The following is a 144,179-nucleotide window of genomic DNA, read 5'->3' on the forward strand; positions in this document are numbered from 1 at the left end:
GCTTGAGCCACCTCGCCTCGGCCCTTACTTTCTTTTTTAATGTATTTGCCTAAATCTGCCTATTTTTGTGTAATTTATTGCATGTAACAAACTACTCCAACATTTAGTAGTTTGAAAATACAACTAGGTTTTATTAGGTTTCATGACTTTGAGGGTCAGGAATTTGGAGCAAAGCTCTGCTGAACAATTCTTCTGTTCCAGGTGAAGTTGATTGTGGTATTCAGCTGGTGGCTGGTCTAATTTGTAGGGCCCAAGATAACTTCATTCACATGCCTCTGCCTTGACAGTCTTGACTGTAAAGACATGCTCCTCTTCCTTTCCCTGTAGTCTCAAGGCCTCTCTACAGTAGGGTATTAGACTTCTAACATAGTGACTCAAGTTTCAAGGGGCCAAACTGGAAGCTACAAGTCTTATTAAAGGCTAGAGCCAAAAATAGCATAGTATCACTTACGTTTGCCGTGCTTTGTTGGTCAAAGGAATCACAGGCCAGCCTAGATTCAAAGATGGGAAGAGAACAGAACCTACTTCATGAGCGTTAAAGAATGTGTGACCGTTTCTAATTTCTATCATACCTACTCTTTAACTTCTTGGTTTTTGTTGTTGTTGTTGTTGTTTTTGAGACAGTCTCGCTTGCTGTGTCAACCAACTGGAGTTTTTTTTTTTTTTAAATTAGGTTTTATTAGGTTTCATGACTTTGAGGGTCAGGAATTTGGAGCGAAGCGCTGAACAATTCTTCTGCTCCAGGTGAAGTTGATTGTGGTATTCAGCTGGTGGCTGGTCTAATTTGTAGGGCCCAAGATAACTTTATTCACATGTTGTGATCTTGACTCACTGCAACCTCCACCTCCCAGGTTCAAATGATTCTCCTGCCTAAGCTTCCCCAGTAGCTGGGATTACAGGCATGCGCCACCACACCTGGCTAATTTTTGTATTTTTAGTAGAGGCGGGGTTTCACCATGTTTTCCAGGGTAGTCTCGAACTCCTGATCTCAGGTGATCTGCGCCTGCCTCAGCCTCCCAAATTGCTGGGATTACAGGTGTGAGCCACCATGCCCAGGCTCTTTAATTTCCTTTTAAAATTTAATTTGTTTTGTTTTGTTTGAGACAGGGTCTCACTCAGTCACCCAGGCTGGAGTGCAATGGCATACTCACAGCTCACTGCAGCCTCAACCTCCTGGGCTCAGGTGATCCTCTCACCTCAGCCTCCCTGGTAGCTGGGACTACAGGTGCATGCCACCACGTCTGGCTAGTTTCTTATATTTTTTGTAGAGATTGGGTTTCAACATGTTGCACAGGCTGGTTTCAAACTCCTGGGCTCAAGTGGTCTACCCGCCTCAGTCTCCTAAAAGGCTGGGATTATAGGTGTGAGCCACTGCCCCTGGCTGTTTTGTTTTTTAAACTTTGTAAGCTGTGTCGTACATATGAAACTGTGCATAAGACATACACAAAATGTAAGTTTAAGGAATTTATAAAGTGAGAAACTATGTAATTGGCATCTAGAAATAGAACTTTGCCTACATCCCAGAAACCCATACCCAAATACCTTCCCTCTTAGAAATAACCACTATTCTGACTTCGTGGCATTATCTCATTACTCTTAATGGTTTTAATGCCTGAATATATCCCTAAATAGTATTTGAACAGTCTTGACTACTAAAAAGTTCTTCCTTATATGAAGATGTAATCCATTACCCTAAAATGTTCTCATTAGTACTTTCTTTAACCCATGGGCTTATAAATAATAAATTTAGCATTATTTTTACCTGGAAGAACCACAACTATTTCTTGCATTACATGGTTTCAATTGAATTTCACTATTCTGTTTGGTCAATTTGTATATCTTTCTGGGAAAATATGATTCACCAGTACACAGCAAAGTATTCTATCTCTGATTTACTATATAAGCATAGGACTGAAAAATCCCATCTCTCATTCTAGATCCCAGATGTCTATTGATGAGGTCAAACAATCAATTAATGCTAAGCTTATGAGAGACTAAAATATCTTATATAAGACAGTGCCTGGGGCTCAGTTTAGGGCTACTGAAAAAATAAATGGGAATGGTTTCCTTATAAAAGGAACAGTGCCTGGGGCTCAATTTAGGGCTACTGAAAAAATAAATGGGAATGGTTTCCTTATAAAAGGATGAGTTTGGTCCTCTTGTCTCTCTCATTCTCTCATTGCCCTTCCACCATGGGATGTAACACCAAGAAAACCCTTTCAAAATGCCAGTCCTTTGATCTTGGACTTCCTAGTCTCCAGAACTGTGAGGCAATAAATTTATGTTCTTTATAAATTACTCAGTTTGTGGTGTTCTGTTATAGCAGTGTAAAATGAATTATGGCAACAAATAAAATTTCCATATATTTGAAGTGCATATTTGATTTTTTTTTTTTTTTTGAGACAGGATTTCCCTCTTGTTGCCCAGGCTAGAGTACAATGGCACAGTCTCAGCTCATTGCAGCCTCCACCTCCTGGGTTCAAGTGATTCTCCTGCCTCGGCTTCCCAAGTAGCTAGGATTACAGATGCCTGCCACCATACCCGGCTAATTTTTGTATTTTTAGTAGAGATGGGGTTTCACCATGTTGACCAGGTTGATCTCGAACTCCTGACCTCAGGTGATACACCCAACTCAGCCTCCCAAAGTGCTGGGATTACAGGTGTGAGCCACTGCACCTGGCCTTTTTTTTTTTTTTTTTTTAAGACAGGGTGTTACTCTGAGGCCCCTGCTGCAGTGTGGTGGCACAATTATGGCCACCGTACCTTGACCTCCTGGACTGAAGGGATCCTCCTACCTCAGCCTCCCATGTAGCTGGGACCATAGGTACACGTCATCACACCCGGCTAATTTTGTTATTTTTTTGTAGAGATCGGTGAGAGGGCCTCACTTTGTTGTCTGGGCTGGTCTTCTGGGCTCAAGCCATCTGCCAGCCTTGGTCTCCCAAGGTGTTGGAATTATAGGTGTGAGCCACCCAGTCCAGCCATGTGATGTTTTGATGTATGTATACACTGTGAGATGATTACTGCAATCAAGCCAATTAACACATCCATAACCTCACAATTTGCATGTGTGTATTTGAGATCCACTTTCTTAGCAAATTTCTGTTTTTTATTTTAATTTAACTTTTATTTTAAGTTCATGGGTTATATGTGCAGGTTTGTTATATAGGTAAATTTGTGTCATGGGGTTTGTTTTACAGGTTATTTCATCACCAGGTATTAAACCTAGTACCCATTAGTTATTTTTGCTGACCCTCTCCCTCCTCCCATTCTCCACCCTCTGATAAGCCCCAGTGTGTGCTGTTCCCCTTCCATGGGTCCATGTGTTCTCATCATTCAGCTCCCATTTATAAGTGAGAACATACGGTATTTGGTTTTCTGTTCCCGTGCAAATTTCAAGCATAAAATACATTACTATGAACTATAATCAGCAAGTTGTACATTAAGTCTCCAGAACTTATTCCACTTATAACCGAAAGTTTGTGCATTTTGACCAGTATCTTCCCATTTCCCCCACTTCCCAAGTGCTGGAAACCACATTTCTACTCTCTGTTTCTATGAGAAACTTCTAGATTCCACGTATAAGTGAGATCATGCAGTATTTGTCTTTTTGTGCCCGGCTTATTTCACTTAGCATAATGTCATCCAGATTCATCCATGTTGTTAAATCCATGCCAGTTGCAAACAGCAAGATTTATTTCTTTTTAAAAAACTGAATAATATTCCACAGTATGTATGTATGTGTGTGTGTGTACATATATATTTGCACTCATTATCCGTTCATCCATTGATGAAAAGTAGATTATCCCTATATCCTGACTATTGTGAATAAAGCTGCAATGAACATGAACATGTATCTTCAGGATAGTTATTTTGTTGCTAGATCACATGGTAATTCTTTTCCTAATTTTGTGAGGAGCCTTCATACTGTTTTGCACAATGGCTCTACTAATTTACATTCCCATCAGCAGCATACAAAAGTTCCCTTTTCTCCACATTCTCGCCAATGCTTTCATATTTTGGGCCATTTTGTATGGTTTACTGTACCGTATGACAGTAATGCTGTGCAGTATGTGCTATAGTCATTTTGCATCCACTGGTACCAGTTCTTCTGAAATAGCAGCGACGCCCTTTCTGTTTAGAGTCGCCTTCTGGTGGTAGGAATTCTGGTTGCTACCGTGTGTAACCTGCAAGCCTCTAGCAGCTCTTTGCAGCAACGCCGAGCGCCGGGCGCGGTGGCGCGTGCCTGTAGTCCCAGCTACTCGGGAGGCTGAGGCTTGAGGATCCCTTGAGTTCAGGAGTTCTGGGCTGTAGTGCGCTATGCCGATCGGGTGTCCGCACTAAGTTCGGCATCAATATGGTGACCTCCCGGGAGCGGGGGACCACCAGGTTGCCTAAGGAGGGGTGAACCGGCCCAGGTCGGAAACGGAGCAGGTCAAAACTCCCGTGCTGATCAGTAGTGGGATCGCGCCTGTGAATAGCCACTGCACTCCAGCCTGAGCAACATAGTGAGACCCTGCCTCTTTTGAGTTCTCACCTTATAAAGTATCCTTTCTTCCCATACATCTATCCTAAGACAAAATAAATGCAGAATTTACATTCTTACAAGATTATTTTCCTCACTACACTGTGAATCCCCCCTCCCACCCCACTCCCGTTGGGAATGTTCTTTTTATTTTTATCGTATTTCACCATTATCTAGCTAAACACTTGCATATTCATGTTGCCAAGTGTTTATGGAGCACCGGTTGTATACCAGGTACTGCGCTGCGTCTCAGGGGTACCAAGACCGAGGTTTGATGAGAATACTGTAAACAACTGCAGAATAAACAACTGCAGAATGCTCCTTCGGAGAGCAGGAGCCATCAAAATAGGAACTCCGTTTTGAGAGTTCGCCTTGATAGTTGAGGATAATCTTAGAAGGACCGAAGCGGTTCCGTTTCGTTACATTTCAAAATCTTATGTCAAAGTAAGCGCGCAGGAAGGGGTCCTTGCTCTTCTGCGCTGAGCCCTACAACCCCCCTGTGGGGAAATACTCCTGTTAATTGTCTCGAAAATTGTTTCGACCAGCAGGGGTCACTATGAAGGCTGGCTTGAGCCCCAAACACAAGGGGGCAAGGTAACCAGACTGGCCCGTGAGGCTTCCAAGAAGGAATGCAGTTTCAGGAGAACAGTTTGGATCTTTATTCGAATTGTTTTGGTATAATGAAGAGAGTCAACTACAACTTGACAATAGAAATCTTCAGAAAAGGGACACAAATACGTTCGCCTCAAGGAATATTGGGTCTTCTGCGCGGCCGTAGATCTCCGCCAAGTGCGCCTGCGCGGAAGAGAAGCGGTGTCGAGTCCGGCCGGGCAGTAGAAGAAATTGCGGTAGTGACCCTCGGACCTCGCCATGAAGACCCGCTTTAGCACCATTGACCTCCGCGCCGTACTCGCGGAGCTGAACGCTAGGTACAGTCCCCTAAGTGACCAGGCTCGTGAGGGGAGTGCAGGAGGCAGAGGCCGGGGTCCCATGGCGCAAACAGACCAGCTTGATGTGTTTCCTTATTTCTTAGTGCGTCTGTGGACCTGTCTAGGCCTGAGTGGGCAGGCGTGTGGTGTATTTCCTTTGGCCCTTAGGATACCCCTGGGGGTCCCAGGCACCTCGTGCCCCGTCCCCCGCGTCCTCCGAGCTCTCTGGCTTGCCCCACTAGCGCGACGCTCTTGCATTGTTGGCCTGGGTTGTCCGGGTCGAGCAGGAAACGTTTGGTAAAACGTGAGACGCCAGAGTGGTCGTTTGCTCCAGAGGTTTCCAGACTGGAGGCTTGGTTTCTTGAACACCTCCCGCCCCTCACCCAAAAGAGAGAGAGCATCGCCGTTTTAGCTGGGTTGAGCAGATTTGGACTGAGATCTGGATTCTATTATTCAGCCGTGTGAGCTTTGTCATGTTTTCGAGGCCCTCTTATCTTTTTTTTCTCCGTTGTAATAAATTAATTGGATTATATTTCACTGTATTTCTCTCCCAAAATTGGGTCATTTGGAAGACGCAAGCTATAGTGTGGTGTTCCTAGAGCTGATAGACCACTTTTGTTTTAAAATCGTTACTCTTAAGTTTTGAGCTGAATGCCCAGATGGCTTTCAGACTCTGCTCCCCGGCTGACTCCGTATCCTTAGAGACTGAGATCCGCTCTTTCGAAGCATTTATTAAATTATGTGTAGTTTTATGTTTCAAACAATAGTGTGCTATGTTACATGTTTCCTTTATCTTTGCAGCTTGCTAGGAATGAGAGTAAACAATGTTTATGATGTGGATAATAAGACATACCTTATTCGTCTTCAAAAGTAAGAACATTTTATAGGCTTATTTTCTCTTTGGTGATTAAGTATGAGATTACTGATTTTTTTTTTTTTACCTACATTTTAAGTCTTGTTTCAGTTAGCTTTGGCATATACCCTAAAGAAAAATTTGACTTTTTTCTTCTACAGGCCAGACTTTAAAGCTACACTTTTACTTGAATCTGGCATACGAATTCATACAACAGAATTTGAGTGGCCTAAGAATATGATGCCGTCTAGTTTTGCCATGAAGGTAAACTTGTTACACTTGAAGCTAAATTTTAAGAGATTGCTCACTAACAATTAAGTTTTTAATTGGGGTTTCCTTCACTGTTACGAATAAAGTGCAGATGAAATGAAGGTAAAGGGAGTGGTTGACAGATAATGGGTTGAATAAAGTGAATATTTATTAGTTGACTTCTCTCCATTACCTTTCACATCCTGTTCTGCTCCAGATCTTGTTTCCACAGTCACTATTAGAGTTCAAGCTTTTATCACATTCAGCCTCACAGTTCCTTAACTGTAGTCCACTTCTCCGCATCAAAACAATTCTAAATTAGACCAACGTTAATGTTTTGTTTGTTTTTGTTTGTTTGTTTTTTTGAGACGGAGTCTCGCTCTGTCACCCAGGCTGGAGTGCGGTGGCACAGTCTTGGCTCACTGCAACGTCTGCCTCCCAGGTTCAAGTGATTCTCCTGCCTCAGCCTCCTGAGTAGCTGGGATTACAGGCGCATGCCAGCAGCCCCGGCTAATTTCTGTATTTTTAGTAGAGATGGGGTTTCACCATGTTGGCCAGTCTGATCTCGAACTCCTGACCTCAGGTGATCTGCCCACCTCAGCCTCCTGAAGTGCTGGAATTACAGGCATGAGCCATCACGCCTGGCCCAACATTAATTTTTTTAAAGTATAATTTTCATTAGTTATCTCATCTTTTATGGTTTCCTAATTTCTAAATCCATATTCTATAGCCTAACATTTTTGGCTTTCTGTGTTCTTCCTCCTCCCTGCCCCACCTTTTTTTCCTAGTCTTATCTTCCAGAGCTTACTTTTGTGAATCGTATTCCTCTACCCAGTGTTTTTTTTTTTTTTTTGGAACACTCACTGACATTAATATGTTACTAAGTCTTTTTACTTTCCTCTTTTGTTTTTTCTATTAAAACAGATTTTTACATGTGTGGGCATGCTACCCATTCTTTTATTGATGTAACATATAGATTGAAAATTCATGTGGTACACAAGACTTTTGAGTCAGATATACTTAACTTTGAATTAATGGCTTTGTCAGAAAGTAATTTTATAACCTGGAAAAGTTAATTAACCTCTTGGAACTTGGTTTCTTTAAATGTAAAATGTGGATTGTAGCTCCCTCATGAAATTATTGGATTAATTGAAATGACATATAAAACACCTAAAACAGGCCGAGCACGGTGGCTCATGCCTGTAATCCCAACACTTTGGGAGGCTGAGGCGGGTGGATCACTTGAGGTCAGAAGTTCAAGGCCAGCCCAGCCAACATGTTGAAACCCTGTCTCTACTAAAAATACAACATTAGCCAGGCGTGGTGGCACACACCTGTAATTCCAGCTACTTGGGAGGCTGGGGCAGGAGAACCACTTGAACCTGGGAGGTAGAGGTTGCAGTGAGCCAAGGTCACACTGTTTCACTCCAGCCTGGGCGACAGAGTGAGACTCTGTCTCAAAAAAAAAAAAAGACCTGAAACAATACCTGACGCATATTAGAATTCTATACTTGTTCATTTCCTTCTTGCTCTGCTCCTTACTTTGGAAATGTATCTGTTATGGCATTGAGTTATTTCATTAGAGGCTTTACAGAGAAGAGCTTTACCCCCCCAGCAATTTATAGAGTCTGTTTTGGATTACAAATTAGGTAAGTGTTCCCATATCACAAGGGCTTTCACAAAATTCTCAGATTATTAAAGTTTAATTTATTTAATAGTAACCCAAAATAGTTCTTTTGGGATCTGTCCTTAATAATAATGACAATAATAATGCTATGTGTTGTGTAGCACTTTTAAAGGCAGATGAATACTATGTATTTCATTTAAGTTGTTTAACAACTCAGTGGAATGTGAAGAACAAATACAATTTCAGTTTTGTGGTTGAGGTAACAGGCCAGTGAGATAGGACACTGGGATTGTGTAAACATCTCCAAATGAGGCTACACTAATAGGAGGTCAGTCATTTAAAAAAATACTTAGAATTCTATGGGTTAGGTGTACATGTCAATCTAAATGTATAAAAAGATTTCCTCAATGGAGCAGACAATGTTAAGCACTTTATAAATAAAACAAAGAGCTGTTACTGTTGCATGGCACAGGTAGAGTTATGTCCATTATATGGTAAATCCCAGTGGTTGTTCCAGTATTCACATTTGGGGATGACAGCTATAGCTTTGTGGCACACAGCAGAAGGTTGATTTCACCAAGCTGTTGATAGGGAAATGAAACAAGCTTTAAATATGTACTGTGTGTCCATCCGTACTCTCCATGATAAATAATCCCCTTTTTACTGTTCCTTTATGTGAACTTCTGTCCTTTCAGTGATGTCTTTTATCTTTATTTTTCTTGAATAAAATTATTACTGAGGGACTCTGGAAGAACTGATTGTGATTTTCCTTTAGGGATTTAAAGATATCCCTACATGTAGGTTACTGTTTAATCAAATCAGTATAGGTCATTCTTAAAACTACTGAGTTAAGGAGGAGCAGATTGTTTATTCTAGGAAGTTATTCTGCCTAAGTATATAAGTACATAAAATGAGAATTTCAGTTAATTCTCATTTTATTGAACTATAAGGTCTGGAGAAGAACTCTTCTTAGTTATGAAAATGTTAGCATTAATTTTAATAATGAATTTATGTGTTTCTTTTTTTTTTTTCAACCTTTGTCAAAGAGTGGATTTTTCTTTTTTTTAAAGGTGGTTTTAGATTAACTTACGTAAAATTTGTTTTGTAGTTAAGTCCTTTTTTCTTTTTTTCTTTCTTTTTTTTTTTTTTTGAGATGGAGTCTTACTCAGTCGCCAGGCTGGAGTGCAGTGGCATGGTCTTGGCTCACTACAACCTCAGTCTCCTGGGTTCAAGTGATTCTCCTGCCTCAACTTCCCAAGTAGCTGAGATTACAGGCATGTGCCATCATGCCTGGCTAATTTTTGTATTTTTAGTAAAGATGGGGTTTCACCATGTTGGCCAGGCTGGTCTTGAACTCCTGGCCTCGTGATCCACCCGCCTTGGACTCCCAAAGTGCTGGAATTACAGGTGTGAGCCACCGTGCCCAGACTGTATTTGAGTCTTGAAGAAAGCATTCTTTCTTACTGGTCTTGACTAAGGGGTCTTTTATATTAAAAAATTAGAAACAATTGTAAGATATTTTAGAGGCTACAGAGTAGTCTTGTTACCAGTCCATGTCATACTTAAATATTTGTACAAAAAGACGGTACATGTAATCTAAAAGAATCGGTATTGCCAAGTAAATTGTATTTGGGTTTGACATGCTGATATTATTTTAATTGTTAATAAGAAAAAGAACCTTATGTCCAGGGATAGGAGGAAGGGGATTTAATAAAGAATGAGAGTTATTACATTGAATTGAAATAGGTTAATCAAAAGCTTAGAGACGATACCAGGAAAATTCTCTTTGGGTTATATTAGTAAAGTTTGTAGGAATAAGCTGGGCACATTGGCAGGGCACTTGTAATCCTAGCTGCTTGGGAGGCTAAGGTGGGAGGATTGCTTGAGTCCAGGAGTTTGAGCCCTGCCTGGGCAATAGAGCGAGACTCTGTCCTTTGTTTTGTTTTTTTTTTTTTTTTTTTTTTGAGACAGAGTCTCGCTCTGTTGCACAGGCTGGAGTGCAATGGCGTCATCTCGGCTCACTGCAATCTCCGCCTCCTGAGTTCAAGCGATTCTTCTGCCTCAGCCTCTTGAGTAGCTGAGATTACAGGCATATGCCAGCATGCCCAGCTAATTTTTGTATTTGTAGTAGAAATGGGGTTTCACCATATTGGCCAGGCTAGTCTTGAACTCCTGACCTCAAGTGATCCACCCACCTCGGCCTCCCAGAGTGTTGGGATTACAGGCCTGAGCCACCGCTCCCGGCAAAGACTGTCTCTCTTAAAAAGAAAAAAGAAAAGAAAAAAAAAGGAAGAATTAGTAGGGGTAACTGGATATAAGGTAGTGGACTAATTTACAGGATACTATAAGCCATAAGCTTATGGTCCATAGTTGATATATATTGGAAGTAGAAGATTAGTGGAAACCATTATTTAATTTTGAACATAAATGAAGCACACAAAAGGGAAATTTGGCATACTTAGAAGTGTCATCAAAGAGACTTAAAAAAAAAAAAAGGGACCGTGCGTGGTGGCACACGCCTGTAATTCTAACAATTTGGGAGGCTGAGGCAAACAGCTTGCCTGAGCTCAGGAGTTCGAGACCAGCCTGGGCAACATGGTGAAACCCCATCTCTATTAAAATACAGAAAATTAGCCGGGTGTGGTAGTGGGTGCCTGTAGTCCCAACTACTCAGGAGGCTGAGGCAGGAGGATTGCTTGAACCCGGGAGGCAGAAGTTGCAGTGAGCCGAGATTGTGCCACTGCACTCCAGCCTGGGTGACAAAGTGAGACTCCGTCTCCAAAAATAAATAAATAAATAAAAATACATAAATAAAGGTTGGTGGGCGCAGTGGCTCACGCCTGTAATCCCAGCACTTTAGGAGGCTGAGGTGGGCAGATCACAAGGTCAGAAGTTGGAGCTTCAGCCTGAGCAACATGGTAAAACCCCGTCTCTACTGAAAATATAAAAATTAGCCAGGCATGGTGGCACACACATGTCATTTCAGCTACTCGGGAGGCTGAGGCAGGAGAATTGCGTGAACTTGGGAGGCGGAGGTTGCAGTGAGCTGAGATTGTGCCACTGCATTCCAGCCTAGGTGACAGAGCGAGACACTGTCTCAAAATAAAATAAAATAAATAAATAAAGGTGGTGGCTTTGAGTGAGGTCATTAGGACAACAACAAGGGATTTAGCAGTGGTATAAAGCAACAAAACAAATTTTGCTATAGGCCTGTCATTCTCTACTTAAAAGTTGAAAATAAAGACCTGGCTCAGTGGCTTATCCTTGTAATCCCAGCACTTTGAGAGGCCGAGGCAGGAGGATTGCTTGTGCCCAGGAGTTTGAGATTAGCCTGGGCAACATAGTGAGACCCTGTCTCTGCAAATAATGAAAAAATTAGCTGGGGATAGTGGCATGTGCCTGTGGTCCCAATCCTTAGGAGGCTGATGCAGGAGGATCACCTGAGCCAGGGAAGTCAAGGCTGCAGTGAGCCATGATCACACCACTGGGTTCCAGTTTGGGTGACAGAGCAAGACCCTGTCTTAAAAAAATGCAAATAAAACATCGTTTTGGAGTTAGCAGTGTTTATAATGTTTTCCCTCTTTTGTTTCTTTTACTTTATGACTATACTATTATTTACAATGTTTTAAATATTCCTGATGATAATGAAAAGATGCTTATTTATAAACCAATACCAAATGGTTAGGAATTCACTTTTACTAAATGAATGCCTTTTTCTTTCTCTTGCTAGTGCCGAAAACATTTGAAGAGTCGGAGATTAGTCAGTGCAAAACAGCTTGGTGTGGATAGAATTGTAGATTTTCAGTTTGGAAGTGATGAAGCTGCTTATCATTTAATCATTGAGCTCTATGATAGGGTAAGTTAAATTTGTGGGATTTGGTGAAGGAAAATTCATTATTAATCATTTTGCAATAGTGCTATATAACATGAGTGGGGAACTTTTTTTTCTGTGTCAAAGGCTATTACTACCCTGGGAAATGGGTGCCACACAAATAAAATAAAATTTTCCGGTAATAACCTTCATTTTATCTGTAGGTCTGAGTTTAGGCAGACTTTAGCCATTTAGAAATAGCCTTGTGAAAATGTAGGAGATGAAGATCTGAGAAGTAAAGTATTTGGTACTTGACATTTCAGGACTAATACCATGCAACCAGAAAATAGTCAAATACAGTCATGCACTGATGCGCTGTATGTATAATGATATTTCAGTCAACAACAGACTGCGTGTAAACGTTGGTCCTGTAAGATGCTAATGGATCTAATTTACTGCTTAGTGACATCTTGATCCTGACCCTGTGTAGGCCTAGGCTGGTATGTGTGTCTGTGTGTTAGTTTTTAACAAAAATATTAAAAGTAAAAACAAAACAAAATTTGAATGGAAAAAAGCTTATAGAATAAAGATATAAAGAAAGAAAATATTGTACAGCTGTACGATACGTGTTTTAAGCTAAGTGTTACTACAAGAGTCACAAAGTTAGAAAGTTTACAGTTTATAAAGTAAAAAAGTTCCAGTAAGCTAAGGTTAATTTATTATTGAAGAAAGAAAAACATCTTAAAAATAAATTTGGCTGAGCACAGTGGCTCAGGCCGGTTGCACTGGCTCACACTTGTAATCTAGCATTTTGGGAGGCTGAGGAGGGAGGATCACCTGAGGTCAGGAGTTCAAGACCAGCCTGGCCAACATGGCAAAACCCCATCTCTACTGAAAAATACAAAAATTAGCCGGGCGTGGTGGCGGGTGCCTATAATCCCAGCTACTTGGGAGGCTGAGGCAGGAGAATCACTTGAACCTGGGAGGCAGAGGTTCCAGTGAGCTAAGATTGTGCCACTGTGCTCCAGCCTGGGCTACAGAGCAAGACTTCGTCTCATAAATAAATTAACTAACTAACTAACTAACTTAATCTGGGCCGGGTGCGGTGGCTCACACCTGTAATCCCAGCACTTTGGGAGGCCGAGGCGAGTGGATCACCTGAGGTCAGGAGTTTGAGCCTAGCCTGCCCAACGTGGCAAAACCCCATCTCTACTGAAAATACAAAAATTAGCCTGGTGTGGTGGTGCGTGCCTGTAGTCCCAGCTACTCAGGAGGCTGAGGCAGGAGAATCACTTGAACCTGGGAGGCGGTGGTTGCAGTGAGCCGAGATCACGCCTTTGCACTCCAACCCAGGTGACAGAGTGAGATTCAGTCTCAAAAAACAAAAACAAAAACAATTTATATATAGAAATAAATACATAAATTTAATCTGGTCTGAAGTAAGCATAATTTTTTAAAAAATTAAAAAATTTTAAAAACAAATTTAGTGTAGCCCAAGTGTGCAGTATTTATTAAGTCTATAGTAGTATACAGTAATGTCCCAGGCCTTCATATTCACTCACCATCACTCACCCAGAGCAGTTTTCAGTCCTGCAAGCTGCATTCATGGTAAGTGCCCTGTACAGGTGTTCCATTTTTTTTTTTTTTTTTGAGACGGAGTCTCGCTCTGTTGCCCAGGCTGGAGTGCAGTGGCCGGATCTCAGCTCACTGCAAGCTCTACCGCCTGGGTTCACGCCATTCTCCTGCCTCAGCCTCCCAAGTAGCTGGGACTACAGGCGCCCACCACCTCGCCCGGCTAATTTTTTTGTATTTTTTAGTAGAGACGGGGTTTCACCGTGTTAGCCAGCATGGTCTCGATCTCCTGACCTCGTGATCCGCCCATCTCGGCCTCCCAAAGTGCTGGGATTACAGGCTTGAGCCACCGCGCCCGGCCAGGTGTTCCATTTTTAATCTTTTATACCAGGGGTCTTCAACCCCTGTGCCGCAGCCTGGAAACGGTCTGTGGAACTGGACCATGGAACCGGGCCACATGGCAGGAGGTGAGCAATAGGCAAATGAGCATTACTCGCCTGAGCTCTGCCTCCTGTCAGATCAGTGGTGGCATTAGATTCTTATAGGAGTGTGAACCCTATTGTGAACTGTGCATGCAAGGAATCTAGGTTGCGTGCTTCTTGTGAGAATCTGATTCCTGATGATCTGAGGTGAAACGATTTCATCCGGAAACCATACCCCTGCACCCTCCATCCATGGAAAAATCATCTTCCATGAAACTGGTCCCGGGTGCCAAAGGTTGGGGACTGCTGTTTTTGTTTGTTTGTTTGTTTGTTTTGGTTTTTTTTTTTTTTGAACCAGAGTCTCACTCTGTCGCCCAGGCTGCAGTGCAAGGGCGTGATCTCAGCTCACTGCAACCTCCGCCTCCTGGGTTCAAGCAATTCTTGTGCTTCTGCCTCCCGAGTAGCTGGGATTACTGGCATGTACTACCATGCCCAGCTAATTTTTGTATTTTTAGTAGAGACGGGGTTTCACCATGTTGGCCAGACTGTTCTCAAACTCCTGACCTCAGGTGATCTGCTCGCCTCGGCCTCCCAAAGTGCTGGGATCACAGGTGTGAGCCACTGCGCCTGGCCTGGAACTGCTGTTGTAATACCATATTTTTACTGTACTTTTTGTGTATTTAGATATGCTTTGATACACAAATACTTGCCATTGTGTTACAATTGACTACAGTATTCAGTAACATGCTATACAGATTCCTAGCCTAGGAGCAATAGGTTATATTATATCCTTGGTGGATGTAGTAGGCTATACCGTCTAGGTTTGTGTAAGTATATTCTGTTATGTTCACACAACATGGAAGTTGCCTAAATGCATTTCTCGGAATGTATCCCCATTGTTAAGCAATGCATGACTGTACTGTTCATTTTTGGGTCTACCTTCTTTTATGCAATATTTTTTATTTTTTATTTTTTTGAGACAGAGTCTCGCTCTGTTGGCCAGGCCGGAATTCAGTGACATGATCAAGGCTTACTGCAAACTCGGCCTCCTGGGCTCAAGTGACCCTCTTGCCTTAGCCTTCCATGTAGCTGGTACTACAGATGTGCACCACCACGCCTGGCCAATTTTTTGATTTTTTGTAGAGACGGACTCTCACTTTGTTGCCCAGGCTGATCTTGGACCTCTGGCTCAAGCGATCTTCCCACCTCAACCTCCTAAAGTGTTGGGATTACGGGGGTGAGCCACCGCACCTGACTCTTTTATTCAATATATAATGTCTGTGAGATTCATTGATGTTGAGAATTCCCTTAGCTCCACATCCTTAGCAACCTTTGATAGGATCTCTTAGAGCTCTTTTATCTAATCTGATTATGAGCCCTTTGCTGATTATTTGTGTTGTAAATGTCCTTTTCTACTCTGAGTTTTTACTCTTCTTTTCTTTTCTTTTTTTTTTTTTTTTTTAAACTCTTTTTGAAAATAAGTCTCGCCCTGTCACTAGGCTAGAATGCAGTGGTGCGATCTCAGCTCACTGCAACCTCCGCCTCCTGGGTTCAAGTGATTCTCCTGCCTCAGCCTCCCGAGTAGCTGGGATTACAGGCGCCTGCCACCACGCCCAGCTAGTTTTTGTACTCTTAATAAGACGGTTTCACCATGTTGGCCAGGCTGGTCTTGAACTCCTGACCTCAGGTAATCTGCCCGCCTTGGCCTCCCAAAGTGCTGGGATTACAGGCGTGAGCCACTGCACCTGGCCTGGTACTATTTTTTCAACACTTAGTAATTTCTAGTTATCTATCTCTCTAATCAAGGTAAATGGTGGCTACATTTACTGAAGCCACTTATGTTGCAATCTGTCATTTCAGATGAATTCGGGATTACTCCCACCGTATTCTATGACTATGTTGTAAGCAGTTGTAAGGCATTTTTGACTATTTTCGTGGATGCTTCTTTGTATTTTAATTACACCTGTAGAGTAACTCTTATCTTCACTGTCTGTAATAAATTTGGAAGGTGATATTCTTTCATTAGCTTTATTTTCATTATGTTCCCCCTTCTTTTTTATTGAAAAGGTTATCTAGCAATATTAAATTTTAAAGTCTTTAATTCTAAATTTTTAAGAAGTAATTTCATTTTAACCTACATATGCCTTCCATTTTCTAGAATACAACTTTTTTGTGTGTCTTGCTATGTTTTACCTAACATTATTTATATTTTCCTTTTTTTTTTTTTAACATAGTTTCCATTAGGTAACCTCTTTTTACTGTTTTGTTGTGTTGATCTATCATAATTAAATTTCCCTAATTTTTACATCTAGGCTGTTTGGGTTTTTTTTTTTTTTAAACTGTTGTAAATAAATTTCAGTGAACATCCTTAAGCATATTGCCTTTGGTTTTACTGGAGTGTTGGAGTTACTTCATTGGGCTACATTACCAAATGTGGAAATACGTGGGCAAAGGGTATAACTAACTGTATTGCTCTTGCCACGTAACTATTACTATTAAAAGACAAATTGCAAGTGAAAGCATAATATGTTCCTTGCCTGACTGGCTTCTGAAATTGACCACATTTTCTTTCTCAATTTTTTTTTTTTTTTTTTTAAGACAGAGTTTCGCTCGTTTCCCAGGCTGGAGTGCAATGGCGGAATCTCAGCTTACTGCAATCCCCACCTCCCAGGTTTAAGCGATTCTCCTGCCTCAGCCTCCTGAGTAGCTGGGATTACAGTCATGTGCCACCACACCTGGCTAATATTGTATTTTCAGTAGAGACAGGGTTTCTCCATGTTGGTCAAGCTGGTTTTGAACTCCCAACCTCAGGTGATCCTCCCGCCTCAGCCTCCCAAAGTGCTGGGTTACAGGTGTGAGCCACCATGCCTGGCTTCTTTCTCAATTTTTAAGTAGTTTCAAAAATGATTTGATTTGTTTTTTTCTGTTTTGTTTGTTTTGTTATTTCCTTTTTTTTTTTTTTTTTTTTTTTGAGACAGAGTTTGCTCTTGCTGCCCGAGCTGGAATGCAATGGTGCGATCTTGGCTCACTACAACCTCCATCTCCCAGGTTCAAGTGATTCTCCTGCCTCAGCCTCCCAAGTAGCTGGGATTACAGGCACCTGCCACCACACCCAGCTAACTTTTGTATTTTTAGTAGAGATGGAATTTCACCATGTTGGCCAGGCTGGTCTCAAAGTCCTGACCTCAAGTGATCTGCCCGCCTCGGCCTTCCACAGTGCTGGGGTTACAGGTGTGAGCCACCGTGCCCAGCCTCAAAAATGATTTGAAAGAGCACTAAATTATATTTTATTCTATTGCAGGGGAACATTGTTCTTACAGATTATGAGTACGTAATTTTAAATATTCTAAGGTTTCGAACTGATGAGGCAGATGATGTTAAATTTGCTGTTCGTGAACGCTATCCTCTTGATCATGCTAGAGCTGCTGAACCTTTGCTTACTTTGGAAAGGTAAAGTGTTTTGTTTTTAAACCCTTTTCATATTGTATTAAAATGTGCTGGGCAACATAATGAGACCCTGTCTCTTAAAAAAAAGGTAAAATGGGTCATATGTCAGAACATGAAATAAAATATTTTGTTTTACTTAGATAATGTAACTCAATGTAGACTATTTGAACTACGTAAATATGCATGTAAGCAATTAAGCCTTATTTGGGAGAGGCAAATGTATGTCTTTAGGTGCTGTGTTTTTTTTTGAGACGGAGTCTTGCCTTGTTGCTCAGGCTGGAGTGCAGTGGCATGATCTCAGCTCACTGCAACCTCTGCATCCCAGGTTCAAGCGATTCTGCTGCCTCAGCCTCCCAAGTAGCTGGGACTACAGGTACGCGCCACCATGTGCAATTAATTTTTGTATTTTTAGTAGAGATAGGGTTTTACCATGTTAGCCAGGCTGGTCTTGATCTCCTGACCTCAGGCAATCTGCCTGCCTCGGCCTCCCAAAGTGCTGGGATTATAGGCATGAGCCACCACACTCAGTTGTCTTTAGTTTTTTTAGAGGTAGTGTCTCACTCCTCCTTGGGGCAGTTGGCGTGATCATAGCTCACTGCAGTCTTGAACTCCTGGGCTCAAGCAATCCTCCTGCCTCAGCCTCCCAAGTAGGTGGGACTACAGGAGCACACCACAATGCCTGACTAATTTTAAAATTTTTTTTGTAGAGATGGGGTCTTGCTTTGTTGCCCAGACTGATCTCGAACTTGTGGCTTTAGCAATCCTTCCACTTCAGCCTTCTAAAGTGTTGGAGTTACAGGCATGAGTGATCGGGCCCAGCCAACGTCCTTCTTTTTCATTTTAATTTTTTTTAATTTTAAATTTTAAATTAAAAAATATGGAACACTTAAATTTCCTGTCATCCTTGTGCAGGGGTCATGCTAATCTCTGTATCGTTCTAATTTTAGTATATATGCTGCTGAAGCAAGCCCAATGTGTTTTTTAGCTAAGTTTTGGGTTACTTCAAATGGTTATGATTTCTTGGTAAATTGGGGAGACTTACTAGCTACTCTGTGAGAAGACAGGTGGATGTGCAGAGGACAAAGGGAGATAAATTCTGGTTTACATAAGAAAAAGGGAAGTAAGGTGAGGTAAAGTGATGATTGTACTTGTATTCATCACTTATTTTATATTTCAGCTGTATTTCTGCTAGCTGGAAGGCCCTGCTGACTGATATTCTACAGCAGTCGTTCTTAAAGTTTAACATACATCATTTCTTTGTTCCTTCTTTACTCCCGCTGCTTCACTTAACTAGCCTACATTACATAAATAAATAAAGTTGGTCAGGCGCGGTGGCTCACGCCTGTAATCCCAGCACTTTGGGAGGCCGACGTGGGTGGATCATGAGGTCAGGAGATCGAGACCATCCTGGCTAACATGATGAAACCCCGTCTCTACTAAAAATACAGAAAATTAGCCAGGTATGGTGGCGTGCGCCTGTAGTCCTAGCTACCCAGGAGGCCGGTGCAGGAGAATGGCGTGAACCCGGGAGGCGGAGCTTGCAGTGAGCCGAAATCGCACCACTGCACTCCAGCCTGGGCGACAGAGGGAGACACCGTCACAAAAACAAAAACAGAAGCAAACAAAAAAGGTTATTAGATGCTTAATTAGGTAAAGCCATTTTGAATATTAAGATATGGCATGAAAATTTACAAACTTTTAACTTTTATAGAAAAATGTCAGTTTTATGTCATTTATATGTGGGCACATTGCTGATGAACAATATGTCTTTGTCAAAAAAATACTGGCTTCTTTTAGAAAACTGCTGTTCAAGAACCTGGTAATCTTGGATAAATTACTTTTATGATCCATTTTCTCACAACAGAAGAACAAATTCCTGTTACATTTCAGATTATTGTAAAGATCAGGTGAACTGGTAAGATGAAAGTAGTGTGAATATGAAGATTGCTATAAGGTTTATTTAATATATGATAGTAAGAGACATGTCAATTTTGTTTCACAGGTTGACTGAAATAGTAGCCAGCGCACCTAAGGGTGAACTGCTGAAGAGAGTGCTTAACCCATTGCTTCGTGAGTATTCCTGCGAATAGCAGTGAACTGTTTGCAAGACAGTGTGGTTTTCAGGAATGTATTGAAATCTTTTTTTTTTTTTTTGAGACGGAGTCTCGCTCTGTCGCCCAGGCTGGAGTGCAGTGGCGCGATCTCGGCTCACTGCAAGCTCCGCCTCCCGGGTTCACGCCATTCTCCTGCCTCAGCCTCCCGAGTAGCTGGGACTACAGGCGCCCACAACCGCGCCCGGCTAATTTTTTTGTATTTTTAGTAGAGACAGGGTTTCACCGTGGTCTCGATCTCCTGACCTTGTGATCCGCCCGCCTCGGCCTCCCAAAGTGCTGGGATTACAGGCGTGAGCCACCGCGCCCGGCTAAAATCTTTTATGCTTTTATTAGAAAATTTGAACAAGAAGCTTAAAGTGATTCTGGAGTAAGTAGGAGTTTATTGTCAAATAAAGAGAAGTTAAACCACATGAAGTCTGAGCTTTATCAGATTTTATTTCAAAGCAACACAGATTGTGTTATCTGGTACTTCAGTGCTAATGGTAGTATTCTAAGACATCAGATTTTTTCATTGTGAGTCTTTGATTTAATAACCACTTAGCTTAGCTTTTTTTTTTTTTTTTTTTTTTTTTTTTTTTTTTTTTTTATTTGGTGGGCCTCAGGGCATCCCAGCATCTGACAGGTCCTTTTGATCCCAATAAGCATTTTTGATCCCAATATACTTTATACTTAAGAAGATAATCACTTAGCCCTATATTAAGGAATCTAGAGAAGACATAGAGGGAGACAGGTACCATTGATTACTGAGCACTAGAGAGTTACTCTTCCTCTCTTATGAAATTGGAATGCATTCAAAAGTTATCTTTAGAACTTTCCAACTGTTAGTATAGCATGTATAAAATTTGTGTGTTTCATTTAAGCCAATGTCTCCCTGGCAAATGCAGATTTCTTTTTTAATTTAATTTTTTTTGTTTTAGAGGTAGGGTCTCATTATGTTGCCCAGGCTGGTCTCAAACTCCTGAGCTCAAGCAGTCCACCCACCTCGGCCACTCAGTTGCTGGGATTATAGGTGTGAGCCCCCACACTTGGCTTTCCCCTGGCAAATTTCTGTAATGTTTGAAATCAGATATTACAGGTTGAACATTCCTAATGTGAAAATCTTAAGCCTAAAATTATTATTTTTTTTGAGACAGAGTCTCTCTCTGTCACCAGGCTGGAGTGCAGTGGTGCAATCTCGGCTCACGGCAACCTCTGCCTCCCGGGTTCAAGCAATTCTCCTGCCTCAGCCTCCCGAGTAGCCGGGACTACAGGCGTGCGCCACTACGCTCAACTAATTTTTTTTGTATTTTTAGTAGAAACAGGGTTTCACCATGTTGGCCAGCATGGTCTCAATCTCTTGACCTCATGATCCACCCCCCTTGGCCTCCCAAAGTGCTGGGATTACAGGCGTGAGCCACCGTGCCTGGCCTGAAGTCTGAAACTTTTTGAGCACAGACATGATGCCACAGGTGGAAAATTCCACACTGACCCTATGTGACAGCTATACAGAATTATTTAAAATATTGTATAAAATCACCTCCAGGCTATATTGTGTAAAGTCATAAATGAACTTTGTGTTTAGACTTGGGTTGCATCCCCAAGATATCTCATTATGTATATGCAGATATTCCAAAATGTGAAAAAATCTGAAATCTGAAACACTTCTATCCCAACACATCACATAAGGGATACTCAATTTATATGTCCTCTAACTGTTCACTTTTTTTTCAAAGGAGTTTTGGCATTTGGCATTTCAAAAGATCTTTTGCATTTCCCAAGTGTCTCACTCTGTTGCCCAGGCTGAAGTGCAGTGCCACAAACACTGCTCACTGCAGCTTCAACCTCCCAGGCTCAGGCCATCCTCCTGCCTCAGCCCCCCAAGTAGATGGGATTACAGGGATGCACTCCTGGCTAATTTTTCTATGTTTTGGTAGAGACAGAGTTTTGCCATGTTGTCCAGGTTGGTCTCGAACTCCTGAACTCAAGCAATCTGCCCGCCTCAGCCTCCCAAAGTGCTGGGATTACAGGCGTGAGCAACTGCGCCCAGCCTGCATTTCCTTATAAAATTTAGAGTTGACTTGTTACTTTCTATGAAAAAAGCCTCGTAGAATTTTGATAAAGATTACGTTATTACTATTATTTGAGACAATCTCATTCTGTTGCCCAGGCTGGAGTGCAGTGTTATGATCTCAGCTCACTGCAACCTCCACCTCCTGGTTCAAGCGATTGTCTTGCCTCACCCTCCCATGTAGCTGGGATTACAAGTGTGCGCCACCACACCCACTAAGTTTTGTATTTTTAGTGGAGATGGGGTTTCACCTTCTTGGCCAGGCTGGTCTTAATTACAGCTGTGAGCCACTGCCTGGCCTGGTAAGGATTACACTAAGTCTGTGGATCAGTTTGGGGAGAATTGCCATTTTAACTACATTGAGTCTTCTATGAAGAGAGAATGTCTGACTGTTTATTTAGATCTTTAATTTCTCTCAGATTTATTCCTAAACATTCTATTCTTTTTGATGCTATTCTCAGTGGAATTGTTTTCTTAATTTCATTTTTGCATAGAAATACTATTGATTTCTATATATTGGTTTTTGTATCCTACAGACCTGATAAACTTGTTTATTCATTCTAGTAGGTTTTTTTTTTTTGTGGGTTCCTTAGGATTTTTTAACATACAGGATCATGTCATCTGTGAATAAGGATGCTTTACTTCTTCCTTTGGAATCTGAATGCTATTAATTACTTTGCCTTATTGTGCTAGCTATAGCCTCCAGTACAATGTTGAATAGCAGTGTGAGACTGAATATTCTTTCCTTGTTCCTGATCTTAGGGGGATAATATTCAGTCCTTCACCAATAATTATCATGTTAGCTATAGGTTTTTCATAGGTGTCCTTATAAGGTTGAGAATGCTCCTCTATTCCTAGTTTATTGAGAGTTTTTATTAGGAATTAGTGTTGAATTTTGTCAAATGCTTTTTCTGCATCTACTGAAATGATATATGGCCTTTTTCCTTTATTTATTAATATGGGATATTAACCAATTTTTGGTTGCTAAACCAACCTTGCATTCCGGGGATAAGTCCTCATTGTGGTTGAAGCCCATTAAATTCCTATAACTTGCACTGACTTTTGTAAGTTAATTGTAGTCTCAAATTTCTTTAAGGACTAGAACTGTCATTTCTTTTTTTGGAATGGGGGCGGGAGGGGCAGGGAATGGAATTTCACTCTTGTTGCCCAGGCTGCAGTGCAATGGCGTGATCTTGGCTCACCACAACCTCTGCCTCCCAGGTTCAAACGATTCTCCTGCCTCAGCCTCCCTAGTAGCTGGGATTATAGGCATGCGCCACCACACCCAGCTAATTTATTATATTCTTAGTAGAAACGGAGTTTCTCCATATTGGTCAGGCTGCTCTCGAGCTCCCAACCTCAGGTGATCCTCCTGCCTCAGCCTCCCAACGTGCTGGGATTATAGGCGTGAGCCACCACACCCAGTCTGAGAACTAGAATTGTCATTTCTAAATAACACTTCAAAATAAATCAACTCATTGTTGTTTTCGCCGGCTACTGTTATTGAGTGGATCATTGATATTGGGATATAAATTTGTGCTATATTTTGAATGTTAAATTTTAGGCTGGGTCATGGTGGCTCACACCTGTAATCTCAGCACTTTGGGAGGTCAGGGTGGGTGGATCACCTGAGGTTAGGAGTTTGAGACCAGCTTGGACAAGATGGTGAAACCCCGTCCCTACTAAAAATACAAAAATTAGCTGGGCATGGTGGTAGGTGCCTGTAATCCCAGCTACTCGGGAGGCTGAGGCAGAAGGTGGGAGGCGGAGGTTGCAGTGAGCCAAGATTGTACCATTGCACTCCAGCCTGGGTGATGGGTAAAACTCCATCTCAAAAAACAAAAACAAAAAGAAACAATTTATAGGAAAATACTAAAAGTAATATCCTCTGCATTTATAGCCTATGGACCAGCTCTCATTGAACACTGTCTTATAGAAAATGGATTCTCGGGTAATGTCAAAGTGGATGAAAAACTTGAAACTAAAGGTATGTCTGCATGGTACATTCTGCATGGTACATTTTCATTTATTTCGTTTTTTTTTAACGATTTTTTGTGGGAAAAATTTTTTATGGGAAAGTAATAAGGGAGCAGGTGGTTCTAGAATGAAAAACATTTGACCAAGCACAGTGGCTCATGCCTGCAATCCCAGCACTTTGGGAGGCTAAGACAGGAGGATCACTTAAGCCTGGGTGTTTCAGGCTGCAGTGGGTGGTCACTGCACCGCTGCACTCCAGCCTGAGCAACAGAGTGAGACCCCAATCTCAAAAAAAACCCACAAAAACAAATATCACCACCCTCAAAAAAAAAAAAATTGAATGAGATTTTAGTGAATGTTTTAGTTTTGGCAGTATATGAAATCAGTGCAGCCATAAAATGACAACAGGTGCTGGTGGTGATGTTTTGTTTTTGTTTTTATAAAATGACTCTGATGTTTGTGTGGAGCAAAAGCATGTGAAAATGTTCAGGATAACTCTGGAAAATACTAGTAATGATTTCCTATTATTACTGTCTGTGTAACCCTTCACAGATTAAAATACGAAGCTATAGTAATTAAAACTGTAAGTTTTTGAAGAAGGAATGGCATAAAGAATCCAAAAATAGTTGGAAATAATTTGGGAATTTAGTTTATGAACAAAGTTCCTTTCAGGTCATGGAGGGAAGGGTGGATGATTCAATAAAAGCTGCTTGGACAATAGGCTGGTCAAAACGTAACCATATACTCACATCTACTGATTACAAACATGAAATCACTATCTCTAATTTTCTTGAACACTACATTATTTCATAAGCACTTTCCTGTTTTTCTGCATAGTTGTTAAGCCATGATTGATTGACACTTAATTGGCACTCCTTTTTTCTTTTTTTCCCCCACCATTAGATATTGAAAAAGTACTTGTTTCTCTGCAGAAAGCAGAAGACTATATGAAAACAACATCCAACTTCAGTGGGAAGGTAGCACCATGTATACTTACTATATATCGTGATTTATTTGGGTTTTCAGAAATTAAATGTTCATTAAAGGATCATTATATATAAATTTTATTTTAATTTGGAAGATTGTTACCTGTAATATACTTATTCCAGGATTTGTTTTGTTTTGTTTTGTTTTCGAGACAGAGTCTGGCTCTGTAGCCCAGACTGGAGTGCAGTGGCCGGATCTCAGCTCACTGCAAGCTCCGCCTCCCGGGTTTACGCCATTCTCCTGCCTCAGCCTCCCGAGTAGCTGGGACTACAGGCGCCCGCCACCTCGCCCGGCTAGTTTTTTGTATTTTTTTTTTTTTTTTAGTAGAGACGGGGTTTCACCGTGTTAGCCAGGATGGTCTCAATCTCCTGACCTCGTGATCCGCCCGTCTCGGCCTCCCAAAGTGCTGGGATTACAGGCTTGAGCCACCGCACCCTTGTTTTGTTTTGTTTTGAGACGGAGTCTCGCTGTGTCGCCCAGGCTGGAGTGCAGTGGCGGGATCTCGGCTCACTGCAAGCTCCGCCTCCCGGGTTCACGCCATTCTACCGCCTCAGCCTCCCGAGTAGCTGGGACTACAGGCGCCCGCCACCACGCCCAGCTAATTTTTTTTTTTGTATTTTTAGTAGAGACGGGGTTTCATCATGTTAGCCAGGATGGTCTCCATCTCCTGACCTTGTGACCCACCCACCTCAGCCTCCCAAAGTGCTAGGATTACAGGCGTGAGCCACCGCGCCCAGCCAGGATGTTTTTGTTTTGTTTTGTTTTGTTTTTTGAGACAGTCTTGCTCTGTTACCCAGGCTGGAGTGCAGTGGCACGATCTTGGCTCATTGCAACCTCTACCTCCCTGGTTGAAGTGGTTCTCCTGTCTCAGCCTCCCGAGGAGCTGGGACTATAGGCACGTGCCACCATGCCTGGCCAGTTTTTATATTTTCAGTAGAGATGGGGTTTCACCATGTTGGCCAGGCTGGTCTCGAACTCCTGACCTCAAGTGATCTGCCCACCTCAGCCTCCCAAAGTGCTGGGATCATAGACATGGGCCACTGCACCCGACCCAGGATAGTGTTTTAAAAATTTCTGTTGGTTTGTAAGTTTTTTTCTGTTCCCTTTTATAGAAAGTACAATGACAGGTTAGTATTGGCTCTTCAGAAAAGTTGAGGAATTTACAATTATTTCTTTAGTTGTTTTAGATAGAGAAGCACATTTTCATTTGTCAGCCCTTTTCAAAAATGTTGTGATTTACAGTTCCCAGCCATTAAGCATTTTCTGAATTACCTTGGAGCTTATGATTGTTTTTCTTCCCTTTTCAAAGTATAACTCTATTTATAGAAAATTAAAATTAATTCCAGTCATAGAAAGTAAACCTTTGGGCTAGGTGCAAATTAATATCAGTCACAGAAACTAAATCTTTGGGCCAGGTGCAGTGGCTCACACCTGTGATCCCAGCACTTTTGGAGGCCAAGGTGGGCGGATCACTTGAGACCAAGAGTTCAAGACCACCCTGGCCATCATGGCAAAACCTGTGTCTCTACTAAAAATACAAAAATTAGCCAGGTATGGTGGTGCACACCTGTAATCCTAGCTCCTTGGGAGGCTGAGGCATGAGAATCGCTTGAACCAGGAGGCAGAGGTTGCTGTGAGCCAAGAATACACCACTGCACTCGAGCCTGGGTGATGGAGCGAGTGAGATTCTGTATTAAAAAAAAGAAAGAAAGAAAGAAAGTAAATCTTTGTTAATTATGAATAGGAATGATTTTAATACTGGATTTTTGTAGGGATATATCATTCAGAAAAGAGAAATAAAACCAAGCTTGGAAGCAGATAAACCAGTTGAAGACATACTCACGTAAGCATATAGGCATGGGTCAATTTGCTTTGGATGTTTGTTAATGTTCTTGACTGTGATATAATAAATATGTTTTACAGGTACGAGGAGTTTCATCCTTTCCTGTTTTCTCAACATTCACAATGTCCATATATAGAATTTGAATCATTTGACAAGGTGGGTGTTCCATTCTGTTTCTTTTTTTTTTTTTTTTTTTTTTGAGGCGGAGTCTCGCTCTGTCGCCCAGGCTGGAGTGCAGTGGCCGGATCTCAACTCACTGCAAGCTCCGCCTCCCAGGGTTACGCCATTTCTCCTGCCTCAGCCTCCCGAGTGGCTGGGACTACAGGCGCCCGCCACCTCGCCCGGCTAGATTTTTGTATTTTTTAGTAGAGACGGGGTTTCACCGTGTTAGCCAGGATGGTCTTGATCTCCTGACCTCGTGATCCGCCCGTCTCGGCCTCCCAAAGTGCTGGGATTACAGGCTTGAGCCACCGCGCCCGGCCCCATTCTGTTTCTTTACCAGTTAGTTAGCATGATATGAGCTGTTAATATCAACTTGCTTCTATTGAGGAATTGAAACTATACTTGCTTTACATTCACTATGAATCTGGGCATTAAAGATCAGTGTAGTCACAGATACAGCTGTTGGAAATAATTGTTGCCACTTTATTTTAGGATGAAGGACCAGAGATTTGAACTTCATTTGATTCTTGATACTGTTTAGCCAAATAATACATTTACTGGAAATCTGTTCAAGTTCTTTGAGTGGTGTTATGAAACACAATGGAATCTAAAATTCTGTGTATGCAGCTGGGCATGCTGGATCATGCCTATAATCTCAGCATTTTGGGAGGACAAGGCAGGCGGATCACTTGAGGTCAGGAGTTCAAGACCAGACTGGCCAACACAGTGAAACCCTGTCTCAACGAAAAACTACAAAAATTAGTAGTATGTGGTGGGGTGTGCCTGTAGTCCCAGCTATTTGAGAGGCTGAGGCAGGAGAATCACTTGAACCTGGAAGGTGGAAGTTGCAGTGAGCCAAGATCGCGCCACTGCAATCCAGGCTGGGCAACAGAGCAAGACTCTGTCTCAAAAAAAAAGTAAAATAAAATTCTGTGTTGCAAATTCAAGTAGAGATCGTGCTTTTTTTTTTCAACTAGTTGTTTGTCTGTTTTTTTAATAAGGCCGTGGATGAATTTTATTCCAAGATAGAAGGCCAGAAAATTGACTTAAAAGCTTTACAACAGGTATGTATTATTAAAAACACATATTAAACCAGGTAATCTTCAGTGGTTTGATGGGTAGATGATACAGGAAAGGGTAGCCTTTCAGAAAGAGTGTAAGAAGTAGTACAGGAACTCTCTGACCTGCCTCTTTATTTGTGATAGAGGTTTATGAAGAAGGTCCATGGGGGATTTTATTGTTGAAAAGTATGTCCTCATTTGTTTCATGAGTATTTCAGGTATTATGTAAAAAAAGGAAAATACAGTGGGAAGGTGAGGCCTGTGCTTTACACCTTAATGTGGTTTGTTCAGAACAACCCAAAGCTTCTCAAAACATTACTGTTAAGGAGATACTGTTCTAGGGAGATTTTAAATAGGCTAGAGGAGGAGATATTGTTTATCATTATATTGTTTCTTTTTTAAATGGACTTTAAAGCTAGGTCTTAATATGTTTTCTGTGTATCATGACTCCAAAAGAAGTGACGTACAGTATTTTCCCAGCGTATTTAACCATGTTTTTAGAGCATTTGCTGCAGAACAGTTTCATAAGTTGTTAATAGTCACTCTTGATTTGAAGGGGATTTGATTTTTTCAAAAGTAGTCTTAAAATATGTGTGCAAAAATTTCAAATTATTTGAGGCTGGGCGCGGTGGCGCACACCTGTAAATTCCAACACTTTGGCAGGCCGAGGCGGGCAGATCACTTGAGATCAGGAGTTCGAGAACAGCCTGGCCAACATGGTGAAACCCCGTCTCTACTGGAAATACGAAAATTAGCGGGGTGTGGTATGGGTGTCTGTAGTCCAGCTACTCAGGAGCCTGAGGCACGAGAATTGTTTGACCCTGGGAGGCGGAGGTTGCAGTGAGCTGAGACTGTGCTACTGCACTCCAGCCTGGGCGACAGAGTGATACTCTGTCTTAAAGAAAAAAAAAAAATCAAATTGTTTGAATCCCTGTACCACTTCTCCTTCAGTTTTAAAAAATTAGTTGATCATAAGCCGGGCGCGGTGGCTCACGCTTGTAATCCCAGCACTTTGGAAGGCCGAGGTGGGTGGATCACCTGAGGTTAGGAGTTAGAGACCAACCTGACCAACATGCAGAAACCCCATCTCCGCTAAAAATACAAAAAAATTAGCCAGGCATGGTGGTGCATTCCTGTAATCCCAGCTACTCGGAAGGCTGAGGCAGGAGAGTTGCTTGAACCTGGGTGGCGGAGGTTGCGGTGAGCCGAGATCATGCCATTGCACTCCAGCCTGGGCGACAAGAGCGAAACTCCGTCTCAAAAGAGAAAAAAAAAGTTAGTTAATCATAGCACAGTTTCAAAGCAGGTAGGCCAGTCAGATGAATTATATACATCATGTAATTACCACATGGTGTCAGCACTTTGGCTAGTAAACTGAACCCTATGTTTTTATGGGTGTCTTAATAGTCACCATTCTTACTATCTAAATTTTAAAAAATATTTCGTCTAGCATTTAAATACTTCATCTAGCATTTAAATACTCATTAATTGATGATTTTTTTTTTTTTTGAGACAGAGTCTTGCTCTGTCGCCCAGGCTGCAGTGCAGTGGCCGGATCTCGGCTCACTGCAAGCTCCGCCTCCCAGATTTACGCCATTCTCCTGCCTCAGCCTCCGGAGTAGCTGGTACTACAGGCGCCCGCCACCTTGCCTGGCTAGTTTTTTTGTATTTTTTTTAGTAGAGACGGGATTTCACTGTGTTAGCCAGTATGGTCTCAATCTCCTGACCTCGTGATCCGCCCATCTCGGCCTCCCAAAGTGCTGGGATTACAGGCTTTAGCCACCGCTCCCGGCCTAATTGATGATATTACTAGTGTTAGAAATTTTGCCCCCAAATTGATAACCTTGAAATGTAGATAATATATGATAAAATGCCATATAGAAGGTCAAATAACTACCATGAGCCTGTCTTACTAATTTACGGGAAAAAGCTTCTGTAAAATACTGGAAATAGTTCTGAGAAAATCAAAAGCAGCAAAAAATAAAAAGTTATTTAGTAGTTTATGCTCTTTAAGAATTCATTCCCTGCCAGGTGCAGTGGCTCAGGCCTGTAATCCCAGCACTCTGGGAGGCCGAGGTGGGAGGATTGAGCTCAGACGTTCAAGAGCAGCCTGGGCAACATAGCAGGACCTTGTCTCTGTTATTTAAAAAAAAATAAAGAATTTGTTCTCCAAAACTTTACTTTTGTGCCATAGGAAAAAATGTCTTGATTTCTGCCTGTTTGAATAATGCCAGGGGTATTAAGGGCGTATCTTATATACACAGTAACCTGTAATCAAAGTACCTTTCTATATAGGGAATGGGAGTTAGGGAGACAGGAGAAGTAATTTTGGGGCATGGAACTCGTTGTAGTGGGATCGGCCGAGGGTGGTAGACTATGGGAACTTCAGCCAGCTAGATAACAGCATAGATGGGGTCAGGATAGTGAATGTTGGGAAGTAAAAGAGGAGTGTCATGAGGTAGGAGAAATCTAATTTTTAAAAAATGTGTTTTGCCAATAAAAGGAAAAACAAGCATTGAAGAAATTAGATAATGTTCGAAAGGATCACGAAAACAGATTGGAAGCTCTTCAGCAGGCTCAGGTATTATGTTTGGCTTTCTCAGTGCTTTCTCAAAAATGTTAACTTTAACTGACAATGTAGTAAATGTGTGTGGTTTGTTTCTTAAGGAAATAGACAAACTGAAAGGAGAGCTCATAGAAATGAACCTACAAATAGTTGACAGAGCCATTCAGGTAGTTCGAAGTGCTTTAGCTAACCAGATAGATTGGACAGAAATTGGGTTAATTGTGAAAGAAGCCCAGGCTCAAGGAGACCCTGTTGCAAGTGCAATCAAAGAATTAAAACTACAAACAAATCATGTTACAATGCTGCTAAGGTAAGTTTGACTCCTAGTCAAGCAGTTAATGCTTGTCTTTATTTTGTTAATTGTTCACTGTATTAAACATTTTTTCTTCATATTTTCAAATTCTCAGAGAAAGGGAAAAAACTAATTTAGATTAAATAATGAAACTGTCAGTACTGTAAACCATTTATAATTTTATCAAAGAAGAAAATTGAAAATAAAAAAAGTGATGTCATTGACGTTAGTGAAATACTATTGAATATTTTTAATAGAAATCCATACTTGTTATCAGAGGAGGAAGATGATGATGTTGATGGTGACGTCAGTGTTGAAAAAAATGAAACTGAACCACCAAAAGGAAAAAAGAAAAAACAAAAGAATAAACAGCTGCAGAAGCCTCAGAAAAATAAGCCCTTACTTGTAGATGTTGATCTCAGCTTGTCAGCATATGCCAATGCCAAAAAGTAAGTCATTTAACTTTAAATTTTAGGCCAAGTATTATCTGCAGTAAATTAAGGATGTTAAAAAAACTTTTACATTTCACCTGTATATGCATACTTTTTTTTGGGTGAAAATACTTTTTTAAACTTAGTTTTGTTAATTATACAGTTTATTCTGATTTGTTCTGTATAATTTGAGAATTTGTAAAGTTAGAACTAAGTAGAAAACTAAAGAATAAATATTTTACTTAAAATTTAAGAGAAATGTGCTTTTCTAGGTATTATGATCACAAGAGATATGCTGCTAAGAAGACACAAAAAACAGTTGAAGCTGCTGAGAAGGTACTGAGTATTTCTTAGAGTGAATGTTAGTTGTTTTTGCCTGCTTAATTTAATGGACATAATTATTTCTTCTGTTTAAATGAGATTTTCTAATTCAGAAGTATATTTCAAACTTAACTTTGCTTTAAATGTATGTATTTCCAGTATTTTTTCCCCCCACGTCTGCTCCTCCCCCATTCTTCATCTCAGTAAATAGCACCTTCATTTTTCTGTTCACTCAGGTTAAAAACGTTTGTGATATCCTGGACTCTTTTCCCATAAATCATGCAATCCATCAGTAAATCATTTTGGTTCTTCCTTTAAAGTATAGCCAGAATCTAGCTACTGCTCATTATTTCCACTGGTCAGTCCCGTATCATCTCTTTGTTCACATGGACTATGATAGTAGTGTCTTATTGGGTCTCTCTCCTTCTCCTCTTTTCCCACTACAATCTGTTCTCCACATAACCACCATTGTGATCCCCCCTTTTTTTTTTGAGATGGAGTTTCACTCTTATTGCTCAGGCTGGAGTGCAATGGCTTGATCTCAGCTCACTGCAACTTCTGCCTCCCCGGTTCAAGCGATTCTCCCACCTCAGCCTCCTGAGTAGCTAGGATTACAGGTGCCCGCCACCACGCCCAGCTGCTTTTTGTAATTTTAGTAGAGACGGGGTTTCGCCATGTTGGTCAGGCTGGTCTCAAACTGCTGGCCTCAGGTGATCTGCCCGCTTCGGGCCTTGACCCTTGGTCTCCCGAAATGCTGGGATTACAGGTGTGAGCCACCACATGTAGGCCCGTTGTGATCCTTTCAACTGGATGTGATGGTTCACGCCTGTAATCCCAGCACTTTGGAAGGCCGAGGCCGGTGAATCACTTGAAGCCAGGAGTTTGAGACCATCCTGGCCAACATGGTGAGACCCCCATATGTATTGAAAATACAAAAATTAGCCCAACATGATGGCGGGTACCTGTAATCCCAGGTACTCAGGCGGCTGAGGTGGGAGAATCAAATGAACCCAGGAGATGGAGGTTACAGTGAGCTGAGATCATGCCATTGCACTCTAGTCTGGGTGACAGAGCGAGACTCTGTCCCAAAAAATATATTAAAATAAATAAATCAAAAGTGAAGTCCTTTCTCTCTGGACAAAATCTTCCAGTTGCTTCCTGTCTTAATACAATTCAGAGCCCTTCTCCTATCCTTCAAGGACAGGAGACCTGCTCCCCTCTGACTGCATCACCTGCATTCGTCCTCTCATACACTCTTTCTGGCTACACTGGGATCTTAGCTGTTCATAAAAAATGGCACATGCTCCACTCTCAGGGTCTTTGCCCTTGCTGTTCTCTCTACCTGGAATTTTCAGTTTGACGCCTCTCTTCATTTACATATCTACTTAAATGAGATTTAATCAGAGAATCTTTCCTTGACCACTCATTGCTGACGATAGTACCACCCTGAATCTCTGTATTTTGCCATATTTTTTTCTTGAAAAACACTCCCCCCAGCCCAACATATGTTTATTTTTTCTGGATTCCCTCTAGAATATAGATTGCATGAAAGTAGAATCTTTGTGTGGTTCGTTGCTGCATCCCAATCCCTGGAATATTGCCTGGTACAGAATAGGCACTTTAATAGCTGTTAAATGAGTGGCCTTCATGACTTGGCCCTCTTTCTACTGCTTCAGCCTCATTTCTTGACATTTTTCCCTTGATTACTGCTTGCTGGTCCTTTTTTTTTTTTGCTTATAATCCCCTTTTTCCTATTTTCTGCCTGATAACCCCATTAGTCATTGAGGATTCAGCTTAAATGTCATTTCCTCAGAGATACCTTCTTTGACCATAATCCAATATAAATCGGGTTTCCTTGTTATACTCGTATAGCATCTTTAGAAGCACTTACCATTATATGTTTATTTAAAGGATTATATGATTAATAGTTGTCTCTTCTAGACCTAGTGGGGTGGGAGTGGGGGCTTTGTCCATCTTGTTCACTCTTGTATCTCTAATGGCATCTAGCCTAGAACCTAGCACATGATAGGTACTCAGTATCTAGAAAATGACAATGTATTTATTAATTTGTAGGTCTTGGGCAAATATTTTCATATAGTAATTCTTTGGTTTGGATTATTTTAATACTTAAGGCAAAAATATTTTCATTTATTACTTTCAAGTATTCATATTTGTGTGTGTGTGTGTGTGTGTGTGTGTAGATTGTGCCATTTTGTGACATTTAAAAAATTTCTTGCCCCGTTATTTACTTTGGTGTTATTTAAATAAATTCTTAGCAAATTATTTTTAAAACTCTTTTCTATAAATAGGCATTCAAATCAGCAGAAAAGAAAACAAAGCAAACATTAAAAGAAGTTCAGACTGTTACTTCTATTCAAAAAGCAAGAAAAGTGTATTGGTAAGTGTTCTGTCTCTTTCAAATTTAGTTTTTGTTTTTATTAAAATTATCCGTGCACATTGTTTAGAAAAGTCAAACAGTTCTACAAAGCTTGTTACAAAACCAGTAGCTCTGCAATTTTTTGTTGGTTTGTTTGAGACAGGGTCTCTGTCACCCAGGGTGGAATACAGTGGTGTGAACATGGCTCACTGTAGCTTTGACCTCCTGGGCTCAAGCAGTTCTCCCACCTCAGCCTCCCAAGTAGCTGAGACTACAGGCACATGGCACCGTGCCCAGCTAATGTTTGAATTTTCTGTAGAGGCAGGGTCTCAGTTTGTTGCCCAGGCTGGTCTCACACTTCTAAGCTCAAGAGATTCTCCTGTCTCAGCTTCAGTGCTGGATTACAGGCATACGTTTCTGCACTCAGCTAGCTCTCTAGTTCCTCACCTTTACTCCTATTGCCTGCTCTCTGAAGAAAACTACTTTTAGCTCTTTCAGTTGATTGTTTTGATATTTGCCTTTATTTATCTTAGTAGTGTGCTTATATTGCTGCTTCTTAATTTTTCTGTTTTACACTCTTACTAACTTCCCGCTGGGAAAGATGAGGATTTCCCTCTTTCCACTTGTGTTCCATTACATACACACACAGTTACAGCATAGTTTTGTCAAGATTAATAGCATTGGCATCATTATAAATATTTAAATTAGTCATATAATTTATATGTTATAGCTGACCCACATAGAATTCTGTTTTCTTTTTCCTTCCTTGCTCAGTTTTAAAAATCTTCCCTGAAGTTACTAATTGTCATTTCATTAGCTTTTTATTTTTGTTCTTATCACTAATTTATCTAAATATTATCTTCCAAGTGTGTTCAGACACATTGGAATTCAATCAATATTATCTTGCAGAGGTCAGAAGTCTCTCCTGTAGCTTTTTGACTTACTTAATTTTAGATTGGTTCTCTCTAAGCATCATATAATTTCCTTTTATTGTTATCTTGGAAGTTATCTTTACCTTCTCTGTTTTGGAAACTCTTTTCTGGATCTGTTTCTTGGTTGAAAGAGTGTGTGTTCCAGAAGCTTCACAAGAAATGGTGTATAGAAGGCAAAGTTTTTGAGGTCTCCAATGTATAAAACATTTTACTCTTATAGTTTGACTGGGCTGGGCATGGTGGCCCATTCCTGTAATGTCAGCACTCTGGGAGGCTGAGGTGGGTGGATCTCTTGACCTCTGGAGTTCGAGACTAGCCTGTGCAACATGCCAAACCCCATCTCTTAAAAAAAAAAAAATTAAATATAGAATTCTACTATGAAAATACGTTTTCCTCAGACCTTTTTTTTTTTTTTTTTTTTTTTTTTTGTGATAGAGTTTCACTTTTATTGCCCAGGCTGGAGTACAGTGGCGCAGTCTTGGCTCCCTGCAACCTCTGCCTTCTGGTTTCAAGTGATTCTCATGCCTCAGCCTCCCGAGTAGCTGGGATTATAGGCACCCACCACCACACCCAGCTAATTTTTGTATTTTTAGTAGAGATGGGGTTTTACCTTACTGGCCAACCCTGGTCTCGAACTCCTGACCTCGTGATCCACCCGGCTCAGCCTCCCAAAGTGTTGGGATTATAGGCGTGAGCCACCACACCCTGCCTCCTCAGACTTTTAAAGGTATTGCTTCATTATAGTAACTTGAGAAATCTGGTATTATTTTGATAGTTGATATTTTATTTTATTTTTTATTTTGTTTTTTTGAGACAGAGTCTTACTTTGTTGCCCAGGCTGGAGTGCAGTGGCATGATCTTGGCTCACTGCAACCTCCGCCTCCCAGGTTCACGTGATTCTCCTGTCTCAGCCTCCTGAGTAGCTGGGATTACAGGTGCCCGCCACCATGCCCAACTAATATTTGTATGTTTAGTAGAGAAAGGTTTCTGCCATGTTGCCCAGGCTTGTCTCTAACTGCTGGCCTCAAGTGATCCGCCCGCCTCAGCCTCCCAAAGTGCTGGGATTACAGGTATGAGCCACCACACCTGGCTGATAGTTGAGATTTTACATGAAACTTGTTTTTGCCTTTCTACAAGCTTGTAGATTTTCTCCCCTCCCAATTTTTTCTCCAAATTTTTCAAAATTTTACAATTGGGGTTGGTGGTGATGTTTTAATCCATTATGTTGGATACTTTGTGGGCTATTTTAATTCAGAAACTTTCAGTTCTGAGACATTTTCTGGAAATAGTTCTTGAAAAGCTGCCTGACCTCTGCTTTCTTTTTTCTTTTCCTTCTGGAAATCTTGTTTTTAAGATATGGGACCCCCTAGACCAGTCCTGCAATTTTGTTGTATTTTCTCTTATCAAATCTATCATTTTGCTCTACATCCTGGGAGTTTCCTCAGCTTTATCTTTCACCAAATCCTTCCACTGAATTTTTTATTACTTCCTATCATGTTTTTAATTTTAAGAACTCTCTCCTCAACATAGTGTTCCTGGCAAAAAAAGAGAGGACTTTTTTTGGTTCTTGGAATATACCTTTTTAAAAAAATAAATACGTTTCTGCTTTAGTTTCTTTTAGCTCTCTGAGAATAGTTTTGATGTATTAAATTTTTTTAGTATTCTTTTTTGCAAGTCTCTGTCTTCTCTAAGTTGTTTCTTTTTAAATTGTATTTAATTATATATATTTAGGCTGGGTGCAGTGGTGCTTACGCATGTAATCCTAGCACTTTGGGAGACCAAGACAGGTAGATAACTGGAGGTTAGGAGTTCAAGACCAACCTGGCCAACATGGTGAAAACCCATCTCTACTAAAAAAATTACAAAAAACATTAGCTGAGTGTGGTGGCGGATGCTTGTAATCCGAGCTACTAGGGAGGCCGAGGAATGAGAATCGCTTGAACTTGGGAGGCAGAGGTTTCAGTAAGCCAAGATCCAGGCACTCTAGCCTGGGTGACAGAGCAAGACTCTGTCTCAAAAAAAAAAAAAAATTATCTAAGGGGACTCCAATAATGCTAGACCTCTGAAAAACAAAAAGTTAAAGTCATGCAGTCCCCCTACCCCACCACACATACTGATTGGAGACCAGAAGTTAATCTGTTCAGCAGATGTACTCCCTTTCTTCACTTAACATGGTGTGGTAGTCTTTCCACAATCTATCACACACATAGACATTGTCATCCTTTTCATCCCTGGAGTGTGTTAATGAGAGGAAGGGAGCCACCATTACCTCTTTTTTTTTTTTTAGTAGAGATGGGATCTTTCAGTATTGCCCAGGCTGATCTCGAACTCCTGGGCTCAAGCGATCCTCCCACCTCAGCCTCCCAAAGTGCTGGGATTACAGACAAAAGCCACCATGCCTGGCCCTGCCATTATTACTTTTTTTTTCTTTGAGACAGAGTCCTAGCTCTGTTGCCCACACTGGAGTACAGTGGCGCAATCTCGGTCACTGCAGCCCTCACCTCCTGGGCTCAAGGGATCTCCTGCCTAAGCCTCCCAAGTAGCTGGGACTACAGGTGTGCACCCCCATGCCTAACTTTTGTATTTTCAGTAGAGATGGATTTCACCATATTGGCCAGGCTAGTCTCAAAACTCCTGACCTCAAGTGATCCACTCTACTTGGCCTTCCAAAGTGCCGGGCTTATGGGCATGAGCCACCACACCCAGCCCATTATTACCTCTTGATACAATACTTTCAGAATCTGAAACAGAGAGGGTAAGGAACTTAAGCAAAGTCATGCAGTCATGCATACCAGAGGACAGCGCATAAGTGCTGACAGCTTTGAGGAATGACTCTGTCGTGGCACCAAACTCAAAAGATATTCGTTAACTTTTCTTCGAGCCTTAAAAAGGATCAAATGGGCCGGGCGCGGTGGCTCAAGCCTATAATCTCAGCACTTTGGGAGGCCAAGACGGGTGGATCACGAGGTCAGGAGATTGAGACCATCCTGGCTAACATGGTGAAACCCTGTCTCTATTAAAAAAATACACACACACACACACACAAAATAGCCGGGCATGGTGGTGGGCGCCTATAGTCCTAGCTACTCGGGAGGCTGAGGCAGGAGAATGGCATAAACCCGGGAGGCGGAGCTTGCAGTGAGCTGAGATCCGGCCACTGCACTCCAGCCTGGGCAACAGAACAAGACTCCATCTCAAAAAAAAAAAAGGATCAAATGTGTCATTTCAACAAACAGACAGTTGCCTGCTGTGAAACAAAAGGAAATGGGAGCCAGCCATGGTGGCTTATGCCTGTAATCCCAGCATTTTGGGAGGCCAAGGCGGGTGGATGACGAGATCAGGAGTTCGAGACCAGCCTGGCCAATAAGGTGAAATCCCGTTTCTACTAAAAATACAAAAATTAGCCAGGTGTGGTGGCTTGTGCCTGTAGACCAAACTACTCTGGAGGCTGAGGCAGAAGAATCGCTTGAACCTGGGAGGCGGAGGTTGCAGTGAGCCAAGATCGTGCCACTGCACTCCAGTCTGGGCAATAGAGCGAGACTTTGTCTCAAAAAAAAGCAAATAGATGGCTGAAATAGCACTCTAATGCTCTGAAATCATTTCCCAAAGGTAATTAGCTAATGGTTATCACAACATCCTGTACCCTCGGAGCAAGTGAAGGGAGGGCACTGGACCAGATGCTCACAGATGAAAACACACAGACTTTGGGTACATGCAATTGCTCTGTCTCAGGGACATCAACATTCAGAACTCTCTGCTTTTCAAGATTTTTCTGTAAAGACAGGGTGCAGTGGCTTACTCCTGTAATCCCAGCACTTTGGGAGGCCATAGGCGGGCAGATAACCTGAGATGAGGAGTTCGAGACCAGCCTGGGCAACATGGCAAAACCCCGTCTCTACAGAAAGTACAAAAATTAGCTAGGTGTGGTTGCGCACACCTGTAGTCCCAGCTACTTGAGAGGCTAAGGTGGGAGGATCACTTGAGCCTGGGAGGCATACGTTGCAGTGAGCCAAGACCGTGCCACTGCACTCCAGCCTGGACAACAGAGCGAGACTCCGTCTCAAAAAAAGAAACATATATATATATATATATATATATATTTTTAAGGTCTATAGTATGTTTTTATTATATACATATGCGTAATGAAATGAAACAGTCAAGCACATTAACATATCCATCATCTCACATACTCTATTTTTCGTGTGTGTGGCAAGAACACTTAAAAAAATCTACTCTCAGCAAATTTCCAATATATAATACAGTGTTATTAACTGTATTCCTTGTGCCATATATTGGATGTCTATAGTTACTCATGTTAGGTTACCGTAACTTGTTTTTGACATACCCACATCAGCCCTACCGCACCCTCTTTTTTTTTTCTTTTTTTTTTCTTTTTTTTTGGAGACAGAGCCTTGCTCTGTCGCACAGGCTGCTGAGTAGCTGGGAGTACAGGCACTTTTTTAAAAATGTTGCTTTTTATCTCCAGCTTTCACATTAGAGACTTTCATTAATGTCTGGTGCTCCTTGATTGTCTGTTCAACGTTTTACATTTTATGGTTGGGTATTAAAATGCTGACTGGAAGTTCCCTGGGTGGTTGGGCTTGTGAAATGATCTGTGTTGGCCATTTTGTGTAGAATCTTCATTGTCTTTAGCCCTTTTCCTCTTGAGCTAGTCTCATTTCCCGGAAAAGATTCTTTTTCTCTCCTGCTTGTAAGGTGAAGACCTGGCTGCTGCAGCATTTGGGGAGCCCAGTGAAAATAATAGACTGAGAGTCTCAGGATCCAGTAATTCATTTACTTATTTGCTGTGTTTTACATATATTACTTCTGGTTATATAGCTGTGCCACATTTACCCTTGTCCAGAGATGATCTTTATACCCTTTCTAGATAAATTAACCTCTGGCCTTCTGTTAGGAAATGGAACAGGAATTAACTGGAAAGAACGTATGTGGAACTAACTGCTTCTTGAACAGACTCTCAGCCAGTCCTCCTGTTTTCATTCCCATCTTAAACTCTTACTTCCTTAAGTGTTTGTGCTGCCATTTGTTTAGCCTTTTATGAGTTTTACATTGTAAATTTTGTTGTTGCTTTTTTCACCGTTAGCTTAGGATTCAGCTTCTTAAGTCTGATCACTTGTCCATTTGTTTTCCAGCTTTCAAAATTTGGTTGTATTTGTCTCCTCTCTCTCTCTGTTTTGTTTGACATCTCTGTTGTTGAATAGGATCATCCTGTAATTATCATTTCTTGTAATGTTCTTGTTGGGTATTGGTATCAAGGTCATATTGTGTCATAAACAAGTTGGAAAGTGTTCCTTTTTCAGTTGTTCTTAAATATCTGATGAAATTCACCTGTGAAGCTGAGTAGTCCTGGAGTTTTCGTTGGGGAAGCTTTTCATTGCAGATTCAAATTATTTAGTAAATGTAAGGACTGTTCAAATTTCCTAGTTTTGGTAAACAGTGTTTTTTTTAAAGACTTTGTCTAAAGTTTAAAATATATTGGCAGAAAGTTTATAATATTCTTCTGCGAATTTGTCCATTCTCCTTTTACTTTTGCCAGTTTTTGCTTTTTATATATGAGACAATGTAATTTGATGATACAACTATGTAACTGTTATATCTTTCTAATGAATTGAGCCTTCTATCAACTTTAATGAAATGTCCTTCTAAATTGTAATTATTTTTTCCTTCTTTGTCAGGTGTAACTAGTTCAGCTTTCATTTGGTTAGTGTTTACATGGTATATCTTTTTTCTTTCTTTCTTTTTTTTTTTTTTTTTGAGACATAGTCTTGCTCTGTCACCCAGGCTGAAGTGCAGTGGTGCAATCTTGGCTCACTGCAACTTCTGCCTCCTGGGTTCAAGCAATTCTGCCTCAGCCCTCTGAGTAGCAGAGATTACAGGCGTCCGCCACCATGCCTGGCTAATTTTTCTATTTTTAGTAGAGATGAGGCTTCACCATGTTGGCCAGGCTGGTCTCAAACTCCTGACCTCAAGTGCTCCACCTACCTTGGCCTCCCAAAGTGCTGGGATTACAGGTATAAGCCACTTCACCTGGCCTATCTTTTTTCATCATTATATTTCAGCCTTTCCATCCTTGTATTTTAAAGGAGCATCATATGTATCATTGTCATTGTTTTCCAGTCTGACAGTCTTTGCCGTTTTCCTGGGCATTTAATGCATTTATATTTAATGTAATCTCTGATATATTTGGGTTTAAATCTACCCATCTTACTATTTGCTTTTTACTTGTCCCATTTATTCTGTGTCCTCTTTTGTCTTCATTATTGCCGCCTTTTGATTGACTACTTTTTATTAACTTCTTGGCTGTACATTCCTTTACTAGGATGATTACAAAATACATCTTTGATTTTTCTCTTCCATTATTTTTGTCCCTATATCTTTGTCTTTTTACAGACCTCATTACTATCAATAGGGGAATGGTTAAGTAACTGTAGTGTGTCCATTCAGCAACGAAGAAAATGTACTTTTAGGTGAAAAAAGCAATATGCAGAACAGTTTGTGCTATGTCTAAAAATGTATTGGGGGAACCCACCCCCAATATTTCAACAGTTTCTTTCTATTTTCCATAAGTGCCGGCCGGCTGAGAAATAAAGAGAAAGAGTACAAAGAGAGGAATTTTACAGCTGGGCTGCCGGGGGTGACATCACATATCGGTAGGACCATGATGCCCACCTGAGCCTTAAAGCCAGCAAGTTTTATTAAGGATTTCAAAAGGGGAGGGGGTGCAAGAACAGGGAGTAGGTCACAAAGATCACATGCTTCAAAGGGCAAAACGGAGAACAAAGATCACATGCTTCTGAGGAAACAGGACAAGGGCAAAATCAAAAACTCCTGATAAGGGTCCAAGAAAGATCACAAGGCAAAGGACAAAAGCAGAATTACTGATAAGGGTCTATGTTCAGCAGTGCATGTATTGTCTTGATAAACATCTCAAACGACAGAAAACAGGGTTCAAGAGCAGAGAACTGGTCTGACCACAAATTTACCAGGGCAGAGTTTTTTCCCCACCCTAATATGCCTGAGGGTACTGCAGGAGACCAGAGCGTATTGCAGTCTTTATCTCAACTGCATAAGACAGACACTCCCAGAGTGGCCATTTATAGACCTCCCCCCTGGAATGCATTCCTTCCCCAGGGTATTGATTATTAATATTCCTTGCTAGGAAAGGAATTTAGCGATATCTTCCCTACTTGCATGTCCGTTTATAGGCTCTCTGCAAGAAGGAAAATATGACTCTATTTTGCCCGACCCTGCAGGCAGTCAGACATTATGGTTGTCTTCTCTAGTTCCCTGAAAATCGCTGTTATTTTGTTCTTTTTCAAGGTGCACTGATTTTGTATTGTTCAAACACACGTTTTACAATCAGTTTGTACAGTTAACACAATTATCACAGTGGTCCTGAGGTGATGTACGTCCTCAGCTTACGAAGATAACAGGATTAAGAGATTAAAGTAAGGGCTGGGTGCGGTGGCTCATGCCTGTAATCCCAGCACTTTGGGAGGCCGAGGCAGGTGGATCACGAGGTCAGGAGATCGAGACCATCCTGGCTAACATGTCTCTACTAAAAAAAATACAAAAAATTAGCTGGGCATGGTGGCAGGTGCCTGTAGTCCTAGCTATTTGGGAGGCTGAGGCAGGAGAATGGCGTGAACCTGGGAGGTGGAGCTTGCAGTGAGCCGAGATTGTGCCACTGCACTCCAGCCTGGGTGACAGAGCGAGACTCTGTCTCAAAAAAAAAAAAGTAAGACAGGTGTAAGAAATTATGAAAGTATTGTTTGGGAACTGGTAAATGTCCATGAAATCTTAACAATTTATGTTCCTCTGCCACAGCTCCAGCTGGTCCCTCCATTCGGGGTCCCTGACTTCCCGCAACAGAAAAGAGAAGATTAGGATAAATATTTTAACTTTTCTATGTGTAAAGAATCTCGAGAGGGATGCTCAGAAAACCAATCACAATGGCTCCCTCTTTGATGTAGTGACAGGAACTGAAGGGATGCAGGATCTCTCACTACCTTTATTTTATTTTTTTATTTTTATTTTTTATTGAGACGGAGTCTCACTCTGTCGCCTGGACTGGAGTGCAAGGGTGTGATCTCGGCTCACTGTAAGCTCTGCCTCACAGGTTCATGCCATTCTCCTGCCTCTGCCTCTAGTGTAGCTGAGACTGCAGGACCCCGCCACTATGCCCGGCTGATTTTTCGTATTTTCAGTAGAGACGGGGTTTCACCGTGTTAACCAGGGTGGTCTAGATCTCCTGACCTCGTGATCTGCCCGCCTCAGTCTCCTGAAGTGCTGGGATTACAGGTGTGAGCCACCGTGTCCGGCTGACCTTTTTTATATAAGTAAAAAATTTTATTCAACCATGAGTATGTGTTACCCAATTAAAAAATCAGATTAGAAAATAGTAATAAAGTCCTTTCACTATTGTATTAGGGAGTTTAAGTTAAGTATCTGTGCTTAGTCGACCATTTTTAACCAAAAGTTTTAAAAATTGTGGATTAAAACATATGAAAGATAATCTCTGTAGTCATATATCATGTAGCAAGTATTTATTTTCATCTGTCTTGCATGTCATTTTCTAAATGTCCTACAAATAATATACTCTATACTTTTTATCTTGCAGGTATTAATCATGAAAACCCAAGTTACTTTGTCTTTTGAGAAAAGTTATAATTTTACCCTCCTAAAGACAATTTTTGGTCTTTTGTGTTTAAAACAATGTAAATAATATATATAAAGATTAATTACATTCATTTATTGAGAACAGAGTGGGAAAACAACATTTCTTTCTTATCAGTGGTCTAAAGCCTATTCAGTACCTCACTAAAAGAAAGCTAAACTTAAGGACCATATGACATTTTATACTTTTGCTTTATGTAATTTATTGTTAGAAGTTACTGAGTTGAAGAAGGCTATATGGAGTAAGAAGGTAACTTTTTTAAATATAGAATTTAATTTCTTTTTTCTAAGACTGTCTTAAGAATATCCTAGGGCAATTTGTATTATAGGTTTTTAGTCAAATTCAGCTTGATGCCTTAAAAAAAATTAAACCATCAACTTGTCTTAAACTACACAGGCAGGATAGCTTCCTGTTGTGTTTTGTTTGCAAAAAGGGTATGAATTCAGGCAGCTATAAAGAAAAGTTAACTTTTTTTCTTTCATCTTGGTAGGTTTGAGAAATTTCTATGGTTCATTAGCTCAGAGAACTATCTAATTATAGGTGGACGAGATCAGCAACAGAATGAAATAATTGTGAAAAGATACTTGACACCAGGTAGGTAAGATTAAAATTTGGAAGAATTTTCTCTTAAATGATTGGATCAGTTATCTCAATATTAGGCATTCATTTTCTTGTTATACTCTTTTGTTTGATAGATTTAACTAGTAGAAAGATTTGATGCATGATGCTTCATGGTTTGTTGAATATGTGTTTTGATGCTTTTAGTTTTTAAGTGAATATTCCTAAAATGGTATTGCTGAGCTAATCTGCAGTGTTGGACTTTCAATACTCTATTACATTAGAGTATTGAATAACTTTCAGTCTTCAGAGTCATTGTAGGTCAAATTTTTAAAAGGTTACTGTTGCGGTGTTAAAGTTTGCAATCATTTTTCACACTTAGAGTTAGGACTTGGCCGGGTGTGGTGGCTCACGCCTGTAATCTCAGCCACTTTGGGAGGCTGAGGCAGGTGGATCACCTGAGGTCAGGAGTTCAAGAACAGCCTGGCCAACATGGTGAAACCCTGTCTCCACTAAAAATACCAAAAAAATTAGCTGGGCATGGTAGTGTGTGCCTGTAATCCCAGCTACTCGGGAGGCTGAGGTGGGAGAATTGCCTGAACCTCAGGGGCGGAAGTTGCAGTGAGCCGAAATCGCACCACTGCACTCCAGCCTGGGCGACAGAGTGAGACTCCATCTGAAAAAAAAAAAAAAAAAGAAAAAGAAAAAGAGAATTAGAACTTAAAGTGTCATTTTTTTTTGGTCTGTATTTAAGGAGACATTTATGTACACGCTGATCTTCATGGAGCTACTAGCTGTGTAATTAAGAATCCAACAGGTAACATATTTCTTTCTATTCAGAATTTTTATTCCTTTCTTTAAAATATTTTTAGTGTAAGACAAAAATTTAATAGCGGGCCAGATGTGGTGGCTCATGGCTGTAATCCCAGCACTTTGGGAGGCTGAAGTGTGAGGATTATTTGAGGCCAGGAGTTTGAGACCAGACTGGGCAAGACAGTGAAACCCCACCTCTAGAATAATTTTTTAAAATCTGGGTGCAGTGGCATGCACCTGTGGGCCCAGCTACAGAAAGTTGAGGTGGGAGGATCAGCTTGGGTGAGAGAATGAGACTTCATCTCTAAAACACAGACACACACATACACACACACACACACACACACGTAAAAAAAAAAGATATAGTGATAAAAGGATCAGTCGATAAGATATAACAGTTATATGTGCTGCTAATAACAGAGCCCTAGAATACATGAAGCAGACCTGACAGAATTGAAGGGAGAAAGAGAGAATTCTACAATAATAATTGAGGACTTTAATACCCAACTTTCAGTCATAGAATAACTGGACGCAGAATCAGCAAGGAAATGGAAGACTTGAACAACACTATAAACTATATCTAACAGACACCTCTAGAATACTCTACCTAACAACAGCACAATACAGGCTGAGTATCCTATCTGAAATGCTTGGGACCAGAAGTGTTTTTATATTTTGAAGTATTTGCATTATACTTACCAGTTTAGCATCCCAAATCCAAAAATCAGAGATTCAAAATGCTCCAAAACATTTCTAGCAAACGCCAGTGGGCATTTTCTTTAGTCGTCATGCTGCACTCAGAAAGTTTTAGATTTTGGAGCATTTTGGATTTTCAGATTTGGGATGCTCACCCTGTATTCTTAGGTGCACATGAAATCTCTGGGGTAAACCATAGGATAGTCTCTAAAACAGGCCTTGGCTGGATGTGGTGGCTCACGCCTGTAATCCCAGCACTTTGGGAGGCTGAGGCAGGCAGATTATGAAGTCAGGAGGTTGAGACCAACCTGGCTAACATGGTGAAACTCTATTTCTACTAAAAATACAAAAAATAAGCTAGGTGTGGTGGCACACGCCCGTAGTCCCAGCTACTTGGGAGGCTGAGGCAGGAGAATCGCTTGAACCCAAGAGGCAGAGGTTGCAGTGAGCTGAGACAGCGCCATTGCACTCCAGCCTGGGTGACAGGGTGAGACTCCCATCTCAAAAAAAGAAACAAAAACAAGCCTCAATACATTTAAAACTCTTGAAATTAGACAAAGTAAGTTTTCTGATTATAGTGGGGTGAAATTAGAAACCAGTAGTAGAAGAAAATGTTTTAAATTCATAAGTATGTGGAAATTAAATACCACAGTTACAAATAAGCAATGGAACAAAGAGGAAATCACAAAAGATGCCACAAAACACTTTGAGATGAATGAAATGAAAATACAGTATGTCAAAACTTATGAGATGCAAGAAGAGCAGCCCTTAGGGGGTAATTTATAGCTGTAAATGCCTATATTTAAAAAGAGGAAATTTCTATCTCAAATCAGTAACCTAACTTTGCACTTTAAGAACTACAAAAACAACCCAAAGCAAAGAGAAGGAAGAAAATAGTAAATATTAGAGTAGAAATGAATAAAACAGAGAATAGGAAAAAAATAGAGAAAATGAACAAAACCCAAGTTGGTTCTTTGAAAAGATAAACAAAATTGATAAACCCTTGGCTAGACTGACCAAGAAAATAGAGGACTCAAATCCCTAAAATCAGGAATGAAACAGGGTACATTACTACTGACTTTACAGATATTGAAAGGATTATAAGGCAATACCATGAACAATTATATGCCAGCAGATTATGTAACCTAGATGAAATGGACAAATTCCTACAAAGATATAAATACTAAAACTGACTCAAGAAGAAATAGAGAATTGAAATAAACTTGTAAGTGCAGAGATTGGATTAATAATAAAGAAAAATATTTTTAAAATACTCATCAAAGAAAACCCTAGGCTAGATGGCTTCACTGGTGAATTATAAGGAAGGTTGAATGCCAGTTCTTCACAAACTCTTCCAAAATATGGGATTAATGGGAACACTTCCTAACTCATTCTACAAGGCCAGTATTACAAAAACCAAAGATTAACACAAGAAAACTATAGACCAATACCAGTTATAAATATAGACAAAAATATTTGACAAAATATTAGCAAACTGAATCTGGCAGCATATTAAAGTGACTATATAGCATGACAAAGTGTGATTTATCTCAGGAATGAAAGGTTGGTTCAGTATATGGAAATTAATGTAATACAGTCTACTAATAAAGGACAAAAAACACATAGATTATCTCAACTTACGAAGAAAAACCATTTGACAAAATTTAACATTTGTATGTGATAAAAACACTTAGCAAACTAGGAATAGAAGGGATATTCCTCAACTTGGTAAACAAGCACTTATGAAAGACCCGCAGCTAACAATCATACTTACTGCTGAAAGATTGGGTACTTTCCTCCTCCCATCGGTAATAAGACATATGTTTGTTTCTTGCCATTTCTATTTAACATTATACTGATGGTTCTATATAGGTCATTAGGCAATAAAAAGAAATTAAAAAATCCAAATTAGGCAAACGTAAAACTATGTTTACAGTTGATATGATCTCACACATTTAAAAAACCTAAAGAATCCACCAGAAATTATCATAGCTAATAAACAAGTTCAGCAATGTCCAGGATATGAGATCAATAAACAAAAATCAGTTGTATTTCTATACACTACCAATTAACAATCTGAAAAGGAAATTAATAAAACAAGTCAATTTATAATAGCATTAAAAAGAATAAAATACTTAGGAATCAATTTACCAAAAGACTTAACAACACTTACAGATAATAAACTATAAAATTACTTTAAGGAATTAAAGAGCTAAATTGGACATCCCATGTGCTTGTATTGAAAGTCTTAATATTGTTGTGATAGCAGTACTCCCCAGTAATCTATGGATTCAATGTAATCCCTCAAAATTGCAGCTGCTTTTTTTGTTTGTTTGTTTTGAGACAGGGTCTCCTGTCACCCAGGCTGTAATAAAGTGGTGTGATTGGCGCCCTGCAGCCTTGACCTTCCAGGTTCAAGCGATCCTCCCATCTCAGCCTCCTGAGTAGTTGGGACCATAGAAACATGCCACTGTGCCCAACTAATTTTTGTGTTTTTTGTAGAGATGAAGTTTTGCCATGTTGTCCAGACTGCTCTCGAGCTCCTGAGCTCAAGCAATCCACCCACTTTGACCTCCTCAAGTACTGGGATTACAGGCATGAGCCACTGCCCCTGGCCCAGCATTTTTTTTTTTTTTTTTTTAAGAGATGGAGAAGCTGATTCTAAAATTCGTATGGTAATGCAAGGGGACTCAGATTAGCCAAAGCAGTATTGAAAATGAAGAGCAAATTTTGAAGGACTCATATTTCCTGATTTTAAAGCTTTCTACAGAGTAACAGTAATCAGGACACTGTGGTACTGGCATGAAGATGGACAAATAGATTAAGGTATAGAATTGAGATTCCAGAAATAAACCTGTAGTTTATGATCAGTTAATTTTCAGCAGTGGTGCCAAGACCAATGGGGATAGAATTTCCTGTTTCTTTTTTCTTTCTTTTTTTTTTTTTTTTTTTTTGCTTTTGGTTTTTTGAGACGGAGTCTTGCAGCGTCGCCTAGGCTGGAGTGCAGTGGTGCGATCTCTGCTCACTGCAAGCTCTGCCTCCCAGGTTCACACCATTCTCCTGCCTCAGCCTCCTGAGTAGCTGGGACTACAGGTGCCTGCCACCATGCCCGGCTAATTTTTTGTATTTTTAGTAGAGACAGGGTTTCACCGTGTTAGCTAGGATGGTCTTGATCTCTTGACCTTCTGATCCGCCTGCCTCGGCCTCCCAAAGTGCTGGGATTACAGGCGTGAACAACTGCGTCCAGCCTCTGGCCTCTTTTTTTAAATAGACAATTTTTTCGACCAGTTTTAGCTTCACAACAAAATTGAGCAGAATGTATAGAGATTTCCCACATACCCCCTGCTGCATACATGCGTAACCTCCCCTATTACCAATATCTCCCACCAGAACGGTACATTTGTTACAACTAATGAATCTACATTGACACATCATTATGACCCAGAGTCCATAGTTTGTATTAGGATTCACTCTTTTTTTTTTTTTTTTTTTTTTTGAGATGGAGTCTTGCTCTGTTGCCCAGCTGGAGTGCAGTGGCGTAATCTTGGCTCAATGCAACCTTGCCTCCCCGGTTCAAGCGATTCTCCTGCCTCAGCCTCCAAAGTAGCTGCAATTACAGGCACGCGCCACCACACCTGGCTAGTTTTTGTATTTTTAAAAGAAACAGGGTTTTACTGTGTTGGCCAGACTGGTCTCGAACTCCTGACCTCAAGTGATCTGCCCACCTCGGCCTCCCAAAGTGCTGGGATTACAGGCATGAGTCACCAAGCCCAGCCAGGGTTCACTCTTGATGATGTGTAGTCTTCAAGTTTGGACAAATGTATAAAACATGTATCTGCCATTATAGTATCATAAAGATTTAGTTTGCTGTGCTAAAAAAATCCTCTGTGCCTTGCCTGTTCATCCCTCCCTTCCCCCAACCCCTGACAACCACTGATCTTTAAAGGCTGGCTTCTTCACTTAGTAGTATGCTTTTACCTTTCCTCCATGTCTCTTCATAGCTTGATAGCTCATTTCTTTTTATCGCTGAGTAATATTCAGTTGTCTGGATGAACCACAGTTTATCCATTAATCTACTGAATTTGGTTGCTTCCAAGTTTTGGCAATATGAATAAAGCTACTATAAACGTCTGCGTAGGTTTTTATATGGATATACGTTTTCAGTTCATTTTGATAAATACCGAACATCAAGATTGTTCAATCACATGGTAAGAGTATTTTTAGTTTTTTTTTGAGACGGAGTCTCACTCTGTCGCCCAGGCTGGAGTGCAGTGGTGTGATCTCGGCTCACTGCAAGCTCTGCCTCCCGGGTTCATGCCATTCTCCTACCTCAGCCTTCCGAGTAGCTGGGGACTACAGGCGCCCGCCACCAGGCTGGCTAATTTTTTGTATTTTTAGTAGAGACGGGGTTTCACTGTGTTAGCCAGGATGCTCTCGATCTCCTTACCTTGTGATCCACCTGTCTCGGCCTCCCAAAATGCTGGGATTACACGCATGAGCCACCGCACCCAGCCATATTTTTAGTTTTGTAAGAAGCCACCAGACTGTCTTCTAAAGTGGCTGTATCCTTTTACATCACCACCAGCAATGGGAGTTCTTGCTCTTCCACTGCCACCAGAATTTAGTGTTGTCAGTGTTTTGGATTTTGGCCGTTATCATTGATGCATAGTGTATTTCAGTGTTGTTGTAATTTGCATTTCCTTGATGACTTATTAGATATTCATATGTATATCTTTGAGGTAGTGTCTGTTAAAAGTGGCCTATTTTTTAATTGGGCTGTTTGTGTTTTTACTGTTGAGTTCTAAGAGTTTTTTGTATATTTTAGATAACAATCTTTCATCTGCTATGTCTTTTGCAAATATTTTCTGCCAGTCTGTGGCTTAGCTTTTTAACAGTAGTGTGGACTACTAGATATCGACATGCAAAAGATTGAGGATAGACCTGTTCATCACACTATTTATAAAAATTAACTTAAAATGCATCCAAGACCTAAACTTAAAAGCCAGAAGTATAAAGCTGCTAGAAGAAAACAAGGCATAAATTTTCATGATCTTGTATCATGCAGTAATTTCTTAGATATGATACCAGAATCATAAGTAATCAAACAAAAAACAGATAAGTTAGACATGAAATTAAAAACCTTAATTCAGCCTGGACACGGTGGCTCACGCCTGTAATCCCAGCACTTTGGAAGGCCGAGGCAGGTGGATCACCTGAGGTCAAGAGTTCAAGACCAGCCTGGCCAACATGGTGAAACCCTGTCTCAACTAAAAAATATGAAAAATTAGCCTGGCATGGTGGCAGGCATCTGTAATCCAAGCTACTTGGGAGGCTGAGGCAGGAGAATCGCTTGAACCCAGGAGGCGGAGATTGCAGTGAGCTGAGATGGCATCATTGCATTCCAGCCTGGGCAATGAGCGAAATTCTGTCTCAAAAAATACAATAAATAAATAAAACCTTAATCCAAAGAACATTATCAAGAAAGTTAAACGACAACCCACAGAATAAGAGAACATATTTGCAAATCATTTATCTGATGAGACTAGTATCCAAATAATTCTTAAGTTTCAACAATAGAAAGGGAAGTAACCCAGCTGAAAAATGAGCAAGAGATTTGTATGGATATTTCTGCAAAGATATGTGAATGGCCAACAATCACATGGAACAATTCTCAGTATCATCAGTCATTAGGAAAATTTAAATCAAAATCACAAGATACCAGTCAGGTGCTGTGGCTCATACATGTAATCCTAGCACTTTGGGAGGCAGAGGCAGGTGGATCATTGAGGTCAGGAGTTTGAGACCAGCCTGGCCAGTATAGTGAAACCCATCTCTAGTTAAAAAAAAAATATATATATATATATATATACATATATACACATATATATATATAAAATAGCTGGGTGTAGTGGCAGGCGCCTGTAATCCCAGCTACTCAGGAAGAGCTGAGGAGGCAGAGGAGGGTCGCTTGAACCCAGGTGGTGGGTGCAGTGGGCTGAGGTCCGCGCTGCGGTACACTCCAGCCAGAGGCGAAAAGAGCGACTCCGTCTCAAAAACACAGATACCGCTTTTTTTTTGAGGCCGGGTCTTGCTCTGTCGCCTAGGCTGGAAATTACAGTAACGGATTATCAGCTCACTGCAACTCCGCACCGCCATTCTCCTGCCTCAGCTCAACTGGGACTACGAGTGCCCGCCCTCGCCCAGCTTAGTTTGTATTTTAGGCTGGGGAGACAGGGTTTCACCGGGTGCTTCAGGATGGTCTCGATCTCCTGACCTTGTGATCCGCTCCATCTTAACCTCCCAAAAGGCTAAGGATACGAGCTTTAACCGCAGCGTAACCAAAAGATACCACTTTATACCCACTAACACGTGTTGGTGATGATGCTGGAGAAAATAGAATACTGCTATGGGAAATGGTTTGGCAGTTGCAAAAAATGTAAAACATAATTGACCCTGCAATTCCTCTCTTAGGTATATACCCAAGATAAGCAAAGGTATGTGTCCATACAAAACTTGTTTGCAGATACTGATAGCAGCATTATGTATAATAGCCAAGAAATGGAAACAATTCATATGTCATTCAATTAATGAATAAACAAAATGTGGTATATCCATATAATGGAATATTATTCAGACTTACAAAGAACAGAAGTACTTATATGTGCTTTTAACATGGAATGACCTTGAAAAACATTAAGCTAAGTGAAAGAAGCCAAACCTAAAATGCTATGTATGATTACATTTGTATAAAACGTCCAAATTAGGCAAAACCATAGAGACAGAAAATAGATTAGTAATTGCCAGGGACTGGGTACAGAGGAGAAAATGGGGAGTGGCTGCTAATGAATATAGGGTTTCTTTTCTGGGATGATGAAAATGTTCTGGAATTAAATAGTGTTGATGGTCATGGTCACACAGCATTATGAATATACAAAAAGCCATTGAATTGTGCACTTTAAAGGGGTGAATTTTATGGCAGGTGAATTATACCCCAATTTAAAAATATTTGAAATCTAACCATAAGGGACATATTATTCATGTATGCTCTTCATGTTCATGATTCCGCCAATCTATTTTAATTTTGGAAGTCTTCAAACTTTAAATGGATTTCTCTAAATTATCTTTTCTGGAGTGAAGTTAGAATTATTGATGTGAGAGGATATTTCTTCTCTGACATGTTTTATTTACATAGGTCATTTAAAAGCTTGCTCTGTAAATAGCAATATTAAAAATACATTTTTAGTAACTTTTTATAATGATGAAGTAAAAAGGTGTTAGTATTTAAGATATATGATTGACTGGCCGGATGCGGTGGCTTATGCCTGTAATCCCAGCATTCTGGAAGGCTGAGGTGGGTGGATCATGAGGTCAGGAGTTCAAGACCAGCCTGGCCAAGATGGTGAAACCCCGTCTCTACTAAAGATACAAACATTTAGCGGGGAATGGTGGTGGGCACCTGTAATCGCAGCTACTCAGTAGGCTGAGGCAGAGAATTGCTTGAACCCAGGAGGTGGAGGTTGCAGTGAGCTGAGATTGTGCCACTGCACTCCAGCCTGAGTGACAGAGCAAGACTCTGTGTCAAAAAAAAAAAAAAAAAAAAAAGATTGACCCTGTCATGCAGCATGTAATTTTCATCTTTCTCTGGAGAAAGTCCATACTTTGGTATTGAAACATTATGCATTGTTATTCCAGGAGAACCCATCCCCCCACGGACCTTGACTGAAGCTGGCACAATGGCACTTTGCTACAGTGCTGCTTGGGATGCACGAGTTATCACTAGTGCTTGGTGGGTGTACCATCATCAGGTAATAAGGGCTCTTGTCCTTTTTCTTATTAAGAGCTACTGTGTGTCAAATTTTGAGAGTATAGAAGTAAATAAAGCAGACAAGGCTCTAATAGAGCTAACATTTTTTTGGTAGAGGAAAATATGTACATAATGTCAGGTAATAAGTGCCATAAAATACGTATTTTTTAAAGTATGAAAGGGGATAGAGAGTGATAGGGGATACCATTTTGGATGAAGTATTGGGGAAACCTTTCTAGGAAGGTAGGATTTGAGCAGAGAGGTAAATGAAGAGAGAGTGATCCATACAGTTATACAGGATAAAGAGTATTCCAGTTATTATTGATTATTATTGGCATACTGACCTAAAAGGCCTTTCTCCTGTTCATCTTTGTTGGAATATTCTGAATTCTCTTGGGCCCTTCCAGAAAAGTAGGCATATCCTCATTTGTTTTTAGTAATTGCCCTTCTTTGTGGTTAATGATGTTGTTGGGTTTTTTTTTTGCATTTTTTTTTTTCTTTGTAGAGATGGGGTTTCACCATGTTGGCCAGGCTGGTCTCGAATTCCTGACCTCAAGTGATCCTCTTGCCTCAGCCTCCCAAAGTGCTGGGATTACAGGTGTAAGCCATGGTGCCTGGCCAGTGCTGTTTAGTTTGGTGATACTTCATTCCATATTTGACCTCACATTGCTATTGATTTCTTACCATACTTTTGAGAATTATAATTGATGATTATGTACTTTTATAAGTTCATAAAGCTGTACAGTAGGATAAAAAGAGTTCAGTTTCATTATACTCCCTTAGATTTAGTTTCATTTTTGTATCTTTTTATATTTATTATATGCTGTGCTATGATATTGTCATTATAGGGGGATTATAAATTGCTACCTCAGTGCTGTTATAAAAGTGGTTTTAATTCTTTTATTAAGAAATTTTTTAGAATGAAATTTAGTGTGTTTTTAATCCCTTGCTGGTTTTTTGTGTTTGTTTTGTTTGTTTTGAGATGGAGTCTTGCTCTGTTGCCCAGGCTCGAGTGCAGTGGTGCAATTTCAGCTCACTGCAACCTCCGCCTCATGAGTTCAAGCGATTCTCCTGCCTCTGCCTCCTGAGTAGCTGGGACTACAGGAGTGTGCCACCACACCTGGCTACTTTTTCTGTTTTTGTAGAAATGGGGTTTGGCCATGTTGGCCAGGCCAGGTCTCAAACTCCTGGCCTCAAGTGAACTCCTTCCGCCCCCCAAAGTGCTGGGATTACAGGTGTGAGCTAGCACACTTGGCCCCTTGCTATTTTAATAACTATGACTAATAAAGATACTCTGAAGATTTGGGGGTTTCAAAGATTTGTAATTTTTTATTTATTTATATATATATTTTTGAGACGGAGTGTTGCTCTGTCACCCAGGCTAGAATGCAGTGGCACGATCTCGGCTCACTGCAACCTCCGCCTCTTGGGTTCAAGCAGTTCTCTGCCTCAGCCTCCTGAGTAACTGGGATTATAGGTACCCGTCACCACGCCTGGCTAATTTTTGTGTTTTTAATAGGGACAGGGTTTCACTGTCTTAGCCAGGCTGGTCTTGAACTCCTGACCTCGTGATCCACCTGCCTTGGCTTCCCAGAGTGCTGGGATTACAGGCGTGAGCTACCACGCCTGGCCCCAACATTTTTTTAAATTATGGGATAAGTTTACTCACTTTCTGTTTGCCGAAATAGGATATATTTTTAAAAATTTTCCTGTAATCTTTATTTCATATAGTGAAAAGTTACTTTTGCCTCATGCCTGTAATCCCAGCACTTTGGGAGGCCAAGGTGGGCAGATCATAAAGTCAGGAGTTCGAGGCCAGCCTGGCCAGTATGGTGAAACCCCACCTCTACTAAAAAAATACAAAAGTTAGCCGGGCATGGTGGTGCATGCCTGTAGTCCCAGCTACTTGGGAGGCTGAGGCAGGAGAATTGCTGGAACCTGGGAGGCTGAGATTGCAGTGAGCCAAGATTGGGCCACTGCACTCCAGCCTGGGTGACAGTGCAAGACTCCGTCTCAAAAAAAAGAGAAAAAAAAACTTTATTATCAAAAACAGTATCTTAGACAAGGATTTTATTTAATAAATAGAGCTTTATTTTAATAAACATAGCTTTATGATAAGCTCATTGACCTATCATTAGTTTTCTCATTACATCTCACGCTGGAAGAGATGAGTGGACCAGTTCTGCTGTCGTCCATGGCATTTGAAAATTATTGCCAGGCATGGTGGCTCACGCCTGTAATCCCAGCACTTTGGGAGGCTGAGGCAGGTGGATCACGAGGTTAGGAGTTCAAGACCAGCCTGGCCAACATAGTGAAAGCCCGTCTCTACTAAAAATACACAAATCAGCCAGGCATGGTGGCGGGTGCCTGTAGTCCCAGCTACTCAGGAGGCTAAGGCAGGAGAATTGCTTGAACCCAGGAGGTAGAGGTTGCAGTGAGCCGAGATTGTGCCACTGCACTTCAGCTTGGGCAACAGAGTGAGACTTCGTCTCAAAAGAAAAAAGAAAGAAAATGATTGATGTAGTGGATTCTTTGTTTTTCTTTGTTACTTCCAGAGGCTTATCTGTCATGAAAGGGCTATCTTTCCTTTCAGTATTGAGAATTTATACGAAATTACAAACTTTTCAGGAGACAGTGTGGCTTACTTGACTCTGACTTTACTTTCTCAAGTGGAAAAAGAAAACCGGAGTATTTTTAAAAATAAGAATACAATGTATTATTGTGTTCTTCAGGTATCTAAAACAGCACCAACTGGAGAATATTTGACAACAGGAAGCTTCATGATAAGAGGTAATGTCTTGACAGGAAAAATATCCCTAGACTTGTCAATAGATTATGGAGACAGGTTTGAGGACAGTTTACAGTTACTCTTAGAACAGAAACTAATTACTCGGATTTCTTATATAAAGTCTGCTATGAAGTAAAGAAATTTTTGCCTTGGTGGGACAAGTTTAGTGTTTGTCATATCTTCATGTATATTTTTTTTGAGGGCAGTGCACTTTCGTGTAGTTTAGTTATAAGGTTAAGAAAGTATAGCCTGAACTTATTTCTGAAAATAGAATATTCAGGGTCTGACTGACCCAGAATATCAGAGCAAGCATGTATTTTTTTTTCTTCTTAATAACTGTTCCTATACATACTGCCCAGTTCTATAAATGGGAAATGTTATTCATGACATAGTAAAAGACAAAATGGATATGACCATTCGTGTCATCTGACACTAATTTTTTTTTGTTTTGTAAGCAAAAAGTGGAGAAACCTGATTTTTAAAGCATTAATGTACGTTATCTTTTGTAGGAAAAAAGAATTTTCTTCCTCCCTCATATCTAATGATGGGGTTTAGCTTCCTTTTTAAGGTACTCTTCAGCTTCTTGGTTATTTATTTATTTTTTTCCTGATTTTCATTAGTCTTGTTTAAAGCTCCGTCACTGACAAATAACTATTTCTTTAGGTAGATGAGTCTTGTGTTTGGAGACATCGGGGTGAACGAAAAGTCAGAGTACAGGATGAAGACATGGAGACACTGGCAAGTTGCACAGGCGAACTCATATCAGAAGAAATGGAACAATTAGGTAGTTTATAGATTTTAAGAAATTAGTTTGTGATGTTTTTTGTTACCAAGTTTTGCTTCTAAATCCTTAGAAGATCATGTGTCTTTTGGGATAATCTAAATTTCAAAAAAAAAAAACCCAAAGTACTTGCTGTTTTACTGAATTTTGTTTTTGGAAATGCTAAATATACTTATTCTAGTGAATTTAAAAGTATTTATCAGGCCGGGCGTTGTGGCTCATGCCTGTAATCCCAGCACTTTTGGGAGTCCGAGGCAGGTGGATTGCTTGAACTCAGGAGCTTGAGACCAGCTCCTGGGCTGGGACAACCCAAGGACGAGCCTGGGCAACATGGCAAAACCCCATCTCTACCAAAAAAATCAGCGCCTCTATTCCCAGCTACTGAAGAGGCTGAGGTGGGAGGCAAAATATTTGTTTCAAGTAGAGAGTAATTATAGTTGCTAGAATAAATTTACCTGCCTACCTAAAGGAACTACGGAAAATATTCCCACTAAACTATTTTGTAATTACTCTCTCTGCTAAGGTCATTCCTTTTTACAGGTAATATTGCATTGTTTCATTTACTATTACTGTTGTGCTGTAAGATTCTATTGATTGAGGCTCACCATTTCCCTGGGACTGTATAAAGTGCCTTATTTACATTCTTTTCTTTTCTTTTTTTTAATCCCCAAGACGGAGTTTCAGTCTGTTGCCAGACTAGAGTGTAGTGGCGCGATCTCGGCTCACTGCAACCTCTGCTGCCCAGGTTCAAACAATTCTTCTGCCTCAGCCTCCTGAGTAGCTGGGATTACAGGCACCTGCCACCACGCCTGGCTAATTTTTGTATTTTTAGTAGACGGGGTTTCACCATCTTGGCCAGGCTGGTCTTGAGCTCCTGACCTCGTGATCCACCCACCTCGGCCTCCCAAAGTGCTGGGATTACAGGCGTGAGCCACTGCACCTGGCCTATTTACATTATTTTCTATTCTTGTAACCATCCTTGTCAGATGAGTGGTGGCATGTCATTTTGTAGGTGAGACAGTAGACCCTATTACTACTATTAGTTCCTTTGCAAAAGAATGAGCACCTGTTATGTGTGTTATATACTATGTATTTAAGTTTTATGTGCAAATTATAATAAAAGCAGCAAAAGTTATACAACTAATTTTGCTGTCTTGCTTTTTGGAAATACTCAACTAAGGCAAAGTTGTGGTTTTCTATGTTGAAAGGGTAGCAATGTCCAAGAAATTTATTGTGGTAAAGGATCTTGGAGATCATTTAGTTCAACCTATTCATGATACAGGTTATTCTTTTGTCTAAGAGTACCCTTTGGGAACGATCAGGCATTTTTCTGGTGATTTTTTGGAGAAATATGGGAGAAACAGTCAGTGAAATATTTTTATGACGTTTTCAGGAAATGACCTGGCATGGTTGGTAGTCCCACACTGACTTTCCTTATGGTAATTCTACAGATGGAGGTGACACTAGCAGTGATGAGGATAAAGAGGAACATGAAACTCCTCCTGTAGAAGTAGAACCCATGACTCAGGTTAACCAAGAGGATATCACTGTTCAGAGTGGTAGAGATGAACTGAATGAGGAGCTCATTCAGGAAGAAAGCTCTGAAGATGAAGGAGAATATGAAGAGGTTAGAAAAGATCAGGATCCTGTTGGTGAAATGAAGGATGAAGGGGAAGAGACATTAAATTATCCTGATACTACCATTGACTTGTCCCACCTTCAACCCCAAAGGTAATTAAAAAATAAAATTTTACATATTATTGTGTAAGCCGAGAATGATGATGAGGTGTAATCCTTACCAAGAAAATACCAAGATTGACATCAGTACTTTTACCCTCCATTGTTTTACTGCTTTTTCACCATTTGATTGGGTCTCTCTGCAAAGAAATTCCCAGGACCAGGGTAGAAAAATACAGTGCATTTAGAGTGGCCAAACTAGATCCAAAGAGAAACAACTAAATGGTTATAAATGCTAAAAACATAACAAAGGCAATTCCATCAAAGAAATGTGTTTTAGTTTACATAATGTTTTACAGATCATCAGGTAAATAGTCCACAGTTATAAATGCACAATTAACGATGTAATTCAGAACAGTCTAGGAGTCAGACAGACCAGTGTTGGGTCTTAGGGTGTGTCCTTGGTAAAGTTACTTTGTGCTTAAGCTTCAGTTTCCTTCTTGGTGAAACAGAATGGTATCCCTTTCATGGGGATTTATGCATGTATACCACCTGGCAGTGCCTGACACACAGTAAGTTTTCAGTACACGTCACCTATTTTAAAATGTATATGGAAGTGTGGAGAGAGGAGCAATTTGGTTGTATGTTTTTCTCGCTTTACCAAATGTGAAAATCTGTTGGATTGCCAGTACTTAAGAGTATGGTGTGGGAGCATCTGGGGGCTTTGTAAATTAGTGTCTTTTACAGGCTGGTAGAGACTCCGTTCTGTTTATTTTCATAGGTCCCTCCAGAAATTGGCTTCAAAAGAGGAATCTTCTAATTCTGTAAGCTATTTTCAGTTTTATGAAGAACATCCTATTCTCAAGGAATCATTTTCTACTTTTTAATACTTTTCAAAAAAAATTAATAATAGTGATGTTTGCATTTGCCTGTTTTTTTGTTTTAATAGAGTGACAGTAAATCACAGAGCCGGAGACATTTGTCAGCCAAGGAAAGAAGGTAAACACATCTGTGTTATCTAACTAAAAAGCATGATTTTCTTTTTTTTTTTTAATTGATAGCTCAGCTACCACAGATTACTTAGCTGTTTAAAGACTTCCTTCATTAAATTGACCAAGATTTAGCAGAAATTTTTCGTTGTTAATATTAAGCTCTAATACATTTTTCTGTTTAAGGGCCCTAATCTGTCACTGTAATCAATGAAATAGACCTAGTAGGGTAAGTCCTCACTTAACATTTTCTTTTCTTTTTTTTCTTTTTTGAGACGGAGTCTTGCTCTGTCATCCAGGCTGGAGTGCAGTGGCCGGATCTCGGCTCACTGCAAGCTCCGCCTCCCGGGTTCACGCCATTCTCCTGCCTCAGCCTCCCGAGTAGCTGGGACTACAGGCACCCGCCACCTCGCCCCGCTAGTTTTTTGTATTTTTTAGTAGAGACGGGGTTTCACCGTGTTAGCCAGGATGGTCTCGATCTCCTGATCTCGTGATCCGCCTGTCTCGGCCTCCCAAAGTGCTGGGATTACAGGCTTGAGCCACCGCGCCCGGCCTGTTTTTTTTTTTTTTTTTTTTTGAGACAGGGTCTCACTTTGTTGCCCAGGCTTGAGTGCTAAGGTGCAGTTGTGGCTCACTACAGCCTCAAACTCCCAGGCTCAGGCAGTCTCCTGCTTCAGCCTCCCAAGTAGCTGTAGTGGCACATGCCACTACAAAAATGTTTATATTTTTTGTAGAGATGGGGTTTCATCATGTTGCCCAGGCTGGTCTTGAACTCCTGGGATCAAGTGATCCTCCCACCTTGGCTGCCCAAAGTGCTAGGATTACAGGCATGAACCATTGATGCCCGGCCTTCACTTAACATTTTCTTTTTTTTTTTTGAGATGGAGTCTCACTCTGTCACCCAGGCTGGAGTGCAGTGGCGGGATCTCAGCTCACTGCAAGCTCCGCCTCCCGGGTTTATGCCATTCTCCTGCCTCAGCCTCCCGAGTAGCTGGGACTACAGGCGCTGGCCACCTCGCCCGGCTAGTTTTTTTTTTGTATTTTTTAGTAGAGACGGGGTTTCACCGTGTTAGCCAGGATGGTCTCGATCTCCTGACCTCGTGATCCGCCCGTCTCGGCCTCCCAAAGTGCTGGGATTACAGGCTTGAGCCACCGCGCCCGGCCTTCTTTTTTTTTTTTGAGATGGAGTCTCACTCTGTCACCCAGGCTGGAGTGCAGTGGCGTGATCTCAGCTCACTACAAGCCCCATCTCCTGGGTTCACGCCGTTCTCCTGCCTCAGCCTCCCAAGTTGCTGGGACTACAGGCACCGGCCACCATGCCCGGCTAATTTTTTGTATTTTTAGTAGAGATGGGGTTTCACCGTGTTAGCCAGGATGGTCTCGATCTTCTGACCTCGTAATCCAACCGCCTCGGCCTCCCAAAGTGCTGGAATTACAGGCGTGAGCCACTGCACCCAGCCCACTTAACATTTTCAGTAGATTCTTGGAAACTTGGACTTAAGAGAAACAATGTGTAATGAAACCAATTTTGCCATGGGCTAATTGATATAAACAGGAGTTAAGTTCCTCTGGCATATTTTTGGTCACAAAACTATCACAAAACTTGTAAATAAAGACTGAAAACACTTCTAATACTAAACATTAAAATAAATATAAACTGTACATATATTTAAGAAAGATTAATGAAAGCAAGCACGATAATTATTTACCCAATTTTTGGTAAATCAATGAGTGATGGTAGTTGTGGTAGTGGGTTAAATCAAGGACTATTTGCAAAGTGAAAATTGTAGAGTACCTCCTACTACCATGAGGTTCAAAAACAAAAATATGGCACGTTCTTTAAGCACTTTCATACTACATTGTTTATTGTTGTACATTTGTATGACTATAGTTTATGAATTTTTGACAATCATTTATATTGTCATTCATTCATTCATTCGTTTTTCAACCGCTTATTCCAGTTAAGGGTCATTGGTGGCAAGAGCCTATCCTGGCAAATCAGGGCAACAGGCCAGAACCAACCCAGAACAGGATGTCATTCCATTGCAGGGCACTCATTCATGCTGGGATAATTTAGACACGCCAGTTAACCTAACATGCGCATTTTGGGATGTGAGAGAAAACCTGAGTACCTGGTGAAAACCCACACAGACATGGGGAGAACATGTAGACTCTGCACAGATGGTGGCCATGGCCAGGAATCAATTTCGTTTTTCGTTCTCATCAAAGTTATAACAATGATGTTGAATTAAATTATGTTATTTGAGGACTTGCTCTAATAAGACAGAGCTTTTACTACATAAACATGTACAATAATGATTTCAGTGTATTACATAGACTAGTTCTAGGGTAATATTGTCAGGAATAAATAGGAATACCTGAAATTAGGAAAGTTTTACATAAGGCAGAAGACTTGATTTTTTATTTTTTATTTTTTTTTGAGACGGAGTCTCGCTCTGTGGCCCAGGCTGGAGTGCAGTGGCGTGATCTTGGCTCACTGCAAGCTCTGCCTCCCGGGTTCACACTATTCTTCTGCCTCAGCCTCCCGAGTAGCTGGGACTACAGGCGCCTGCCACCACGCCTGGCTAATTTTGTTTTTGTATTTTTAGTAGAGATGGGGTTTCACCATGTTAGCCAGGATGGTCTCGATCTTCTGACCTCGTGATCTGCCCGCCTCGGCCTCCCAAAGTGCTGGATTACAGACGTGAGCCACCATACCAGGCCAATTTTTTTTTTTTTTTTTATTAGCAGGTCTCAGGAAGCAAGTAGAAGCAAGGCAAGGGCAGAAGGGAAGGAAACGACTACTGTAGGGTGGGAAAGACTAAGACAACTAAAGCATTCCAGGAAGAGGCCCTAAATCGGAATGGACAGTAAAGCCTTTTCATTTGAGAAAGATAATCATTAAACAATTACAGAGAATTCTGAGCATATAGCACTGTGCTAGATACTTACTGAGTATACAAAGAGGTAAAGTATAAAGCTCATGCCTTAAAGAGGCTTTTGAGTCCTGGATTCAGGAAGTAGTCATAAATATGTAAATAGTATCTGAAAGTGATAAAGTAGTTCAAGAGTAAGAGATTGCTATGAGTTCAGATGTTTGGGGAAATAACATCAGAAGTACACCTTGAAAGATATGTTAGCGGTTAAGTAAATGAAGGAGGGAGACTCCAAGGAGAATTAGCATTAACAAAGAGGAGTGCTTCTTTGGGGTAATATGCATAGTGCTTTGGGGAAATGATAAATAGACTCAGTGGGAAGGAAGAGAAAGTTTGTTTATTAAATGGTAGATGATATGATTGGAGAAGTAAATTTGAACTAAAAATGGAGTACTTAATAGCTAAGGATTTTGGACTGTACCCTTTAAAGTGATACAAAGAGAATGTGACATAGGCAAATGATTAAGGAAGATTAAAACAGAAGTTAATGGCTGGATGTGGTGGCTCATGCCTGTAATCCCAGCACTTTGGGAGGCTGAGGCGAATAGATCACCTGAGGTCAGTTCAAGACCAGCCTGAGCAACATGGTGAAACCCTATATCTACTAAAAATACAAAGTTAACTGGGCGTGGTGGCACAAACTCTGTCTTAAAAAAAAAATTCAGAATATGTAGACTCTAGAAGTCTGGGTGGGATGTAATGAGGACCTGAACTAAGACGTTGGCATTGGGAACAGAAAGAATACCACAGTAATAAAATTTACCCTTCCTTCTTTTAACCTGTGTATTTTTTAATCCATTTAGTCAACCAACCAGTCAAGAAATGTTTTATTAAATGCCTAAGACCTCCCAACGCTATGTTGACACAAAGAGTACAAATCCCAGTGCCTGGCCATTAAGGTGTTCAGGGGCTAAATGTGCCTAGTGAGTAAGGATGAGTCAGGGGTGACAATATGTTGAGCTTGGATGATGGAAAGAAAGATAAATCCATGAGAGATGAAAAATTTTCATCTTTTTCCTACGTGATGATTTTGAGCATCTTTGTATTTTCTAACTTGGTGATTAACAAGTGAAGCAGAAGCCATGACCATTTATATACTGTATATGTGCTCTTTCCCATTGAACTGTTTTAGGGCACTAAGAATTGAAATTCTAAGAATGAGATGTTTCCATGTCTTTTTCATTCAGGGAAATGAAAAAGAAAAAGCTTCCAAGTGACTCAGGAGATTTAGAAGTGATAGAGGGAAAGGATAAAGAAAAAGAAAGTACTGTACACATTGAAACTCATCAGAACACAAGCAAAAATGTTGCGGCTGTACAGCCAATGAAACGAGGACAAAAGGTAAACTTCAGGATGATCTATATGGTTCACAGTTAAGTTGTGAGGTTCCTTTTTAATTTTTTAAAGTTGAAGTGAAATAGAAAATGTAGGCCAAAAAATAATCCTTTGTGATATCCTTTGACTAAAAATTAGTTGAGTAGATACAGCATTTGGGGAACATAGAGATCACTACTAGAAGTTATTTAGACTTTCAAGATCATCTGCACAGAAGCTTTCATTTTATCTGGAAGAGTAATAGAAGATTATGGTTTGCCAAAGTTGCCCAGCTAGTTAAGTAGCAGAGCTGATATTTATTGAGAATTTAGCTCAGTAATTTTTCGATGTTGTTTAGAGTTCTTAGATATTTTGCTAAAAGTGGATGATGAAGAAAGAAGTACTTGTGATAGAACATACTCTTTCCACACCGCCTCCGCCAGCTCTCCCGAGATAGAGTCTTGCTCTGTCACCCACGCTGGAATGCAGTGGTGCAGTCAGGGCTCACTGCAGTAGCCTTAACTTCTAGGCTCAAGTGATCCTCCCATCTCAGTCTTCCAAGTAGCTGGGACCACACAGGTGCATGCCACCATACTCAGCTAATTATTTTTATTTTTTGTAGCGATGGGGTCTAACTATATTGTCCAGACTGGTCTCAAACTCCCAGGCTCAAGTGATCTTCCTGCCTCACCCTCCCAAGGTGCTTGGAACTAGAGGTGTGTTAGCCACCATGTCTGGTTACAATATAATATACTCTTCAAAATGCTGTAGCAGCCAGGTGCAGTGGCTCATGCCTGTAATCTCAGCACTTTGGGAGGCCGAGGCAGGTCGATCACTTGAGGCCAGGAGTTCAAGACCAGCCTATCTAACATGGTGAACCCCATCTCTACTAAATATACAAAAATTAGCCAGGCATGGTGGTACATGCCTATAGTCGCAGCTACTCGAGAGGCTGAGGCAGAAGAATTGCTTGAACCCAGGAGGCGGAGGTTGCAGTGAGCCAAGATCACGCCACTGCACTCCAGCCTGGGTGACATGGCGAGACTCTGTCTCAAAAAAAAAATGCTGTAGCAGTATAAAAGTGAGGGGATTATGGACTAATTTATCAGTGTACTTCTTTTAAAATTTAAATTTCTTTGCAACCTTTTTTTTTTTTTTGAGACGGAGTCTCCCTCTGTTACCCAGGCTGGAGTGCAGTGGCCGGATCTCAGCTCACTGCAAGCTCCGCCTCCCGGGTTTACGCCATTCTCCTGCCTCAGCCTCCGGAGTAGCTGGGACTACAGGCGCTTGCCACCTCGCCCGGCTGGTTTTTTGTATTTTTTAGTAGAGACGGGGTTTCACTGTGTTAGCCAGGATGGTCTCGATCTCCTGACCTCATGATCCACCCACCTCGGCCTCCCAAAGTGCTGGGATTACAGGCTTGAGCCACCACGCCCGGCCGCTATAATCTTTATAAATATGTTTTGTGATCTTTCCTTCATCCATAGAGGTCAGATTTTCCTATGCTTTTTTCCAGTGAGCTGCAAATAAATGGACATGTGCATAAGGAAGGGAAGACTCAACATAATAAAAATATAAATTCTCCTCATATATAATTTCAACATGACTTTAATCAGAATTGAGATTTTAATGCTTGATAAAATAATTCTAAATTTATTTTAAAAGGAGTAAATGCTTGAGAATAGCTAAGAAATTGAGGGATTTCCCTATGAGGTAGTAAAATAACGCTAGAATTTTTACAACAGCATGTTATTAACATAGGAATAGCTAGACAGAAAAAAGTGAGACAGAATAAAATCTAAACACAGGACCACTACCTGATATTTAGCGTTTTAGTATGTGATAAAATAATATTGCAGATCATTTGAGAAGCTATGAAATATTCAGAATGATGGCTAACCATGTGAAAACGGTACCACAGTGCATTGCAGGTGGAGAAAGTAAAGAACCACCAATAAAATTAAAAAACAAATGGCCAATCTGAAAAAAAAAAAAAAAGTGATGAAAGAAACGCTGTGTAAACCTGGGGAATTTTTTTTACCCATCATTTTAATAGATGCTACATTGTCAGTCGTTCAGTAAATGTTTGAGTGCACAACATGGGAATTCCAGTCAAAAGTCTTAACAGTGCTTCTGCCCTTTGACTCAGCAATTCCTCTTATAGGAATTTATCCTAAAAAAAAAAAATGATGGGTATGCACTGAGGACGTTGAAGTTTATATTTGTAGTAGCACAAAAACTGCAATTAAGTGTACAACAATATGAAATAATAAATGAGGCATTTTTACAATGAAATATTCTGCAGATAGGTTAAGTTTCAAGGCAAATCCTGATAGAATTTTTATTAAAATACATTAAATTTTTAGATTGTTTTCTGGGGAATTGTCATTTTAACCACTTTGAGTCTTCCTATGGAAAACCATAATTGTGCAATTATAAAACTATAATTGAGCAATCTGCCCGCCTCAGCCTTCCAAAGTGTTGGGATTACAGACGTGAGCCACTGCGCCCTACCTATTTTTTTTTTTTTTTTTTTTGAGAGGGAGTCTCGCTCTGTCGCCCAGGCTGGAGTGCTGTGGCCGGATCTCAGCTCACTGCAAGCTCCGCCTCCCGGCTTCCCGCCATTCTCCTGTCTCAGCCTCCCGAGTAGCTGGGACTACAGGCGCCCGCCACCTCGCCCGGCTAGTTTTTTGTATTTTTTAGTAGAGACGGGGTTTTACCGTGTTAGCCAGGGTGGTCTCGATCTCCTGACCTCGTGATCCGCCCATCTCGGCCTCCCAAAGTGCTGGGATTACAGGCTTGAGCCACCGCGCCCGGCCTCCTACCTATTTTTAAAACTTTCATTTCCTAGTTGTTATTTGCTGGTACATGGGAAGACACCATTCATGTTGATCTAGTAATGAGCAATCTTACAGAGCACTTACTAATTAATACTTCATCTGTAGGCAGTCATATCATCTGCAAATTATGGCTTTTCTTCTAGTCTTAATATCTTTTTATTTTCCCCATGTTTTTTGCAGTGACTGAAAAGCAAAAGTATTGTGTTTCATAGAAGTAGTAATTGTGTATATCTTTGTTAATGCCATTAAAGGAACTGTTTCTAAGATTTTATCATTGTGGGATGTTTCCTTTGGGTTGTTGGAGGATACCTTTTTGAAAGTTTTTTTTTAATAATGATGAGCTAAATGTCTCTGAATGGTTTTTCTGTATCTGTTGGATTCTTTTTGCTTGTTTTTTTGTTTTCGAGACAGGGTCTCACTCTGTCGCCCAGGCTGGAATGCAGTGGTATGGTTATGGCTCACTGCATCCTCAGCCTTCTGGGCCCAAACCGTCTTTCTACCTCAGCTTCCCAAACAGCTGGGACCACAGGTGTGTGCCACCATGCCTGGCTAATTTTTACTTTTATTATTTTTAGAGACAGGGTCTTCCTATTTGCCCAGGCTGGTCACTAACTCCTAGGTTCAAGTTATCCTCCTGCTTGGTCTCTGAAAGTGCTAAAGTTACAGGCATGAGCCACCATGCCCAGCCTATTGCATTATTTTCTCTATTAATCAGTCAGTATGGTATATTACTTGAGCAAAATCTATTAATTGGCCTCTAATTTCTCATACTGTCTCTGCCCGGTTTTTGTGTTTACACATTATATCAGTTTCATAAAATAAGTTTAGGACCTCTCCTGCTTTTTCTGCTCTCTAGAACTTTGTATAAAATGGAGATTGTGGCTGAGCACGGTGGCTCATGCCTGTAATCCCAGCACTTTGGGAGGCTGAGGCGGTTGGGTCACCTGAGGTCAGGAGTTTGAAACCAGCCTGGCTAACATGGTGAAACCCCGTCTGTATTAAAAATACAAAAATTAGCCGGGTGTGGCGGGACCTGTAAGGTCCCAGCTTCTTGGAGGTGAGGCACGAGAATTGCTTGAGCCTAGGAGGCAGTGGTTGCAGTGAGCCGAGGTCATGCACTGCACTCTAGCCTGGGTGACAGAGCAAGACTCTGTCACAAAATGGAGATTGTTCCTTGAAATTGGATAGCATTTGCTTATAAAACTAGACCTAATGTTTTGGGTTTTGTGAGGAGATTTTTTTTTTTTTTTTTTTAGACTGAGTCTTGCTTTGTTGCACAGGCTGGGATGTAGTGTTGCAATCTTGGCTCACTGCAGCCTTGACCCCCTGGGCTCAAGCAATCCTCCCACGTCAGCTTCCCTAGTAGCTGGGACCACAGATGTGTGCCACCATGCCCGGCTATTGTGAGGAGAGTTTTAAGAACTATTTTCAGTTTATTTAATGACTTAGGTTTTTTCAGGTTTTCTGGGATTTTTTTGAAGTTGGTTTTCCGAAGTTGTATTTTCTTTTTTTTTTTTTTTTTTGGAGACGGAGTCTCGCTCTGTCGCCCAGGCTGGAGTGCAGTGGCCGGATCTCAACTCACTGCAAGCTCCGCCTTCCGGGTTTATGCCATTCTCCTGCCTCAGCCTCCCGAGTAGCTGGGACTACAGGCGCCCGCCGCCTCGCCCGGCTAGTTTTTTGTATTTTTTAGTAGAGACGGGGTTTCACCGTGTTAGCCAGGATGGTCTCGATCTCCTGACCTCGTGATCCGCCCGTCTCGGCCTCCCAAAGTGCTGAGATTACAGGCTTGAGCCACCACGCCCGGCCGCGAAGTTGTATTTTCTAAGAAACTCTGTTGTCATCAGGTTTTCCATTTCTCAGTCCAGTTTATTGGTAACAATAGTTTTTCTCAATTTTTTTGAGGTACAGTGTACATAATAGTAAAATGCACAAATCTTTGGCTCAGTGAATTTTTTTTTTTTTTGAGACAGAGTCTCGCTCTGTTGCCCAGGCTGGAGTGCAATGGCCCGATCTCGGCTCACTGCAACCTCCACCTCCCGGGTTCAAGCAATTCTCCTGCCTCAGCCTCCCGAGTAGCTGGGACTACAGGCGTGCGCCACTATGCCTGGCTACTTTTTGTATTTTTAGTAGAGACAGAGTTTCACCATGTTGGCCAGGATGGTCTTGATCTCTTGACCTCGTGATCCGCCTGCCTTGGCTTCCTAAAGGGCTGGGATTACAGGCATGAGCCACCGTGTCCGGCCTCAGTGAATTTTTGTAAGCACACACATCTGTGAAACGACCACTCAGATCCAGATACTTTACTTGGAATGTTTCCAGCATCCCAGAAGGCTCATGCTTGTTTGCCAGTTTCTTTTTTTTTTTTTTTTTTTTTTTGAGACAGGGTCTTGCTATGTTGCCAGGCTGGAGTACAGTGGTGGTGTGATCTCAGCTCACTGGATCCTCCTCCTCCTGGGTTCAAGTGATTCTTCTGCTTCAGCCTCCTGAGTAGCTGGAACTATAGGCACACGCCACCACACCCAGCTAATTTTTGTATTTTTAATAGAGACGGGGTTTCACTTATGTTGGCCAGGATGGTCTTGCTCTTGACCTTATGATCCACCCGCCTCGGCCTCCCAAAGTGGTGGGCTTACAGGCGTGAGCCACTGCGCCCAGCCGGAAGGCTCATGCTTGCCACTTTCTAAGAATATCCCCACATGACTTTTTGTTTTTTGAGACAGAGTTTTACTCTTGTTGCCCAGGCTGGAGTGCAATAGCATGGTCTTGACTCACTGCAACCTCTGTCTCCCAGGTGCAAGCGATTCTCCTGCCTCAGCCTTACAAGTGTCTGGGATTACAGGCATGCACCACCATGCCTGGCTGTTTTTTTTTTTTGTATTTTTGGTAGAGATGGTGTTTCACCATTTTGGTCAGGCTGGTCTTGAACTCCTGACCTCAGATGATCCACCCGCCCGGACCTCCCAAAGTGTTGGGATTACACGCGTGAACCACTGTGCCAGACCCTCACATGACTTTTGGATCCATAAGTATGCATTTCTGTTCATATACATATGAGTGGAATTTTCTGGGTTGTGGCATACATGTTGTTTGGCTGTATTAGATACTGCCAGTCAGTTTTCCAGAGTACCTGTGTCAGTTTCCCACCAAGCAGTGTATGAGAGTCCAGTTACCCCCCATCCGTAGTAACACTTAGTATTGTCACGTTTTCAGTCATTTAAGTGTGTATATATGCTGATAGCTCATTTGGCTTTTATTTCATGTCCCTGATGACTAATGATATTGAGCACTTTCTCATGTTTTTTGGACCTCGAAGCACCTATTTTAAAAATTGGTTTGTCCTATCTTTCTAGTTGATGTATACGAGTTCTCTCTAATCCTGAATACAAATCCTTTCTTGGATATATGTATTGCAAGTGCTTTTCACACTTGGGGCTTGCTCTTTTTCACTTTTCTAATAGTCTTTTTTGATGAGTAGCATTTTAAAATTCTAATTAAGTCTGATTTATCAGTCTTCTTTTACGGCGTTTGTGTCCTGTTTAGGGAAGTCTTCACAATTTTCAAAATGTGTTATTTTGGTCCTAGCTAATACAATTAATCAAGACAAAAATCTCTAGGGTGGGGCCTAGATGTTTATAGTTTAAAACCCCTAGAGTGATTTGGGGATGTAATCAGGGTAAAGAATAACTGGTTTTTTAATAAAATACAGAGTCTTGAAAGCCTCTAGAATAAGTGCCTAGCCTAGCTTTGCTGCTTTATTTCTTATTCTTCCTCCATGTGTACCCTGACTCCAACCAAATGTGATGACTTGCTATTACTATTCTCTTTCTTTTTAGACTTGCTTTTCCAATACTGTTTTACTTTATTTCTTCCTCGCAGTTCATTATGTTGTGTTAATTTATCCTTACTTCTCTGTGTATCTTCTCTCCATCCTATGGTACATTCCTTGAGGATGAGGACTTCGGTTATCCAACTTTGTAGACTTCATATTGTTTATTATAATGGTGCCTTATTCAGTAAGCATTTTTGACAGAGAATATAAAGTAACACCATTTCTTTGCAAGTATTTGTTGACATTTTTTTGCTGCTGAATATTTCCAACCAAAATCTTCTGATTTTGTAGAGTAAAATGAAAAAAATGAAAGAAAAATACAAAGACCAGGATGAAGAAGACCGTGAACTTATCATGAAATTGCTGGGGGTAAGTAACATCTAAAAACATTTTTTCTTTTGCTTTTCAAATGGGCATCTAGTCCACTGCCTAGCATATGACGGGCATTCAATACATTCTTAACACTGACTAATGTTTCCTCTGTGAATTAGTCTGCAGGTTCAAACAGAGAAGAAAAAGGGAAGAAGGGGAAGAAAGGAAAAACAAAGGATGAACCTGTGAAGAAACAGCCCCAGAAACCCAGAGGTGGACAAAGGATCTCTGACAACATTAAGAAAGAAACTCCGTTCCTTGAGGTTGTAACTCATGAGTTACAAGACTTTGCTGTAGATGATCCACATGATGACAAGGTAAGGCTACTATACATGTGGGCTTCTGCTTCTTAATTAGGGTGATTAACCATCCTGGGGTTCCCAGGACATGGGACTTTCAGTGCTAAAACCAAGACAAGTGGGTAACCCTATTCTTAATGGAATGTCATCTCAGAAATATAACCTGAAAGACTAAAATTGCAATATCTTATCTAAGCATGAAATGGTAGTATTGATAGCTGATAAAAATTTTGTTACAAGCCTTTAGGAAGTAATCAGTTTTATGGAGAGGCTTTGATTCTGATGGGAACTGAGTTAAATTAAGACAGAGAGGCCGGGCGCCGTGGCTCACGCCTGTATTGCCAACACTTTAGGAGGCCAAGGCAGGCGGATCATAAGGTCAGGAGATCGAGACCATCCTGGCTAACATGGTGAAACCCTGTCTCTACTTAAAAAATACAAAAATATTAGCCAGGTGTGGTGGCAAGCGCCTGTAGTCCCAGCTACTCAGAAGGCTGAGGCAGGAGAATAGCATGAACCCAGGAGGTGGAGCTTGCAGTGAGCTGAGATCGCGCCACTGCACTCCAGCCTGGGCGACAGAGTGAGACTCCGTCTCAAAAAAAAAGGAAAGAGAATTGGGATTGTCTTGAAGATGAGTAGAAAATAAATTTTCACTTTCTCTAAGCTTTTCTGTAGGAATCTATGCTATATTGTCTCATATAATGTTGAAAATGGGTACACCATTTAAGAGCCAAGTACCCTGGTTACAAAACCAGTGAGAAGTTTGTATTTTTCCAGCTAAGATGATTGCCTAATTGTTCTATTAAAAGTACAGCAAGCTCAGCCTTCTGTATATCTTCTTACATGAATATGTACATCTTCTTGCTTTTTTTTTTTTTTTTTTTTTTTTTTTTTTTTTTTTTTGAGGCAGTCTTGCTCTGTTGCCCAGGCTGGAATGCAGTGGCACAATCTCGGCTCACTGCAACCTCCGCCTCCCAGATTCAAGCAATTATCCTGCCTCAGCCTTCCAAGTAGCTGGGATTACAGGCATGCATCATCACACCTGGCTAATTTTTGCATTTTTAGTAGAGATGGGGTTTCACCATGTTGGCCAGGCTGGTCTTTAACTCCTGATCTCAGGTGATCCGCCTGCCTTGGCCTCCCAAAGTGTTGGGATTACAGGCATGAGCCACACGCCCAGCCTGTTTATTTTTTAATAACTTGGTTTAAAACAGAGGCCAAATAAAAAAATTTTACTTTTGTCTCCAGCATTTTTATGTAAAGCTTGAGTTATAATTGTGTGCTCAGTTTAGTGCAGGTAATGCTGACAGGGATTCTGTATTACTATTTTCTTTTTTTCCCTGATGAACACTTGTTGTTTAGTAATACTAAAACTCATTTTGGCTCTTAAAATTTGTACATTATTCTTGTGTTCTGTAAATTCTAGACTCAAAACTGCTCACTAGAGGTGTTAATTATTAATGTTCTTTCATGAGTAGGTGCTGTGGTCTAAATGTTAGTACCCCCCCCACAATTCATATATGGGAACCTAAATTCCCAGTGTGATGGTATTAAGAGGTTGGGCCTTTAGGAAGTGAAGTCATGAGGGCTCTTCTGTCATGAATGAGTGCCCTTTTGCCATATGAGGACACTGCAATAAGGTGCCATCTTTTTTTAAGATGAGGTCTCCCTATGTTGCCCAGGCTGGTGTTGAACTCCTGGGCTCAAGGGATCCCCCAACCTCAGGCTCTCAAAGTACTTGGATTACAGGTATGAGCCACCACACCCAGCCTAAGGTGCCATCTTTGAGGCAAGCCCTTATCAGACATTGAATCTGCTGGTGCCTTGATGCTGGACTTCCCAGCCTCCAGAACTGTAAGAAGTAAAATTTCTGTTTATAAATTATACAGCCTAAGGTATTCTGTTACAGCAGCGAGAAAGTCGGTTATCTCCAGATAGATTTTTCTTAAGCAAACAAAATTAAGCATATTTTATGGGATATGGGAAAAATTTATCCAAAACTGTTGAACAAATATTTAAAAATAAAAGTTATGTTTACCAGAATTCTCCATTTGCTTTTCTCCTGGCAAACTTATCAACCTTAGTTGTCATTTTAAATTCTCCCTGTAACTTTTGCTGCTTTAACATATACTTTATATGAAAGTTTCAGTTCCCACCTCCTCTACCTCAGAGAACTACCCTTCTTCTCTTGAATGACATTACTTTCTAAATACACACACACACACACCCACACACACACACCCACTTCAGAGTCTTAGGAAGAATACACACACACACACCCCCACACACACACACCCACTTCAGAGTCTTAGGAAGCGCGCGCACACACACACCCCCACTTCAGAGTCTTAGGAAGAATATAACCTTGAGGCCCCCTATCCTGGTTATATCACTGTTTCTTTCTCCTTATGGTTTAATGGTGAGGCCCCCTATCCTGTGGGTCAGAAATGACAGTCTGGTTATATCACTGTTTCTTTCTTCTTATGGTTTAATGGTGTGGAATTTCATTTTACATTATAGCTGACATTTTTATTTTTATATGTTCGGAACAGGAGGAGCAAGATCTGGATCAACAGGGAAATGAGGTATGATTTTATGTTGGGGTTCCTACTGCAACACTGTGATTACAATTCAGTTCCCAGAATGTTTGAAACACAACTTATTAAAACTTAAAAACTTAAGACTGCAGGTCTGGCCGGGCGCAGTGGCTCAAGCCTGTAATCCCAGCACTTTGGGAGGCCGAGGTGGGTGGATCACGAGGTCAGGAAATCGAGACCATCCTGGCTAACATGGTGAAACCCCGTCTCTACTAAAAATACAAAAAACTAGCCAACGTGGTGGCGGCGCCTGTAGTCCCAGCTACTCGGGAGGCTGAGGCAGGAGAATGGCGTGAACCCGGGAGGTGGAGCTTGTAGTGAGCCAAGATCGCGCCACTGCACTACAGCCTGGGCGACACAGCGACACTTCGTCTCAAAAAAAAAAAAAAAGACTGCAGGTCAAGAAGTCAAACTTTCAGGGTCTTAATCCCACCTCTGCTGTATGTAACTGTACAAACTTGGAAACATTATTCTTTGTGCCTCAGTTTCCTTATCTGAAGAATGGGGATAATGTCCCTACCCAGGAGAGGGTTGTTTTGATAACTAATATATGTAAAGGGTATTTAGAAAAGTTTATGGCACATAGCAAACACTCAAATATCAGTTATACTTCAGCACCAAGTATTCTGTCCTAAATCTATAAATTTATTCATATTGTTAAATAAATGGGGGCAATCTCACAGGTAGCACAGCAAATAAGAACTCTAAGAAGCTCTGGGATTTCTCCTTAATAATGGGGAAGAGAGAAGGCTATTCTAGCCTAGGGTTTCTCAGCTTTGGCACTATTAACATTAGGGGTTGGTTAATTCTTTGTTGTGGGGTCTGTCCCATTCATTATAAAATGGTTAGCGACATCCTTGGCCTTTACCCACTAGATGCCAGTAGCAGCCCCTACCTCTTCCTTCTCACCCCTCATCGTGTCAACCAAAACTATCTCCAGACATTGCCCATTGTCTTCTGAGGGCAGAATCTCCCCAGGTCGAGAAATAGTAGTGTAGCCAAGGTATTAGTCCCATTTCCATATGATGGGACTTAAATCTACTTGTGGTTATTACTGCATCATTTAAATCCATAACAGGTTTCTGCAACTCAGGTAATATACAATAGTTTTTTTGTTTTTTGAGACAGGGTCTCTATCACCCAGGCTGGTGTCACTCAGTGCAGTGACAGGATCATGGCTCTCCACAACCTCTACTTCCTGGACTCAGGTGATCCGCCCCCCTCAGCCTCCCGAGTAGCTGGGACTACAGGCACCCACCACTATGCCCAGCTAATTTTTGTATTTTTTTAGAGGTGGGGTTTCTCCATGTTGCCCAGGCTGGTCTTGAACTCCTGGGCTCAAGTGATCCACCCGCCTCAGCCTCAGTCTTCCAGAGTCCTAGGATTACAGGTGTGAGCCACTGCTCCTGGGCCTTCTTTCTCTTAAATGGAACTGTAGGTGGTATTTTGAAAATTATTGTTCTCATTACTTATTATGCTAGGCAAAAATTAAGTAGTAAAGAATATATTTAAACATTGGTCTTCAACTCTTTGGAACTATGAAGCAGAGTTTAAGCACGACTGTTCCAGCTTAGACGGTATATGTATCAGAAAAAGATAAAAAATATGTTGAGATATTAATTCAAGTGTGTTTGCATTTTTTTTTAAAGAGTGGTATAAATTGCTTTTGTAACTGTTATTTTCCCTTTTTAGGAAAACCTATTTGATTCTTTGACAGGCCAGCCACATCCTGAAGATGTACTACTGTTTGCCATTCCAATATGTGCCCCTTACACCACCATGACAAACTACAAGTAAGTTACCATTAGTTGACAGAATGGCTTTTGTGAATTGTTTTGTAATGTCTATTTAGTAACACATGTAATTCCTTTTTAAAGATATAAAGTGAAACTTACTCCTGGAGTGCAGAAAAAGGGAAAAGGTATTTAAATTTGTTTTTTTGAATTATGATTTTAAACAGTTCAGTGACTTAACAGGAGTAGATTATTCTTACTTTTTTTAAATTTACAGCTGCAAAAACAGCCTTGAATAGTTTCATGCATTCCAAAGAAGCAACAGCAAGAGAAAAAGACTTATTCCGCAGCGTAAAGGTAAAGTTCTCCTTCAGAAAAGGAATGTGGAGACTGACAGTACAATTTAAAATGTTAGCAGTTTTTTGTTATTTTAGTAGAAAATGCTGTCTTATTAGAAGCAGTAATACCATTTCAGCTAAAAGTTTGGAAATGTTTTTCTTTTTTGTCATAAAAGAAACATGATTGACTATATAGGATGTGAAGATATTCAGCAATTTTCTTTTTTTAGGACACAGATTTATCAAGAAACATTCCTGGCAAAGTGAAAGTGTCTGCACCCAATCTTCTGAATGTAAAAAGGAAATAGCTGAAATGAAATTCTAAAATATTTGAGAAGAGCCAATTTTATAGCCTTTTGGAAGTTCAAAGATGAAAACACCATGTATCAGGACTTCTGCATTATAAAAATGAACTAAACATTGCCTTGCTATATTCACCAAAAGGACTTAATTCTTGTTTTTTTCCCAGTTTTATATAGAGGAAACACTGTCTATGATAGGATTTCCTAAAGTATTTGTGGATAGTTAAATGCTAATTATATACATCTGTAATTATTCTACATTTTCTTGACATTTGGGAGGTTAATACCAAGTATTCATTTCATGATGTAAAGAAACAACAGTGAAGTGGCTTGATTGCTTAGACTACTGACTTGGTAAGTCTACTGTATATAACATCTAATATATATATTACGGGCCAGCCACAGGGGTGTATTTAGGATTGTGTCTTGAAAACTAAGTATTGGAGTGGATTTTCTTCTGCTTTCATCTATACTTGTCAAAAAATATATTAGACCAAAATGTAAAATGTAAGTAATAATTCTCATGACTCAGCTTAGTAAGTCCTAGAAGAAATTGGTGTTAATCATTTCTATTCATTTGTAGACCTTCAGGTTTGATCTTATTTTTTTCCTTGTAGTCTCATTCAGTTCTGTACCATTTTAATTTCCACCTTTACTAATTAATTACCAATATAGCACGTTACAGAGCATCTTAACCTATAATACCAGAAGTGCATTTTAAGGCTTACCACTAAAGACTCTGACCCACTTTTCCTGTCTCTTAACAGAATGGTAAATGAAATCATCATTATTTCCATTCCTTCATGAGCTATAAAACTTTTTAATTAATTAAAAAAAAAACTTTGTAATTGACTGGACAACACCTGCCTGTATTCAGCATGACCATCTGCTCCAGCCCCTGCACTGGTGCATTAAGGTTAACACCTGCCTGTATTCAGCATGACCACCTGCTCCAGCCGCTGCGCTGGAGCGTTAAGGTCAAAGTACTACATAGTTGTTGGTCCCTCCACACTTTGTTTTCCCAGCCTCATCATAATGTGAATATTAATGTTTAAAAAAAAAAACAACCTTTATTATGTTGTATTTACAACACTAGGTCACATAATTATAGACTACTCTTGCCATTAAAAAAAAAACTATAATTTTTTAAAAAATGACTTCAGCATTTTGATGATGGTAAGACTATTTAGTATGTTTCTACAGATATATATCCTGAAGTTACCGAAAAGGAAATGTAACAACCGTTCTCCAGGGTAAAAAGCCCAACCATTACTTTTCTTTTACTTTAATAGAGGACAGCTACTGGTGTTAAATACATTTATTGTAAACTTTATAGACACAAAAATAGGTTCTCTAGGCCATTCACATGCACATTAAAACCAAAAGCTGCAAACTACAACAATGCATATAATTATACAAATGATGCCACTCTGTGATGTTTACAGGATTGCTGTCCATGCAAGGTGATCATAGGCATTATTTATGAAGCGTTAAGATCCAGAAGTGTTGTTACTACCAAACCTCTGATTAACACTGTGAAGTAAGTGTTTTGGAAGGCAGTTCCATGAGTTGGCTAACATTTCTTTAAAGCAAATGACTGCTTCTAAGCTTAGCCTGAAAGTGGACAAGCAAAGAGAAAAGTAATTTCACTTTACTGTTTAGAAGTACATTCACTTGAAAAACTACATAAAACATCCCTCTTTCTTCTAAGATTTTCATAGGAACTGGTTATAGCAATGAAGTTTTATTATTGCCCTTAAATAATCCATAAACCTGGTTTTTTGAGAGTGCTAAGTCTTAGGAAACAATTTTAAATAATCTAAGTGCCAAGTACAAAGTTAACTTACCGTACAAGAGATTTTGGTTGAACTGAAAATATTAGTATTTCATTACTGTGTGCCTGAAACATAGGAAGAACACATTTAAAAGCAAATGCTTTTTTTTTTGCAAGTAAGTTTCAGTAATAATATGAAGGTAGTATACTTACAGCTCTGTGATGGACAAGCAGGTTGTTGGCACATCCACCAAAAACAATTACTTCTCCTTCATCACTGGCACAAGCTGTGTGCCATAACCTGCATTTAAAACAAAAACTTGAGTTTGAAGTCACCCAGAACGCCAGCTGGTCATTTGAGCTATGAAATAAAGACTAGAGATCTTAAGGTAGTTCAGGCCAAAACATCATAGCGAGAAGTAAAATCTTTTCTTTGTTTGTTTGTTTTAGAAGTAAAATCTTAAGGGAAAGTAGCAAAAGCAGATCAATCAATATCTATTTTATCTGGATATTATTTTATCTCTCTGGTCAGTTCTCATTTATGTAATGAGGAGTTTGAACTGAACGATCTGTTCTCTAGGTCTTTGTTAGCAATAAAAGTCGTATGGGAGCTGAGTGGTATATGCCTTCTTCCATAGGTAGGGCCAGCTGGCCTTACACAGAACATCTGAGGGATGGTGAAAGCCCTGCTTGAGTAAACTATAAAGTCTCAGAAAGCCTGGTAGTGTTATGGAGAGATCATTTGTGCAAATGAAGTCTTACTGGCATGACTATACTTGGTTTAGAGGCTCGGGGAAAAAATGCAGGCTTTGAACACTAATTCTGACTGTATCATTTCTTTTAGCATTTTGTTTTGAGATTAACAAGAGAAAATTATCGGTGTTTAATAAGCTCTTCTTTTTGGATGATTTGATTTCTTCATCTTTGTTATACAGTGCTACTGTAAATCGAATGGACAGTTCTTGTTTTTTCCCCATGTAGCGTTTTTTTTTTTGAGACAGTCTTTCTCTGTCACCCAGGCTGGAGTGCAGTGGTGTAATCTCAGCTCACTGCATCCTCTACCTCCTGAATAGCTGGGACTATAGGCATATGCTACCACACCTAGCTAAATTTTTCTATTTTTTATAGAGATGGGGTTTTGCCATGTTGCCCAAGCTGGTCTTGAACCCCTGGGTTCAAGCAATCTGCCTGCCTCAGCCTCCAAAAGTGCTGGGATTACAGCTGTAATCCTGCAATCCCACTGCACCTGGCCTCCCATGTGATTAAGGTTTAAAAATTTTACCCATTCCAGCACCTCTACCCTTTTTATTTTTTTGAAGACAGAGTTTTGCTCTTGTTGCCCAAGCTGGAGTGCAATGGCACGATCTCAGCCCACTGCAACCTCTACCTCCCTGGTTCAGGTGATTCTCCTGCCTCAGCCTCTCAAGTAGTTGGGATTACAGGCATGTGCCACCACGCCCAGCTAATTTTGTATTTTTAGTAGAGATGGGGTTTCACCATGTTGGCCAGGCTGGAACTCCTGACCTCAGGTGATCTGCCTGCCTCGGCCTCCCCAAGTGCTGGGATTACCCGTGTGAGCCACCACACCTGGCTGACCCTCATTTTTAATAAACTTAGATGCAGTTCAACTCATTGAAGTAAAAAGCTTGATTGTATATTTTAACTATGTGTCAATTTTATAATGGAAGGAAGCAGCAAAAATAAAATTCCACCCCTATTCTTCATACACAGATGATGGAAAGGAGAGCATTTAATACTAGGATAACATTGGTTTTCTTTTCATTAAGAAGTATTTCAAACCTTAGTGAATGCTAAGATTTTTATAAATAAGAATGCTGGATATAATGCAGCCAAAACCTCAATTCTTACATCTTGTGCATATTCAGTATAAGAATTGCCTTTAAATACCTTGGTTTTTCAGTATATGGATGATTAAATTGTATCCATTCATTTTTACTGATGCAGTAAGTCCAGGCATCACCTGATTAAAGCAAAGAAAAAAGAGCTATGAAGTATATTAGTCTACCAATATGACATTGACATTTAAAGGGCACAGTTTTGGCAAGAAAGGTAATAAATCAGATCATGAGTAGCTACAGAGCGTATATTTTCTTTTCTTTAAGCCCTTTGCATGTTATAGCCCTTCAGCAGGGCTCTTAAGTGCTCCAGGTTCTTTATTGAGCAGAAGTATGCCATATAGTACAATTATAGCTATGTTACAGGATCAAAGTTAATTTCACACCTTCTAACCAACCCTATAAGCCCTCTCGTAAGTCTCTAATAGACTCATTTTCAGCTATTATATATAGATGATATATGATGATTTCGTTATCATATTTTTCAAGGACTTACTTAGTGGCTGTTTATCAGTGGTAAATCCTCCAAAGAGAAAAAGATGATCTGAAGAAACTGGTGTTAGTGAGTGCCAAGATCGGCCAACTGGGCATATGCCTTGTGGAATTCTGAAAATAACAGCTAAGTTACAATATCTGCATTTAGAAGCAGCTACTGTATTTTTAAGTTTTCTTTTAAAATTTATATGTACATGTTATGGAAAAAGAGTCCTTAAATTTAAAAAGGCTTCTTGGTATAAACTACGTGCTTTATACTGAAATATTTTCTTTGAAGATAGAATCGACTTCAGACCTTTTATTTTCAACAAACAGCACATGCTATGTACTAGGCACACAGTTACGGGAACTGGAAACAGAAAACTAAAATTCATTCCTTAAGGACCTAGTAATTATGTTTATTTAATTTCGTAGTTACAGAAAAGTTAAGCAAGGACATTATATATCAATAGTAGGGAATATAGGGTAAAAACAATCTGAATTTTGGAAAAAGTTACCTAAAGCGATACCTACAATTCATTCCACTCCCATGTATCCAGATTAAGATAGTGAAGATCATTCATTCTAGCATCCTAGAAAAGGATAATTAAGTTATCATTTTGAAGAATTCAAAAGCAAGTCATTGAAGTTGTTTAAATACTTACTCGGTATCTGCCTCCAAACACAAAGCCTCTATTTCCGACAGTTGCACAGGCATGGGCAGCACGAGGTGAAGGTGTTTTACCCTATTAGAGTCACATAAGCAAGTCAGTACATAAGTGAACTTTTTATAAACAGAGGGAAAATACCAGAGTCTACTCTGGATATGGGATAAGAATATGTAAGGCATTGGCCGGGCGCGGTGGCTCAAGCCTGTAATCCCAGCACTTTGGGAGGCCGAGACGGGCGGATCACGAGGTCAGGAGATCGAGACCATCCTGGCTAACACGGTGAAACCCCGTCTCTGCTAAAAATACAAAAAATTAGCCGGGCGTGGTGGTGCGTGCCTGTAGTCCCAGCTACTCGGAGGCTGAGGCAGGAGAATAGCGTGAACCCAGGAGGCGGAGCTTGCAGTGAGCCAAGATGGTGCCACTGCACTCCAGCCTGGGCAACAAAGCGAGACTCCGTCTCAAAAAAAAAAAAGAATATGTAAGGCACTTGAGCTTTTAAAAGTTGGAGTGTAGACTTACAGACAACAGCAGTACTACAAGCTGACTACCAAAACTTGGCATTTTAATTTTCTGTTTTTGAGATGTGCTACTGAATGGGCTGGCTAACATAACAGGCTGCTTTATTTTTTCTCTTTTAAAATAAAGGCTGGCATATTATATAATATCTGTGTCAGAGGGAAAAGAAATCTAATATTTAAGTAATACAAGTTCCTATCTAGTGCAGAGTTATTTAATTACAGGTTGAGTATCTGTAATCAGAAAATCCAAAATCTGAAATGCTCCAAAATCTGAAAATTTGAGTGCCAACATGATACTGAAAGGAAATGCTCATTGGAGCATTTTGGATCTTTGGATTAGAGATAGCTGTTAAGTATATAATACAAATATCCCAAAATCTGAAAAAAAATCAAACACTTCTATCATGTAAAATGTATTAGATAGGTTGGGCATGGTGGTTCACGCCTGTAATCCCAGCACTTTGGGAGGCCGAGGCGGGCGGATCACGAGGTCAGGAGTTCGAGACCATCCTGGCAAACACGGTGAAACCCCGTCTCTACTGAAAACACAAAAAAATTAGCCGGGCGTGGTGGCAGGCGCTTGTAGTCCCAGCTACTCGGGAGGCTGAGGCAGGAGAATGGCATTAACCCAGAAGGCGGCGGAGCTTGCAGTGAGCGGAGATCGCGCCACTGCACTCCAGCCTGGGCGACAGAGCAGGACTCCGTCTCACAAAAAAAAAAAAAAAAAAAAAAAAAATTAGCTGGGCCTGGTGGCGGGTGCCTGTAATCTCAGGTACTCAGGAAGCTGAGGCAGGAGAATTGCTTGAACCCGGGAGGCAGACGTTGCAGTGAGCGGAGATCCCGCCACTGCACTCCAGCCCAGGCAACAGTGTAAAACTGTCTCAAAAAAAAAGTATTAAATAATAGATGCTGGGTTAGTCATTTCATACATTCATTAAACTTCTGTGTTCTAGATTCCTTGGAAATCATTAAAGTTATGGATCTTATCCCCAGAAAACAAGAATGAACTGTCACTTTTACAGTATCTTCCAACTCTGGTATACCTCTCTCTGCACCCCAACCCTCCCCGTTTTATTCTTTAGTAACTCACAGTAGTTATAGGCTGGCTCCAGGTAAATGTTTCAGTATCTAAAATATGTACATGATCATTCCATCCTCTTGGATGACTTGAATTCTACAGAAAATAAGAATCTGAGTTATTTTACAAATGATATTTATAAAATTAGATGGCCTGCCTGATTACCAAAGAAAAGTGCACAAAACTTATTAGCAAACATAAAATGTATTATTTCAGTATACTAAGGAGGCCATATGCAAATACAGAACTTCACTTACCCAAAAAGATGTTTCATCAAATTCAAAAGTTCCCAATACTTTATCTTCAGGCAAATATCCATACCCTCCAAAAAATATTAACCTGTTTGATGAAAAACCAAGACACTAAAAATTCAAATACCCGTAGGATAGGATACAAGCACTTTATCTTAAGTGCTGTGTTAAATGCTTTCATGTATTTACTCAGTTAATCTTCATATGGGCCCTATGAGGTATGTTCTGTGCAAATGGTCACTGGTTAAGGATACTTGAATGGTAAAGCACTTTACGCATAAAAACCCAAACCGGTAATGCCACCAACTCACTTGTTTTTATATACCCAGACTCCAAGTTTGTCCTTTGATGATGGAGGAATTCCTTGGCAATCAATTCTTTCCCACTGTAACACTCTGTCTGTAGACCTTGAATCCAGCATGTAGAACTGTCAGAAGCAATGGTTTCCGTTAGAATTGGTTATATGAAAGAAATTCAAGTTTAGCATTTAATTTTACTATGATTTATGATAAGAGTACCATCTAATTCAGTGCTACTGGAATTGTGACTGCAGACTGGCTGCCAGACTGCTCAGAGTCCAGATTAGGACTCTGTGACTGAATACCAATCTCCTAAGTCACTAAGCACACAGTTAGCTCGACTAATTGTTTTTTCATAGCCGCACTTTATTTTTTTTTTAAGAGACAGGGTCTCGGCCGGGCGCGGTGGCTCAAGCCTGTAATCCCAGCACTTTGGGAGGCCGAAACGGGCGGATCACGAGGTCAGGAGATCGAGACCATCCTGGCTAACACGGTGAAACCCTGTCTCTACTAAAAAATACAAAAGACTAGCCGGGCGAGGTGGCGGGCGCCTGTAGTCCCAGCTACTCGGGAGGCTGAGGCAGGAGAATGGCGTGAACCTGGGAGGCGGAGCTTGCAGTGAGCTGAGATCCGGCCACTGCACTCCAGCCTAGGCGACAGAGCTAGACTCCGTCTCAAAAAAAAAAAAAAAAAAAGAGACAGGGTCTCTCTTGCCCAGGCTGGAGTGCAGTGGCACAATCATAGATTACTATAATCTCAACTCCTGGGCTTAGTTATCTTCCCACCTTAGCTTCCCAAGTAGATGGACCACAGGCATGGACCACCATACCTGGCTAAGACAGCCATATATTTTCTTTTCCCATTTTTATTTTTTTATTTTTTATCTCAATAGGTTTTTGGGGAACAGGTGGTGTTTGGTTACATGGATAAGGTCTTTCGTGGTGATTTCTGCAATTTTGGTGCACTCATCACCCAAGCAGTGTACACTGTACCCAATGTGTAGTCTTTTATCCCTCATCCACCTATCACCCTTTCCCTCTGAGTCTCCAAAGTCCATTGTATCATTCTTATGCCTTTGCATCCTCATAGCTTAGCTCCCACTTACGACTGAGAACATACGGTGTTTGGTTTTCCATTTCTGAGTTACTTCACTTAGAATAACGGTCTCCATTTCCATCTAGGTTGCTGCAAATGCCATTATTTTGTTCCTTTTTATGGCAGAGTAGTATTCCCTGGTATATGTATGCACTACATTTTCTTTATCCACTTGTTGATTGGTGGGCATTGGGCTGGTTCCATATTTTTGCAATTGCAAAACTGTGCTGATAGCCATATTTATTTTATTATTATTTTTTTTGGTGGGGACAGAATCTCGCTCTGTCACCCAGGCTGGAATGTAGTGGCATGATCTCGGCTCACTGCAATTTCTGCCTCTTGTAGCTGGCATTACAGGCATGCACCAACATGCCCAGCTAATTTTTGTATTTTTAGTAGAGACAGGTTTTTGTCATGTTGGCCAGGCTGGTCTCAAACTCCTGGCCTCAAGTGATGTGCCCACTTGGGCCTCCCAAAGTGCTGGCTTGTAAGCATAAGCCACCACACCTGGCCCTGATATAGGGACTCTGAATTGTAGTTATTTAATTTATGGGTATCAGAATGGTATTACCCAAAAAAAATTAGGTTTAGTAATTTTACCTTTAAATTCAATTTAACAAATATGTACTCGGTGCCTCTTTAAGATTAAAGAGTTAATTGAGTTAATCTTTAAGATTAAAGAGATTAAGGATCAATACTTAAATTAATTAGCTTAAATTAATTTAATTAACTTTAATTAAGGATCTTTCCTTTAAAGGGTTCACATCCAGGCAGCTGAATACATCTGACCACAATATATGTATTTCTTCTCTGAGACACTCAAGCTTCCACTGAGTCAAACTTAAAACACACAGCCCTAGCCACTCGACGTACTACCATTGTTTCTGTAACTACCTCCATAAAACCACAGCTTGTCTCCTTGTCCATAAAACCTTGTCCATAAAACCACAGCTTGTCCCAAGCTTTTAAGTTGTGTCAGTTATTGTTCTCCCCCTTGGCTCTGAAAAATATATGGCTCAATGATAGCCTATAGATGTGCCTCACAATCTTTCAGGCATAGAACTCTTTCTTCAAGCAAAATACAAAGCAAAAGCCCAATGTATACAAACAAAAGTGGAGCTACACATGTTAAAACGGAGGAGGAAGGGGCAGCTTGGAGCCTACCTAACACCATATGCTCCTCCCACAGGTGTCCCAAGGCATCTGAAATCCCTAAAGTTTCTAGGAACATAGTTTGAAACCATCTCAGCCACATGTTCCATCCACTTGGAATTTCCATAATTAAGATATTTGCTGCCGGGCGCGGTGGCTCACGTCTGTAATCCCAGCACTTTGTGAGGCCGAAGCAGGTGGATCACCTGAGGTCAGGAGTTCAATACCAGCCTAGCTAGCATGGTGAAACCCTGTCTCTACTAACAATACAAAAAAATTAGCTGGGCATGGTGATGCATGCCGGTAATCCCAGCTACTCAGGAGGCTGAGGTACGAGAATCACTTGAACCTGGGAGGCGGAGGTTGCAGTGAGCCAAGATTGTGCCACTGCATTCCAGCCTGGGCGACAGAGGAAGACTCTGTCCCCACCCCGCCCCACCCCAAAAAAAGGCATTTGCTTATATCTCTTTATCTTGGCTACTCCTTCCAGTTTTATTATTCAGTTCAAGCATCACCTATTCGGTCAAGATTTTTCTTGTTCTGTTCCCTCATCCCACCAAACACAATGTCAAAGACTTTTTCAGATTCAACAATACTTACTGAGTTATTTTCTATATGCCAGGTGCTGTGTATCTCTCTAGCAGATGCTACTGCAGTGATTTACTTACTATATGTGTCCCTTCTAGAATGAGTTCCAAGAGGTGAGAACTGTATCATTCTTCTGTCTCCAGTGTCCAGTCAAGTGCTCAGCATATAAAGTGCTTACTAAGTTGCCAACTTAGTAGACTCCTATCGATTCATTTATTTGGCAACTCAATAAGCACTAATACATGGCATATGTATCATTTCTGATTGACTTAATCTGTCTCTTATTGGTCTGAAAGAGAAGAAGTGATGTCTTTTTCCTACTTGGAACAAAATACGGCAAAGTCTGAACAGCAGTATCTTTGGCACCACTTTATAGGAATGTTAACATGTAGTTTTGTCAGTTTTAATTTATCCTTATGGCTTTCTGACTGGTTGGCCTGCTCATTTTTACCCTTCCCTCCATTACATCTTGTCTTTATTTTGTCTGCAATTTTATTACTAATGTTCATCTAACATTTAAGGGTTCTAAGAGAACAAGTAGCTGCAAAAAGCACAAAGAAAAACCACTCAGGAAGTTACTGCACACAAGTTACCAGCAAAAGTTGATTTTACATAATGCCTAGGTAAATATAGATTGACAAACAAAATACTAAAATGCACATTCATATCATAATCAAGTACAAATCATTTTTAACTGGGACACAAATAAGTCTTGGGCTAACCTTAGAAATTTGCAGTTGTTTGAAAGATAGTAAGAATAAAAATGCCTCCAGCCATAATCCTTGGAAACACTAACCTTATTGGTATTGCCTCTTGAATGGTGTCCTCCAAACAAGTACAGCACCCTGTCTACACACACAGCACAGCTTCCTGACATAGAAGGAGGAACATCACCTTCAGTGTTGATTTTTTTCCTAAGGGGGAATAAATTAAATGTATGTAAGTTAAAGGGAAAAAATGCAGAAGTCTATTTTTCTTCTACTTATATCCTCACAATAAAGGAATAAAACGAGAAGGCAGAGTAGACAGTGCCTCTAGGGTCTCTTCTAGGTCTAAACTTAGTTCAAGGAATGTGTTTTTCCCTCTTTACCTATTCCACAGACAGTGCCAGCTGGCCCCATTGTACAGGCATAATGAGAGATTCTGAAAGCCTAAGTCATATTTTACTATTCTAGGAGCATACCATTTTATGTTTCTCAGACTAAATTGTTTGCTATTTATTTACATGGCCATAAGTTGTTTTGTTTTTGAGTGGGCCAGGAGCCCAGAAGGAAAACCTCAACATTCCCAGTCCTGATAGATTAATTCAGTGTTTTTTCTTCAGTCACCTTTTAGCTGTTCATATGCATCAGATTCAGTCCTTTATGTAACACTACAAACAGGTAGTGCCATGTGCCAGGCATTCCTGAGTGCTTTGTATGTATTAACTCATTCTGAATCTAAAAATTGATCTGAATCAACCTAAGGAATCTAATATTTAAAATTCTAACAGTATACTCAAGGTCTTCTGCTAAAACTGTCAGATATAATAATATTTATCTTTGCTAAACTTAAAGTTTTAGAAGGCTCACTTTTTAAAAAGTTACTATTTTTGGCTGGGCACAGTGGCTCACGCCTGTTATCGCAGCACTTTGGGAGGCCGAGGCAGGTGGATCACAAGGTCAAGAAACCGAGACTATTCTGGTTAACATGGTGAAACCCCACCTCTACTAAAAATACAAAAAATTAGCCGGGCGTTGTGGCACATGCCTGTAGTCCCAGCTACTAGGGAAGCTGAGGCAGGAGAATGGTGTGAACCCAGGAGGCGGAGCTTGCAGTGAGCCGAGATTGCGCCACTGCACTACAGCCTGGGCGACAGACAGAGAGAGACTCCCTCTCAAAAAAAAATAAAAGTTATTAATTTTAAATAGAAACAGGGTCTCACTGTGTTGCTCATGCTGGTCTTGAACTCCTGGGCTCAAGTGATCCTCCCACCTCAGCCTCCCAAAGTGCTAGGATTACAGGTGTGAGCCACCACACTTGGCCTTAAAAATTATTTTTTAAAATATGTAGCATTCCGCTTTTAAGAGAATTATAAATTCCCAATTCTCTAGAAAAGGATTAAGAAACAGCTTCATATTAACACCAATTTGTTATATACAGAAATACTCATGACTTATTTTTAGTTTGTAACTTTTTTTTTTTTTTTTTTGAGATGGAGTCTTTTTGTCACCCAGGCTGGAGTGCAGTGGCACTATCTCCGCTCACTGCAAGTTCCACCCCCTGGGTTCATGCCATTCTCCTGCCTCAGCCTCCCGAGTAGCTGGGACTACAGGCGCCCACCACCACGCCCAGCTAATTTTTTCATATTTTTAGTTGAGACGGGGTTTCAGTGTTCGCCAGAATGGTCTTGATCTCCTGACCTCGTGATCCACCTGCCTCAGCCTCCCAAAGTGCTGGGATTACAGGCATGAGCCACCGTGCCCGGCCTAGTTTGTAAATCTTAAACTTTTTTGTTTTTTGAGATGGAGTCTCACTGTATCAGCCAGGCTGAAGTACAATGGCGTGATCTTGGCTCACTGCAGCCTCTGCCTCCCGGGTTCAAGTGATTCTCCTGCCTCAGCCTCCCTAGTAGCTGGGATTACAGGCACCTGCCATCATGCCTGGCTAATTTTTGTAGAGACGGGGTTTCACCATGTTGGCCAGGCTGGTCTTGAACTCCTGACCTAAGGTGATCTGCCTGCCTCAGCCTCCCAAAGTGCTGGGATTACAGGCATGAGCCACAGCATCCCGCCTCTTAAGTGGGACTACTATGGTAATTTTGAGATCTCCCAGTAAGTAAAATATTTAAAGCACAAAGTTCTCACAAAGCTCACCATGGGGAAAACTACTTTGTAAATCCCCAACCATGGCTAACCCAGCATTTTGAGAAACACCTAAATTCTACCAGGGACATGCTCTTGACTACTACTACTATGAAACTGGCAAAAGATCATTTCAGATTATCTCCAGTTTTCAAAAAGGGCAAACTGGAGGTCATTTTGGTTTTTAAACAGAACACTATTTTTAAAAAGATTTGCACCGAGCGCAGTGGCTCACGCCTGTAATCCCAGCACTTTGGGAGGCCGAGAGGGGTGGATCACGAGGTCAGGAGATCGAGACCATCATGGCTAACACGGTGAAACCCCGTCTCTACTAAAAAATACAAAAAACTAGCCGGGCGAGGTGGCGGGCGCCTGTAGTCCCAGCTACTTGGGAGGCTGAGGCAGGAGAATGGCGTAAACCCGGGAGGCGGAGCTTGCAGTGAGCTGAGATCCGGCCACTGCACTCCAACCTGGGCGACAGAACTAGATTCTGTCTCAAAAAAAAAAAAAAAAAAAAAGATTTGCATGCAAATTTTGAGAGCTCATTAAAATAGAATACCACCTTTATTTTTAGGAGATAAAATTCTATACAATCTAAAATCTAACAACCATTTAAAATCCTTTCCTTATTCAAGATAGAAGACTTAGTATCTTGAAAAAAATGGAACATTATCTTTCCATTCTAGATCTGAAGCCTCTACATCTGTTTTAAATATTACTATGATACTTGGGATAGAAATTTATTCTAAGTTATCAGAAGTATCTAGTAACTACAGAACAGGTGCTAAATTAAGCTTAGCAGCTAAGCTAAAGTAGCAGAACAGTGTTTTTAGAATATATAAATAGCTTAAAATGGGTTTTACATTTTTTTCTTTGCAGCCACATCTGATTTTTTTGTTTGTTTGTTTTTGGAGACAGTTTTGTTCTGTTACCCAGGCTGGAGTGCAGTGGTGCAATCTTGGCTCACTGCCACCTCTGCCTCCCGGGTTCAAGCAATTCTTCCACCTCAGCCTCCCAAGTAGCTACAATTACATGTGCACGTCACCACACCTGGCTAATTTTTGTATTTTTAGTAGAGATGGGGTTTCACCATGTTGCCCAGGCTGGTGTTGAACTCCTGACCTCAAGTGATACGCCCGCGTCGGCCTCCCAAAGTGCTGGGATTATAGGCGTGAGCCAGCCACCATGCCCAGCCCTTATCTGAATTTTTTAGTCCCCCTTATAATATCCACATTTACCATCTTCCAGTCTCCATGTTGTAGATCCATAGTTCTTCTCTAGGCAGATAAAAGTCATATAATCCTCTGACTTGATTACTCTAAAAATAAAAAAAAATTATAAATATAAAAACTGATTTTAAAGAGGCACTACTGTATTTTTTAAATCGATCTTGACATACTAATTTGATGAAAAGTTAAATAGGTATTATAGTACACAATCCTCCCCCCAACCCATGACACACACTCAAGGTAAAGCTCAATATAGATAGCTCTTAATTCACAATTTTTATACAGCAGTTACAATAGGGCAAGAAGAGATCTCTGGGAACTTTTTTTTTTTTTTTAATCCAAGTCTCTATCGCTCAGGATGGAGTGCAGTGGCGCGATCTCTGCTGGCTCACTGCAACGTCCACCACCTGGGTTCAAGCAATTCTCATGCCTCAGCTCCTGAGTAGCTGGGACTACAGATAGCTTGCCATCACACCTGGCTAATTTTTGTATTTTTAGTAGAGACAGGGTTTCACCATGTTGGCCAGGCTGGTCTCAAACTCCCGACCTCTAGCAATCCACCCACCTCAGCCTCCCAAAGTGCTGGGATTACAGGCTGTGAGCCATTGTGCCCAGCCAAGAGATCTCTGGGAACTCTCTAAGGCAGCTTTATCCTGAACAGAACCATGCACCAAATTTCAGCTGCAAGACTTCGGGAGACTACCTGTGCCATCGTCAGCAGGCTGTTACTGAAAGTGCCTGATCCACACTGATCCACACTAACACGATGCGTGGTTTTCTAGGCACGCCTTCCTTTCACCTATTCATTCTCTAAGCAGCAACAGAGAGGGCAGAACTGCAAATATGCAAAATATTAAATCCTCATGCAGAATTTTAAGTTCTTTGTTCTGCTCCATTTCCCTTCAGGTATTAATTCCTAACACAGACTGAGCCTACCATATGCTGCAGCTGAAAGCTATCCATGGATTGCTTTATGTAATCCTTACAACAACCCTAAAAAATAGCTGATTTTATGAGAAAATGAGTTTAGAGTTTAAGTAATTTGCCCAAGGTTATTTATGAAGTAATGGTGGCGCCAGGATTCTATCCTTTCCCTGAACTTTAACAACTGCTTGACATTCCCTGCCTTTGACCCTCCCTAGCCACTTTCCGAACAATGTTGATACAGTACACGACTGCGGCTAGCCAAAAATGGGTGTCAAAGTCCAGCAAGCTTGAATATTAAACATACAGAAACAGAACAGTTGACCATGTAAACACTTCTTTTTCCACCCCACTGGTGATGAAGGGAAAGGCTGGAAGTGGGCTGACCCAGAGGTGACCAGCCTGTCCTGGGGAGGAAAACTGCCTACTATGTAGGAAGCCAAGTTATTGCCTTTGAAACAGTCTCCAAGGGCTTCTGTGCCTACCCTCAGAGTTCCAGCCACCAGCCATAAATGGGGAGGGCAGTCTGTTTCAGAACCATCCAATTCAGTGATTGTGTGCTTCTCCCTGAATCAGTCCCAATCATCCAGGCCTTTTTAAATCCACCACAAGAAATACTCCACATTGAGAATCCTCCCCTGCCCCACTCCCAAAGTCTCATTCTTTCATGCTATCATTTTAAAAATACAATTATGAATTAGGTAGCTTAGACAGAAGTGTAACTGACAGGTTTCTCCAGGGGAATTAATTTACATTTTTATAAGGGTGACTACATGCTTGCCCCCCTCCTTGCAATTCCCTACCCCTTTCTAAAGTATTTTTGAGACAGTTTCCTTCTTGTTGCCCAGGCTGGAGTGCAATGGCGCCGTCTCAGCTCACTGCAACCTCCGCCTCCCAAGTAGCCAGGATTAGGGCGCCCGTCACCACGCCCGGCTAATTTTTTTTGTATTTTTAGTAGAGACGGAGTTTCATCATGTTGGCCAGACTGGTCTCCAGCTCCTGACTTCAGGTGATCCACCTACCTTGGCCTCCCAAAGTGCTAGGATTAGAGGCGTGAGCCACCGCGCCCAGCCCCCCTATTTTCTAACCATATTCACCGGAGACTGGGAAAAACACTGCAGATTAATTAGGATTGGCAAAAAATTACTTCTGCAGTTAAACCAAATTAAAGTATCAGGACAGCTATCTTTGAAAGCTGTCTCAAAAATGGTCAACTATGATCAAATCAACTGTACCATAAGCTAAAAGCAATCACAAGGCATGGGCATAGGGAGGGCGGAGAACATTTTCAAGACCAAAGAGGAATTTTGTGGTAGGACTGGATCAGAGCCATCCCAGCAAATAAAATTCTAGATTTCCGAGGTAGCAGGGTAAAGAAGGGCAACTGGCTTTAAACTGCTAACTAATCACGTTGTTTATAACCAGGGGATCGGAGAGTCAAAGAGCTGCACTCTGTGTTCATTTGATGCTGTGGATTTTTTGGTTACTGGTGGAGCTTTTCCATTATCTTTAATACGGGTGTCTGCTGAAAAACTTCACCCAGCTGAAGCCAGAAGGAAAATAGTCCTGAGAGGTTCAAACAATAGTATGATGGCCATTTGCACAGGCGAGAAGGCTGAATAAGGTGATTCCTGTAACCTTTTGGAATTCCAGTTTTCCTACACCTCGTACTCCCCGTTAAGTGGGCAGCGGTTCCTAGCTCCAGAGGGTAAAGTCCTCCTACGCCGTCCTGATAACGCGTCTGAGTGATATCACACACCGTCACCTTACACACCCCAACCCTTCCGAATGCACCACCCAAGCAACATTAACAGGGCCTTCCCCGGAATAACGCTCCAATGGCAACAACGGGGGTGGGAGTGAGTTGGCTTTGTGAGCACCAGGTTGACGTGCCAGCAGCCCTGGAGGTTCGAGACGGGTTGGGGGACTCGAGAGAAGATTCCCGCGCGCAAGAAAAACCAACCAACGGGCAGAGTCTGAGGTGGGGCGCGCGACGGAGGCGGGGAGCGCCCTTGGCGGGCCGCTCTCGCCTCCCCGCCTGGCCGCGAACCCAGACCCAAGTCACAGCCGAGCGACGTCTGCCGCGGCCCGGCCACTCACTGACCTTGTAGCCGCCCCAGACGAACATGTGGCGCCCGTCGCTGACGGCTACGTGGCCGCTGCGCTCGGCGGGGCAGGCGAGCTCCATGGACTCATAGCTCTCGAAGGCTGGCCCCGGCAAGTCGTCCGCCCGCATATCCTCGTTGCCATCAGCCATCTTGAGGCTGCACTTTTGCTCACCAGGAATGCCCACACCCGCGAGGGGCCAAAGAAACAAAGGAAAAGGAGAGAAATGCACAGTGGCGCGCGGCAAAAGGGACGGCGTTAAGGCCTCTTTGCCGCCTGCGCTCGCGTTTACCAGCCTCCTCGGCCGAGGACGGCTCTCCGCCGCCGCCGGGGCACGCCTGCAGACAGCGGGGCCGCGAGCGGAGCCAGGCGGCGGCGGCGCGGGCCCGGGACCCGGAGCACGGCGGGGAAGAGATCCGGGTCTGGCCGGCTCCCTCTTGCAGCCCGTCCGCCCCGCCTCCTGCAGCCCACGGCCTTGTTTACGCCCCGACCGGAAGCCGCCCGTTCCGCTGACGCCGCCCGCCGAGCTCCGGAAGCGAGGCTACCGCTCAGCGCCCCCAGCGCCGAGTCCTCCCGCCGCCGCCGCCGCCGCCGCCGCCGCCGCCCGGGCCACAGCCTACGGCCTGGGCACCGCAGCTCTGTGGGGCCCGGCGACTTCCAGTCGTGCTTCGAGTCTCCTTTCGCCGAGGGAACCACAGGGATAATGCCCTGAATCGGTCCCTGAAAGCTGCTGAATTTTAGCCGGATTCCTGCAAATTTTTTTTTTCTTCCCGAGAATTTCTATTCGTTTGATTGAGGGATGATCTCAGAGGGTTCACAGCCCTGGCAGGGGCACCAGAATTGCTCCACTAGCAAGTTTCTGGTCTCGCCTTAGAGTCGATGCAGGCCCTGCTGTCCTGCGGGCGCGAGGGCAGGCGCTTAGCTCTCACGCGGGGCCCAGCCCGATCCCCGGCGGCCTCTCCCGAGCTCCTGCCGCCCCTGCCAGGCGCCGCCTCTGTAGGAATCTGTCGTTGCCGCCGCCGCCGTTGCCGCCAGCCGGGCAGCAGTGTTGGGTTGAAAAGCGTTTCCGAAGCCGTAATCACCCTTTTCTTCAGAGAGGAAGGCGGATCCTTTTCACGCACACACAGCTTTCTTTTGTTTTATATGACACCTTTCGATTGGGCCAAAAGAAAATTACGAGTTACCGTACTTGATACCTCGCCTGTAAAACAGGATGGGACAAAAGTACACCTTAAATTCCTGATCTCACAGTGCCTCTAGAATTTATCGTGTTTGGTAGGAGAGGCGTGCTTCATTATCTCCATTTCCCTCATCTTCTGGTTGGGAGCACTCCATAGAAAATGAATACTTTGACCAATTAAAGCCTTTTTTTTAAAATTATTAAAATGTTTATAGCCTGACACTCCTCCCCTAGTGGACCAGTGTGTTTACTTGAACTCAAGAACTTGAAAGTTACTTAAGAGGATTAATTAAAGCCTTCAACAAGGAAGCAAATCACCTTGAGGCTGTTAAGACCTTATCTGCCACCCACCCTGGTTGGTGCCCTCATCTGTCTGGCTCACAGGATTCTTGCAGCAATGCCTTCTCCCAGTGCAATTATGCTCACTAGACTTTGCGATTATCGAAGTTCCTTGTGAACCAACCTTGGGAATCTGATCAAGTCACTTGAAAACCTTGTGCTGGCTCCCATCGTCCTTAGTAGAATCCAAATTTCAAATCTCGGCTGGGCGCGGTGGCTCACGCCTGTAATCCCAACACTTTGGGAGGCTGAGACAGGAGGATCACCTGAGGTCAGGAGTTCGAGACCAGTCTGGCCAACATGGCGAAACCCCTTCTCTACTAAAAATACAAAAAAATTACGCAGGCGGGGTGGCCGGTGCCTGTAATCCCAGTTACTTGGGAGGCTGAGGCAGGAGAAACTCTTGAAGCCCGGAGGTGGAGGTTACAGTGAACCGAGAGGGCACTGTTGTACTCCAGACTGGGCAACAAGAATGAAACTCCGTCTCAATAATAATAATAATAATAATTCATATCACAGTGTTGTGCAAGAAGACTCAGCATGGTCCAGCCCCAGCTTGCCTTTCCAGCTTCAATTCCTGGCTGGGTCCTCCTTCCAGCTACAGCTACATTACCCTTCTATCACCTTTTTGTTTGTTTTTGTATTTGAGAGCAGTTTCGCTCTTGTCCCCCAGGCTTGAGTGCAATGGCTCGATCTCGCTCACTGCAACCTCTGCCTCCCAGGTCCGAATGATTCTCCTGCCTCTGCCTCCCAAGTAGCTGGGACTAAGGCGCCTGCCACCACACCCGGCTGATTTTTGTATTTTTTAGTAGAGACAGGGTTTCACCATGTTGGCCAGGATGGTCTCGAACTCCTGACCTCAGGTGATCTGCCCACTTCGGCCTCCCAAAGTGCGGGGATTATAGGCGTGAGCCACTGCACCTGGCCTACCCTTCTATCACCTTCTATCAGTTCTTCGAGTACACCTAGCTCTTTTGGCTCAGGGCCTTCACACTTGCTGTTCCCTCTTCTTAGAAGTCTTTTTTTTTTTTTTTTTTTTTTTTAAAGACGGAGTCTCACTCTGTTGCCCAGGCTGGAGTGCAGTGGCACAATTTCGGCTCACTACAACCTCTGCCTCCCGGGTTCGAATGATTCTCATGCCTCAGCCTCCCGAGTAGCTGGGATTACAGGTGTCTGCCACCACTCCCGGCTAATTTTTGTATTTTTAGTAGAGATGGGGTTTCGCCATGTTGGCCCGGCTGGTCTCGAACTCCTGACCTCAAGTGATCCTCCTACCTCGGCCTCCCAAAGTGCTGGAATTACAGGGCCACTGCACTCGGCCATAACATATTCTTCACCTCTCAATTCAGTTGAAACTTCCTTGGGGAAACCTTTCTGGATGCCCCAGTCTACTTTTAGGTTCCCTATTAGATGCTGTTAGCATCCTTGGTACTTCTCCATACCACTTATTAAAACCATCATGTAATTAATTACTTATCTATTGTTAGTTTCCCCTGTTAAATTCTAAGCTTGAAGTATGAGCTTAACTTCAGTGGCCTCTTGCACATGTTGCAAAACCACCTTCTGTCAAAGATATGAGAAGTTTGCTTTTCCTCTGAATACAGTTAATCAGCTAACACAGTCACCTTATCAGGTGAATCTAGGATGAACTGTGTGTGACAAGTGGTACTGTTAAGTCCTCTTACTGGAAGACTAGTTATTGTTTTTCTTGAGACCGCGTATGTAATGCTTTGTATCTGCTTGGCTATATGAAAAGGTGAGATTTCTTTGTCCTTGCAATCTCTTAGCAGATTGCCTGTGATGGACATCACATTCTGGTTTAATGCTTATTCAACAAATGAAAGCGCTTTCTCAACTACCTTTGTGGAAAGGCTTTCTGGGTTGGGAAAATATTTTGTTTTTAATTCTGTTTCCCCAACAGAGGCACTCAGAAAATATTTGTCACAGGTATGAGTAGGTTACCATGGTAATGGAAGAGATTACCATTATCAGGATTAGACTGAGGAATATTTTCTAATATCATACATTCAAAATCCTTATAAAAGAGTCCCTCTTTGAATCAGATCATTGCTTCACTCCTGTGGCATTTTAAATATAATAATAATCACTAACATCCCCTAAGTTTCTACCCACTACATTCTATCCTTAGAACCATAGGGGCCACAGCTTCTAAGGGACTAAATATAGTACCATAAACATTTCTGGATGCATAAATCAATACATCTTTACCTAGAGTCAAAGATATGTTGAATATGTGTGTGTGTGTATTTATTTATTAATTTATTTTAGGTGGAGTCTCGCTCTGTCACCCAGGCTGGAGTGCAGTGGCACGATCTTGGCTCACTGCAACTTCTGCCCCCACCAGGTTTAAGTGAGTCTCCTGCCTCAGCCTCCCGAGTAGCTGAGACTACAGGCTAACGCCACCTTGTCTGGCTAATTTTTTTATTTTTAGGAGAGATGGGGTTTCAACATGTTGGCCAGGATGGGTCTCAATCTCCTGACTTCGTGATTCACCCACCTTGGCCTCCCAACATCCTGGGATTACAGGTGTGAGCCACCGCGCCCAGCCTATATTTCATATATAAATGCCATTTAATAAAATACTATAATATCCACTTTGATTTACTATTTATGTTTCAAACCATACTTTTATCCTACTTAGAACAGTAACAACAAAAAGAGTCTCTGAAACACATTAATTAGTTTTATTATAAGCAGAGTTTCTCATTGTATCAAAGTATAGTTCCAAGCCCTGTGGGTACCTGGAGATCTTTTCAGGGGCTCCTTAAGGAACTCTCTTTTCTAACTATGTATCTGTGTGAGGCCAGATTTTCTTCACTTAAGTCGGCCTGGCACACTGTCTCATGCCTATAATCCCAGGACTTTGGGAGGCCGAGGTGGGTGGATCACTTGAGGTCAGGAGTTCGAGACCAGCTGATTGACATGGTGAAACCCCATCACTACTAAAAAAATACAAAAATTACCCGGGCGTGGTGGTGGGCGCCTGTAATCCCAGCTATTTGGGAGGCTGAGGCCGAAGAATTGCTTGAACCTGGGACATGGAGGTTGCAGTGAGCCGAGATAGTGCCACTGCACTCCAGCCTGGGTGACAGAGTGAGACTCCGCCTCAAAAAACAAACAAAAAAACCCTCTCCCTGAGACAGAGCACCTGGGGGAAAGGGCGGCTGTGGACACAGCTTCAGCAGACTTAAAGGTCCTTGCCTGATGGCTCTGAAGAGAGCAGCGGATCTCCCAGCACAGCATTTGAGCTCTGCTCGGGAACAGACTGCCTCCTCAAGTGAGTTCCTGACCCCCGTGTCTCCTGACTGGGAGACACCTCATACAGGAGAGCTCTGGCTGGCATATGGCGGGTGCCCGTCTGGGACGAAGTTTCCAGAGGAAGGAACAGGCAGCAATCTTTACTGTTCTGTAGCCTCTGCTGGTGACACCCAGGCAAACAGCATCTGAAGTGGACCTCCAGTAGACTTCAGTAGACCTGAAGCAGAGGGGCGTGACTGTCAGAAGGAAAACTAACAAACAGAAAGGAGTAGCATCAATATCAACAAAAAGGGTGTCCACTCAGAGACCCCATCCGAAGGTCCCCAACATCAAAGACCAAAGGTAGATAAATCCATGAAGATGGGGAGAAACAGCGCAAAAAGGCTGAAAATTCCAAAAACCAGAATGCCTCTTCTCCTCCAGAGGATCATAACTCCTCGCCAGAAAGGGAACAAAGCTGGATGGAGAATGAGTTTGACAAGTTGACACAAGTAGGCTTCAGAAGGTGGGTAATAACAAACTCCTCCCAGCTAAAGGAGCATGTTCTAACCCAATGCAAGGAAGCTAAGAACCTTGAAAAAGGGTTAGAGGAATTGCTAACTAGAATAACCAGTTTAGAGAAGAACATAAACAACCTGATGGAGCTGAAAAACACAGCACAAGAACTTCATGAAGCATATACAAGGATCACTAGCAAAATCAATCAAGCAGAAGAAAGGATATCAGAGACTGAAGATCAACTTAATGAAATAAAGCATCAAGACAAGATTAGAGAAAAAATAATGAAAAGGAACGAACAAAGCCTCCAAGAAATATGGGACTATGTAAAAAGACCAAATCTATGTTTGATTGATGTACCTGAAAGTGACAGGGAGAATGGAATCAGTTGGAAAACACTCTTCAGGCTATTATCCAGGAGAACTTCCCCAACCTAGCAAGGCAGGCCAACATTAAAATTCAGGAAATGTAGGGAACGCCACAAAGATACTCCTCGAGAAGAGCAACTCCAAGACACATAATTGTCAGATTCACCAAAGTTTAAATGAAGGAAAAAATGTTAAGAGCAGCCAGAGAGAAAGGTCGGGTTACCGACAAAGTGAAGCCCATCAGACTAACAGCAGATCTCTCTGCAGAAACCCTACAAGCCAGAAGAGAGTGGGGGCCAATATTTGACATTCTTAAAGAAAAGAATTTTCAACCCAGAATTTCATATCCAGCAAAACTAAGCTTAATAAGCAAAGGAGAAATAAAATCCTTTACAGACAAGCAAATGCTGAGAGATTTTGTCACCACCAGGCCTGCCTTACAAGAGCTCCTAAAGGAAGCACTAAATATGGAAAGGAAAAACTGGTACCAGCCACTGCAAAAACATACCAAATTGTAAAGGCCATTGATGGTATGAAGAAACTGTATCAACTAACGGGCAAAATAACCAGCTAGCATCATAATGATAGGATCAAATTCACACATGACAATATTAACCTTAAATGTAAACGGGATAAATGCCCCAATGAAAAGACACAGACTGGCAAATTGAATAGAGTCAAGACCCATCAGTGTGCTGTATTCAGGAGACCCATCTCATGTGCAAAGACGCACATAGGCTCAAAATAAAGGGATGGCGGAATATTACCAAGCAAATGGAAAGCAGAAAAAGCAGGGGTTGCAATCCTAGTTTCTGATAAAACAGACTTTAAACCAACAAAGATTGAAAGAGACAAAGAAGGGCATTATATAATGGTAAAGGGATTAATTCAACAAGAAGAGCCAACTATCCTAAATATATATGCACCCAATACAGGAGGAACCAGATCATAAAGCAAGTTCTTAGAGACCTACAAAGACACTTAGACTCCCACACAATAATAGTGGGAGACATTAACACCACATTGTCAATATCAGACAGATCAATGAGACAGAAAATTAACAAGAATATTCAGGACCTGAACTCAGTTCTGGACCAAGCAAACCTAACAGACACCCACAGAACTCTCCACCCCCAATCAACAGAATATACATTCTTCTCAGCACCACATCACACTTATTCTAAAATTGACCACATAACTGAAAGTAAAACACTCCTCAGCAAATGCAAAAGAATGGAAATCATAACGGTCTTTCAGACCACATTGCAATCAAATTAGAACTCAGGATTAAGAAACTCACTCAAGGCTGGGTGCAGTGGCTCATGCCTGTAATCCCAGCACGTTGAGAGGCCGAGATGGGTGGATCATGAGGTTAGGAGTTTGAGACCATCCTGGCCAACATGGTGAAACCCTGTCTCTACTAAAAGTACAAAATTAGCTGGGCGTGGTGGCGGGCACCTGTAATTTCAGTTACTTGGGAGGCTGAGGCAGGAGAATCACTTGAACCCGGGAGGTGGAGGTTGTAGTGAGCTGAGATCGTGCCACTGCACTCCAGCTGAGGTGACAGAGCAAGACTTTGTCTCAAAAACAAATAACAAACAGGCCGGGCGCGGTGGCTCAAGCCTGTAATCCCAGCACTTTGGGAGGCCGAGACGGGCGGATCACGAGGTCAGGAGTTCGAGACCATCCTGGCTAACACGGTGAAACCCCGTCTCTACTAAAAAATACAAAAAACTAGCCGGGCGAGGTGGTGGGCGCCTGTAGTCCCAGCTACTCGGGAGGCTGAGGCAGGAGAATGGCGTAAAAACCCGGGAGGCGGAGCTTGCAATGAGCTGAGATCCGGCCACTGCACTCCAGCCTGGGCGACACAGTGAGACTCCGTCTCAAAAAAAAACAACAACAACAACAAACAAACAAACAAACAAACAAACTCACTCAAAACCGCACAACTACATGGAAACTGAACAACTTGCTCCTGAATAACTACTGGGTAAATAATGAAATGAAGGGAGAAATAAAGATGTTCTTTGAAACTAATGAGAACAAAGACACAACATACCAAAATATCTGGGACACATTTAAAGCAGTGTGTAGAGGGAAATTTATAGCACTAAATGCCCACAAAAGAAAGGAGGAAAGATGTAAAATTGACACTCTAACGTCACAATTAAAAGAACTAGAGAAGCAAGGGCAAACAAATTCAGAACCTAGCAGAAGAGAAGAAATAACTAAGATCAGAGCAGAACTGAAGGAGACAGCGACACAAAAACACACAAAAAATCAAGAAATCCAGGAGTTGGTTTTTTGAAAAGATCAACAAAACAGATAGACTGCTAGCCAGACGAATAAAGAAGAAAAGAGAGAAGAATCAAATAGATGCAATAAAAAATGATAAAGGGGATATCACCACTGATCCCACAGAAATACAAACTACCATCAGAGAATACTATAAACACCTCTAGGCAAATAAACTAGAAAACCTAGAAGAAATGGATAAATTTCTGGACACATACACCCTCCCAAGACTAAACCAGGAAGAAGTCAAATCCCTGAATAGACCAACAGCAAGTTCTAAAATTGAGGCTGTAATTAATAGCCTACCAACCAAAAAAAGTCCAGCACGAGATGGATTCACAGCTGAATTCTACTAGAGGTACAAAGAGGAGCTGGTACCATTCCTTCTGAAACTATTCCAAACAATACAAAAAGAGGGAATCCTCCCTAACTCATTTTAGGAGGCCAGCATCACCCTGATAGCAAAAACTGGCAGAGACACAACAACAACAACAAAAGAAAATTTCAGGCCAATATCCCTGATGAATATCGATGCAAAAATCCTCAATAAAATACTGACAAACCGAATCCAGCAGCACATCTAAAAGCTTATCCACCATGACTAAGTTGGCTTCATCCCTGGGATGCAAGACTGGTTCAACATATGCAAATCAATAAACGTAATCCAGCATATAAACAGAACCAATGACAAAAACCACATGATTATCTCAGATGCAGAAAAGTCTTTTGATAAAATTCAACACCCCTTCAAGGTAAAAACTCTCAATAAATTAGGTATTGATGGAACGTATCTCAAAATAATAAGAGCTATTTATGACAAACCCACAGCCAATATCATATGGAATGGACAAAAACTGGAAATATTCCCTTTGAAAACTGGCACAAGACAAGGATGCCCTCTCTCACCACTTCTATTGAACACAGTATTGGAAGTTCTGGCCAGGGCAATCAGGCAAGAGAAGGAAATAAAGGGCATTCAAATAGGAAAAGAGGAAGTCAGATTGTCTCTGTTTGCAGATGACATGACTGTATATTTAGAAAACCCCACCGTCAGCCAGGTGCGGTGGCTCACACCTGTAATCCCAGCACTTCGGGAGGCCGAGGCAGGTGGATCACCTGAGGTTGGGAGTTCAAGACCAGCCTGACCAACACGGAGATACCCCGTCTCTACTAAAAATACAAAATTAGCTGGACATGGAGGCACATGCCTGTAATCCCAGCTACTTGGGAGGCTGAAGCAGGAGAATAGCTTGAACCCAGGAGGCGGAGGTTGCAGTTGGCTGAGATTGCGCCATTGCACTCCAGCCTGGGCAACAAGAGCAAAAACTCTGTCTCAAAAAAAAAAAAAAAAAAAAAAAAGAAAAGAAAAGAAAAGAAAGAAAACCCCATCGTCTCAGTCCAAAACCTCCTTAAGTCGATAAGCAACTTCAGCAAAGTCTCAGGATACAAAATCAATGTGCAAAAATCACAAGCATTCCTAGACACCAGTAACAGACAAACAGGGGGCCAAATTATGAGTGAATTCCCATTCACAATTGCTACAAAGAGAGTAAAATACCTAGGAATACAACTTACAAGGGATGTGAAGGACCTCTTCAAGGAGAACTACAAACCACTGCTCAAGGAAATAATTGAGGACACAAATAAACAGAAAAACATTCCATGCTCATGGATAGGAAGAATTAATATTGTGAAAATGGCCATACTGCCCAAAGTAATTTACAGATTCAATGCTATCCCCATCAAGCTATTATTGACTTTCTTCACAGAATTAGAAAAAACTACTTTAAATTTCATATGGAACCAAAAAAGAGCCCATATAGCCAAGACAATCCTAAGCAAAAAGAACAAAGCTGGAAGCATCATGCTACCTGACTTTAAAATATACTATAAGTGTACAGTAACCAAAACAGCATGGTACTGGTACCAAAACAGAGATATAGACCAATGGAACAGAATAGAGGCCTCAGAAATAACACCACACATCTACAACCATCTGATCTTTGACAAACCTGACAAAAACAAGCAATGGGGAAAGGATGCCCTATTTAATAAATGGTGTTGGGAAAACTGGCTAGCCATATGGAGAAAACTGAAACTGGACCCCTTCCTTACTTATTATACAAAAACTAACTCAAGGTGGATTAAAGACTTAAATGTAAGACCTAAAACTATAAAAACCCTAGAAGAAAACCGAGGCAATTCAGGACATAGGCATGGGCAAAGACTTCATGACTAAAACACCAAAATCAATGGCAACAAAAACCAAAATTGACAAATGGGATCTAATTAAACTAAAGAGCTTCTGCACAGCAAAGCAAATTATCATCACAGTGAACAGGCAACCTGTAGAATGGGAGAAAATTTTTGCAATCTATCCATATGACAAAGGGCTAATATCCAGAATCTACAAAGAACTTAAACAAATTTACAAGAAGAAAACAAACCACCCCATCAAAAAGCGGGCCAAGAATATGAACAGACATTTTTCAAAAGAAGACATTTATGTGGCCAACAAACATATGAAAAAAAGCTCATCATCACTGGTCATTAGAGAAATGCAAATCAAAATCACAATGAGATACCATCTCACACCAGTTAGAATGGCGATCATTAAAAAGTCAGGAAACAACAGATGCTGGAGAGGATGTGGAGGAATAGGGACACTTTTACACTGTTGGTGGGAGTGTAAATTAGTTCAACCATTGTGGAAGACAAGTGTGGCAATTCCTCAAGGATCTAGAACTAGAAATACCATTTGACCCAGCAATTCCATTACTGGGTATATACCCAAAGGATTATAAATCATTCTACTATAAAGACACATGCACATGTATGTTTATTGTGGCACTATTCACAATAGCAAAGACTTGGAACCAACCCAAATACCCATCAATGATAGACTGAATAAAGAAAATGTGGCACATATACACCATGGAATACTATGCAGCCATAAAAAAAGGATGAGTTCACGTCCTTTGCAGGGACATGGATGAAACTGGAAACCATCATTCTCAGCAAACTAACACAAGGACAGAAAACCAAACACCACCATGTTCTCACTCATAAGTGGGAGTTGAACAATGAGAACACATGGACGCAGCGAGGGGAACATCACATACCAGGGCCTGTTGGGAGTGGGGGGCTGGGGGAGGATAGCATTAGAAATACCTTACATAGATGATGGGTTGATGGGTGCAGCAAACCAGCATGGCATGCGTATACCTATGTAACAATCCTGCACGTTCTGCACATGTACCCCAGAACTTAAAGTATAATAAAAAAAGAAAAAAATTAAATTCTGAAGGAAAAAAAAACCCTTTTGCCCTAGAATAGTATGTCCAGTGAAAATATCCATCAAACATGAAGGAGAAATAAAGACTTTTCCAGACAAACAAGAGCTGAGGGATTTCATCAGTACCAGACCTGTCCTACAAGAAATGCTAAAGGGAGTACTTCAATTCAGAAAGAAAAGGATGTCAGTGAGCAGTAAGAAATCATCTGAAAGTACTAAACTCACTGGTAATAGTAAATACACAGAAAAACACAGACTATTATAACACTGTAACTGTGGTGTGCAAACTACTCTTAAGTAGAAAGACAAAAATGAACTAGTCAAAAATAATCACTACAACAAACTTCCAAGACATATATAGGACAATAATAAATAGATGAGATAAAAAGTTAAAAAGCTGGGGAATGAAGTTAAAATGTAGAGGTTTTATTAGTTTTCCTTTTGCTTGTTAGTTTATGCAAGCAGTGTTAAGTAGCTATCAGCTTAAAATAATAGGTTTTAAGACAGTATCTGCAAGCTTCACAGTAACCTCAAATCAAAAAACATATAACGGAAACACAAAAAATAAAAAGCAAGAAATTCAATCATACCACCAGAGAAAATCATCTTTACTAAAAGGAAGACAAGAAAGAAGAGAAACAAAAGAACTGGAGAACAAATAACAAAATGGCAGGAATAAGTCCTGACTTATCAATAATAACATTGAGTGTAAATGGACTAAAGTCTCCAATCAAAAGACATATAGTGGCTGAATGAATTAAAAAAAAAAAAGACTCAATGATCTGTTGTCTGGAAGAAATGCACTTCACCTATAAAGACACACAGTCTGAAAATAAAGGGATGGAAAAAGATGTTCCATGCCAATGGAAACAAACAAACAAAAGAGCAGGAGAAGCTATGCTTATTCAGACAAAATAAATTTCACGACAAAAACTGTAAGGGACAAAGTCATTATATAAATGATAAAGGGGTCAATTCAGCAAGAGGATATAACAATTTTATTTTGTTTTATTGAGATGGACTCTTGCTCTCTTGCCAGGCTGGAGTGCAGTGGCACCATCTCGGCTCACTGCAACCTCTGCCTCCCGGGTTCAAGTGATTCTCCTGCCTCAGCCTTCCAAGTAGCTGGGACTACAGGCAGGTGCTACCATGCCCGGCTAATTTTTGTATGTTTACTAGAGACAGGGTTTCACCATGTTGGCCAAGATGGTCTCAAACTCCTGACCTCAGGTGATCCACCTGCCTCAGCTTCCCAAAGTGCTGGGATTACAGGCATGAGCCACCACGCCTGGCCAACAATTAAATATCTATGCGGCCGGGCGCGGTGGCTCAAGCCTGTAATCCCAGCACTTTGGGAGGCCGAGACGGGTGGATCACGAGGTCAGGAGATCGAGACCATCCTGGCTAACACGGTGAAACCCCGTCTCTACTAAAAAGACAAAAAACTAGCCGGGCGAGGTGGCGGGCGCCTGTAGTCCCAGCTACACGGGAGGCTGAGGCCGGAGAATGGCGTGAACCCGGGAGGCGGAGCTTGCAGTGAGCTGAGATCCGGCCACTGCACTCCAGCCTGGGCGACAGAGCGAGACTCCGTCTCAAAAAAAAAAAAAAAAAAAAAAAAATATCTATGCACTCAACACTGGAGCACCCAGATGTTTAAGGTAAATATTAGTAGAGCTAAAGAGACAGACCCCAATACAATAATAGCTGGAGACTTTAACACCCCAATTCTCTATAATCTCTTTCAGATTAGAGTCAGAGAAAACACTTCTTACTTCTTCTTCTTCTTCTTCTTTTTTTTTTTTTTGAGATGTAGTTTCGCTCATCTCCCAGGCTGGAGCGCAGTGATATGATCCTGGCTCACTGCAACCTCTGCCTCCCGGGTTCAAGCAATTCTTATGCTTCAGCCTCCTGAGTAGCTGGGATTACAGGCGTCTGCCACCACACCTGGCTAATTTTTTGTATTTTTTGTAGAGACGGGGCTTCACCATGTTGGCCAGGCTAGTCTCGAACTCCTGACCTCAAGTGATCCACCCATCTCGGCCTCCCAAAGTGCTGAGATTACAGGTGTGAGCCACTGTGCCTCGCCTGAGAAAATATTTCTTAACTAATTATATGAGGCCAGCATTACCCTAATATCAAAGCCAGGCAAAGACAGTGTAAGAAAGCTACAGACTAATATCCCTCATAAATATAGATGCAAAAATTCTCAACAAAATACAAACAATCCCTAACTTACTATGGTTCTACTTAAAGATTTTTGACTTTATGATGGTGTGACTGTAATAACCATTAAGTAGAAATAGTACTTCAAATTTTGATTTTTGATCTTTTCCTGGGCTAGTTATATGCAATATCATACTTGCTTACGCTGGGCAGCTGTGGTAACCTGCAGCTCCCAATCAGCCATGCAATGATGAGGGTAAACAACGAATACTGTACTATACTGTATTCAATATATTCAACAATTTATTATAAAATAGGCTTTGTCTTAGATTATTTTGCCCAACAATAAGCTAATATAAGTATTCTCAGTTTTTTTTTTTTTTTTTTTTGAGACGGAGTCTTGCTCTGTCACCAGGCTGGAGTGCAGTGGCCCAATCTTGGCTCATTGCAACCTCCATTTCCCAGGTTCAAGTGATTGCCCTGCCTCAGCCTCCCAAGTAGCTGGGACTATAGGCGCATGCCACCACACCTGGCTAATTTTTTTGTATTTTAATAGAGACAGGTTTTCACCATGTTGGCCAGGATGGTCTCGATGTCCTGACTTTATGATCTGCAAACCTTGGCCTCCCAAAGTGCTGGGATTATGGATGTGATCCACCATGCCTGGCCAGTATTCCTAGGCTAAGCTATGATGTTTGGTAGGTTAGGTGTACTATGCATTTTTTGATTTATATTTTCAATTTACAATGGGTTTATTGGGACTTAACACCAACAAAAGTTGAGGAACATCTGTATTAGTAAATCCTGTGCAAAAAGAATTATATACCACAGCTGAGTAGGATTTATCCCAGATATGCAAGGCTGGTTTAACATTTGAAAATCAATTAACGGCCAGGTGCGGTGGCTCACGCCTGTAATCCCAGCACTTTGGGAGGCCAAGGTGGGTGGATCACTTGAGCTCTGGAGTTCAAGACCAGCCTGGCCAAAGTAGTGAACTCCTGTCACTATTAAAAAGTACAAAAATTAGCCCAGCGTGGTGGCAGGAGCCTGTAATCCCAGCTACTTGGGAGGCTGAGGCAGGAGAATCACTTGAACCTGGGAGGTGGAGGATGCAGTGAGCCAAGATCGCATCACTGCACTCCAGCCTGGGCAACAGAGCGAGACTGGGTGTCAACAACAACAAAAAAAGAAAATAAATTTACATAATCAATCACATGAGCATATCAATAGATACAGGAAAAGCACTGGACAAAATCCAACACCCATTCATGATAAGAACTCTCAGCAAACTAGGAATAGACAGGAATCTCCTCAACTTAATGAAGAACATCTACAAAATACCTATGCTAACATCAGATATAATGGTGAGAAACTCAAAACTTTCCCTTAAGATCAGGAACAAAGTAAGGATGTCCTCTCTCACCACTGCTTTCCAACATCATATTGGAAGTCTTAGTTAATGCAATAAGACAAGAAAAGGAAATTTTATACAGATTGGGATGGAAGAAATAAAACTGTCTTTGTTAGCAGATGACATGACCATCTATGTAGAAAATCTGACCAGAAAATCCCTCCTGGAACTAATAAGCAATTATAGCAAGGTTTCAGGATATAGAATTAATATATAAGAGCCAATCATTTTCCTATACCAGCAATGAGTAAGTGGAATTTGAAATTAAAAACACATTAGCATTATGTTAGCAACACCCAAAATGAAATACATAGGTATAAGTCTAACAAAATATGCACAAAACTTGGATGAAAATCTTCAAAGAACATCTAAATAATTGGAGATATATTCCATATTCATGGACAGGAGGTTTACTGTTATCAGTTCTGGCTGGGTGCGGTAGCTCATGCCTGTAATCCCAGCACTTTGGGAGGCCGAGGCAGGCAGATCAAGAGGTCAGGAGTTCGAGACCAGCCTGATCAACATGTAAACCCCGTCTCTACTAAAATACAAAAATTAGCCGGGTGTGGTGTTGTGCGCCTGTAATCCCAGCTTCTCAGGAGGCTGAGGCAGGAGAATCGCTTGAAACCAGGAGTCAGAGGTTGCAGTGAGCCAAGATTGCGCCATTGCACTCCAGCCTGGGTGACGAGCGAGACTCCATCTCTAAATAAATAGATAAATAAATAAATAAATATCGGTACTTCCTCACTTGATCTACAGATTCAATGCAATCCCAATAACAATTCCAGCAAGTTATTTTGTACATATTGAAAAATTGATTCTAAAATTAATATGGAAATGCAAAAGATCTAAAATATTGAAAGAGAACATCAGAGGACTGCCACTACCCAACTTCAAGACTTGCCACAAAGTGACAGTATTAAAGACAGCGTAGTACTGGCAAAAGAATAAGCAAACGCAGCAGAATGGAGATCTTAGGAATAGATCCACATGAATATAGTAAACTGATCTTTGACAAAGGAGCAAAGGCAATATTAATGAAGCAAAGATAGTCTTTTCAACAAGTGGTGCTGGAACAACTGGACAGTGACAAACAAAAATATGAATCTAGACAAACACCTTACATCCTTAAAAAAAATTAACTCAAAATGGGCCACTGACCTAAATGTAAAACATAAAACTGTAACATTTGTAGAAGAGAAAACCTAGATAATCTTGGGTTTGGTGATGACTTCAGATACACCACCAAAGCACAGTCCATGAAATAAAGAACTGATGAGATGGACTTGCTCTGTGAAAGACAATGTTAACAGAATTGGAAGTGAAGCCACAGACTGGGAGAAAATTTTGCAAGTCACTGCTGATAAAGGGCTGTTATCTACAATATACAAAGAATTCCTAAAACGTAACAATAAGAAAACGAATAACCTGATTGAAAAATGAGCAAAAGACCTGAACAGACACCTCGCCAAAGAAGATATATAGATGGCAAGTCAGCATATGAAAAATGTCAACATCCTATGTCATTAGGAAATTGCAAATTAAAACAATATGATACCACTACATATCTACTAGAACAAAGAACAAAGAAACCCAAAACACTGACAATACCAAATGCCGGCAAGGATGTGAAGCAACAGGAACTCTCATTCATCAAGTATAGAAACTTTGGAAGGCAGTCTGGTGGTTTCTTAATAAACTAAATATATTCTTACCATATGATTCAACCATCTTGATCCTTGGTATTGATCCAAATGAAATGAAAACTTATGTCTATACAAAACTTGCACACAGATGTTTATAGCAGCTTTATTCCTAATTGCCAAAACTTGGAAGCAACCAAGATGGTTTTCAGTAGATGAACGGATAAACTGTGGTAATTCAGACAATGGAATATTATTCAACTCTAAAAAGAAATGAGCTATAAAGCTTTGAAGATAAATGGAAGAAATGTAAATGCATACTGCTAAGTGAAGAAGCCAGTATGACTATATGACATTCTGGAAAAGACAGAACTATGTAAACAGTAAAAAGGTCAGTGGTTTCCAGGGGTTAGAGAAGAGGGAGGAATGAACAGGCAGAGCACAGAGGATTTCTTAGGGCAGTGAAACTATTTTGTATGATACTACACTGGTGAATACATGTCCTTATATACATGTCAAAACCCACAGAATATACAATACCAAGAATGAGCCATAATGTAAACAACAGACATTGAATGATTTGAAAAAATCATGCTATGTCCACATGCTGGACTGTATGGCAACTTCATCAAAGTGGAAATTCCAAAAGAATTACATTAATACAATGGAAAGAGGCACCAAAAAACGTGGGTATGGGGATCATCTGCTCCTTAAAATTGCTTCTTTTCCTCCCAGAAATTCTGAAATCTAAATTTTAATTCATCAATAGTATGCACTACCCTGACAATTATTCTATCACAGTGACTTTATTTCTCTCACATACATGTTTAAATAACACACTGGTGGCTGGGCATGGTGGCTCATGCCTGTAATCCCAGCACTTTGGAAGGCCAAGGCAGGCGGATCACTTGACGTTAGGAGTTTGAGACCAGCCTGGCCAACACGGCAAAACCCCGTCTCTACTAAAAATACAAAAATTAGTGCTGGGCGTGGTGGCACGCACCTGTAATCCTAGCTACTTGGGTGACTGAGGCACGAGAATTGCTTGAACCTGGGAGGCGGGGGTTGCAGTGAGCTGAGACCGCACCACTGCATTCCAGCCTGGGTGACAGAGTGAGACTCTGTCTCCAAAAAAAACAAAAAAAACCCCACATTGATGAAAACATCAGTGTGTGTGTCAGCTGACAGTACAAAGTTCCAAAGTATATACACATCTCATATATATATGATGAATATGTATATATATATGATATATATGAGATATTATATATATATATATATATATATATATATGCATGCATGCGCTATAGGTGCATGCCACTACACCCAGCTAATTTTTGTATTTTTGGTAGAGAAAGGGTTTTGCCATGTTGGCCAGGCTGGTCTCGAACTCCTGGCCTTAAGTGATCTGTCCACCACGGCCCCGCAAAGTGCTGGAATTACAGACATGAGCCACCATGCCCAGCCTCTAAAAAATATTTCTAAAGGTGTTTTTGCAAAAATACTATTTGGAAAAAAAGTACACTAATTTTGATGTGTTATTATATCACACTAAAAATAATAATAACCTTAAAAGAATCCTTTCTGACAACTGTAATATTCTGAGTTTTTGTTTTTTGTTTTTTTTAACAGACAGGTTGGTCTTGAATTTCTGGCCTCAAGCAAGCCTCCTGCCTCAGCCTCCCAGAATGCTGGGATTACAGCCCTTAGCCACTGCACCTGGCCAGATTTTCATTCTCTTAAAGCCCATCAGAGTGTGTATTTTGAGGGGGCTAATCCAACTTTTAATGTTCCAAATACACCATTTAAAAATAGAGGTGCTCTTCTAAGAGGCGGGTGAAGGCATTCACATAATCCAGAAGCCATTTTAAAACGGTGTTCCTTCTGCTCAATGTCATCTATCAATATCTAATCAGATTTTGATATATTTTTGCCTTAAATATAAAAGACTGATGCTAAAGTTCATCAGCATCGTAGCATAATAAGGTAATTATTTCCAAGATGTGAATTACTTGTGAGATTCATTTTCTAAATCTGTTATTCAGCCTAAAATTAGTGAGAAAAATGAAAACTGACAATGAAATATTTTTTGTACAATCAATTCTAATGACTGCTTTACACTGACAAAAACGAAGACAGTAATCACATATACTTTGTACAATAAATAAAATGTAAAAAAATATTTCAATACATAAATAGAAGCTTTACACATCCAAAATACAGTAAATATATATGAAATATCTCTCTAAAATTCAATGAAATACTACAAACTACTATAATTTTCATTTATAAATTATATATATTTCAATATAGAAATATTTTTCTTTAACATTTTAAATTTCAGAGATAACTTGCATGGTAATATTGTGGAGAATAATTTCATATACCAAGCTTTTTAGTAATTAATTGTAATTAGTAATTCAATGGAAGGGCATGATTGTGATAATATGAAGAAAAATTTCTTAATTATGCCAAAAGTACCATTTTTAGGAATATAAAGATACAGTGTTCTATTTCTGTAGAGATGGTAATGCTGAAAATAAAACGGAAGGTATGAGATTTTTTCAGTATCCGTCTTGAGCACAACTCTGTGGAATGGTGTGGGCCAAACTGAGGGGTTTCTATAAAGTCAAATTACTAGATTACCATCCCATCTCATTACTTACAAAAATTACTTTAGAAGCAGTCTTCTAAGGCAAAATGTATTTTAATATGTCTCAAAAAGTTAATAAAAATACTGCTTCTCAATGTTTCAAAGCCTGTATGATAAATAAACCTCCACTTTATGTACTTTAAAGCATGGTCTTTATATATAAACTAGACAAACTAATAACTTAGGGGTAATGGAGAGACAATTGACATTTATTCCTCTATTTGAATAAAGGTGAGGAAAAGTTATGATGATGCCTAAGAATACTTTACTAGGTAAGTGTCGAAAAGGGCAGGAGTTCAATATTTAATACCATTCTGGTGTTTGCCTATTTTATAATATCTGGCCCACTGTATTAGTTATTCAAGGAGAACCTTAGGTAACTTCAAAATGACTTGAGAAAGTTTATTCTTTCTGAAAGTGTATATGTAGTGTTTTCGCATACATACATGTATTTATATATTTATGAAATTACGTTGGGGATGTCTGAAGTTCTTGAGAGTAATTTCTTATTCTCAAATGTATGTAATCTTTCCAGTAAAGAATACATATTTGAGTTAAAATCTGTTATAACTGTACTTACTTTCAGAAAGAATAATTGTTCTGTAGCCTGTAAGGAAATTTGTTTACAAATATAAATTAATCTGCATTAACATCTTTTTTTCATATATCCCATGGCATACAGTCACTTAACAGAGTATTTGTATTCCAAATTTTATCCTTTAAATAGAGCCTGCAATTTGGGAGTGTAAATGTACAGTCTGATTAAAATGTTAAGACATACTAAATATGTAGAGTATATAACAATTTAATTGCTACTGATCCACTGATACTTCTTTTCTGTTTCTTCTTTTTGGACTCTTTGTTCTTCTCGGTGATTAGCTGCAGCCCAAAATGTTATTTTTTTGAGTACTTGTTGCAGAAGTTTAGGAGGTAACAAAGATATCTGACTTTCTAACATGATAGAATTTTTACCAATGCAGTCAAGGCATGACCTGTAAATAAAACATAACAGAATTATTAGTCTTGAACCTGAGGTTATAATATAAAAGATTTATAGTTAAGAATTCTTTCTTTTTTAACATTGTAGTACTGGACTTCCACCTTTTTTCAGTTTTAATTTTTGTCAGTACATAGTAGGTATATATATTTATGCAGTACATGAGATGTTTTGACACAGATACGCAATGCATAATAATCATGACATGGAAAATGGGGTAACCATCCCCTCAAACATTTATCCTTTGTTATAGTTAAGTATTCCTAAAATTTAAAATCATCATAAAAATTTTATATGGCAATGCATTCATTTGTCTTGTTTGGAACATGATAGGATTTTTTTCCCCAGAGCACCACAATAATCATGTATTTTTATAGCATAGAGACTAAATCTGACCAAAATCCAACGGAAACAGAATATACGGCTTACCATGCATAATGTTCTTTAAGTAAAAATGATTCAGACTTAATTTCAAACCAGATGAGTCTACAGCAGCTCCTGTTTATGTTATCCTTTCAATCAGCCCAGTAACCATATACCCTTCTCTCAGAACTGCCCTTTGCTTCTGTCACCTCAAGATGAAACATCTAACATCTATTTTTATATCTGCTCCATGTTTTGTCCATAAACAACTGCACGGGGGTTACACACTTGACTTATGTGACCCAGAGAGAGCAGGTTGAAAGACAGGAATGGAGCAATACAGAAAGTGCCAAGAGACCACTTGGGTTTCTACTCTTCTGGGGGCCTGGGTGTTCATTTCTTTTCCCTTTGATTCCATTAGACTAGAGGGCAGTATCCTTCCAAGTACAATGCCCTTTTAAATCTTATGCTATTTTGAAGAGGATTTTGTACTTTAAAACCAAAAGAAACTTAAGAACTATCAAAAAAGCATCTGTTTCAATTAATAAACTTTAATTCAAAAAATAAGTGTTAAAAATTTTTTTTTAACAGACTCATTTGATTCTGCTGTGGTTTAGTTGTCATTGTTACAAGCACTTAGACTCTTAGAGATTTAGATGTTCTTCCATACTCTTATGAAGCTTTTTCCCTCCACTCTGGAACAACTCTAAACAAGAAGTGAGTTAAAATGTCCTGGGAGGTCGAAGTACAGGTACAGGGTTCTGTGGGAATCAGAGGAAAAGAATAACTAAGACAACCTTAGCAAGCCCAGGGAAACTCTCCCAATGGGAGGTCCAAGCTGAGACCTTGAGGCCCTCAACAAATTAAAGAAACAAAGGTATTCCAGCTAGAAGAACCACACTGGCAAAGCCCTAGAGATGAGAAATAAGATTACAGAAACTGCACTTCTATTGTCTAAATACAGCTGGAGGGCAGAGCATTAGAGTGGGGCATGGCCAGAAGTGAGACAGATAAATGGAGGCCCTGAGTACCACTCGAAGGAATCTGCAGTTTGTCTCTGGCAGTGGGAGCCAAGCAGGAATCATCACAATACAACGGGCGATATGTCAGCCTTCCATAGGAATATATAAGAATATTTCATGACTAATTTTTTTTTTCCCCTGAGATGGAGTCTTTCTCTGTTACCCAGGCTGGAGTGCAGTGGCCTGATCTCAGCTTACCGCAACCTCCCACTCCTGGGTTCAAGCGATTCTCCTGCCTCAGCCTCCCGAGTAGCTGCTATTACAGGTGTGTGCCATACCACGCCCGGCTAATTTTTGTATTTTTAATAGAAATGGGGTTTCGCCATGTTGGCCAGGCTGGTTTTGAATGCTTACCTCAAGTGATCTACCCACCTTGGCCTCCCAAAGTGTTGGGATTACAGGCATGAGTCACTGTGCCCGGCCTCATGCCTAATTTTTATAATAGCCCCAAATTGCAGATATCCTAAATATCTATTAATAGACTAGTTAATAAATGGTTTTTTTGTTTTTGTTTTTGGGACGGAGTCTCACTCTGTTGCCCAGGCTGGAGTGTAGTAATGTGATCTCGGCTCACTGCAGCCTCCGCTTCCCAGTTTGAAGCAATTCTCCCACCTCATCCTCCCAAGTAGCTGGGACTACAGGCGTATGCCACCACACCCAGCTATTTTTTTTGTATTTTTAGTGGAGATGGGGTTTCACCACTTTGGCCAGGCTAGTCTCGAACTTCAAACTCCTGCCCTTGGGTGATTCACCTGCCTCGACCTCCCAAAGTGCTGGGATTACAGGCTTGAGCCATTGCACCTAGCCAATAAATTGTATTTCCACGAGATAGAACCTATATAGCCATCACTAACAAGTATAGATTTATTACATTGAATGATTATTTACATGAAAGATATTACAAAACAGCCTGCATAATTTGATCCTTTATACACACTCACATATACATATATGTGTGCTGTTCTTGCTGAGGTTTCCAATGACCTCTTAGCATGATTAAGTCCACTCTAATCATTTAATAAAATCATTAAAATCATGTTTATATGGTTATACATTGATCATTATATAAATGATTTATATATAAAATCTCTCTCTGCTGGGAGGTGTGGCTCACGCCTGTAATCCCAGCACTTTGGGAGGCCGAGGCGGGCAGATCATGAGGTCAGGAGTTCAAGACCGGCCTGGCCAATATGGTGAAACCCTAAGTACTAAAAATACAAAATTGGCTGTGTGTGGTGCGCCTGTAATTCCAGTTACTCGGGAGGCTGAGGCAGAAGAATAGCTTGAACCTGGGAGGCGGAGGCTGCAGAGAGCCAAGATTGCACCACTGTACTCCAGCCTTGGCAAAGAAAAAGAAAAAAAAAAAAAACAAAACTCTCTCTGAGCATATATATATATATATATATATATATATATTTTTTACACACACATATATACACACACATATATATACATGTACAATTTTTATAATTTTACTAATACATGTATATATATATGTCCCCTATGATGGTTCATAGGTGATTTTTTTTTTTACCATATACTTTTCATATTGTATGAATTTTCTTGGTAAATACATCTTTTTACAATCAGAATAATATAGCTATTTCTTTTAATTTCTTATAATATCCTTTTATATCCAAAGGTATGATGAACATGATCCCACAAATCTACGAGACAATATAAGCCACTTTCTATCATTTCTACATTTCTTCATCTGCCGCATTACTGCTTATCTTCCCTCCCAAACCTGGGTTTTCTGCTTTTTGGAACACCAGTCGTATGGCCTGCCACCTGCTTCCCTCTGGACTTTCGAAATCTACAGCAAAATTGTTGTGTGCAGCTTTCTTTGAGAAAATATACATCTTCCCCGCCTATTTTTCACAGTCAAGGATCCAGTGTTCGTAGTCTCACCTCACCACCGCTTCCAGGTTTACCATTTCCCCACATGCAGGTGTTGCCATCCACTAACCTCTGGCTCCATTTTCCCCAGTCACCGGAAGACTTCAGTCCTGGCTCACTACAAACCTTTCGCACTGGTTTTAGCATCTGTGGAGAACCCTCTTTTCATTCTTTATCATCTCGGCCAGGACAGTTCCACCTGTGAAATCTTTAAACTCCCATCCTCCTCTTTGGACCAGAAACTTTATCCTTTTAATTTTACACTCCCTTTACTGCTTGACTCTTCTGTCTCCAAATAATAAGACCTTCCCATGAACTTTCTTTTCAGCATCCAGCCTAGTTCCCTTGCACTTCCTTCTCTTTTGCCAGCACGGACCCCTCTTTCTCCACCATTTCTGTTACCCATCCCAGCCAAACTGCAATGATGGATAAATTCAGCCGGTCATCTCCTTTCTGCACCTGCAACCCAGCTGCTTAGTGCTACTGGGGAAAGCCATGTTTCTCAGCTATGGTGCCACTACATATTGATGATATTCTACCACAGCTGCGTGCTCCTTTGTTATATATCCCACAGACAGAAGTCAGCATCTTCTTGCAGTCACCTAGGCCGCTACTTCAAATCTTCACCATTCATCTTAAGTTCTTATCCTCACTTCTCTTTTCTCTTATCAGATGACCTCACTATCAAGTGGAACTTCTCAACGTCCTGCCCCAACCAAAAAAGTTTTCTATCTATATATCCATACTTCCTTCTTTCTCCACTATTTTAAAGAAAAGAATCCTTTCTCCAGTCAAGGACTAATTTAAAAATCTTTTTGCTAAAATCACCTTCTCAAGACACTGCTCTACCCACTTTTCCTACATTTTCTTGTTTCTAACAACCTACTCTTCACTGGCTTCTCTTGCCCGACCAGGATATAAACAAAGATACTCATCCTCCCTTGGTCTTGGTGCTCTTCCCCAGAAGTCATCCTGGCTTCCACCTTCACCAACAGAGAAACGGTGGAGAAAGGGACTAAAATTGCTGGCAAGGGAAAGAAGTGCAGATGAACTAGGCTGGATACGAAAGAAAGTTAAAACGGGAAGGGTCTTATTATTTGGAGAACCCAGAAGAGTCCAAGCAGTAAGGGAGTGTAAGAATTAAAAGGATAAGAGGTTTCTGGTCCAAGAGGAGGATGGGAGTTTAAGATTTCACAGGTGGAACTGTCCTGAGCGAGATCATAAAGAATGAAAAGGGTTCTCCACACAGATGCTAAAACCAGTCACGAAAAGGGACTGTAGTGAGCCAGGGCCAAAGTCTTCAGTGACTGGGGGAAAATGAGCCAGAGGTTAGTGGATGGCAACACCTGCATGTGAAATGATATAACCTGGAAGCAGTGGTGAGGAGTGAGACTACAGACACTGGATCCTTGACTGTGAAAATGGAGACGAGGGAAAATGTGTACTATCCACAGTGCTTTTCAATCCAAATATTCTGGGATCTCTTTACAGTAGTCTTTCCTTGTTCAGATCTCCCTTCTCTTGGTTTTTGTGCTACCATTATCTCCTGGCTAGCCTTCAACTTCTCTGGTCACTCTCTTGCTGCCTCCTTTTCTTCTCCCTACCTCTCAAATGTAGTAAGTTCCTAATGCTGAGTTGTTGGCTTCCTCCTTACTCCTAAAACTCCTCCTGGCCAGAGCTAATCCACACTTATTAATTCTCCAATGATTCTGAAATTTTATGTCTGGCCCAGACCTTTTTCCATATATTTAAGCATTTAATGGATAGCTCCACTGGAGTTCCCACAAACACTTAGCACATCCAAAACCAAACTCATTATTTCTACCCTTATCCCATCTTCAGACCACTGCCTTTCTCCATATTCCTATCATTAATTCTTCCCACTCCTTTTCCTTGGCATCTATTTAACTACCAAGTCCATTCTCTCTCCTAAATATCTCCATCTCCCTTCCTTCTCCAGCCCCATTGATACTTTCCAAATCAGACATTCACTCTGTACCTGACCATTGTAATAGTCTCTTTACCGATTTTCTTTACCCAGTCACATATCCCTTCAATTTTTCATCCACTCTGTTGCCAGAGGAATTGTCTAACTTGTAATATGATCATCTTATTCTCTTGCTCCAAATTTCTGAATGGCTCTTGATCTCTTTTACACCAGATACTGTAAAAGAGAGATAAAGTTCTAGATGACATATGATTTCTGATTTCTCGTCCAACATCATTTCTTGCAACTCTCTGCCTCATACTACATTCCAGGGATGCTGAAGAATTCAGTTTCCAGAACACACTATGCTTTTTTATATATCTTTACACTAACACCCTTTCATTGTTTGTTCATGGCAAATTCTTAGCTCAAACCCTTCTTCTGTGAAGACTTCCCTAACCTCTGCCATCTTAATCATAGACAGACAAAATGCCTTCTTCTCCAGTATTCTCATAAACTTTGTATATGTTTCTTTTAAGGCAATTTCCTTTTTCTATTGTAGAAAAAGTCTGAAAGCTTGACAGTCTACCTTCTATATTATTTGCAATTTTAGGGAAAGGCTATGCCTTTTTCTTTCATGGCACAGTGCCTTCCCAAGTAGGCACTCAAGTGTTTCTTGATCCCTGCATATGAGGAACTTGCAATCCAAAGTGCAGGCCACACCCTGGACTAATTAAATCACCACCTGTGGGGGCAGAACACAGGCATTAATTTTTTTGAAGCCCCTCATGAGAGTTTAGTTTGAGAACTACTGTGCGAAGAGAAGGGGTAGTTAAGAAAGATATTAGAAAGGTCCAGTTTGAGCTAGTCTAATGGTTTTCAAGTGGTTCATGTTATAGAACATCTAAATGTTACAGTATACTCCTTGAAATATAGCATGTCCCCTCTCTTTCTCTCTCTCTTTCTCATATGTCTTCGCTTATGTTATTCCCTCTGCATAAAATTCCCACACATGTTCACTGGGCAACTTCTACATCTCTCAAATCCTTTCTCCTAACTCTCACAGATAGAAATAGGGGTTTCTTCCATAATCCTCCCACTAAACTTTGTATGGACTCCTTTTAGAGCAAGAATGTATGAGCTAAGACACTATAAGTCATATCACCAACTTAATACTAGCTTTGGGGTTAAAAAAGAAATTCTTCGATATTAAATGTCTGTGTATGTGTATATATACAGTCAGCCCCCTGTATCTGTAAGTTCCTCCTCTGTGGATTCAACCAACTGCAGATTGAAAATGTAGTTAGGCTTATGAAGGTTGTATCTGTACTGAACATGTACAGACATTTTTTTTCTTGTAATTATACCCAAAACAATACAGTGTAACAATTACTTTCATAGTATTTAAATTGTATTAGGAATTATGAGTAAAGTAGAGATTATTTAAAGTATATAGTAGGATGGGCATAGGTTTATATGCAAATATTACATCACCCTATATAAGAGACTTGAGCATTCATGAATTTTGGTATCCAAGTGGGGGTTTTCCTGGAACCGATTCCCACAAATACCAAGGAATGACTGTATATAACATATATATGATATATATTTTTAGGCACATTCTAATTTCCAAAAAGTTAAAATGTGAAAAATGTCAGGCTTAGAATTAAGGAAATATAGTATGTTTAATATTACCATATAAACTAAAGGCAATTTTACAAACAAAACAGTGACTGTATTGTATGTATACATACACACACACACACACATACATATACACACAAAATACATATACACACATGTATGTATATATGTGTGTGTAATAAATATTTATTTATTTATTTATTTTTGAGACAGGCTTTCAGTCTATTTCCAGGCTGGAGTGCAGGAAACATGATCATAGCTCACTGCAGCCTCAAACTCCTGGGCTCAAGCCATCCTCCCCCTTCAGCCTCCCTAGTAGCCACAGTAGCCAGGACTACACACGTGAGCAACCATGCCAGCTACTTTTTTTTTTTTTGTAGAGATGTGGGTTTCATGATGTTACCCACGCTGGTCTTGAACTCCTGACCTCAAGTGATCCTCCTGCTTTGGCCTCTCAGAGCACTCGGATTACAGGTGTGAGCTATCACACCAAGCCAGTATATTTTATTTTATTTTATTTTATTTTTTTTTGAGACGGAGTCTTGCTGTGTCCCCCAGGCTGGAGTGCAGTGGCGCGATCTCGGCTCACTGCAAGCTCCGCCTCCCGGATTCACGCCATTCTCCTGCCCCAGCCTCCTGAGTAGCTGGGACTACAGGCGCCCACTACCGCGCCCGGCTAATTTTTTGTATTTTTAGTAGAGACGGTGTTTCACCGTGGTCTCGATCTCCTGACCTTGTGATCCGCCCGCCTCGGCCTCCCAAAGTGCTAGGATTACAGGCGTGAGACACCGCGCCCGGCCTATTTTAATTTTTAAAACTCACATTGGTGTATAGTTCGCCATTATAAATTTGATTATACTATTAAGAAGATGCGAACATATTCTTGAATTCATGTCATAAACAACCTGAAAACTATTTCAACTCTTCCCAAAAATGAGAAAGAAATTATCATATATTCATAGCAAATATATAGAAAATATTAAATTTGCTTACCTGAGTAGCGAATAAGGCTGTGTTTGAAAGATCAATAAATCATTACAGTGACCCTAATCAACATAAAAAAGGCATTATTGAGTTTTTGATAAAAATAACAATAAGTGAATGTTTTTTAATTTTATAAATGTAAAAGATTGTATAAGGCAGCAAATAAATCTTTCTAGCTGTTGATACATAAATTCATGCACACACATAAACATACACGTAGATACACATACCTGCTACCTACAAACTTTGAGTTTGTGGTTTCCAATTTTCAGTGACCACATTTTTACCTAACCAATAGCCTACATAATTGCAAATTTGAAAATAAGAAATACATTCTTCACCAAGAAGTGAGTTAAAAAATAACAGTAGGGGTTTTCCTTTTTTTTTTTTTTTTTTGAGATGGAGTCCCACTCTGTTGCCCAGACTGGAGTACAGTGGTACAATCTCCGCTCACTGCAACCTCCAACTTCCAACTCCCAGGTTCAAGCGATTCTCTTGCTTCAGCCTCCTGAGTAGCTGGGATTACAGGTGCCCACCACTATGGCTGGCTAATTTTTTTTTGTATTTTTAGTAGAGACTAGGTTTCGCCATATTGGCCAGGCTGGTTTCAAACTCCTGACCTCAGGTGATCCACTTGCCTCAGCCTCCCAAAGTGTTGTGATTACAGACGTGAGCCACCACACCCAGCCCAGTAGTGTTTTCAAAACCCTTTTTTTTTTTTTTTTTGGAGACAGGGTCTGGCTCTCTTTCCCAGCCTGGAGTGCAGTGGCACAATCAGAGCTCACTGCAACCTCTGTCTTCTTGGCTCAAGCCATCCTCCAACCTCAGCCCCGCAAGTAGCTGGGACCACAGGAACAGGTTACCACATCCAGCTGTTGTACAGACAGGGTTTCACCAGGTTGCCTTGAGTTCAAGCAATCTACTGGCCTCAGCCTTCCAAAGTGCTGGGATTAGAGGCGTGAGCCACCATGCCTGGCGCTTTTTTTGTTTTTAAGCTGAACTTTTTCTTTTAAATAACACATATGTTAAAATTTCCTCTTTACCTTGTCCTCCTTTTCCAGGTGGTCTCAGGATTCCCTGGGAATCCTTTTTTTTTTTTTTTTTTTTTTTTTTTTTTTTAGTTCGGAGTCTCACTCTATTGCCCAGGCTAGAGTGCAGTAGTGCGATCTCGGCTCACTGCAACCTCTGCCTCTCAGGTTCAAGTGATTCTCCTGCCTCAGCCTCCTGAGTAGCTGGGATTACAGGTGCACACCACCACACCCTGGCTAATTTTTGTAATTTTTAGTAGAGATGGGGTTTTGCCATGTTGGCCAGGTTAGTCTCAAACTCCTGACCTCAGGGTGATCCGCCCACCTCGGCTTCCCAAAGTGCTGGGATTACAGGCGTGAGTCACCACGCCCAGTCCTCCCCGGGAATTCTTAATTTGAAAGTCAAGATCTCAAGATTATTTGAATAATGACTCTCTCATCTAAAAGTTAATGTGGTAGAAAAGTCACAGAAAATTTATCTAATCCTTTCAAATAGGTCTTTAGAATTTCATAATTTATGATCATACTTTTAATCAGAATTCCTATTTTCATGATAAACTTTGCATCCTTAATGAAGATTTCTAGTGCCAAGAAAGAGAAGACAAACCACAAAATTTGCTTTTTTAATAAATGCAAAGTTGTAGTTTTAATCTTTTAGTGAAGCACTGAATTCTCAGCCAAAGAAAGCTCTAAAACTTTCAATATACAAAACATTTAAGTTAGGGGCTTCATAACTACAAAATAAAGCAAATTCCCTGGAGAGAAGCCATCCTATTTTGGAGTTTGCCACTCCATAGGAGAAGCTCTGGAGATAACTGCGCCTCAAGAGATGAAAGGGAACTATTGCCCTCTGGATTAGGCTCTGGCTCGCAGTACCCCATCCCTGATGGCTCAGAATGCTCTATTTTTGAGTGCACTACACGAAACCAGACAAATCGTTCCTGAACTGTCCCATTGTGTATAGTATATAAATATGGCCGCCCTGCTCTGAATTTCCCAGGGTGCTAGGAGTGAAAGAACCATACTCTCCAAATGCTATTCATTTATACCTTTGACCTTAGTTTTATCAAATTTTAAAATTGCAATGCTTTAAACTAAATGTAAAACAGCTGAGTAAAGCAGTGGTAAAAGATACACAGTGAAAAAGAGAATAGGCCAGGCACGGTGCTGATGCCTGTAATCCCTGCACTTTGGGAGGCTGAGGTGAGTGGATCACTTGAGGTCACAAGTTCAAGACCAGCCTGACCAACATGGTGAAACCTCATCTCTACTAAAAATACAAAAAATTAGCCAGGCATGGTGGCACACACCTGTAATCCCAGCTACTTGGGAGGCTGAGGCAGGTGAATCGTTTGAACTCAGGAGGTAGATGTTGCAGTGAACCGAGATCATGCCACTGCACTCCAGCCTGGGCAACAGCGAAACCCTGGCTCAAAAAAATAAAAAAGAATATACTTGAAATATTTCAACAAAGTAGTTTCCTCTTGAGGGAAGAAGCTAGGAGGTAAGATTCAGAAGGAATAATCAAGTGGCTTCAACAGTACTGATGATGTTCTAACTCTAAAATTAGCTAACAAAATTAATGGGTATTTATTATACTTAGAATCTACATGATTAATATTCTTTTTATGTATCAAATATTAGATACAAATATGTATTTCTTTGAGACAGGGTCTCGCTCTGTCACCCAGACTGGAGTGCAATGGCATGATCTTGGTTTGCTGCAACCTCCACCTCCTGGGTTCAAGCGATTCTCATGCCTCAGCCTCCCAAGTAGCTGGGACTACAGGCATGCGTCTCTGCACCTGGGTCATTTTTGTATTTTTAGTGGAGATGGGTTTTTGCTATGTTGACCAGGCTGGTCTCGAACTCCTGGCCTCAAGTGATTTGCCTGCCTTGGCCTCCCAAAGTGCTGGGATTAGAGGCGTAGGCAACTACACCTGGCCTACATACAAATATTTTAATTCAATAATATTAGAGAAACCCATGTAAGAGAAAAGAGAAAGAGGAGTTATCCTTTAAAAGGTCTTCTTAATAATTTGGATAATCAAACTAATAGACCTATTTTGATTTGTAAATCCAAAATATCTAGAAAGGCTTCATAAAAGCCAGTCATTCTTGCTGGGCGCGGTGGTTCACACCTGCAATCCCAGCACTTTGGGAGGCCGAGGCGGGTGGATCATGAGGTCAGGAGATCGAGACTGTCCTGGCTAACACGGTGAAACCCCATCTCTACTGAAAATACAAAAAATTAGCTGGGCATGGTGGCGGGCGCCTGTAGTCCCAGCTTCTCAGGAGGCTGAGGCAGGAGAATGGCATGAACCTGGGAGGTAAAGCTTGCAGTGAGCCGAGATCGTGCCACTGCACTCCAGCCTGGGCAACAGAGCAAGACTCTATCTCAAAAAAAAAAAAAAAAAAAAAAGCCAGTCATCCTGAAGATCATTTAAACACAGAGTAACATTTCATGCCCTTCATATTTTGCAATGTTAGAATATCAACATTCTTGCTGAATAGCCATTTAGGCTGAATAACACAACTACTCAGAGGACATATTTAGATATAAAATTTTCTTACTGTATCCAAGGCAAGTAAGTCATCTTTGCTCCCACCAAATACCATTATTTCATTTTCTTTTCCCAAACAGGCTGTGTGCCATAACCTGTGATTGAAAATTATAAACAGAGTGAAACACTGTCAGGGAAGAAACTGTATATTATATATAAATCAATTCTAAATTTCATACTCTAAAATGTAATCTATTTAAAAGAGACATGATTGAATTTGAACCTCTGGAATATCCTAAAAGGGGTTATAAAGATTCATTAAATCACACCATTAAGAAGATGACGCTCTCTGTTTTTTATTTTTGTTTTTTAAAGAGATGAGGCTAGTTTTGAACTCCTGGGATCAGGTAATCCTCCTGCCTCGGTCTCCCGAAGTGCTGGGATTATAGGCATGAGCCACCACACGCAGCCAGAGATGACTCTTAATAACCCTATTATATCCTTCAATATTTTTATAACCTTTTTCTCTCATACATATTATTCCTACAGTGAAATAAATTAAAAAGGAACTGATCACCTTATTGCTGAAACAGGCACTTTCCCAGTTTTCTTATTACTATCTGCCATGTTACTGTTCTTATAATTTTTGCCTCTTTTTTTCCTACTCTATGCTCCCCATCACCCAACAAATCCAGTTTGGCACTCCTTCACATTTCCATTGTCACACTACTCTTGACTCGGAGTACAGAACACCATAATACGTTCCTAGTTTTTCAGTCTCTCATCTCCCCCAACTACACATGGCTAATAACAAATATTTTTCAAATATTGTTTCTAACCATGGAAATTTCCTGATGAGGAAGTATCTGCGCTACCAATGGCTGTTTTTCCTAGCCTAATATTTGTGATCAAACACTGTTTCTTTTTCCCACAAATCTAAATTCTTGGCTTCTTCCTAAATGAGCCCTCTACTTAGCTAAATTCATTTCCTTGCTTCCCCTATGAGAAAAGCTTATTATCTATCTCTAGGCTTTTGTTCACTCTGTTTCTCATGCTTAGAATAATAAGCCATTCTTACTGGGCCTTAAAAACAGGCTCCAAACACCCAGGAAGTATTCCAAATACCTACCCAAAACTGGTTCTGTTACCATCTCTATTCAGCACCCTTTAATGTTTATGTGCTCATTTTATACTCGCCTCACTTACATTTCAAGATGAACTGCTCTGTATGCTACTTTAGCTGTTTGACTAGCTACCTAAGATTACGAGGTCCTTGAGGTAAGAAATTGTCACAGTGGTGTGCTGGAATAGGCTTACTGGCTAGCAGAAGCTGATTGTGCATATCTGCATCCAACTCCACGTGCAGTGACATCACGTTGGAAGCTTGAAATTGGCCAGGGTAGGAGTATTTACACCTTGGAAATCAGCAAATGCTACAAATTAGGGCATCCTCACACTCTAGAGAGTGGTTGTTGGCCATTACCAGCACACCATGGGAACTTGGGGAATCTAATTTTATGGTTTCTTAAAAATGCCTCATGTGGTGTTCTGTACCCAGTTTTCTGCTCGAAAACTTGTGAATAACAAAAGCAAACATGAGGCTGGGCGCGGTGGCTCAAGCCTGTAATCCCAGCACTTTGGGAGGCTGAGATGGGCAGATCACAAGGACAGGAGTTCAAGATCAGCCTGACCAACATGGTGAAACTCCATCTCTACTAAAAATAAAAAAAAAATTAGCTGAGCGTATTGGCACATGCCTGTAATCCCAGCTACTTAGAAGGCTGAGGCAGGAGAACTGCTTGAACCCAGGAGGTGGAGGTTGTAGTGAGCCGAGATCACACCACTACACCCCAGCCTGGGCGACAGAGCGAGACTCCAACTCAAAAAAAACAAACGAACAAACAAAAAAACAACCAAACAAAAGCAAACATGCAAAAAAAAAACATAATATATTCAGTGATTAGATACACAAATTATTTCTCCATGCACTCCAGCCTGGGCGATAGAGTGAGCCTCTGATTCAAAAAAACAAACAAACAAAAAAATAACAACCAACCAAACAAAAATAAATATCAAGAAAACAACATAATATATTCAGTCATCATATATACAAATTATTTCACAAAGGAGTAGAGCATCTAATGCTCTTTTGGAAGTGGTCTGATAGCTCACGTCTATTTCCAGTATCACATTATTAACAAACAATAATTTTCTCCTGTAGTCCCAGCTACTCAGGAGGCTGAGGCAGGAGGATCGCTTGAACCCGGGAGGCAGAGGTCGCAGTGAGCCAAGATCATGCCACTGCACTCCAGCCTGATGACAGACTGAGACTCCATCTCAAAAAACAAAAAAACAAAACAAATACTAACTTTATGGTTTTACAAAGTTGAATATTTCCAGAGTATGAGAACTCTCAAAAAACTTTCCCAATTTTAGAGGGTAAATTAGGGATTTTTACATAGTCATTGCTTTGACTTTTAGAGTACTTTGATTCCTTTTCTTTTTTTTTTTTGAGACAGGATCTGGCTCTGTCACCCAGGCTAGAGTGCAGTGGCACAATCTCCACTTCCTCCATCCTCTGTCTCCCGGGCTCAAGCAATCCTTCCACCTCAGCCTCCTGAGTAGCTGGGACTATAGGCACATGCCACCACACCTAGCTAATTTGTTTTTTGGTTTTTTTTCTTCAGAGATGGGGTTTCACTGTATTATCCAGGCTGGTCTCGAACTCCTGGGCTCAAGCAATCCTCTCACCTTGGCCTCCCAAAGTGCTGGGATTACAGGCGTGAGCCACCACACCAGGCCTTGATTACTTTTCTTAATATACCAACTGTTAAAGCAGCAGATACCTAAAACAATTATAAATCATAACTTATTTTATTACCACACAACTTATTTTATTTTTTCTACTTCCCAGGAACTGGGACACATAACTAATTTTTAGTACGTTAATCCCTTTTACTTAAATTTCACAAGTGCAAACAGTGGAATTATGCACAATTCGTTAAACCAAATACTTTCCTCAGACAATCATGTACACATTTAATGACAAATGCACTTGTGGCCCAAAATGGAACCAAGTCATTAGAGATGTTGTTTAGGAAATACTCTGCCCAATTCTCCAACTCTTATCTTAGATGATACATTGATATAAATCTTCAACAAGAACCCAGACTATGTGGTGGGGTTGAGGATGGGGACTGGAAGAGGGTTAGGTAAAGGAGAGAGAATACAAAAAATGCTCTCATACATGGGAAGGAACAGAATAATTTCCTGGAGAGAAGGTTATGTGTAACCTTGGCGATACTCACCAGATCCAACAGTACTTGGGGCTCTATATACTAATATTTTCTCCAACATCTTTTTCAGACACATAAAAAAGGGTCCTTGCTGATAGCCAACTCTACAGGCTATCAGGTCTGGCTATATATATGGCTTTTCAGCCATAGGTTTATTGAAGGTGAGACCCAGAGAATAGGAGTGCTACACTGTAGAACAGTTGTTCTCAACCAGGGGCAATTTGTCCCCTAAAGAGGCATTTCACAGTATATGGAGATAGTTTTAGTCGTCACAACTTGGGAGAGAAAAGGTAGTACAACTGGTATCTACTGGGTAAAGGACAGGGATACTGCTAAACATACTACAATGCACAGGACACCCTCATGACAAAGAATTATGTGGTCTAAAATGTCAGCAATGCCAAGGTTGAGAAACCTTGCTGTAGAGTTCTAAGAGGAGAATTGGGCAGCTTACATTTCAAATTACAATTTGAAAAGTTTGCACAAATTGCTTAAAGATCTTAGCTAAATCGTCACTTTTATAAAAATTAGTATATATATATATACACACACACACACACACATATATATGTTCTCCTTACACTCAACTGTATCCCACCTGTTCTCCTCCTCACCTCATACCTGTAGATCTGTCTCTGTCTTATCTGCCTTAGGGAAACTCTGGCCTGGATTTCATCATCGAAGAACACTGGAAAGCCTTTCCTGCCTTGATTTTGGTGACATCTAGCTTGCAACCTGATGTTTTTTCTACAGACTGATAGTTTATGTCCTTTCACAGCTGCTCTAAACTTATCACCTAAACATTCTAATAAAGCATATTATTTACATGACACATCAGCTGAATTAAAAGAAATCTCTTTACATAGCTCTAGTTCTAACTAATAGTATATTATAGATAATAGTTGTGTTGCTCTAATTACTCATTAAGGGTTGAAATATAAAATAGGAGCAACTTTAAAATTAAACATTTTTACTAATACTTTGGTCTATAATTAATGCATTCATACAATCAAACAACTGGAATAAACTAAGAGATTATCTAGTCCAACTCTCTTATTTCAGAGATGAAGAAATCGATGCTCAGTTTCTTTCTTTCTTTCTTTTTTTGAGACGGGGTCTGTGTTACCCAGGCTGGAGTGCAGTGGCACATCTCAGCTCACTACAACCTCAACCTCCTGGGATCAAGTGATCCTCCCACCTCAGCCTCCCAAGTAGCTGGGACTACAGGTGTGCACCACCACACCCGGCCTTTAAAAAAAAAACAAAACTGTAGAGATGGGGTCTCACTATGTTGCCCAGGCTGGTCTCAAACTCCTGGACTCAAGTGATCCTCCTGCCTCGGCCTCCCAAAGTGCTGGGATTAATAGGTGTGAGCCACCACACCTGGCCAATGCTCAGTTTCTTTAAGTGACTTTTCAAAGCCAAAAAAGTAGGTAGTAGCTGAGCAAGGACTGGAACTCTGGGCTCCCATGTCCTAGTACAAAACTCTTTACATTAAAAAAAAAAAAATTTCAAAAGAGCCAGAATTGTTAAAGTAATACATTCCAATGAATGTTTTTACATGAAAACATAAGAATCACAATTGCAATTATGAATTCTAAATATATTGTGAATATTAATATAGACACATATACCAAAATAAATATAAATATTTTCAGGTCTGTTTCTCAAGTAAGCTATCATTTATTAAATAAAAAAAATACATATCATTAAATTGATTTCACACTAGCATAAATAATCTGTATTTTTAAAATTCTAAAATACATAGCGTAAAAAAGAATTACCAATTATAATGATCATAATGTGCTGAATCTGAACTTCCTATGAAGATATTATTATACTATTCAATAAAATTAGAAAACAATAAGAATTATAGTACAAATGTAGTTTTCTTTGTAGTCTAATAATAGTATATAACTTCTAAAATTTTTAATCCTATGATACACCATAAATAACATTTTCATTTTCAAAAAATTTCCATCAATGAATACGTCATGCAGCTAATAAAGATTAATAATAACCTGCCATCCACTGAATCAACATGGAAGCAAATTTGCTGATTAATTTGCTTTAAACCTCTTCCAAAAACAAATAACTACTATTAAAGCCAACCCCATTTTTGTCTGCTTATTAAAAATATTAATATTAAAAACATTAATCTCATATGATGATTTTAATTATCTTAATTTTCACAGTTATCAGGCAAGATTATGCATTTACCTAAAAGAATAACATTTTCAAATATGCAAATATGGGTGAAAACTGGATAGATCATTTCTAACAGTCAGATATAACTAAAATAATAAATTATTTAGGTAATATCAAGCTCATTTGAAAGATATCCTTCTTAATGGCTTATGGTTTCAATGGCAAACACTATAAATTTGGTACTATATTTTAATACTTTAAAAATTCTTAACGATTTTACTATTTGTGAATTTCTAGACTTACCTAGGTCTTGTTTTAGGTAAATGTGTAAGTTGTTTCCAACAATTTGTTGTGACATTATGAATCCAACCATCACCTGCAATATCATGACGGTTCAGAAAATAAGATTAGGTCTTTGAGATACAATTTTAATTTTCCCCCAAATGTATCATGCTACATTTAAATGACTATCTTTTCTGAGTGCGCCTATTTTACCATACAAATTTTCAAACATTTACAAAAGTAGAGTGACCATGACAATGAACTTCCATATACTGCAGATTCAACAACCATCAAGACATGCACATCAAGACTACATGTGCTCCACTTATCTTTTTGTTATTCTTATTGCTTAATTTTCCTAAATGAAATCCTAGATCTCCTATCATTTTCCCCATACATATTTCAGTATGCATTACTGAAAATAAAAGGACATTTTTTACATAACCACAATGCCATTATGACAGTCAACCAAACAAAAAAATTTCTTGGGATCATCGAATATCCATACGAACAAATCTTATACTGAAATGGAATCTTTAAGGGAGGAAATAGACTAGCTTATGAGTTAGGACATTTAATTTCCCATAGGTCAATGACCAAAAACAGAAAACAGGACCTAAAAACACTAGAGATCATGAAGATATGGTATTAAACAGCCCCTAGTGAAATGTACAGATGTTAGTTTTTTGTTAGATTCCCAATCTCTTTTAATTAAAAATCTCACAAATTGGAGAAGTATAATAATATGCAAGAATAACTAACATCTCCTACTAGGAACTGTTGTTTCTCCAACTAACCTCTGGAATTTGTTTGGTGGCCAGCTGACTGCCAGACACACAGCTGATGCTCAATAAACTTTTGTCGGAAAATATTTGTTTCCAGACCCTAATATATAATTATATAAATGTTTTAATAGTATATAATGTTTCTGAATGAAAACATCTCTAGCCATAGAAAACTTCTAGGTTAAGAAAACAGAAAACGGCTGGGTTTGGTGGCTGACACCTGTAGTCCCAGCACTTTGGGAAGCTGAGGCGAGTGAATCACGAGGTCAGGAATTCGAGACCAGCCTGGCCAACATGGCAAAACCCTACCTCTACTAAAAATACAAAACTTAGCTGGGCATGGTGGTGGGCACCTGTAATCCCAGCTACTCAGGAGCCTGAGGAAGGAGAATCGCTTGAACCCGGGAGGTGGAGGTTGCAGTGAGCCGAGATTGCGCCATTGCACTCTAGCCTGGGCCACAGAGCAAGACTCCATCTCAAAAAAAAAAAAAAAAAAGAGGAAAAAAAAGAAAAGAAAATAGAAAACACAAAACATCTAACATGCCAATTAAGAAGTCGATATTCTTGGTCATCTGTCTATCCTGATGCCACTATTTTACTGCTGAAAGAAAAACTGCATTCCAAAACCCACAGCCACCAGGACCAGCAATGATAGGAGTTTAAAAAATCTAGCTAAACACTTTCCTCTACAGCTCTGGAACAAAAAGAGAAGCAACTGGGCTTCCCACTTTGTCTTTCCAGGGCCTTCTAAGAAAACCCCCCAGCCTGGAGGATAGCACAAGCGAACAGTGCAAGCATCCTACCCTACAGTACAAGCATCTGGATCAAAAATCAGTGGACACAGAATCACAGAATATAGTAGTAGAAAGGGGCTTTATTTAATCTAGCTTCAATCACCCTTCCTCTTCTCTTTCCCTAGAAAACAGGTGAATGTGGAGAGCCAAGGGTACAAAACCAAAGAGGTCACAATTCATGCAAGAAAACAGTTGAAGATAAAGGCAAACCAGAAAAACAGGAAAAAAGAAAGATTTACTTCACCGTAACTATGAAATACAATTAAGAAAAAAGAATGAGATAATAATTATAGCCAAACTTTAATCAACTTACTTAATGGGATATTATCTGCACTTAATCCACCACATAGGAAAAGTTTATCATCAGCTATAGGTGTTAAAGTATGCCATGACCGATGTTTTGGGCTTTCTCCATTAATAGTAATCCTGTGGCAAGGGGGGAAAAAAAGTCTAGGTACTATGTTAATCAAAAGAAAAGATTTTTTAATCATCTTAGATCTTAAAAAAATCTGCCCTCACTGCTCCAAAAAACTTTTACTAGTCCCACCTACATGAATATTTGAAAAACATTATTAAATTCTTAGATGAATTTTAAAAATCTTTCCATTTAATGACCATTCCACCTGGCTACGGAGTGAAAATAAAAGTCAATTCTCAGCCCAACATGGTGGCTCACGCCTGTAATCCCAACACTTTGGGAGGCCAAGGCGGGTGGATTGCCTGAGCTCAGGAGTTCGAGATCAGACCGGGCAGCACGGTGAAACCCTGTCTCTACTAAAATACAAAAAATTAGCCGAGCATGGCAGCATGCGCCTGTAGTCCCAGCTACTCCGGAGGCTGAGGCAGGAGAACTGCTTGAACCCGGGAGATGGAGGTTGCAGTGAGCCAAGTTTGCGCCACTACACTCCAGCCTGGGTGACAGAGCGAGACTGCTTCTCCAAGAAAAAAAAAAGTCAATTCTCCATTAATTCACAATGCATACTCAGCATCATTCTTATTGGCTAATTAGCTGCTCCCTCAGTTTTTCAACACAATTTTTTTTTCATGTCTGTAACTTTTTACTGTTGTTTCATGGTTAATTTTGTGTTTTTAGCTGATTTCCCCAAGGATATTATGGGTTTTTATATTGCTGTTTTTACTTTGATCTACTTCTAGAATTTCCCAAAACATTATCTTCCTCTGAAAAACGCTAGCTATTCTAACTTCAGAGTAAAAGCATGAAAGTCATTCCAGATCCAGGGTAAACCTCTAAGGATTTCTCAAAAAAATAAAAATAAAAACAAGGCCAGGCACAGTGGCTCACTACTGTAATCCCAGCACTTTGGGAAGCCAAGGCAGGAGGATTGCTCGAGCCCAGGAGCTAGACAGACCATCCTGAGCAAAATAGAGATATTGTCTCTTAAAAGAAAACAGAACAACAAAAATAATCATAATAATAAGGGGGACATTTAAAATAGATGGGGCATGAAAAATAAAAACATAAGCATAACTTATAGCTGGGCCTGGTGGCATGCGCCTGTAATCCCAGCTACTCAGGAGGCTGAGGCAGGAGAATCGCTTGAACCTGGGAAGTGGAGGTTGCAGTGAGCCGAGGTCGCGCCATTGCATTCCAGCCGGGGCAACAAGAGCGAAACTCCCTCTCCAAAAATAATAATAATAATAATAAAATTAAATTAAAAAGCGTAAGTTAGAAGCAAAATAATTTAATTTAGGAGGTGAAAAGATACCATTCTTCCACAGTCTGGAATGTTCCAGAATAACATAGGCCATTTTTGGAAGATATAATTTGTTTTTTACAAAACGGAAATATTTTTACTGTTTGTGTTAATTATAAGAAACTTTTTTTTTTGAGGCGGAGTTTCATTCTTGTTTCCCACGCTGGAGTGCAATAGCGTGATCTCAGCTCACTGCAACCTCCGCCTCCCAGGTACAAGCAATTCTCCTGTCTCAGCTTCCTGAGTAGCTCAGTTTACAAGCATGCGCCAATACACCTGGCTAATTGTTTTGTATTTAGTAGAGACCGGGTTTCACTATGTTAGTCAGGCTTGTGAAGAACTCCTGACTTCAGGTGATCCATCTGTCTCGGCCTCCCAAAGTACTGGGATTACAGGTGTGCACCACTGCGCCTGCCACATTTTATTTTTATTATTATTATTATTTTTTGAGACAGAGTTTCACTCTTATTGGCCAGGCTGGAGTGCAGTGGCACGATCTTGGCTCACTGCACCCTCTACCTCCTGGGTTCAAGTGATTCTCCTGCCTCAGCCTCCCGAGTGGCTGGGATTACAGGCATCCGCCACCATACCTTACTTTTTTTGTATTTTTAGTAGAGCCGGGGTTTCATCATGTTGGCCAGGCTGTTCTCAAACTCCCGACCTCAGGTGATCCACCCACCTCGGCCTCCCAACGTGCTGGGATTACACGTATGAGCCACCACACCCAGCCTAGGTTGAACACCTTTTAAAAATAATTTTTACCTATTATTATTTCTTCTGTGAGTTGTTCATGCATGTTCTTTGTCCACTTTTCTATTAGATTGTCTTTTTTTTATTGATTTATTGAGTTCTTGTGGATCTTTGCCCTGACATCTCTCTGTTAAAAATACTGCAGATATCAGCTGGGTGCAGTGGCTCATGACTGTAATCCCAGCAGTTTGGGAGGCTGAGGCGGGCAGATCACAAGGTCAAGAGATCGAGACCATCCTGGCCAACATGGTGAAACCCTGTCTTTACTAAAAATACAAAAAGTAGCTAGGCATGGTGGTGCTTGCCTGTAGACCCAGTTACTCGGGAGGCTGAGGCAGGAGAAGAGCTTGAACCAGGGAGTCAGAGGTTGCAGTGAGCCGGGATCATGCTACTACACTCCAGTCTGGTGACAGAGCGAGACTCTGTCTCAAAAAAAAAAAAAAAAAAAAAAAAAATTCCAAATATTGCTTCCAGTTTTTTTGTTTCTATTTTACAATTTGCCATTTAATTTTTTGTGGTACATTTTTCTGTAGAGAAATATTTAATTTTTAAGTGGTCTTATCGATCAGTCTTTTCATTTATGAATTTTGAGTTCATATCGTCTTTACAAAGCTTTCTCCATGCCAAGATATTTTTTTTTTAGGATTTTTTTTTTCTTTTTTTTTTTTTTGAGACGGAGTCTCGCTGTCGCCCAGGCTGGAGTGCAGTGGCCGGATCTCAGCTCACTGCAAGCTCCGCCTTTCAGGTTTACGCCATTCTCCTGCCTCAGCCTCCCGAGTAGCTGGGACTATAGGCGCCCGCCACCTCGCCCAGCTAGTTTTTTTATTTTTTAGTAGAGACGGGGTTTCACCGGATTAGCCAGGATGGTCTCGATCTCCTGACCTTGTGATCCGCCCGTCTCGGCCTCCCAAAGTGCTGGGATTACAGGCTTGAGCCACCGCACCCGGCCTTTTTTCTTTTCATTTATTTTTTATTATTATACTTTAAGTTCTAGGGTACATGCGCACAACGTGCAGGTTTGTTACATATGTATACTTGTGCCATGTTGGTGTGCATCCATGCCAAGATTTTAAAGATAATATGCTATATTTTCTTCTGAAACTTTCACGGTTTTATGGTATTTAATGGTATTTACACTTTGGAATAATATATAGCTCTGATTCCATCTCATTATATAAATTGCTAAGTTGATAGCTAAATATATTTGTTCTATTATTAAATACATTTTATGAGCTACAAATAAAATCTGACTTTACTCCATTACTTGTTTACCTGAGATGACCCCATTCAACCACTTCTTCATTTCTTCTACTGATCAATCCTCAAAAAATACTTAGTATAAAACCAGTACTTTTATATAATCTAATTTCAACTGTTAGTATTTTCATGTTTTATCTTGTTTGGTTAAGGAACAAACTCTATTTAAATCTATATAGTCCTTGCTTAAACATACAATCTGAAGGAAAAAAATGACAGTTCAGTGTTAAAGACCCACATTTGGATTATGGACACATACAGACACACACACATGCCTATAGATTAAAATGTACTTAGACTTCAAACTTACCTTCCAGACCAAGTCCAGTTGTCTAGGTTTAGATAGTGCAAATCATTCATCCTAGTTTGCTAAAAGAAAAGTGTGTTACACTGGTCAGTATTTCACATCTTTTATCAGCTAAAATTTTTCTTTTAAAGTAAGTTCAGATTAAAAATAGACTATTTCTATTTTACTTCACATGAGAAGTTTAAATATTGGAAAACAATAATTAATAAGACTGACACAGAGCTCCCAAATCAACGTGTCAAAGGGGAAAGGAAGAAATAGGTTTAAATTCACAGGCTTTAGATGACAAGAAATTAATTTTTTCTGATACTGCACCGAAAGATTCTCATTAAAATATGATTTATAATCATCTATGATTGTTCATGTATTGTCTGTTTACGAATTAGAAGATAAATAAAAGTTAGTATTGAATGCCATTTTAATCTCTAGATTACATGAATGTTCAATTATTTCACGAAATCAGAGGATAAATTTTTATAAGGAGCACTGCACATTTCCATTAAAAACACTCACCAAAACACGTCCGCCAAAGATATAACCCTTATTTCCAAGAACTGCACACATATGCGCGGCTCGTGGCTGTGGTGGAACTCCACCCTGCAAGTAGAAATCAGAACAGATTGCAAAGACTTGAAATATCTGTAATGAAGTTACATTCCTATGCTCAGTATGAGAAAGTCTTAATCACTAAGTTATCATTACCTGTAATTCAATTAAAAATGCTAATGCAAAAGTTTACTCTAAATAGTACTAATTGCAGACAAATACTATTTGTCAGAATAAATTTTATTCTCCCTGATCTTTACTTTTGAAAATGTTTTTCTTGTATGTCTGACACTATTTAGCAAAATAAGGTTTCATGTAAATTTTTGTTTGAAATACTGTACAAAGATTTTTAAGTCAAATTTTGAAATTTTCTCTCTCTCCCTGTCTCCTCTGTCTCCCTCTCACACACAGAGTTCCTATTAGAAGTGAGCGGTGCATATTGCGATTATCTCAGAAACTCTGTAAAATTAAAAATGGCTCCAAAACTCTTGATGCCTCAAATTTACAATAAGTTCACTCTTGGCTTAAGCCAGACAGTGCTCTCTCTCTCACTAAAACTCTTAACATTGGTAATACTTCTCTACACTTTATTTTGAATAAATATAGCAGATCTTTTCTTTAGAGAAGTTTTGTTTTTTGTTTTGAGGCAGTCTTGCTCTGTCACCAAGGCTTGAGTGCAACCGTGCGATCTTGGCTCACTGCCACCTCCACCTCCCAGGTTTACGCAGTTCTCCTGCCTCAGCCTCCTGAGTAGCTGGGATTACAGGCGCGTTAACACCAGGCCTAGCTAATTTTTGTATTTTTAGTAGAGATGGGGTTTTGCTTTGTTGTCCAGGCTGGTCTCAAACTCCCGGCCTCAAGTAATCTGCCTGCCTCGACCTCCCAAAGTGCTGGGATTACAGGTGTGAGCCACCACGCCACCCTAGAGAGGTTTTTAATTGGTGGCAAAAGCAAGTATCATGGGTAGATGAATGAATAAGATTTAAGGGAAGAATCTTCTGCATAATTTCCATGTTTTCATGGTGAGTGCCTTTATGTATGTATTTTAATTCCAAGTTCTGAAAGAACCTGACATTTTCAGCTCACTGGCTACTCAAAGTGGGTATAGGAAATTAAAGCCTGCATCCAATATCATAACTTCCTAAACTTTTCAGGCTTATTTGAATAACTGTGCTGAGGTCAACTTGGTAAGACATAATTCAGATATTAACTATATAACACTTAAATGAGAACCATTTAAGAATTTTGGTTCCCAGCCCTTCCAGCAGAACAAAATTTTTATTATTACCCCAGGCTTGATCTGAAATTTTGGAAGAATTCTTCTACTATATAGAAGAGAACAGAAGAGCACTGAAAATCTGAAATTTACTGCCTGGAAAAGAGGATCCAGAGAATGGTCAAACTCTTAACACTTACTATTTTGCATAGACCTTCCCATCATTTCCATGAACAGAAGCTGGACTGTAAGGAATTCTGGTCATATATGTGTATTAGTACACACATATGTAACTGCGCATATACGACCTGCTTAGCATTCCACTCTGTTCAATTCTGGTAAGCTTTTCAGTCACAATACCCTGCTGCTGCTAGCAATGAACATGTGACTCAAGACTGGCCAGTCATCCCTTTGTCATCAGGAATTGCTGTAAAGAGTAGGAACATGCCGAAGTAGAGGCCAAGTCCTTTTCTTTCTTTCTTTCTTTCTTTTTTTTTTTTTTTGTAGAGACGGAGTCTCATTCTGTTGCCCAGGCTGGAGTGCAGTGGCGCAATCTCGTCTCACTGCAACCTCGGCCACCCAGGTTCAAGCAATTCTCCTGCCGCAGCCTCCTGAGTAGCTGGGACTACAGGCACATGCCGCCACGCCTGGCTAATTTATTTTGTATTTTTAGTAGAGATGGGGTTTCAAGGTGTTGCCCAGGATGGTCTCAAACTTCTGAGCTCAGGCAATCCGCCCGCCTCTGGCTCCCAAAGTGCTAGGATTACAGGCATGAGCCACCAAGCCCGGTCCTTTTCTAAAACTAATATATAGACGTTGAGAGAGTACAATACAAATAACTGTGTGTGTAACCAGGACCATATTCCCTCCTAAATGAGCCAATGTGTCTGCTATAGACGGAATGAAACAAGCACACAAAGAGAAGCAGAGAAAAGCAGACGGAAAGACAGAATGTATTGTGAGGATGCTGAGTAACCTGCTCCGGTTCCTGAGGCCGTGGTCCCTGCGGCTCTTCCTTCTACTTTGTGAGCCATTCCAATATGCTTTCCAGCTATGTGAGAATTCATTATTGCTTAATCTAATTTGAATTTGTTTTTTGTCACTAACAAATGAAAGAATACTGATAATGTACTTTTTGTCATGCCATAATTGCATCTACCTCTGAATTCAAGGGTATAAAAAACATGGGCTTTGTTATAAAAGGATTTTAAAAAATAGGCCTTTATTAAATCAGGGCATGACACTTGTGGTAAAGAATGATGATGGCACCTCATTAAAAGATTTTTTTCTAGAAAACCTTAGCTGACATGGAGAAGAATATGCATTTTTTTTTTGTTTTATTTATTTATTTTGAGCGATGGGGCTTCGCTATGTTGCCCAGGCTAGAATGCAGTGGAGTGCAGTGGCTATTCACAGGTGTGACTGTAGCACACTACAGCCTCAAACTCCTGGACTAAAGTGATCCTCCTGCCTCAGCCTCCTGAGTAGTTGGGACTACAGGTGCCATCTACGGCTCTGATATTTTTCTTAATGCTATTAATGAAAGTACTCTAGAGAACTACTTGGTATGTGATTACAAACCTAATTACAAAAATCCAAATAACAGGTTGGGTGTGGTGACCTATAATGCCTGTAATCTGTGCACTTTGCAAGGCTTAGGTGGGCAGATCGCTTGAGGTCAGGAGTTCGAGACCACTGTGGCCAACATGGTGAAACTCCGTGTCTACTAAAAATACAAAAATTAGCCAGGCATGGTGGCCTGCGCCTGTAGTCCCAGCTACTCAGGAGGCTGAGGCAGGAGAACCACTTGAACCCGGGAGGCGGAGGTTGCAGTGAGCTGAGATTGTGCCACTGCACTCCAGCCTGGGCGACAAAGCAAGACCCTGTCTCAAAAACACAAAACAAACAAACAAACAAACAAAAAAAAACCAAAATCCACAGTAAAAAATTGAGTTTTAAATACAAATATATAAAGATGACTTTTTACAACACTTACTTTAATTTCTGGTTGAAACCAAGTCTGTGTCTTTGTGTCAAATATATGGACATCATTATGCCATCCCCAGAATATCTGCTCTTCCTAAAAGAGAAATTTTTTACATATCTAAAAGCTTTAATAATTTTTACATTATTATTACAGTTTTATCACATATTTACTGGTAAAATAATAGACACCTTACAAAAATAGAGTTAAGTGTTACCATAGTCACAAAGCCAATGGATACATGGGTTCCTCCCAAAGCATGGTCCCCAGACCAGTAGCAGCACCACCTGGCAACTTTTCTTCTCATAGTAATGTTTGCAGTGAATCATAATTTTACTTGTTGACAATCTTTCAATTTTCTCAAAGGATGATCATTTTTAAAATTGCAGAGGGTAGAATAATGTTTACATTTTTAAATCTGTTTTCCTAAAGTACATGCTCAGAACTCATTTTTGCCATAATAAACTTTAGAGGGTGGGCATGGTTCCTGTTTCCAAAAACTTCTAATCACTTCTACTTCACCAAGCAACTGGTTCTTATAGATTAAACTTATGACCACTCTCTTCTTTTTTTTTAAGATTTCTTTCTTTCTTTCTTTCTTTTTTTTTGAGACAGAGTCTCTCTCTGTTGCCCAGGCTGAAGTGCAGTGGCGCGATCTCGGCTAACTGCAACCTCCGTCTCCCGGTTCAAGCGATTCTCCTGCCTCAGCTTCCCGAGTAGCTGGGACTACAGGTGCCTGCCACCGCGCACGGCTAATTTTTTTTTTGTATTTTTAGTAGAGACTGGGTTTCACCGTGTTAGTCAGGATGGTCTTGATCTCCTGACTGCGTAATCTGCCCACCTCCACCTCCCAAAGTGTTAGGATTACAGGCGTGAGCCACCATGCCCAGCCAACCACTCTCTTCTTTATATCCTAAGATATAAAATTCTTTGTCAGCAAGGTAAAGACTTAGCAGCTATACTGTATTTAGCATCTCCTAGAGTGCTGAAATCCTCTATCACTACTCTAGATGATCTCTGTGCCAGTTTTACATTGTGTGTCAGAAATACATCATTTATTTTTGTCAGGCCTTGTCAAGCAAGACAAATAAGCTAAACAATTTACTTAGTTTAGAATCTATTTTTTAATTTTATTTAAATTGAAACGGTCTCACCATGTTACCCAGGCTGGTCTCAAACTCCTTGGTACAAGTGATCCTTCTGCCTCAGCCTCCCTAGTAGGTGGGATTATAGAAATGTGCCACCACACCCAGCTCATTTAGAGTCTAAATGAAAAAAACCCATTTGTGTTCCAGAAACTTCAGGACATGATATTTAGCTTAGAAACTGTATTGTAGGAGAAAAAAATTGAGTTATTTCACTGATGAATAAAAATAACTAGATAGAAGTTATATTCCTGAAAATTCTCAGCAATACTTTAAGTAGCAAAGCTTTAATGATATATCATTTTTAAAACTCAAAAACGACATAGAAACATGGGGAATTTTCAAAAATACCCATATACAAAGCAATATACATGAAATATGTGTGTGTATAAACATATATACACATATATACATGTATATATTTATTTACATTAATAATATAGAATAATACATACTAGTAGAAGGTAAAACTAATAAGACTGCATCTTGGTGAGAGCATCAATGGTTTTTTAAATTATCTGTTTAAAAATTTCATTTTTGTAATTCATAACTTCTTTCATTAATAATGATTTACTGTCTAATCAGTAAGAATAAGTAGAAAAATTAATATCACTACCCATGGACTCTTACCTAGAGGCCAGTCTGACCTATGAATAATTCTAGTGGACATATCTAAAAAGAGATGTATGTCAACAAGAGCTATTGTGGTTAAATATGAACATAATTTTTCTAAGTTGCACTAAAGTCGCTACCTGTCTAACAGAAGCAGGTATCTGTGATTAATGATATAAGAAAAGAAATTACTCTGCCAATAGCCATGAAGGCTAATACCACTAGATGAGATACCTCTTGCCAAATGGATACAAATGTTAAAGAGAGAAAACACATTTTTTCATAGTGTCAATTATGACAAATTGGTAGCTCCAAGAATGAGAAAGACCAGGCTCATTATTTCTAAGATGTTGAGGCTATACTGAATTGGAGGGAAATGTAAACAGTGATTACTATCTTACCCAAGATGCATCATGAACATCAAAACAGTCTTGGAGTTCACTGTGTCTCCTACACCCATAACCACCAAAATATATTAGTCTGAAAAACAAACACAAAAGGACACACTTTAGGAATTCTGTTTCCAGTTTGTTCATAGGAAGCTGAAAAAGATCCTCTCACCTTAACAACCCAAACACAAAATCACAGTTTAAAAAGAATAATTTCAGAGCTGAGGGAACAAAGAGACCTAAATAAATCAATTCCAGAAAGTGATGAGCTCTCAATGGGAAAGAAGAGATCCATAGCTGCTTTCATCCCTTGTGTAACAGCAAGAGGAAGAATCCAGCACACACAGGGTTTGTAAGAAGAAGCTACTCAAATTTTTAACAGCTACATTTATATTGGCATGGCAAATTAGATTGATTTATTTATTCTTTTTGAGACACGGTTTCCCTCTGTCACCCAGGCTTGAGTGCAGTAGCATGAACATGATCTCGGCTCACTGCAATCTCACCTCCCGGGTTCAAGCAGTCCTCCTGCCTCAGACCCCTGAGTAGCTGTGACTACAGGTGTGTGCCACCATGCCTGGCTAATTTTTGTATTTTTGTAGAGATGGGGTTTCACCATATTGCCCAGGCTGGTCTTGAACTCTTGGGGTCAGGTAATCCTCCCACCCTGGCCTCTCAAAGTGCTGGGATTACAGGCGTGATATGGTTTGGCTGTGTCCCTACCCAAATTTCATCTTGAATTCCCATGTGCTGTGGGAGGGATCCAATGGGAGGCAACTGAATCATGGGGACAGATCTTTCCCAGGCTGTTCTCGTGACAGTGAATAAGTGTCATGAGATCTGATGGTTTTTGTTTTTTTTGTTTTTTTTTTTTTTGAGACAGAGTCTCACTCTTGTCTCCCAGGCTGGAGTGCAGTGGCGTGATCTCTGCTCATGGCAACCTCCGCCTCCCGGAGTGAATCTCCTGCCTCAGCCTCCCGAGTAGCTGGGATTACAGACGCCTGTCACCATGCCTGGCTCATTTTTGTATTCTTAGTAGAGATACGATTTCACCATGTTGGCCAGGCTGGTGTCGAACTCCTGACCTCAAGTGATCTGCCCACCTTGGCCTCCCAAAGTGCTGGGATTACAGGCGTGAGCCACTGCACCCACTGATCTGATGGTTTTCAAAAGGGGAGTTTCCCTCCACAAGCTCTCTTCTCTTATCTGCCGCCATGTGAGACTTGCCTTTCACTTTGAGCCATAATTGTGAGGCCTCCCCAGCCACATGGAACTGTAAGTCCAATAAACCTCTTTCTCTTGTAAATTGCCCAGTCTTGGGTATGTCATTATCAGCAGTGTGAAAAACGCCTAATACAAGGCTTGAGCCATGGCGCCCAGCCCCAAATTAGCATCTGAAGAAACCCAGCCGCTCTCTTCCACAGGAGGCCTACAGGCTGCTGCTTGTGCTGCCGCCATGTCTCTAGTGATCCCTGAAAAGTTTCAGCATATTTTGCGAGTACTCAACACCAACATCGATGGGCGGCGGAAAATAGCCTTTGCCATTACTGCCATTAAGGGTGTGGGCCGAAGATATGCTCATGTGGTGTTGAGAAAAGCAGACACTGACCTCACCAAGAGGGCGGGAGAACTCACTGAGGATGAGGTGGAACGTGTGATCACCATTATGCAGAATCCACACCAGTACAAGATTCCAGACTGGTTCTTGAACAGACAGAAGGATGTAAAGGATGGAAAATATAGCCAGGTCCTAGCCAATGGTCTGGACAACAACCTCCGTGAAGACCTGGAGCGACTGAAGAAGATTCAGGCCCATAGAGGGCTGCGCCACTTCTGGGGCCTTTGTGTCCAAGGCCAGCACACCAAGACCACTGGCAGCCGGGGCCGCACCGTGGGTGTGTCCAAGAAGAAATAAGTCTGTAGGCCTTGTCTGTTAATAAATAGTTTATACATCTTAAAAAAAAAAAAAAAAGAAAAGAAAAAGAAACCCAGCCATAAAGGGAATTTAACCTACTCCTTAACTCTTTCACATAATCTTCAGGGAGGGATGAGGGTCAGTCACCAACAGCTGGAGGCAGAGGAGAGCTGAGAAAATCCCCTTTAGGCAATCTAAGCTTTGGACTACTAAAGTTTGGGATGCAAACAGGAGATCTGAAAGAAACACCTCAGGGGCATGCCAAACATTTACACTCTATAGAGTACCTGCCCTCCAAAGGCCAGGGGAGGAAATGCAAGGCTGAAAGAGGTCTTCCAGGGTGCAGAAAGCATAAAGTGGGATCAGAGAGCAAAGAGAATTGCCTCGTGGCCCAATGACCTACCAACTGGACTATAAAACATGGAGAGATCTCCCACAGTTCTGAGAGGCAGGAATGCAGCTGTGAAGCACAGCAGAAAATCTCAGTGCTCAAATAGGGATCCCTAGTATAGGAAAGTACTGTTCTAAAACATTTGAAGCCAGAGGTAAAACTCAGTCAAACTAAAGCTACAACAAAGCCCAAATAGAAATTACCTACAAATTAGACTGACTCAGCTCTTACTCTAGCAACCTAAAAAAGAAGAAAGGGCATGTCCCTTTCTGAAGATAAATATAATTTATTCCAATCTTTACTGTTCTTTCAGACAGAAGATCTGACATATAATTTAAAAACTACAGGGAGGTTGAGGCAGGTGGATTGCTTGAGGGCAGGAGTTTGA

The 144,179-nt window shown here is 40.7% G+C and overlaps 3 protein-coding genes and 2 pseudogenes across 10 annotated transcripts in view; 2 read left to right on the forward strand and 3 right to left on the reverse strand.

Annotated features, from left to right (window-relative positions):
* Positions 1 to 4,953: 4,953 nt before the first annotated feature.
* On the forward strand, positions 4,954 to 76,761 carry NEMF (nuclear export mediator factor). 5 transcript variants are annotated; one of them, XM_021941183.2, is made up of 33 exons: positions 4,954 to 5,454; positions 6,256 to 6,324; positions 6,469 to 6,571; positions 11,914 to 12,039; positions 17,290 to 17,438; positions 19,438 to 19,505; positions 23,497 to 23,583; positions 24,477 to 24,550; positions 26,333 to 26,403; positions 26,484 to 26,559; positions 27,567 to 27,629; positions 30,130 to 30,207; positions 30,294 to 30,502; positions 30,742 to 30,933; positions 31,188 to 31,251; positions 33,546 to 33,634; positions 43,734 to 43,837; positions 44,556 to 44,618; positions 53,003 to 53,115; positions 55,847 to 55,904; positions 56,412 to 56,470; positions 56,566 to 56,686; positions 58,135 to 58,414; positions 59,142 to 59,184; positions 59,310 to 59,359; positions 63,473 to 63,626; positions 70,560 to 70,637; positions 70,760 to 70,957; positions 73,492 to 73,524; positions 75,229 to 75,329; positions 75,414 to 75,457; positions 75,547 to 75,626; positions 75,838 to 76,761. In XM_021941183.2, the coding sequence occupies exons 1-33, from the start codon at positions 5,396 to 5,398 to the stop codon at positions 75,913 to 75,915; spliced, it is 3,234 nt and encodes a 1,077-aa protein (XP_021796875.2). In that variant the 5' UTR covers positions 4,954 to 5,395; the 3' UTR covers positions 75,916 to 76,761. The 5 variants fall into 5 exon arrangements, with proteins under 5 accessions (XP_021796875.2, XP_021796877.2, XP_021796876.2 ...); XM_021941185.2 differs by lacking the exon at positions 6,256 to 6,324 and having other exon boundaries at positions 5,134 to 5,454; XM_021941184.2 differs by lacking the exon at positions 44,556 to 44,618 and having other exon boundaries at positions 5,313 to 5,454.
* On the reverse strand, positions 18,307 to 18,402 carry LOC116276007 (annotated as a pseudogene).
* A 426-nt stretch (positions 76,762 to 77,187) lies between the features above and the next one.
* Positions 77,188 to 93,763, reverse strand: KLHDC2 (kelch domain containing 2). 2 transcript variants are annotated; one of them, XM_009211495.3, is made up of 13 exons: positions 92,300 to 92,650; positions 89,747 to 89,826; positions 86,462 to 86,579; positions 82,843 to 82,958; positions 82,538 to 82,619; positions 82,293 to 82,376; positions 80,679 to 80,759; positions 80,548 to 80,606; positions 80,036 to 80,145; positions 79,592 to 79,664; positions 77,897 to 77,984; positions 77,757 to 77,809; positions 77,188 to 77,523 (listed from the first exon to the last, which is right to left on the reverse strand). In XM_009211495.3, the coding sequence occupies exons 2-13, from the start codon at positions 89,761 to 89,763 to the stop codon at positions 77,400 to 77,402; spliced, it is 1,005 nt and encodes a 334-aa protein (XP_009209759.1). In that variant the 5' UTR covers positions 89,764 to 89,826; positions 92,300 to 92,650; the 3' UTR covers positions 77,188 to 77,399. The 2 variants fall into 2 exon arrangements, with proteins under 2 accessions (XP_009209759.1, XP_003901817.1); XM_003901768.3 differs by lacking the exon at positions 92,300 to 92,650 and adding an exon at positions 92,766 to 93,763 and having other exon boundaries at positions 77,213 to 77,523.
* Positions 93,764 to 111,321: 17,558 nt separating this feature from the next.
* The window catches only part of KLHDC1 (kelch domain containing 1), a 62,352-nt gene continuing 29,494 nt past the window's right edge, over positions 111,322 to 144,179 (reverse strand). Inside the window, exons 5-13 of one of the 3 annotated variants that reach the window (XM_009211484.4) lie at positions 141,498 to 141,576; positions 139,352 to 139,435; positions 136,107 to 136,190; positions 135,597 to 135,655; positions 131,878 to 132,014; positions 130,007 to 130,079; positions 124,330 to 124,414; positions 120,737 to 120,789; positions 111,322 to 112,883 (exon numbers count right to left, since the gene is read on the reverse strand). In XM_009211484.4, coding sequence (XP_009209748.1) covers positions 112,697 to 112,883; positions 120,737 to 120,789; positions 124,330 to 124,414; positions 130,007 to 130,079; positions 131,878 to 132,014; positions 135,597 to 135,655; positions 136,107 to 136,190; positions 139,352 to 139,435; positions 141,498 to 141,576 — 841 coding nt within the window. In that variant the 3' untranslated portion in view covers positions 111,322 to 112,696. The remainder of the gene's footprint in view (positions 112,884 to 120,736; positions 120,790 to 124,329; positions 124,415 to 130,006; positions 130,080 to 131,877; positions 132,015 to 135,596; positions 135,656 to 136,106; positions 136,191 to 139,351; positions 139,436 to 141,497; positions 141,577 to 144,179) is intronic. The other 2 variants (XM_003901767.5, XM_021941182.2) reach the window with 2 other exon arrangements.
* Positions 142,930 to 143,439, forward strand: LOC101000150 (annotated as a pseudogene).

Source organism: Papio anubis, chromosome 7 (genome assembly GCF_008728515.1).
Source record: "Papio anubis isolate 15944 chromosome 7, Panubis1.0, whole genome shotgun sequence".
In the NCBI taxonomy this organism is placed as follows: Eukaryota; Metazoa; Chordata; class Mammalia; order Primates; family Cercopithecidae; genus Papio; species Papio anubis.

Coding starts and splice junctions, on each gene's coding strand:
- KLHDC2 (XM_003901768.3), bottom strand. CDS start 92,918: ATGGCTGATGGCAACGAGGATATGCGGGCGGACGACTTGCCGGGGCCA. Junction 80,760..82,292: donor GGAGCCAGCCTATAACTACT/GTGAGTTACTAA, acceptor TGACTCTAATAG/GGTAAAACACCTTCACCTCG. Junction 80,607..80,678: donor TGTTTGGAGGCAGATACCGA/GTAAGTATTTAA, acceptor ATCCTTTTCTAG/GATGCTAGAATGAATGATCT.
- NEMF (XM_021941183.2), top strand. CDS start 5,396: ATGAAGACCCGCTTTAGCACCATTGACCTCCGCGCCGTACTCGCGGAG. Junction 6,572..11,913: donor CGTCTAGTTTTGCCATGAAG/GTAAACTTGTTA, acceptor TTCTCTTGCTAG/TGCCGAAAACATTTGAAGAG. Junction 31,252..33,545: donor CAGTTGAAGCTGCTGAGAAG/GTACTGAGTATT, acceptor TTCTATAAATAG/GCATTCAAATCAGCAGAAAA.